Source organism: Jaculus jaculus, chromosome 14 (genome assembly GCF_020740685.1).
Source record: "Jaculus jaculus isolate mJacJac1 chromosome 14, mJacJac1.mat.Y.cur, whole genome shotgun sequence".
NCBI lineage: Eukaryota > Metazoa > Chordata > Mammalia > Rodentia > Dipodidae > Jaculus > Jaculus jaculus.
The window spans coordinates 10,074,695-10,212,827 of NC_059115.1; the positions used below are offsets into that span (position 1 = coordinate 10,074,695).

The following is a 138,133-nucleotide window of genomic DNA, read 5'->3' on the forward strand; positions in this document are numbered from 1 at the left end:
AACAGACCTCAAACTATGAAAGTGCTAGAGGAAAAGTAGGAGAAACCCTTCAATATACTGGTATAGGCAAAGACTTTCTGAATATAACCCCAGTTGCTCAGGAAATAAAACCATTGATCAACCACCAGGACCCCATGAAATTACGAAGCTTTTGTACAGCAAAGGACACTGTGGACAGAGCAAAGAGGCAACCTACAGAATGGGAGAAAATCTTTGCCAGCTATACACCTGACAGAGGATTATTGCCCAGGATATACAAAAACTCAAAACACTAAATAATAAGAAATCAAACAACCCAATTAAAAAGGGGCTATGGAACTAAGCAGAGAGCACCTAAAAGAAGAAATACAGATGGCATATAAACATCTAAAAAATGTTCTATATCGTTTTCCATATGGGAAATGCAAATTAAAACTACTTTGAGATTCCATCTCACTCCTTTCAGAATTGCTTCCTTCATGAAAACAAATGACAATAAATGCTGGTGAGAATGTGGGAAAAAAAGGAACCCTTGTGCACTGTTGGTGGGAATTCAATCTGGTCTAGCCACTGTGGAAATCAGTGTGGTGGTCCCTGAGACAGCTGAATATAGATATACCATATGACCCAGCTATACCACTCCTAGGCATGTATCCTAAGGACTCATCTCACTACCTTAGAGATAATTGCTCAACCATGTTACTGCTGCTCTTTTCACAATAGCTGGAAAATGGCACCAGCCCAATGTCCTTCAACTGCTGAGTAGATAAGGGAGATGTGGCACATTTATACATTATACCATTCTCATTCCTCCCTGCCCCCTGACTTTCCCTTTGCAACTCCACTCTCCATCATATCCCCTCACCCTCTCAATCAGTCTCTCCTTTATTTTGATGTCATGATCTTTGCCTCCTATTTTGATGGTCCTGTGTAGATAGTGTCAGGTACTGTGAGGTCATGGATATCCATGCCATTTTGTGCCTGGAGGAACACACTGTAAGGAGTCCTACCCTTCCTTTGTCTCTTATATTCTTTCTGCCACCTCTTTCTCAATGGACCCAGAGTCTTAGAAGGTGTGATAGAGATGATTCAGTGTTGAGCACTCCTCTGTCACTTCATCTCAGCACTATGGTGCCTTCTGAGTCATCCCAAGGTCACTCCCATCTGAAAAAAGAAGCTTCTCTAACCAAAAGTGAGAGTAGCATTAATACATGGGTATGAACATTAAGAGAATTGCTGATCAGGCAGTTTGGTGAGCATAGTATATACCATTAGCCAGATACCAATAGCCATTACAAACCTAGAGCTCTTGACTTCCCCTGTCATAGGTTTTCTGTTCCAGGCATGTATTTCCTTTCATGGAATGGGCCTCCAGACCAATTACAGAGTGGTTGGTTTCCCCCACAACAGACATACCACTGCTGCACTTGTTGGCTCATTTGGCCTGGCTGGCCAAATTTAAGGCTTACAGTATCCACTGTTGTTTATCTCCACTGGTAAATTCTCTCTCCCCCATGGAGCTTCATGTAATCTAGCTTTTTCCAGCTTTATGCCAGCTAGTCTGCAAGGAGGAGGATTTCAGCTCTGCTCCAGCAGGATTCCTCAGTGGCCTTGCAGCACAAGGATATGGACTCTTCAGGAATAGGATCTTACCATCTACTCCTGGTGGGAAACCAAGAGCCTTGGCAATGGCCTGTAAAGTTTTGGGGGTATCAGAGACCTTCTTGGCCAACAACTCCCTGGAAAGTATCCCATCCCTGGCACTGAAAATTTTCTCATAACAACCTATAGCTTTTGGCTGTGCCACTGTCCAAAACAATCAGTTTCCATATAACTTATTCATGCCCTCTTAAGAGTTTGATTAGCCCTCCCCTACCTTTCCTTTACTCAATCACTTCTCCTGACCTCACTTAGGCCTTTCCACCCCAGTAATTGGTTCTTCTACTACATATATACAATATTATCCTCTTAAATCCTCCTTCCTTCCCTTTCTATTTCATTTATATCCCCTTTCTATTTTACTTTCTTTGGCTTTTACATTCTTTCTGCCACCTCTTCTGAAATGGACTCTGAGCCTTGGAATGTGTGGTAGGGATGTTTCAGTGCTGCACATTTCTCCACCATGTCTTCTCAGCACTATAGTGCCTTTTGGGTCATCCTACTGGTCACTGCTATCTGAAAGAGAAGTTTCCCTAACCAAAAGTGAGAATAGCATTAATATATGGGTATAAACATCAAGTTTGGTGAGCATAATATGTGCATTTAGCCAGACAACAGCAGGAGTTACTCCTCTAGGGCTCACAACCTCCCTCTCAACAGTCTTTTGACCAGGTTTTCAGTACCAGGCATGCATTCCCTCCCATATTGTGGGTTTCCAGTCTAACTAGAGAGCTGTTGGTTTCCCCCATAACAGACAAGCCACAATTGCACCTATGGGCTCATTTGGCCCAGTTGGCCAAACTTGAGGCTTGCAGTGTCCACTGTTTTCACCATTGATGGCTTCTGTCTCCCATAAGGCTGCATGCAGTCCAGCTTTTTCTAGCTTTCTGTCAGCTGGTCTCCTGGGAGGTTTTTAGCTCAGCCCTGGTTTGATTTCGTGGTGACTTTGCAGCCCAGGCATGTGGAGTCTTCATCAATAGGGTCTTGTCATCTGTTCCTGGTGGAAAACCAACAGCATTGGCAATAGCCTGTAATGTTTTGGGGCATCAGGGACCTCCCTGGCCAACAACTCACTGGAAGGTATCCCATCCCTGGCACTGATTGTTTTCTGGTAACAGTCTATGGCTTCTAGATGTGCCATTATCCAAAAAAGTAGGTTACCATGTGGCTTATTCACAATATCCTGAATTTTGATTACCCCTCCTAAACACTCCTTTTACTCAGTCTCTTCCCCTGACCTTGCTTAGGCCATTCCACCCGCAGCCATAGGTCCATCTACTTGCATATAAATAGTGGCACCCCATGTCCTCCCTCTCCTCTCTCTCATAGCCCTTTTTTACCTTACTAGCCTCTGGTGCCAATTTTTACTCCAATTCACATACAAGTCTGAGCATTTGTGACTAGGATCTACATATGACAGAAAACATGCGAAATTTGGCTTTCTGGGCCTGGGTTACCTCACTTAGTATCATCCTTTTCAGATCCATCCATTCCCTTGCAAATTTCCTAATTTTATTTTTCTTTACCACTGAATAGAACTCCATTGTGTAAATGTACCACATCTTTACTATTATGTAAATAAATAAATAAGGTATTTTTTTTTTCTATTCTTGAGGTAGGGTCTTGCTCTAGCCCAGGCTAACCTGGAATTCTCTGTGTAGGCTCAATGTGTCCTTGGACTCATTGTGATCCTCCTACCTCTGCCTCCCAAGGGCTGGGATTAAAGGCATGTATGCTTACACTTCTGGGCCAAAGTTATTTGGTAAATCAGAAAGAGCACTGATTCTACTTGTTGAGAGGAATATTTAATTTTAATTTAATTTTATTTATTATTGTGAGGAATAATGTGTAAATGCATATAAAGAATTTAGAAGAGTGCTGAAGAAATGGCTTGGCAAATTCACTCCCTCCCTCTCTCTCTCTCTCTTTCTGCCTTGTTCTCTCTCTTTCTGTTGCTCTCAAATAAATAAATAAAAATAAACAAAAAGAATTAAAAAAAAAAGAATTTAGAAGAGAGTGCAATGTGTATTTATGTATTTAAGGCAACTTAATGGTGAATTGCGAGGTTCTCTCTGACCGAGGACCCTGACCTTCAGCGTGCACAGGTGAGTCCAGAGGTGATCCTGACCCTGTCCACAGAAGCAGCATGAGCAGCTGCCTGCCCGCAACGCTTCCCATGATGACCAAGGCCAGAAGCTTTCTTACTGGGAGGTGCTGGCTGGAGTTGTTTCCTCAGTCTCTTGTTGCTAACTACTTTGTCTGCAAGTAGGGTTGTCAGATCTAGCAAAAAATAACCACTCCCAAACAATGAGTACATGGTAAGATTAGACTTTCAGAACAGAACCAATCAATATTTATTTAAAGTTATTCCCATGAACCAGGTATGGGGGTGCACACATGTCATCCCAGCAGTTGGGAGTGGAGGCAATAGAGTCAGAAGTTCAAGGTCATCCTCAGCTACACAGCTAGTTCGAGACCAGCCTAGGATACATGAGACCCTGCCTCACAACCCAAATGCATGTCCTTGATGGCTGAGGATGCTGAACACCTTCCTTACACAGATGGTGCTTCCATGTGGAACAGAAGTGGGCACTAACTTTCCTGCTTTGTTCTGGGGACGTGCTCCCATCTCAGCCTCCCTCCCCTGCCTGGACACAGGCTCCCTGGCCACAGAGACACACCAGCTAAGCCTAGACTGTCTGCTGGGACTGAAGATAGGCCCTTTGCACAATGGTCAGGGTAGGAGGGCAAGGCCTGGGCCACACATAGCTCTGGGCACAGTCCCATTACCAGATGATGACAGCTCAAGGCCTCTGTGCCTCTTGGACCCTCCCGGGGCTTATCTGTGCATCAGTGTCCCAGGTACCTGGCACAGCTGGTCTTGGGCTTTCTGGTCTCTCAGGAGGCAGTCAGGACCCATCGTGTCCCTCCCTCTGGTTGGCAGATGGTGCCCAGAGCTGGTAACTCTGCATGGAGGGAGGTGAAGAATTCTCCAGGGAAGGAAGTGAAACTTTTAATGGTCCTGGGATTTGGTGGTCACCTAGCCCCAGCCCATGACCCTTGTTCTCCCCAAAGCCTGCAGGCCTGGAGTCCCAGTCCCAGGCCCTTCATCAAGGGCGAGCTCCAGATGAAAGCTGCTGTCACTGCTAGGCGCTGCCCCGCATAGGGCTGTCATGTCAGGGGTTGTCCTCGGCACCCTGCTTGCTTCTCTCATGGGCCGTGTCTCTGGGGCCCTTTCTGGACCACTGGGCTGGCGGTTGCCAGGGAAGACTCCTCGCTTTGAGCGAGCCGGGGATGTGGTGATCGGGGGCAGCTTCTCCATCTTACTCTTCTACAACGTTACCCTGCTTGATTTCACAACCCCTCCGGCTGAGCCGCCACCTTCAGGGTAAGTTCTGAGCTTGGGCAAAGAAACCCCCGAGGGCCACAGCCACCTTCAGGAGGTTCCTGGAAGCCCTGGGCAGAGACTGTTTCTCAGAATGGCCATGAGGTGGCCAGCTTCAGCCCTGTGCCCTGTGCCTGTGGCTCCGTGGTGGTCTCGTTCATAGCCTTGCTCTGTGTGTTTTCTTTTCTGACCGTAGTTGAAGGGAATGTAGGTTTCTCATTTGCTTCTGTGCTATGTGGACTACCCAGTCTGTCCTGGGTTTTAAGTCTCTTGTCTGTCCTCTGTGTTTAGAACAGGATCTTGTGGGTGTGTTTGTTGAATGAATAAATGTTTATTTTAAAAATCCTTTTATTTATTATCAGCCCCTGGTGTATTATCTTTGCTCATTTTTGTCCTGGGTTCCCCACTTGTTTTTGAACACAGAAGTTCCCAACACTGGCCATTTGATTATGCATTAAAAAAAATGTCTACTTTTAGCTTTATTAAAAAAGTAAAAGGGGGCTGGAGAGATGGCTTAGAGGTTAAGTGCTTGCCTGTGAAGTCTAAGGACCAAGGTTCGAGGCTCTATTCCCCAGGACCCATGTTAGCCAGATGCACAAGGGGGCGCATACATCTGGACTTCGTTTGCAGGGGCTGGAGGCCCTGGCATGCCCATTCTCTCTCTATCTACCTCTTTCTCTGTCTGTCACTTTCAAATAAATAAATAAACAAAAAAATTTTAAAAAGGAAAAGGTTGCTGTGTATGTGCTGCATGAAGGCAGTTCCCACACTTGAGAAGCTGAGGCAGGAGGATGAGGGGTTCTAGGTCAGACTGGGCTGCACACTGAACACCTGTCTTCTTTTCAAGTGACATTGCAAATATTTCCCCAAACTTCTCTCTCCCCCTGTCTCTCCCTCTCCGTGGTGGAATGAGGGGCTTGCACAAGTCATGGTACCTGTGTGGAGACAGAGACATTCCTCAGTGTCTTAGTCCTCTCCTTCCTCCTGCTTTAGACAGGCTCTCTCTTGTTTCATTTGCTCTTGGGAAGGCCAGTCTTGCTGGCTCTTGAGCTTTGGGATTCTCAGGGATCGGCTTCCATTGCTGTAGGCGTTCTGGGATTACACAGCATGGGCTCCTTTGCTTCTGGCTTTATGTGTGTGATGTGGATGAAATGTGGGTTGGCAGGCTTTCTGAGAAAATACCTTTAACTTCTGAACCTTCTGCCCAGCCCAAGGGTCTATCTTAAAAATAATATAACAACAAAAAGAAAACAGAACAAGGCGCTGGCAAGGTGGCTCAGTGTGCTGACAGTGAAAGCAGTGCAGATCCCAGCACCTGTGTGAAGGCTCAGTACTGGTACTCTCCTGTAACCCCAGAGTTTGTAAAAGAAAAATAAAAGAAAAGGATGCTCTGTAAGGCAGGCTGGCTAGCTAGTCCTGCTGATCAGTGAGCTGCAGCTTCAGCAATAGACCCCGTGTGGAAAACGTCGGGTAAGAGTGACTGAGGAGCTCACCCAGCGTTGGCCTCTGAGCAGACTCACACTTACTCTTGCAAAAATTGTCAACGTGCTTCCAAAAATAACTGCAAGCATTTAGTATGCTCACTCTCATCATTACTGAATATTCAAGTTTGTGTGTGTGTGTATAAGTGTGCACACACACAATACAGGGATTGAACCTGGGGTCTCATCTGTGCTACACAAATACTTTACAACTGAGGTACAGACTTATTCCTCTATTTACTGATCATTTTAGAACACAGTGAAGAAAGTTGCCCATGGAAGTCTTGAACTCACTGTGTGGCTCAGGATGACCTTGAGCTTGTGATTCTCTGACCTCATTTCCCTAAGTAGCAGGCATTTCAGAACTGTGTCACCAGACCCAGATTTTTGTCTTGTGCATGTGTATGTGATCTGCAGCATGTGTACACATGTTTGTATCCATGGAGCAATATGTGTGTGGGGGGGTGCAGGTGCACATGTGTGCGTGGGTGTTGAAGTCAGAGGTCGACCTAGAAAGTTATTCCTCAAATTTTCTGAAAATACTCTCTCCTCATTGCCCCTGGCATTGGGTATTCTGAAAGACTCGGCTAAGCACATCTGTGTGGTGCGCTTATGAGACACCTGTAGTCACCCCTCTTCAGTCACTGACTGTGTTCATTCCTGCTCCATCCACCCCGAAGCAGGTGACACACGTGAGCTTCTCTTCCCTGCAGCGTTTCTCCGTGGGGCTACCGGGTGGCCCAGAGTTTCGTCTTTGCCGTGGAGGAGATCAATAGGAGCCCCCAGCTGCTGCCCAACCTGACGCTGGGCTTCTCCATCCGCAACTCTGGGGACTCGGTGCGCGGCGCCCTGCGTGAGACGATGGGCTTTCTCACGGGGCAGGAGGAGCCCCTCCCCAACTACACATGTCATCCTGGTCCTCCTCGGGCTGCCATGGTCGGGGACACGCGGTCAGCCCTGTCTGTGTCCATGGCCAGGCTTCTGGGGCTGTACAAGTTTCCCCAGGTGAGTTGTTGAGAGCCCTGTCCCTCCGTGGACAGCAGTGATGGCGATGGGATCGACGGCGGAGGTCAGGATTCGGAGCAGCTCCTCTCTGGTGCCGTGCTCCCCGTGAGCACTCTCCAGCCCAACACGGTTCTCGTCCCCACGACCAGGTTGTCAGCCCTATAGGCCTTTAGCATCTACGGGGAAACTGAGCTTTGAAGTGTCCAAATTCCAGCTTGTAGGACTTCAGAGTAAAATGCAGGCTCTACAGTGAAATTTGACTTTCAGACAAGCAATGAAGTATTCATAGTGTAAGTCTGTCCTACTATTTAAACCAAAATGTTTTTTGGTGGTAATAATATTGTGTGTTCTATGAGATCAACTTGTTCTAAAATATCATTGTTTATCTGAAATGAAAATTTACCTAGGTATCCTGTACTTTTTTTTAAAATTTTTTTTTGTTTATTTTTTATTTATTTATTTGAGAGCGACAGACAAGAGAGAAAAACAGATAGAGGGAGAGAGAGAATGGGCGCGCCAGGGCTTCCAGCCTCTGCAAACGAACTCCAGACGTGTGCGTCCCCTTGTGCATCTGGCTAACGTGGGACCTGGGGAACCGAGCCTCGAACCGGGGTCCTTAGGCTTCACAGGCAAGCGCTTAACCGCTAAGCCATCTCTCCAGCCCGGTATCCTGTACTTTTATTGCAAAACCATGAAACGTACTTGTCTGAGATTGAGTCAGCCTTTTCCCTCAGCATGAACCACCCAGATGCCACATCTGGATGGAATATTACAGAATCCCAGCCTATTTGACGACTGCCCTCTGGTGGCAGGAGAAGGGATTGCACTGAGATAAGGAGTCAGGGCCTCATCCATTCCAGACCCCCAGACCGAGCAGCTCCGGTCTGCATAACAGCCCCGGGGACCAAAGGCGAACGCAGACGCAGGGCCCTGATGGCCACATCCGGAGGTGCGCTTCTCTGCTTTGGGCACGTGGTGCAGTCTCTTCCTTGACAAAGGAAGTGAGAATTCTCGTTGTCACACCGCAAAGACCACAGAGTGACCAGGTGACAGGAGGTGGCCTGTCTTCCTTGTCACCACCCTCGAGGAACAGCCCAGCAGCTCTGCGCAGACCGGAGAGTCAGACCAGCCAGGCTGAGGCGCAGAGACAGAAAACTGTGAGGGGCAGAGGAGGGGTGGCGAGGAAGAGGTGAGGTTCACGTGCCACGGGGCTTCATTCCAGACGACACATGGGCGGTGCCGGGATGAACCAGCCAGCGAGGTCATGGTAATATGATGGAACCTCCAGGATTTGTGGGTATAGGTGTGTGTCACCCCCTCTGGCCAAGCATAGATTTATTTTGGCTTTTTGAATCCCTTTCATATCATTTAAAAATAATATGAATTTAATTACACTTTGTAAGAATCCTCACCTTCCCATTACTGTGGGCACAGGCACTTTGGGCGGATATGTGAGCGGGAAGAGCCTAATGATCCAGGTTCCATTCCTCAGTACCCACATAAAGTCAGATATACAAGGTGGCGCATACATCTGGAATTTGCCGTGGCTGGAAGCCCTGACATGCCCATCCCCTTTCTCCCTGTATCTTTTTCTGTTCCTCTTCCTCCCTTCTTGCAAATAATTAAAAAAAAAAAAACTTTTATGATGTTAAAAATGTGATTTGGGGCTGGAGAGATGGCTTAGCGGTTAAGCGCTTGCCTGTGAAGCCTAAGGACCCCAGTTCGAGGCTCACTTCCCCATGTCCCACGTTAGCCAGATGCACAAAGGGGCGCACGCGTCTGGAGTTCGTTTGCAGAGGCTGGAAGCCCTGGAGCGCCCATTCTCTCTCTCTCCCTCTATCTGTCTTTCTCTCTATGTCTGTCGCTCTCAAATTAAAAAAAAAAATGTGATTTGGATGATACTGTGGTGGGTGAGGAACCTAGTACTCAAAAATTCTGACTGGGAGATGGTGAGAGGCGCAGATTCTGGACCCGCTTCCTTTTCTTTCCATCATTTCCATTAGTGACAGGATCTAATGTAGCCCTGCTTGGCCTGGACCTTGCTGTGTACAAAGTAGTAACTAGGACTCATGAACCTCCTGTTCTACCTCCTCTGTGCTGGGATTACAGGCTTGGCTCATCAAGAACAGTCCTGAGGCTACTTTATAACCAGCCTCACGTCCTCCTGGGGCCTAGTTCGCCTCCGAGATGCTTTGGGTTTTGGGTGTTTTGGCAGCAACTCTTCACATTTCTCAAGAAATGGTCATGCCTGGCTGTGTTCCAAAGTAGGGTGGCCTCTGGCCCTGTTTGCCTAGCCGATGTATATGGGATGTGTGATTTGTAACTATGCAGGGTACCAAGGTGACTTTGTCATCCTAGCTTCAGCTGCAATTGTATATTTTATATTAGTTTGTCCATCTTGGGTGATAGGATATCATATACCTAAGGTTAAGCTCACACTCACTACATAGCTGAGAATGACCCTGAATTTCCAAGTTTTGGGATTACACAATGCACCAGGAGGCATGGTTTGCATGTTGCTGGGGGTTGAACTCAAGGCTCTCTGCATGCTAGGCAAGCTCTCTATGAACTGAGCTGCATTCTCAGCCTCATTACTTCATTTTCATAGTACTCTTCTGCCAACATCTGAAAGTTAACCATCTGTTTGATCCTGAGTCCTGATTCTCTCCTATTGTCTGTCTTTTTCCTTGCAGGTCAGTTACTCCTCCACGCTGCCCAGCCTCAGTGACAAAATCCAGTTCCCATCCTTCCTTCGGACCCTGGCTAGTGACCTCACGTCCTCCCATGTGATGACCCAGCTGGTGCTGCACTTTCAATGGTCCTGGGTGGGCATCCTGGCCCAGGATGATGACTATGGGCAGCAGGCCAGCTCTGTGGTCACTCAGGAGCTGGACCAGGCTGGTGTCTGCATTGAGTTTGACCTCCAAGTTCCTTCCCAGGATTCCTTAGAGAAGACTGAAGCGATTGTTCTAAAGATGCAGAGGTGCACTGCCAAGGTTGTTCTGGTCTTCCTGAGCAGCTCACATTTCCAGCTCATCCTGTACCGCTTACTGGACCTCCGTATCGCAGGTCAGGTGTGGGTCAGCCCGGAGGCACTGCACATGGCTCTTGCCCTGAGCATTCCACATGTCTCCCAGGTCTTGCAAGGCTCATTCAGCCTTCTGTTTCATAGCAGCCAGGCACGTGGGTTCCCTGAGTACCTCGCTCAACTGCGCCCCAGCCGAAACCCAGAGGACATGTTCATAGAGAGCTTCTGGGAGTCCACCTTTGGATGCACGTGGCCCCACAGAAACAGCACAGCGACAGGGGATGTCAAGTTCTGCTCAGGGAATGAGAGTCTGAGAGACCGGGAGTTTCCTTTCCAGGAAGTGAGTAACATCGACATGGCTTACACAGCTGTCTACAGCATCGCCCATGCCCTGCAGGACCTGATTGCCTGTGAGCGCGGGGACGGGGCATGCGCAGACCCTCAGCGCTTCCAGCCCTGGCAGGTGAGACAGAAATGTGGGGCGTGGGTGGGGGATTCAGCTAAAGAGTGGGAATAGGCCATTGGCTGTGTCTAAGCTACAGAGATGGAGCAGAGACTGTAATGGACTCTTCAGTGGGCCAGGAGGCATCTGAGACTGAGCACTGGTCATGGAGTCCATGTCCTAAGATGAGTCACATTGTGGGGTCGGATCATTTAGCAAATGCAGAATGCATACTGAAATTCAAGCATCAGATAACATGTAAGTAGATTTATTTACTGGGTCTTAAATTTTAGTCCTTTCTGGTATGGTGGTGGTGGTGATGGTGCGTGTGTGTGTGCGCGTGTGTGTATGGGTTCATGTGTGAGCGCAACCACACACCTTATAGCAAAGGTGTTTAGAACAGAGAAGATTTTTCATGTATCAATCCTTACTTTATATCCCATTTGAGACACATTCTCACCATACTCACTGCACTGACCACCAGGCTAACTGTCCCAGCAAGTTCCAGTGCAGTCCCCTTCTCTTCCTCCCTTCTTACTGTAGGCACACCGGAACCTGCAATGGCATATGGTTCCTGTGGGCTCTGGGGTCTGAAGTTAGTACTCATTCTTGTAAGGCAAGCACCTTATTTGCTGGTCCTTTACCTAGTACTCCAAGTAGAATGTTTATTATTTTTTAAAATTTTATTTGCAAGATACAGAAAAAGAGAGTGAGAGAGAGAACATGAGTGTGCCAGGGCCTCTTGCCACTGCAAATGAACTCCAGATTGTACATTTGTCTTACATGGGTTCTGGGAAATTGACAGCAGGGTGTCAGAGTTTGTATGCAACTGCTTTTAATCACTGGACTGTTTCTCCAGCCCCCAGTTTGAATACTAGTAAGCAATGAACAAGTTTTAATATAAGTGTGCTAAAAGCCTGAAGTCTAGATAGACAGCAAATGAAATGTTTATTTTATTGTTTTTTGGTTTTATGAGGTAGGGTGTTGCTCCAGCCCGAGCTGACCTGTGTAGTCTCAGGGTGGCTTTGAACTCATGGCGATCTTCCTGCCTCTGCCTTCTGAGTGCTGGGATTAAAGGTGTGTGCCACCATACCTGGCAGTTTTGGTAAAGCTGGCCTGATGTGTTTGCACTCGCTATTCATTTGCAATAGCAAGAGATCGAGGCTAAAAGAAGATGGAGCACAGATAGCTCAAAATTGTCCTCTTACCTCCACACTTGCACTGTGTCATAACACATGTACACACTCACTCACCCACAAATAATAAAAATTAAAATTAAAAAATCAAGAACACTGATATCTCCATGAGACATATTTATGTTAAAATTTATCCCATAGATAACCATACCCTGTGGATTTCTCACAGTTTATTTGCATGATGGACTCATGCACTGAGGCTTCTCAGATGGAAAGGACTTCTGCTTCTCTTGATCGCATCCAGCTGTGCGTCCAGTTCTCCTCTGGCAGCTGCAGGATGTGAGCGCTTGTGAGTCCTCTTGTCCATCTGTGCCTCAGTGTCAGGGACGAGTCCTTGGGACTTCCTCCATTAGCAAACTTCGGAGTCCTCTCCTACCTCAGCTAACAACACAGAAATGCCTCCATGCACCTTAACCAAATGCCCGAAGAGACTTAAGACTTAATTTATGGGTTCTCTAATGTATCATACCCAGTGGTCACACCTCTTTCAAACTTAATAGCCTCACTCTGAGAAAGGATGACAGGCATGTCTATTCTCTGATCACATATACAAAGCTCAGAGTTTGGTGGTAGCACATTTGTCTTGGTGAAGCCAGATGACTGGGCCATATGAGCAGTATTAGTGTCTGTAAATTTCTGGATTTTTCACTTCCATCATCAAGTATATAATTTCATACTGTGACCAACACACCGCCTTCTGATGGATGGTGAGACATCAAGGGCATCTTCCTTAGTCCACCCAGGGTGCAGGTGAATATCCAAGGCCCAGAACTGAGAGGGGGACTCTCAGGTTGTACTTGTGGATGGCGAGCCTTGGAGGGCTAAGGGCAAGAAAGGTGGATGCTTTTGTTAACTGCGCTCAGATGACTTGGGCCTCTACTATGAGCTAGGAGAAAGTGCACGTGGTTGTGTCCAGATGAACAATAAGGACTGCTGGCTTCTTAGCAAGGGAGGCAGATTAGAAATTACACAGGGCAGGGCATGATGCCATATGCCTGGCATCGCAGCACTTGGGAGGCTGAGTCAGAGAGTTCCTGAGTTAAAGACTGGCCTGGACGGCATAGCGCTGCCCCATTCACATACAACATCCATGAGGTCTGGGATATGGCTCAGTAGGTACAATGTTTCCCCACAAGCATAACTGAACCCACACAAAGCCGGATCCTATAGTGTCCACTGCCTGCAATACCAGCGTGACTATAGCAAGAAGGGAGGCAGAAGCCTGCAGGCCATCTTCTCTGTGGAGGAGTGGAGAGCAATGAACGACGAAAGGTCCTGCCTTCGAGGAGGTGCGAGGCAAGGACCTACACTCAGAAGTTGTTCTTTTGCCTCCACATGAACAGCAGCTCTTACACACATGAACATGTGACCCCCGACATCCTACACCCGCCACACGTGACAACATGCATGACGTGGGCTCTGTACAAATGCTGGGGAGCACACGTAGAGTGGGTGAAGAGGGGGGGAGTGAGCCAGGAACACAGGGCAGTGAGGGCAGTTCCGACTGTGAGGAGATGTCTGACGTCTGAGTTCCAGCTGGGAGGATGAGAAGAAGCCAGCACAGGAGAGTGATGGCCTATCAGCTGGTAAGGTCAGCGTGGGAGTGCCAAGGTCCCGCCTGGGGACAAGTAAGGACAGCCATGTGGCTGGCGTGGAACAACTGTGGGAGACTCGGCTAGGGGACTCAGAGGTGTAGCTGAGTGGGCACAGTTTCTGCGAGCTGCCAGGGCTTGGCCTCTGTTCAGCACTGTGACGGGCAAGGCTGGGGACGGCAGTGCACAAGCAAACCAGCCCCTGGAGCCAGAGCCGCCTTGTGATACTAGTGGGTTCCTTCCTCCACTGAAAAGTGAGAAGTTTATTATGAGGCTGCCTTGTTATTAAGATAAGCATCCTGTGTACTCATTACTGTGCATTCATTGTTAACTTATCAAATATAAGACACTTTTGTGAATTCCTAAAAATACTACAGCGCTCTCTGCACCCCTGTGTCTTATGCTTGTTAGGGTCTGGTTGGAGCTGCCCTGGCTCACTGCAGAGGTCAGTGGTCAATGGCAATGTGGATGAGTCCCAGGACTGGCCCTGACTAGTCTGCAATGTCTCCCTTCCTCCCCCAGATTCTTCATGCCCTCAAGAAGGTGCACTTCAAGACTCCTGATGGGAACGAGGTTCTGTTTGATGCCAATGGAGATTTGGTGACAAAGTTTGATGTTCTCCAAGGGCAGAAGACTCCGGAGGGCCGATTCCACTTGGTGCCCATAGGCATGATTGACCCTGGAGTTTCGTTGGGAAACAGAATGATGGTCCATTTGAAGGAGGGTCTCCAAGTGAGTTGTCCCGATGCATGCATGACTCCTGAGCTGTTGTATGAGTGTCAGAGGGAAGCTTACAGGCCAGAGGTCCCTTTCCCCATTGGATGTATGAAGTGCTGTGACTCTCCATTGGGCCATGGCAAGTCAGCTGTGCTGCTTTCCCACTATGAAGCCTGTATTTCAGGTGGTGAGAAGCATTTGTTCACTGCCAAAAGTTCAAATATCATGTTTACAGAGATGGCTTCACAGCTGAGATTTTGTCTGCAAAGCCAAAGGACCCAGGTTTGATTCCCAAGGACCCATGAGAAGCCAGATGCAAAACATGCTGCATGCATCTGAAGTATGTTTGCAGTGGCTTGAGGTCCTGGCACACCCATTCTCTCTCTCTCTCTTTCAAATAAATAAAAAACTATTAACAAAAATTTTTTTAAATCAAATATCATCCTGATATGGTTGTTTCTGTCTTTAATCCCAGCACTCGGGAGGCTGAGGTAGGAGGAGTGTTGTTAGTTCAAGGTTAGTCCTGGATACAGGTTACTAGGTCTACCTGTACTACAGTGAGACCCTACCTAACAAATTTGTAAAGTAAAAGATAATGAAAACTACTGAAAAAAGAAAATATCAGGGCCCCAGAAGCTGAATGAGCGTGAGCATCAGGTGTTTGTCTGAGAGCATTTTCCAGGGTCTGTATTCAGGATTTGCTCTGAGAAGACAGAACTAGTTTACCTGGGAAGCGAGCGGTGCACTCGGCCACAGGGAGCTTCAGGCAGGTGGGATGAGAAGATTCCCATTGTGTTTATTGTTTTAACTTATGTGTCACTGTGAAAATTGTCTGGCAGAAACCATGTAAAGGAAGCATTGACTTAATTTGGCTCCTGATTTCAGAGTTCAAGGTCAGCTAGGTCCTCTTCTGAGGACCTGTGGTGAGGCAGAGTGTCATGGTGGTTGCTTGTTGGATGGAGAAGATGTCTACTTTGTCCAACTAGGCTTCACTCCACTTTCCACCATCTAATAATGCCATCAACTTACAGACCCATCGAATGGCTCACCCATTGATCAGGCTAGTCCTCTCACGATCCAGTTACTTCCCCAGCACCCATCAGCTGATAATCCTTCTCTAAGCATATGAGACTTTGGGGGATCTCTCACATTCATACCCTGACACTTACTAACCAAATTACACTGTTTGGGGACAGTTGAGTCTAGGTGTCTACTCTGGTCCACAGAAACATCTTAGCTCTCTGTCCACCATCACGGACATGTGGACCCCATCCTATGCAACCGTGTTTTTGTTCTTGGTGATAACTCCCATCAACGTTGGCCTTGAGATTTTTAACTGAAAGTCAGGTGAATCAGGTTTCCATCCTCCAAATTCCTCAAACTTCGGGGACACAGGCAGTATTCCGATAATTCTTTTCTTTTTTAATTTTTATATTTTATTTAATTATTTGAGAGAGAGAGGGAGAGAGAGAGAGAATAGGCAAGCCAGGATCTCTAGCCATTGCAAATGATCTCCAGATGTACGTACCACCTTGTGTATCTGGTTTATATGGGCACTGGGGAATTGAATTAGGCTTCACAGGCAAGTCCCTTAACCGCTAAGCCATCTCTCCAGCCCCAGATAATTCTTCTGAAGCAACTTTCAGTGGCTAGACCATGGAGGGCTTTCAATTCCCTTTTGATGTGCAGGACATCCCAGCACCCCACACTTCTCTGAGTCATTCTTGCCCGCTACTTTCCTCCTCATAACTCTTGCTTGTAGTTGGGAGCTGTTCCAGGAGAGGAAATGTCATTCCTTCACAGGTCCAACGTGTATGAACAGACCTCTGGCTGTAACATGAGGGTGTGTGTAGGATGTGTGTGTGTTGGGAGGTCAGTACGTACAATTCCTGATGTAGGCGTCCCAGAGAGACTGAAAACACTCACCAGTCCACGCTATTTTACTATGATTTTACTACACGTATGCAGGTGAGCTAGGGGAACCTGTCCCAAGCATCCACTCTTCCACTAGAGCACCGTCCAGTCTGGCTTCTCACGTGACACAGATGTTTCCTGAAAGCCACTTCATCTTGTGTGTTGAAAAGGCTCTGATCAGTTCCCCCAGGTGACTGAAGTGGATGGTCACTGATGATACCATGTTGTCACCAGGTGCCCAGCTCTGTCTGCAGTAGGAGCTGCCCTCCAGGGTTCAGCCAGATGCCCCGTCAAGGTGAACCCCAATGCTGTTTTGATTGCAGCCCCTGTCCCGAGGGACAGTTTGCAGATCAGAAAGGTAAGGACACATGCAGCAGGAGTGTGGGGGCCACAGGCACCATGTACCTTGTGCATTTTCTGTCCTCTGAGCTGTGCACAGTGTTCAGTTCCCTGGACTTTATGTAAGAACCCTGGAGAGGACACTACTCTTGGATAAATGTTTTGCTGAATTATCTCAAATGGACAAATGTGCTGACCATAACTGCACAGCCCAAAACTTCTCACCCAGCAAACACTCCAGGTTTCTCATCCCTTGTCAATAAGCAGAGCAAAGGCTGCTCCCACAGTCCTCCTGGAGTCATTGTCCTGCCTCTCAAAGCCCCCTGACTCTACTGGCATTGATGAGTTCTGCCGGTTTGTAAACCCCCTTTAAGTAGGGCAGCATGGTGAATGCTCTTGTACTTCACATTTTCTTAATTTCAGTGACAATCATCCCAGTGGTGATTGGTAACAAAATGCCACATTCCTGATGGTTTAAATAACAGAAAACATTTTCCATTGTTCTAGAAACTGGAAAACGGAAATCAAGATGTTGGCAGTGTTGGTTTCAAGAAGCCTCTCTCCTCATCGTGTTTTCTCATGCTGACTGTGTGCACGTGTGCGTGTGTGCATGTGGGTTATAAGGATGCTGGTCATACTGCATTAGGGTCTGCTGTTATGACCTTATTTAACTTTGATTACTTGATCCCCCACTTACCTATCTCCAAAGAGTCACATTCTGATGTACTTGTGGTCAGGACTTCAAATCTATTTAGAGAGATACAATTTAGTCTAGAATAATTGCTAATAAGAACAGTTACTGATAATATTAGGAAAACAAACCATTAGCAAACTCACATAAGCCAGTCATGCTGCTGCCTGGGTTTAATCCCAGCACTCGGGAGGTGGAGACGGGAACATCAGTAGTATAGGGTCATTCTTGGCTACTGACAAGTTTCAGACCAGCCTGAGCTACATGAAAACCTGCCTCAAAACAATGGGACTCCTAAAAACCTTACAAAAAACACTGACATACAGTGATGAAATATTTCTCTTTCTGTCTCTACCTCAAATGGCCTTCATTTCAGCACTGGCAGTTAAGAATAATTTGCAATTACATTAATTACTGGGAAAGGCTTGTAAGAATATTAGTGCCTGGTTCTTCTTCACAGAGCTGGCTTGACTACCATATGGTGTGTTTGTGCCCCCACAGACATGAAGAGATGTCTTCTGTGCCCTGAGGAGCAATACTCGAGCCACAGCAGAGACCGCTGCCTGCCCAGGACAGAGATCTTCCTGGCCTTTGACGAACCACTGGGACTCGCTCTGGCCTCGGTGGCGCTCTTCCTGGCTGGTCTGGCTCTGCTGGTCCTTGGAGTGTTCCTGAAGCACCGAGACACACCTGTGGTCAGGGCCAACAACCGAGCCCTCAGCTACTTGCTCCTGGCCTCCCTGGCCCTGTGCGCCCTCTGTCCCTTGCTCTTCCTTGGCCGTCCCACTGCGGTCACCTGCCTCCTGCGCCAGACCACCTTTGCTGTGGTGTTCACCGTGGCGGTCTCCTCCATTCTGGCCAAGACCCTCACAGTGGCCCTGGCTTTCAGGGTCACAAGACCAGGGGACAGGGTCCACGTATTCCTGGGACCACAGGCCTCGACCTCAGTGGTCCTTGTCGCTTCCTTCACACAGGTCATTCTCTGTGGTGTGTGGCTGGGCACCTCCCCTCCATTCCCAGACAGGGACATGGTCACTGAGCCCATCCACATTGTCGTCCAGTGCCAGGAAGGCTCTGGCACTGCTTTCTCATGGGTGCTGGGGTACCTGGGCTTCCTGGCAGGGGGCACCTTCTCTGTGGCTTTCCTGGCCAGGGGCCTGCCAGATGCCTTCAACGAGACCAGGTTCATCACCTTCAGCATGCTGCTGTTCTGCAGTGTGTGGACAGCCTTCCTGCCCCTGTACCACAGCGCCCGCAGCAAGTCCACTGTGGCTGTGGAGGTCTTCTCCATCCTGGCCTCCACCGCAGGGTTGCTGGGTGGCATCTTCATCCCCAAGTGCTACGTCATCCTGCTGAAGCCCGAGCAGAACACCTCTGCCTGGGTGAGGCAGGGACAGAGGGCTTGGCAGGAAAGACCGAGTGAGGCTCTCCAGAGAAGCCTTCCTGTGTCCACGGCACAAGGCCCCAGGATGTAGTCCTCGTGGAAGACACCAGGATCACTTGGCTGGGTTCACTGTTACTGTGGGGATAAGAAGAAGGATGAATGCCGGGTGTGGTGGGTCACACATTTAATCCCAGCACTCAGGAGACAGAAGTTGGAGGATTGCCATGAGTTTCAGGGCAGCCTAAGAGTCCATAGTGATTTGTAGGTCAACCTGGGCTTGAGGGAGACTCTACCTCAATAAAAGTGTGTGTGTGTGTGGGGGGGTGCTGGAGAATTGCCTTAGCTTGGCTATTACATACTCAATGATCTCAGTACAGATGAGCATGTTGATGATCCAGGAGAAAAAAAAGAAGGGAAGGGTCCATGTAGACAGTTTAGGTTTCAGCCACGCCCATTTAGAATTACTGGGACTGATGGTGATGGCTTGAAATGTACTCAGTATAGAGGTAGTACAGATGGAAAGATCCCCGGTAACTCTGTAGATATACAAGAAGTTCTTGCAACCAGATTCATTGAGAAAATGTCTTAAGATTTAATATGCTATCAGGTATCAACACAAATATTTTAAATATTAAATTGTGTACTTTTTTTTTGGTCAGGCTGACCTGGAATTCACTCCATAGTCTCAGGGTGGCCTTGAACTTATGGTGATCCTCCTACCTCTGCCTCCCAAGTGCTGGGATTAAAGGCATGAGCCACCATGCCTAGCTAAATTGTATACTTTTAAAGCTCAGTGAAATAGCACTTGCCTGGCACATGTAAGGCCTGGGATTGATTCTCCGAAACCATAAAAATGATACCCCCAAGATCTATATTGGGTGTGGACAAAAACAATGGGAAAATGGTCCCATCAGTAAGTACTCATGTATGTGTGGGTGCATCCTCTTTGTTCGGTGCTTTTGTAACATTTCTATTCAAGTTTCTTGCCCCTGTTTTGTTCTGTTGTACTTATATTACTGCATCTAAAAAGATGTGTGCCTATACAAGATACGAGGCCCTTACCGATACCTGTGTTGCAAACATTTTTGAAACTCAATCTTAACAAACTGAATCCAATAATATAATAAGAAATATATTATGACCAAGGGAAATTGTTTCAAGAACATTGGATTGCTTTCAACAAAAATATATTAATTAATGCAACACATTATATTAGTATTGAAGTTAGCTTTGCACTGCTGGCAGAAAATATTAAGTATTAAAAAAGTATTGTTTTGGTTTATAGACTCAAGGGGAAGCTCCACAATGACAGGGAAAAACACAGCATGAGCATATTCTGGATGTCACCTCCTGGCCAACATTGGGTAGAGGGCAGTAGTAAGGGATTGTACCAAACACTGGCAAGGAGAAGCCGTCCACAACATCCACAAGCCCACTCCAAACAGTACACTACCTCCAGGAGGCTCCAATTCCCAAATTGCCACCAGCTGGGGACTTAGCATTCAGTAAACACAAGTCCATGGGGACACCAGAATCAAACCATCACAATTAGTAAGCAAAAACTAGAAACCACATGATTATCTTAATGTATTCTAAAAAAAATTATGATGATACAATATCTGTTCCTGATAGAAAAAAAAATTCTCAATAATCTCAGAACACAAGGATATGAATGTCCTCAACATGATAGTCATTCATATATAAAGAACCTACAGGTAACATGCCTAAAGGTAGAAAACTGAGTGTTATCTGCCCTTAAGATCAGAACAAGGAAAAGATATCTGATCTCACCATTTGTATTTGACATTGTGATGAAGTTTCTTGTCAATTTGGAAAATGGGATAAAAGTGTTCCTGACTGGAAAGCAAGAAGCAGAAATCATTGCTATTCTTACTTTTTTTTTGGATACAGGGCTATATAGCCTAGGTTGGTTGCAACGTTGTGATCCTCCTGCCTCATCTTCCCAAGTTCAGGGAAATTCCTCATGCATTTCTGGTGGGAATGATGTGAAGTAACACAACCACTTTAGAAAATAAATTGGCGAGGTTGAACTTATACCTAGCATGATTCAGCCACTATACTTGTAGGCGTTCATCCTATAGTGAAGCGAATGTCTGTCCATTTAAAGACTTACAAACTAATGTTCATAGCAGCTGTACTTGTAACAGTTCCAAGCAATCCAAATGACCATCAGAAGATGAATAGATTAGACGATCCACACATTGGGATACTATTCAGAAAGAAAAAGAATGACCTGTTGATAAGTACCTTAATATGAAAAATATCAATAATGCTGAGCAAAAGAATCTATAACTACCCACCCCCACCAAACTATACAGAGTAGCTAATTTATATACAAGTGTAAAAGTTAAAATTAACCTATAGTGGCAGCTGATCTCCATTTAATTTAATCTAGAAACTCCCTTATAGTCAAATCCACAGATTTGTTTCCTAGGTTATTCTAGAGCCAATCTTATTGATATCAGAGATAAGTGATCATAAGTCTCCCCCTCCCCTCCACCATGGGCTACTTGACATTCAAGCACATCACCTTGAAGCCATAACCTTCCATTCCTTATTCCCATAGGCTTACAGCTATCTCACAATGTGAAATGAACTTAGTAGTTCAACTTAAAGAGTTCCAAAGATATGGCTCAGTGGTTAAAGGTGCTTGTTTGCAAAGCCTGGGTTCCATTTCTCAGCACTTACATAAAACTGGCTACAAAGTGGCGCATGCATCTGTGATCCCAGTGTGCCCACCATGATGGAAGGTGGAGCCAAGAGAAAATGAAGTTCCTGGGCTAGCTAGCCCAACACTCCTTTGTAATCTGACAGCTCATTTGTAGCAGCAGGAGACCCTGTCTCAAAGAAGGTAAGGGATAGACACCTTGAAGTTGTCCTTAGACCTCCGCGAGCATGTTATGGCACATGCACCACCCCCCACCTCCACCCCCAATACACACATGCACACACAATAGAGAAAGGAAGATTTAAACATTAGATAGGTTAGAGTGAGACCCTACCTTGAAACCCATTCCTCCACAATTAGAAAGTTCCTATCATCTTTAGCAATCTCAAAAATGTTCAAAAGTATAAGTAAGTACAGTGTCTCTTCTGAGACAAGCAATCTCTTAATTGTGAGTCCCCCGTTACATCAAAAGAATAAGATACAGGATAGGGTAACGACTCAGTTGGTAAACCGCTTGCTATATGAACATGAGGACTTGAGTTTGGGTCATCAGCATCTACATAAAAGCTGGGTGCAATGGAGAATGCCTAGAATCCGTGCCCTGGGAAGGTGGAGACGGGAGAATCCCAGGGGCTCTTTGGCTAGCTAGTATGGCTGAATCAGGTGAGCTTGAGGTTCAATGAGAAATGCTATCTCAGAAAAAAATATGGCAGAAAATTGATGCAGATACCTGATATTTAGCTCTGGCTTCCACATACATGTGTACCTGTGAACCTATGCCCACACAGAGATGAAAACACCTGCACGCCATCCTCACATACATGTATTAAAACGTTACATACTTTTGGATGGACTGGAGAGATTGCTTAGTGGTTAAGGCACATGCCTATGAAGCTTAAGGACCAAGGTTTGATTCCCCAGTATCCACACAATCCAGATGCACAAGGTGGTGCATGCATCTGGAGTTCGTTTGTAGTGGCTAGAGGCCCTGGTGTGTCCATTCTCTGTCTCTCTCAAATAGTAAATAAATAAAATATTTAAAAAAATAATTAAAAAGAAAGAAAGAAAAGTTACATATTTTCAACATTTAATGGCACAGGATCAACATTACTATTTCTAAGGCAGGAATGAGGGAATGGCAAGTAAAGAGCAGAAAAAAAGCCAAATTGAACAGGGAAAACACCAAACTCTGCACCTCCACAGTGGGCATGATAGAATCATCTGGGCTCCAGAGGGCTTGGAGATCTCTACTTTCCAGTACTATAACCTTACTTTTGGGCAACTCTACTCTTGAGACTGCAGCTTTCCTCAGTAAATGTCCATGATCCTGGAATCTCCAAAACACTAATGTCCCCATTACAGCTTATGGTTCATTGTCACAACTTCACACAATAACCTCTCATGACTTCCTCACAGGGACTCCAGTCCTGCCACACATTGCCTAGACTCTGTAGCTGTCTGAAACCATGCAGCAAGACTACATGAGTCCCTCAGATCTTTCACCTTTCACACCTACAAAATCAGCATCATGTATAGCATGCTGTCAATATCTGCTGACAACTCAAGATATGGCCACGCCACCTTGGACTACAGTTGCATTGGGCTCTGTATCCTGACCCTAGAAACACTTCTGTGGGCAGTTTTCTTTTTCTTTTCCTTTCTTTTCTTTTTTTTCCTCTCCTTTTTTGAGCGGGAAACCCCTTCGGTGGTATTTTCAGTTCAGGGTCTCTTCTTTAACTGAATTTTCATTTATAGCTTTTAGTAGGGTGGAGGGGAATCTTGCTTTCTGGACATTTTTCTCATTGTCCAATTGAGGAGAAAGGAAGCCAGGTTTCTCTTTAATACTGCTAATCTCTTTAGCAATGACAGACACTTTATCATCTGTACACTCTCACTTGGTCTGAAACTTTAAATTACTCACACACCTTTCCTTGTCAAACTTAACATTCATATGTCTTTGCTCTCTCTCTCACTGTAGATCTGAACAATAGCAGTGGACAGCAACTATTCTACAGCATGAATACTATCCTGCCTTGAAATTTCCTCTACAAAACACAATAGTGTATTATTTTTTATTTCACCCTAACTCAAATTCTTATGTCACTGGCAGAATGAAGGCACATTATTTGCCAGAATATCACAGAAATAGCCTTGAGCCCAGTTCCTGATAGAGTCCTTGATAATCTTTGAAACCTTTCTTTTAGGAAGGGAATCAGAAGTAATTAAAAAGAATCCACAGCAGTTTCTTGGTTTATTCTGAAAAGTCCTGGCTCCTTTACTGATTTAAGATCCAAGTCTCTGTGCATTTATCCCACCTCACCTCAGGGGTTGTCTTTGTGTTGCAATAACAGAAGACATGAAAATGAGTATTTTGAGAACAAAGCATGGTGGCACATACCTATAATCCTCACACTCAGGAGGGTAAGGCAGGAAGATTGTTGTGAGTTTGAGGGCATTCTGGGATACAATGCAAGTCAGTCTCAAAAAACAAAACAAAAAAACCCCCAAAAAACAGAGAGGGGTCACTGGGAGATATTTGTCAGTAAAGTGTTCCAGGCTGTTCCATGCCTGCTGCTTATTCACATCCAGACTCCTGAATATCTATTTATGGACCGAAATATACCTTATAGGTGGAATGTTAGTCTCAATAACAATTCTGTCTTTGGTCTTGGCCCTTCTTTACATTTAAGTATGCAATGAATTCACTGAAAAATACATATAAACTTTACCACTTGCCTGCCTAAAACTTTTTAGTGATTTCCTGCAACTTATAAAATCTGCATCTTCCCCTTTCCATTTCTCCTTCCATTCCTGTCATTCTCAGACACTCTCTACTCTAGCAGCTTTAAGGGTCAGATACCCAGTCTAAGTATCTTCCACTGATAACATACTTTCTGGGGCTACCTTCACTTTTAATAACAGAGCTAATTCTTTGTTTCATTGTGACCCACAACTGTATGTGCCTGTGCATTGATATATACCAAGGTCACCTTTAGTGATTCCTTTTCTGTCATTCTGTCCTCCATATACTGTGGATCCTCACAGGACACTAGCAGATCTGACTTGTCTTGGATACTTGTATGAACAGTGACTTTCTCATTAAGGTGATCACCAGCAGTGCAGATCACATACTAAGTCAATGGGCTGCCTGATTTGGTAAATCCTCCATGGCAGCTATTGAAGGAACCCCAAGATGGGGACCCCACGCTCTGCCTGGATATGACGACACCCCAAATCACTCACGAGAAGCGGTCTTGATGCAAACTGCAAGAGGATTTTATTCCAAGCCCGCTGGGGCCCACAGTCATACACTGCACAGGGGTAGAGGACTGCAGAGCCCCGAATGCAGGAACGGGACAGTTTTTATAGGGTTTCTAACAAAGCCTGTACATTAGACCAATCACTTTTTTAACATCAGGAGCCCACGGGGTACGAGCCAGTCAGTTTGTGCCACTCCATAGTTTCTAAGCCAATTAGTTTGATTTGTTCAAGCCCCTCGTGGACCAATCAGTCTCTTATGACCTTGGTGGTCAGCATTTGCGCAGGTCCTTGGGTGGGGGTAGCAGAGTGTGGTATCAGTCTCCTATGACCTTGGAGGTCAGCATTTGTGCAGGTCCTTGGGTGGGGGTAGCAGAGTGTGGTATCAGTCTCCTATGACCTTGGTGGTCTGAGGCAGGCTGCTATGGCTTATGGTGCGGGCTATTAAGGCTTATGGTGCAGGCTATTTACAGAAACCAAATAAGTGGTTCACTTCATTACTCATTTCCCATCCTTGAGGGCTATCTCATGCCCTTTTTACCTAGTTTTATATTAGGAGCGGGCTCTGATATAATGAGAAGAGGGATTCTTTACTTGCTTCCAACAGAGAGTAAAGCCTGGAGTTTGAGGTATGCAGGGGTCCACTTAAGCTCCCTTTGGAGCGTGATAGTATTTCTGGGCTTCTGAATTCTTGGGCCTTTCACTATGACCAGAGGCTGGAGGTTGATGCTTAGGGGTTCTGAATAAAAAACCTTTTAAATCCCCATTCTTGCTCTTTAGTAGTAGTTTTTGATGGCAGTCGGTAAAGCATAGGTTTCATTAGCTCTATTTTCTGTTCTGTCTCCTAGAGGTTCTCAATAAATGCATACTCAAGGAAATATCACAAAAATAAGTCAAGGCTCCCATAGAGCTTTGCCATCTGGAAAGAGGTTTGGGCAGAATCCACGATGTTCTCAGCAGTGGGACATCATAAACGAAAGAAATCTCAGAAATAGATTCTTCATCTAACAACAAGAAGCAATGGGTGTAATAGCAACCACTGTCCTACAATTTTGCCAGTGTAGAATAAAGTGATTCCTAGAGAGTGGTCAGCCTCATCAGGCGTCAATGAAAATATCTACCTTGGGCTGTCATTTTGCAGTTGGGTAGGTTGAGGCTCCCGGCCCTCCCAAGGTGGGCAGTCATGGCAGAAGAGGGCAACCCTTAGCCTGGTAGCAACGCCCACCTCTGCTGAGGGCCTCGGACACCGGAGCGGAACGTAAGCGTCCAGGTGCAGCAGAGGCCGGACTTGCGGTGCAGTTGCTCTAGCAAGGGGGGGCGGGGGCGCCCTTGCCAGCGCTTCCGGCACAAACCCGAAGCGCGACCTCTGGAAACTACAACTCCCAGCAGCCCCCACGCCGCGCCCCGGTCGACGCCAGGGGGAGCGGTCGCCATTGTCCGCGGCCGCGGTGAGGCCTTATCCCCGGGGGACCGGGAGGCCTCTCGGGTGTCATCGTCGCCGAGAGGCCGGCGGGCTTGCGGGAAGCGGCACAGGGAGGCGGCGCCTGCGGAGCTCGGCGCCCCGTTGCCCTCGGGTTCCCCGGGGTGGGGGGGCGGCTCGGCCTGGGTGAGCCCCGCGGGTCAGGCCCGGCGCCGCGTCCCGGGCGCAGGGTCGAGCGGACCTGGGCGCCGACGAGAGCGGACGCCGCGCACCTCCCACCCGCCCACACCCCCGAGCCGGCCGAGCCGCTGCGCGGGGCTGGGCCGGTGGCTTTGAGCCAGGTAAGGCCGGCCGCTCGCTGGGGACCCGCGGCGACGCGGGGGGCGCGGCGTCGGGAGAACGTCGTCCGGCGGCCCCGCTCTTCTTTGTCCTCCCCCGGGGGCGCCGCCGCCTGGGACGCTGCGGAGGGCGGCCCGCGCCCGGGTTCTTGGAACCTGGAGTGACGCGGGGGATGCTGTCAAGAGTCCAAGCACGTGTGCAGAATACAGTGTGCCCCGCTTTGCGCTTTGTTGGCTTGCGTCCTGGGGTCTTCCGTGCGGCCCACCGGGGCTTGCAGGTGCTTCCTACGCGCTCCTCGCAGCCCTGAAAAGTCTCCCACAAACCACCTGAATCCTGAGCAGTTGGAGGGTCGGACTCTGGACCCTCGGGTCACACGAGGAAGGAAGCCCATAAGCTTGTGCCTGGTCGGCCTTGCAAATGATTCTTTATTTTTTAATTTGAGAGTGATAATATTTACATAACATAATGATCACACTTTAACCATCTTTAGTTGTATAACTGTCGCCACTGAAATTCTAGAACATTGTCATCACCCTCAAGAAGAACTTCCTAACACCCATGTAGGCGTCATTCCCCACTTTCTCCTTCCTTTAGCGCACTAATATGTTGGTAAACATGACGAGTGGGATTTTACAATTTTGTAACTGAAAAGTTTTATCCAGGTCCATCCCCTTCCTTAGGAATAAATAAAAATTTCAGCCTCATCCAAGATTGGACTTTTTTTTTTTTTTAAAGTATCCTACATTTTGCTTCAGGAATCCTGTCACATTTGTATATGTAAATTGTGTCTTTTTATGTGTATGTCTCTGTGTGTGTGTGTGTGTGTAGGCGCACCAGGGTATTCTGCTTTATGGAGTGGCTCATGTATTGAACCTTGGGCACGCAAGCTTTGCAGGCAGGCACCTTTAACTCAGCCATGTCCCCGGCCGCTAAGTTCCTTTTTTTTCTTTTTTCTACTTTTGAGGACGGGGGGGTTAGAGGTAGGGTCTCTCTGTACCCCAGACTGACCTGTAATTCACTATGTAGTCTCAGGATGGACTTGAACTCACAGCCATCCTCCTATCTTTGCCTCCTGAGTGCTGGGGTTAAAGGCATGTGCCTCCATGCCTGGCATGTTTTCTTATTCATATGTCTTATTCATATGTCTCTTGCTGTTGCTGTGGATGAGGTTTTTGTCCTCAGTAGATCTGTGAGAAGCAACTAGCTTTGTCTCCCCCTCCTCCGCCCCCCACTTTTGTCTCTAGGCTGGTAATTGCAGTGCTTCTGGCCAGGACTTCTGTTGACCACTCTTCAGGGATGGCAGCCATCAACCCATGGACCTCCTGGGGTGAGTCTTAACCCGATTTTCCTGAGCCTGGCCTGTGGTAGCTGTGGGTCAGGGTTGAGGGCTTTGAGGGATGAGAGAGGGTCCTGCTGTCTTGGTATAGAATTTTAACCGATTGGGAATGAGAACTGGTTTGTGGTAAAGAGGAAAATGATTCATAATCATTTAGGTATGTTTTATAGTCAGTTCCTCAAACATACCTTTGTGAGATATTCCAGTAATTTCCTTAGAAGACAGTCATACTATACATAAAATCACCCATGTTTTTCACATTCAGTGGTGGTTTGAAGTGAGGTTTCATTCACAATAACCATCTATGGAATGCCCTGGGACTTACATTTTTAAAAAGTTAGGTAATACTGCATTTAACAAATGGTTCTTCAGCAAGTCCAAGGCTTCTATTGTGTGTGTATGTGTGTGTTTTTTTTTTTTGGGGGGGGGCATGCCAGGGTCTCCTGCCATGGCAAATGAATGCCTGTTTAGCTTTAGGTGGGTGGCTGGTGAATTGAACCCAGGCCAGCAAGCTTTACAAGAAAGCGCCTTTAGGAGCTGAGCCATCTCCCTGGGCCCAAGGCTTCTGTTTTTAATTGCCCTGTTACATTAGATCAGTAAATTTCCTAACATTGACCCATTTGTGCATTTCCTGTATAAATTCACATTATGGGGGTTGGGAGAGATGACTTAGTGGATAAAACTCTTGCCTTGCAAGTGTGAATACTTGAGTTTGGATCCCCCAGACCCCATGTGGAAGCTAGAAGCTGTGGCAGGCTTTTGTAATCCCATTGTGCCTACATTGAAAAGGGAGGTGGACACAGGAGAATTTCCTGGAATCTCACAGATGGAACAGTGAACAAGATCCTGCCTCAAAGGGTGTAGAAGGCAAGGCCAAAGCCAAAGTTGCCCCCTGACTTAATATGTGCCGTGGTGCACACATGCATCTAAACCCACAGCCATACCCCAAATCCGTCATTCAGTCTGCCCAGGTTATGCTGAATGTTCCACATGACTTGGGACTCTGTCTTGCTCAGTAGTGAGGCAGTCTCCTCTTATGCCCCTGTTAGTCACTGGATTCATGTCATAGTCCTAATCCGAACCTTCTTTGCAGGTGCCCCCGTGAACCAGTCCTGGGGGGTGGCAGCTGCTGATCCATGGGCCTCCTGGGGTGAGTCAAGAACCTGTGTCCTCAGCTATGTTGGCTGCCATGTCATGTCTTCCTGCAGTGGCGTCCTAGAGCCGGGGACCAGGTGCTCTCTAGAGCAGGGCTCTGTAGTCCAGATCTGTCTCTTGTGTCAAGTTGGAACAAAGGGATCAGAAAATTCTTCTGGGAGATAAAGTGATGGTGACATCTGTGTGTTAACTGCACATAAAGTGTGGAAATTACCCTGCAAGCTCTTTTAGGCCCAGGCAGTGCTTCTGAAAGACGATTCCTCCTAGCATAGGGGTCAGTGAGGATTTATGTGTTCAGGTATGTTCCTTGTCTTCTCTGAGTTCTGTTTCCTTCATCTGTAGCATGAGGAAGTGAGTCTCATCCCTCAGCCATGATGAAAGGAGCAGAAGCAGGGGCTGATCTTCCTCAGCTCTCTCGGGTGGGTGACCTTCCAGCAGGAAGTGGTGCCTCCATGACTACTTTTTCCTTCCCTAGCTCTGTGTCCTCAGGCTCCAGCATGGCACATGGTGGGAAGCCCTGAAGAAGGGAGAAGAGCAGCTGGGCTCCCCTCAGCCCAGGTTCAGGTGAGGTGGGACTTCTGCTTTTTTCTGAAAGGTTTGTTCAGGTTCTCCCTGGCCATCCCATTCTGTGTGGATCATTGATTTATAACGGCAAGATTTTAGACAGAGGAGGCAGCCAGAAGTGACTGCTTTCTGAATATGGGTAGGGGAATTGAGCCACTTTTCCATAGAGCCTGCTGTCAACCACCCTGTTCCCTGTGCTGAGCCAACTGTGGCTAGCATTGTTTAGTGCCAGGGAGAGCGAGAGTGGGTGGTCAACATAGCCATCTGGCTAACAGCCGCTGCTTTTCCTCCTCCCACCTTTACTCAGACATCTAGTACCAGATTCGGGCTGATGTTGTACAGTTAGCACCATGCTTGTATGAGATAAACGGGTGAGCCTGTATCCTGAGCTCAAAACAAGCCTTTTCCAAGGCTGTTCACCCAGCTAGTGACACCTCACAGCTGGCCTGGAGAGCTGTACATGTTCTGCAGGACGAGAAGTCTGAGACACAGAGGGAAGCCCTCAATTCCTGCTGCAGCTCAGCCCATCTGATGTCTTGGAAGATGAGGCAGAGTCTGCGTAGAGGTCAGTGAGGGTACAGGGTTGTTGCAGAGGTGAAGACTGCCTGGAATATTTAAGCAAAAGGTGAGAAGAAGGCATTAGCCAGATGGGCACAGTGTGGCGAGCGGGAGTCTTGCCTCAGGTTACTCCATAGGTATTTTTGAGGTGGGGGTGCATTGTAGGACTAGTATCTGGTCAGTCATGACTGACTCCACTTAGATTTTAGGAGGGAATGTCCAGGAAGACCCTGTGTGGTCCTGTATGTTTGCTGCAAAGCTGGGGTTCCATCCTAATGCTAATAACGAACCTAAGAACTATTGGCAGCAGAATATGGCTGGAAAGGTGTGTGGAATGGAGGGTCTGTGGGAAGCAGGTTCTTGTTTAAGGCTTCAGTGTGATCAGGGACTGTCAGCTGGAGAGGAGAGTAAGGTCAGAGACGTGCAAGGGAGTTCACCCAGGGGCTTGGGAGTCCCGACGGAGGACACCGAGAGTAGCTCTGAGGGAGATAGGACCATGGTATCATCATCTCCCCTCCTCCCACCCAGCCTCTTCACCAGAGGCCGCTCAGTTCATCTCTTCCTCTCTCATTTGTTTTAACTAGCAGCTTTATTGAGAGAATATTCACATATGAGAAAGTTGACCCTTTAAGGTTTATATTTCATTTGTTTAAACATATTCACAGGGTGATGCTTCTAGCCTCTAATTCTAGAACATTTTTATCACCCAAGAAGAAACCTTGTACCTAGTAGTTCTGCCCCATTACTCCCAGGCCCTGGCAGCCACCAGTCTACTTCCAGTCTCCCTGTGGACTGGCCTGTTCTGGACAGATCATGTAAATGGAATCTTTGTATATGACTTTATATCTGGCTTCCTTTAGTTACCATGTGTTTTGGGGCCACTCACATCCCAGAGTGCATTAGTATTTCCTCTCATGACTGAGGAATGGCTGTTCCTTCAAGTTTCAGTTTCTTAAATTTCCATATTTCTAAATGGGAGATCTTATATCTTGTTTTTTCAATTCATTAAATTTGCATGTGTCCTGCTGACTCTGTGCTGTGAAGGTAGAAAAAAAAATAGGTTGATTATTTTTAGGTTAAAATAATTGTGGTGGATTGATTCAAGTGTCTCCCATAAACTTAGGTTTTCTGAATGCTAGGTTCCCCAGCTGATGGAGATTTGGGAATTAACACCTCCAGGAGGCAGTGTATTGTTGGGGCGGGCTTATGGGTGTTATAGCCAGTCTCCCTTTGCCAGTGTTTGGCACACTCTCCTGTTGCTATTGTCCACCTTAAGTTGGCCAGGGGGTGATGTCCACCCTCTGCTCATGCTGTCATTTTCTTCTGCCATCATGGAGCTTCCCCTCAAGCCTAAAAGCCAAAATAAATCCTCTTTTTCCCGCAACCTGCTTTTGGTAGGGTGATTTCTACCAGCGCGAACCTGCCTGCAACAATAATGAAGCAAATAGTTGTGAGATTCTGAAATAAAAATTCTTTTTGAGGTAAGCCCAACAGACTGGCTTTTTTTATTTTTAATGCGAGAGAATTGGTGCACCAGAACCTTCAGCCCCTATAATCTAATTCCAGATGTGTGCGCCATCTTGTACACATGTGCAGCCTTGTGTGCTTGCATCACCTGTGCGTCTGGCTTACATGGGACCTGGAGAGTCAAACATGGGTCCTTAGGCTTTGCAGTCAAGCACCTTAACTGCTAAGCCATCTCTCCAGCCCTAAAATGTTTTTAATTAACGTCTCTATTTAACTTTATGATTTCTGCCAAGATTTAAAAAAATTAATAAAATCTACAGTTTCAAAGTTGGCAGGTAAAGTGCTTCAAAAATGTGCTGTCCCCACATGGCAGTACTGGTGCCCTTGAGAAGCAGATAGCCCTGCAGGGGATGGTGCCGGGAGGTGTTTGTCTGGCATCAGCGTGGGTGGCTGAGGGTCACTGCTGTTATAATTTGTACTTCCGTCATTATAACGAAATCAGCAGTGAAGCTAGGCTAGGCTGAGTAGATGGGCCGTGAATCAGTCACTGGGAAAGAGAAGTTTTACTGTATCAAAACAAAACAAAGCAGATGCTATGAAACTGGGCATGGTAGAGTATGCTGTTAATCCCAGCATCCGGAGGCTGAGGTATAAGGATCACTGTGAGTTCAAGGCCAGCCTGGGGCTGCAGAGTGAGTTCCAGGTCATTTTGGGCTAAAGTGAGACCCTACCTCAAAAAAACTAAAACAACCAACTCTCCCTCCCCCCCCCCCCGCAAAAAAATGCCACAAAGAAGTCCAGTTAATCATTGTGCTGCACTTGACTGTTACTTTATGTGAAGGTTTCTGAGAATTATTGGATGTGTTACAAATAAAATAGTTAAAACCACAATACCCTGTCATGTCTGAAGAGTGTGATTTCTGAGAATGGACACCAGGCCTCCCTCTCAGTTTACTTCTTTGGGTTCTTCTCTGTGGGAAACTCGGACTTAAATTGTGAATTTCATTAAGTAAGGTTTTTGGGAACATGAATGAGTCTATGTCCCTTTATGGTCCCTCCAAGTTAATATTTATAGAAATAAACTGTTGAAAACATCAAGTGCTGCTATCCCTCATTATCTGAATAGTTCATTCTTAGAAGCATGTTGGATAGTAAAATGTCAGCCAGCAGGAACGAGATGATACTGTTTCAAGGATTAAGGGATCAGAGTAGTGGTGATAATATCCCAGTCTGTAAAAAAAGCCCAGCGAGCCTTCCCAAATATGGAAATGCTCTCTGTAATGCATGACCACACTAGTAATCCCTCATTGTACTTGACGTATGCATAACCTGTTTTCTTTGCAAAAAGCTTGTATCAAAATACAGGTGTGATAACTCACACCTCTAATCCTTCTACTTTAGGAGGCTGAGATGGTAGGAGGGGGCTATTGAGTGTGGGGCCAGCAAGGACTTCATTTTGTTTCTTAAACAAATGCCCTTCAAACAAAAACCATTAAAATATTAGTAACAAAATACTATCAGGGAAGTCTTATGAATTGCTCCAGATTCTGTAAAAAACAAATTATCAAGGGACTCCTAACGAGCAGGCTTGCGAGGTAGATAGCTAAGACTTAGCACTCTCGGATCCTCATAGACTTGAAATGTGTAGCTGGTGGGTAAGCAGATCCTAGAAGATGCTTTAAAATGTCTAGATAACAGTGCCACATGTGCACAAAATGACAGGTACAAGAATGTTTACTTGAGTTTGGATGCGACAGCTTTGCAGGGCATCCCTGCATGATTGGAAAACGTAAGTTCAGCCTGTGACATGACCCTGGGAGTGGTGTCCTGCGTTCCGCAGCTTCTTCCAGTGTCCATTAGCAGTGAAGCCTGCATTTTCACTCCTGCCTCCGGGGAGGGGACCCTTTCTCCCCACAAAAACTGATGTACTGCTGCTCTCCTCTGTACCTGGTAGCATTTGCAGTTTTAGGCTGAAGATGTTTAATGCCAAAATGTGGCCACCATGGTTTTGTGGCCCCAACATGAATATTCATCTGGACACTCTGCATTTTACTCTGCAGACCTAGTTTAATAATTTTTTTCCTTTGGATTTGGGGAAAATGTTGACTAAGTATTAAAGGTTCCGTCCCTCTGAATAAACATTATTGTTTTGTCGTATTTGTTTTGTATGGATTCACTGTATACACACATAAATTCATTTTTTTCATACAGACTATGCAAACCTAGATAATCTTAAAAAATTGTGTATACTATGTGTGGTATATATGTGTGTGTGTGTGTATGTGTGTGTAGATGCACATGTTCTGCATATGCATGTGGAGGTCAGAGGAGAATGGCAGAGGTCTCCCTCACTAATCTGAGTATTTCCCTTAGATGTGGTCTCATAGACTCCAAAGGTTACCATTTTTGTGAGCCTCAGTGATTCTCAAGTCTCTGGTGTGTGGCGGTACCCAGCTGTTTACACGGGTACTGGGGAATCGGAACCACATGGTGTCGGTCCTTAGGCCCTCATGCTTGCTTGGGAAGCGCTCACCCACTGCCCCATCTCCAACCCCTGCAATTATTTATTTCTGTGGAGCAGCTTTTTTTTCTGCTTGTAGCTTTTTTTTTTGTGTGTGTGGGGGCTTTTATGTGCCACAATGTGCATTTGGAGGTCAGAGGACTGACTTGGTTGGTCCTTGCCTTCCACCTTGTTTGAGGTAGGGTCTCTTGATGCTCAGCACTGCATTGGCCATGCTAGCTGACCGTGAGCGTCCAGGGGTTCTGAGTCTGCTTTCCTTGCTGTGGGCACATTGGGGTTATGAGCTTGTGCTGCGCTGTCTGGCGCTGCGTGCTTTGGGGATGTGAGCTCAGGGGCTTACACTGTGGGCTCTATCCACTGAGCCATCTCTGTAGCCACTTGCAACCTTGAAAGCCTTTGTTTGACTTGAGGTCCACCCATGACAATAGACTAAATGTTAAGATTACTCCTGCACTGCCAGACAGTACTGTTAGGGAAGAGAAGTCTCCTCTTTTATGGGTGGCCTCCTAAGCCCCTCTGCTTCCTTCATCTTTGCTCTTCCAGCTAAATCTGGAATGCTCCTGTTTGACTTCGCAAGAGTATAAGTGCTTCTCTAGGCATGACTCTAGAAGCAGAATTTTGCTGGGTTTGGAGTGCATTGTTCCATTGCTACTGCTGCCCTACCGGTCTCCAGAGAGGCTAAGCCACCATTCAGTCTCCCCATTCTCAGAGAATATACCCTTTTCCCTTTCCCTGCATCCTTACTGCCATGTTGACTTTATCGGTTCTTTTTATTACAATGCGAAAAATGTGTATTGTATTACTTTACTTTAAATAAATTGTAATAAATTTGTTGGCCATTTATTTCCATCTCTCTTTGTCTTACTCCCCTATTTCTATGTTTCTGTACGGTATGACAGATACGTAGGTATTTCATACGCATTGTTAATTCTGAGCATATATGAATTACATATAATAATATGGGCTATCTGCTAGTCTGCTTGTCACACCTGTGTCAGTCAAACATTGTTAGATACGTTTTTTCTCAAATATGTATCTTTGTTTATGGCTAGTGTATTTTAAGATGCCTATATTTTTTTGTTTTTATTTATTTATTTGAAAGTGACAGAGAAAGAGGCAGAGAGAGAGAGAGAGAGAGAGAGGGGGGGGAGGGAGGGAGGGAGGGAGAGAAAGGGCGTGCCAGGGCCTCCAGCCACTGCAAACGAACTCCAGACGTGTGCCCTTCCCCCTTGTGCATTTGGCTAACATGGGTCCTGGGGAATCAATCCTCAAGCTGGGGTCTTTAGGCTTCACAGGCAAGCACTTAACTGATAAGCCATCTCTCTAGCCCGCCTATATTGTTTTTTAAAATAATTTTATTCTGTTTCTTTATATGTTATCTTTCTTTGGTCTACTGCTAGGTACTATCTTTGATCTTCTGTAACACTCCTTGCCCAAGGATGGAACATCTGGCATCATATTTCCACCACAGCTACACTTTAGAACTCTTTTCTGGGGCACCCTGAGCTAATTGCTGTGTATTTTCTCTTCACATTCTATGAATCCTTTCTTTTTTTTTCTTAAGAACTACTGCCTTGTAGCATTCTGTCCTATTTTGCAGTTTTCGCAGGCTGAGAGTGTGAGAATATGAACTATAGTTCATTGCAAGTTGGATGCCTTTGCTGCCTGGATTCATATCCTCTTAGCTCCCAGGTTCTGTCTCTGCCTCTGTCGTACCAGCTGATGCTCTGTTCTGTTCATGCTCACCATGAAAGCATTCAGGAACTGCCTGGGTCCCACTGGGCTGCAGAGCAGCAGTTCTTCCTGACTGGTGCCACCTGCCCTCCTGACAAGTCACACTGGCCTTGTGGGCCAGGTCAACTGGTCAGGTCTGCTTCATTTCCTAGACTGATAGACTTCCCCACCTCTCCTGACAGACTGAAGATTTCTCAGCTCATCTGGTCATCCTGAGAACTTTTCACACTTTGAGCCTAGAAGACCCCTGAACATTTTGCCCATGTTTGCATACAATACTGGTGATAGTGCTGCCCATGAGGTGGGAAGGCTGGCAAAGTTGTCCTGAGCACAGACCAGCTCTTTACTGCCTTCACTAAGTTGGAGTCCTAGAGTACCCAGCTGGGAGGCACATCTTCGGAATTATAGAAATTAACTCTTTGGTTTTTTTTTTTTTTTTTTAATCCAAGAGTGGGCAAACTGCTTCCAGGAGCAGAGCCTGAGGGCTACAAAACTAACCCATGGAGTTACCCAGTCAGCAAACCTATAGGGTAGGAGACTAATGTTTGTGCGGACTCCGGAGTTGTTCATCCCACTGCTGCTGCGCTGAGGTTTCTACAGCTCAGCCTTTTGCATACAGGCACTTATTGGTATTTTTATTGAATAGCCAAGAAAAAAGAAAAACCCTAGTAATATGTGAGCAAGTCGAATATTGTATGAGCAAAGGGCAAAAAACTTCTGACGGATAGTCTTTAAGTATTTGTTAATGGAAGGGATTTAGAGGTGTGTTTTGTTGGACTCTGCTGATCCAGAGCGCTCATGCGCGTGCACACACACACACACACACACACACACACACAACACACACACACACATATACACACACACACAGTGTTCACCAAACCCACCTGCTGTCTTTAGTAGATCTGGGACGGATCTGTAGGCGCTTGCTATATGCTGGACTGTCCACTTCTCATGTGCAGGCTTGTTCTGGATCAGCAGGCTAACCAAGCTACTAAAGGAATTGGGCAAAGAGCATAGCTTAAGATCAGTCATCATCTTTAAACATTCCTTGTTAATATTTGTCACCTGTGTCATTCAGACCAAGGGTATACCAAACCAGAGGAAACCTAGTCACATGCTTTAAGTGGGTAGATTATATCATTGTAAAATTAGCTTTTGGGGCAAGTTGCACTTTAGCAGAAAATTCATGAATTTAACAGAAAAGCATCTTATAGTAGTATTCTCAGAAGGTTTTTGTAATGTCCAGGAGAAATATTCACAATATTATTTTCCATAGCTATTTCCATATTTCATTCTTACAGTTCATTCCCAGTTTGTTTGATAGTTCATTCCCACACTGGAGCCCATAGGTAGCTCCTGTCCCCCGACAGCCCTTCCAGTGTGCGGAGCAAGAGAGGCCTCTGAACCGCTGTGGATTAGGCCAACATTCTGACAGAAATGTGAAGAATTCTTAGTGCTGCTGAATTCTCTTCAATGGCTACAATATTTCCTTTAGTTTCTTTTATTATTATTAATCCTTATTAGTAGTATTTTGAGATTTCTAAACCCAAAAGTAGAACATAAACCTGACATTAGTTTTCTGTTGGCTTCTGTAGCAGACTTAACACAAACTACATGCTTAGATGAGCCTGATTTTGTTTTCTTGTTCTGGAGCTCGGAGGTCTAAAATGGACTTCATAGCCTGAGGTGGTGCACAGTTTTCATCCCAGTACTCTGGAGGTGGAGGCAGAAGGGTCAACAGTTCAAGTCCAGCCTAAGCTGAATTTATTTGAGAGCGACAGACACAGAGAGAAAGACAGATAGAGGGAGAGAGAGAGAATGGGCGTGCCAGGGCTTCCAACCTCTGCAAACGAACTCCAGACGCGTGCACCCCCTTGTGCATCTGGCTAACGTGGGACCTGGGGAATCGAGCCTCGAACCGGGGTCCTTAGGCTTCACAGGCAAGCGCTTAACCGCTAAGCCATCTCTCCAGCCCGCCTCAACATCTTTAACTTGGTCACATGTGGAAGTCTTTTTATCTTGAAGGTAACATAGACTTGGGTGGCCAGGGTATGGATATCCTCTCTCCTTGCTTCTTCTAAACACCCGTATATTCCCTTTAGCAACTGCCTGCCTTTAACTTGTTCCATGACAGACTTTTTGTTAAACTCAGACATTTTAAAGAAAATGTCAGATTTTTTACCTATAAGTATTTCTTTTTTTTATTACTTTTCTATTCTGCAAGTGCAGGCAGTTTGGTACCATTATTAGGCTCATCCAGGACCTACCCCCTCCTCATTGGCCCCTCCTTGTTGAGGTATATGGGTCGTGCATTGTGGGGTTAGCCCGCAGTTATAGGTACGATAAATGTGCCTATATTAATCATGATGCAACACATGGCTCTGACATTCTTTCTGCTCCCTCTTCCACAAAATTTCCCTGAGCCATGTTGGGTTCATTTTGGTCTGCTTCAGTGATGAGGTGTTGGGGGCCTCTGAGGCTCTGGCTCTCTGATTTGGTAGGTGTTGATTTTTCTCTGTATTGGTCTCCTTCCCCCTTGTGCTGGTATCCGGTTCATCAGGAAAACAGCACCCTTGCTTGTTTTGCCAATATTCCTTAGTTTCAGCCAGGGCCCTTTTGAGGTATGATGGGGTGGCTCTCTCATTAGGATCTGCATCTATCTGAAAAAGAGAAGCAGATTCTCCAACAGAGAGTAAGTTAGCACCAGAACAAATGCGATAGCCCTTACTTTTTTATAGACAGTTTAATAGGTGTAGGCCCTCTTGCAGCCCATGATTGATGGTAGCTTGATATTGGAGAGTGGTCTTATGTTTGGATATGGTTCTGACTTGTTTCCCAGCTCCAGCTAAGGGTCTTGTACCACTGAGGGGATCAGTTAGCCGAATCAAGAGCAGTTGGTTCCCCACCATGACTATGTGCCACTATTGCACTTGTGTGGGCATCACAACCAGTTACCCTCATGTTACAGCCAGTTATTTGCTGCTAAATAGGTTGGACCATGAGTTGCTTGGACAGATATTGGGCGTTTCCCCCAGTCGCCCATGTAGCACTTTCTGGCAGTAGACACGCTGACTGTCTGGGAACTGACTCTCTCCTGGCTTCCAACTATGATGTTCCATTTTACATGTCAAATGCATATGGTGTCTTCAGCAATAAGGTCTTACCAGTAACCTTTGGTGAGTCATCAAGTACTCTGACAGAAATCTGTCATTCTTTTAGAAAACCTTGTAGGTTTCTCTGATCAAAAGCTCATTGTGGGCCTGGAGAGATGGCTTAGCGGTTAAGCGCTTGCCTGCGAAGCCTAAGGACCCCGGTTCGATGCTCGGTTCCCCAGGTCCCACGTTAGCCAGATGCACATGGGGGCGCACGCGTCTGGAGTTCGTTTGCAGAGGCTGGAAGCCCTGGCGCGCCCATTCTCTCTCTCTCCCCCTATCTGTCTTTCTGTCTGTGTCTGTCACTCTCAAATAAATAAAATTAAATTAAAAAATTAAAAAAAAATTAAAAAAAAAAAAAAGAAGCTCATTGTGGGTGATAGCCCTATGCTGGTACTGGGAGTTACAGGTCAGTGTCTCCTAAGAAAATGAGGAAAAAAGGTAACTAATATGTAGGAGTTAGAGGGGAGAGAAAGAGAGAGGGAAAGGGAGGGAGGGAAGATGTAGAGGCTTTGGGTTAGACTTGATCCTACCCTCTCCAGTGTCTTGTGGTTCAGGTGTTTCCTGTAAGGGCCTGGTGAAGGTTCAGCCATTTGGTCTGCCTTTTAGGAAGTAGAATTTTATGGTACCATTGCCTTTTGGGTCTAGATTAGTGTTTCCCACCCCTTTGATGCCCTCCCCTCCCTCCCCATCCCTCCTAGTGTCTAGTCCATGAGATGCTTGCTGGGTGTGTAAGGTATCTTGGGTAGATTCAGGTTAGGTGCTGTAGATGAGTGAGACTATGTGGCAGTATTTTTTCTGTGATTGGGTAAGTTCACTGAGAATGATCTGTTCCAGGTTCACCCATTTTTCCTCAAATTTCTTTGTGTCATTTTTTTCTTAATGCTGTATAGAATTCCATTGTGTAGATATACCACATCTTAGTTATCCATTTTTCTAGTGATGGACATCTGGGTTGATTCCAGCTCTTAGCTATTACGAATTGAGCCACTACAAACATGGTTGAGCAAATCTCTCTGGCCTGTGGTTTGAAGGTTTTAGGGTAGATGCCCAGTAAGGGTATAACTGGGTCTGTTGGTATCTCTATAGTCAGCTTTTTCAGGAGTCTCCATATTGTTTTCCAAAGTGGTTGTACCATCCTACATTCCCACCAACAGTGGATGAGTGTTCCTGCTTCTTCACATCCTCGCCAGCATTTATTTTCATTTGATTTTTTTGATGTTTGCTATCCTTATTGGGGTAAGGTGGAATCTCATAGTTGTTTTAATTTGCATTTCTCTGATGATTAGGGATGATGAACATTTTCTTAAGTGTGTGTTTGCCCTTTGTATTTCTTCCTCTGTGAACTGCCTGTTCATCTCTTTACCCCATTTTGTGAGTGGGGTGTTTGACTTTTTTACTGTTTAGATTTTTGAGTTCCTTGTAGATTCTAGAGATTAGGCCTCTGTCAGTTACACTGAAAGTCACTGTTGGGATTTGTATACTTTTCTGTCCAAATGTTACATTTAAACACAAAAAGTAAATAAACCTTAAATGAAACAATGTAGCCATCAAGGTAACTAAGATCTGGGGAGGTCTCCAAGAGGAAAATCAGGAAATTAGCCTTAAGGACACCACAGTTGGGGAGGGCTTCACAGAACAGGGTGTATTAGTACTCTTCCATGTTAATGTTAGTAAAGGCAGAAATTCACATTTGGGCCTAGCAACCTCAGAGCAGCAGGGATCTTGGTAAGAATTTGCTGTCAATAAGAGTTATCAACGAATGCATGTTCATTGCCCCAAAAGGCTTCAGCATAGATTAGCAGAAATGATATAAAAATGATGCCCTCTAATAAAACTGAGCGTGTCAGCAGGAGTTGAGGGGTTTTGTTTGTTTGTTTTTCAAGGCAGGGCCTCACTGTAGCCCTGGCTGACCTGGAAACATCCTACTTCTACTTCTTCCTCCCCAGTGGTGGGATCAAAGGTGTGCGACACCATGCCTAGCATAGGAGTTAACTTTTGGGGAGTAAGGGAATATTTGATACAAAAGCAATTCTTTTTTCTTTTTTTTTTTTTTTTTTGGTTTTTCGAGGTACGGTCTTGCTCTCACTCTAGCGCAGGCTGACCTGGAATTCACTATGTAGTCTCAGGGTGGCCTCAAACTTTCGGCAGTCATCCTCCCAAGTACTGGGACTAAAGGCATGCACTACCACGCCCAGCTTCAAATCAATTCTTTGTTTTAAGCCAGTCAGTATGTGAAGATGAAGGGGATGCAATTCATTTGGACAGCGTAACAGTTGACACATTGAAGACCTGCTAGCCAGGGCTGGCTTGGATCAGAGATGACAAGCAGGTACAGAGGAAGGCCATGGATAGGCTATTTTCAAGTAGGAGGGAGGGCAACTGTTTTTAAGGGTTGGCATACGACCAGAAAACCCTCTGTGTAGAAACGTGGCACTGCATGTGTGTCCATTCGCTAGGTTTGTGTCAGGATTGAGTCTGCTTTGATGATAGAGGTAGAGCAGAAAGCCAGTCAGTGGTTTGTGGAGGAGAAGTAAGCAGGGGCTCCTTTGTGTCTAGCAGATAGTATTGCAAAGCATTCCTGCTGTGGTAGTTTGAATCAGATGTCCCCCATAAACCAATATGCTTTGAATGCTTGGTTCCCAGCTAGAGGCAGGTTGGGAGTTGGAGCCTTGCTGAAGGAGGTGTGTCTTTGGGGGTACACTTGGGAGTGTTACAGCCAGCTCCCCTTGCCAGAACTCTGCTCACACTCCTGCTGCTGTTACCCACTAATGTTGGCCAGGAGGTGATGTCCAGCCTTTGCTCATGCCGTGTTTCTCCTGCCACCACGGAGCTTCCACTTGAGACTCTGGCCAAAATGCAAACCTTTCCTCCCATCAGGTGTCTTTAGTTGGGTGCTTTGTCCAACCAATGCAAGGTAATTATACCACCTCCCTTCTTCTGGATTTTACCTTTTTTTCACCTCCTCTTCCATCATGGTCCCCGAGCCTTGGTGAGTGTGATAGGAGACGTCTGACCACGCAGAGTGCTCCACTTTCAGTGCTTTCAGTAAGTAAGTACGTTTTGAGTCACCCTACTGGCTACCCCCATGAAAAGAGAAGCTTCTCTAACCAAAAGTGAGAATACCATTTTTATATGGTCATAAACATAAGCGTTTAGAGGGCAGTTTGGTGGTCATAATATATTCATTTAGCCAAGCAACAGTAGTTCCCTACTAGGGCATATGACCTCCCTAGCCATAGGCTTTTGATTAGGTTTTCAATGCTAGGCATGAATTTCCTCCCATGGAGCAGCCCTCAAGTTCAGTCAGAGAGCATTTAGTTTCTCCCATAATGGGCATGCTGCCATTGCACCAGTTGATACCCTTGGACTGGCTGGCCAGCTGTAAAGCTTGCAGAGTCTACTGCTGGTTAAGACCATTGATGACTTTAATACCCCAGCATAGCTCTTTCCTACATCCTGACAGCTAGTCAACAGGGAGGAGGTTTCTAGCTCAGCTCCAGCTTAATTCCTCAGTGTCCTGCAGCCCAAGCATGTGGAGTCTTCAGCAGTAAGATCGTACTCTAGTTCTGGTGGCCAACCACGAGCCTCTGCAATAGCTTGTAATATTTTGGGGGCACCAGGGATCTCCATGACCAACAACTCCCTGGAAGGTTTCCCACCCGTAGCACTGAAATTTTCCATGGCTTCTGGGCACAGTGTTGCCCATATTCGCAGGATACTACACTTTCCTTTTTAACACCCGGCTTAGACCATTTCTCTACTTACATGTCTACTATGTCCTCCCTTTAAGTCCTCTCCTTTCCTCCCTCCTGCCGTCCCTCCCTCATGGGCCTATTTTAGCTTCCTGCCTTCTACTACTGACTTTTAGTCCAACTCATACAAATCTAAATATTTGAAGCCAGGATCCACATATGAGAGAGCATGAGGTGTTAGGCTTTCTGAGCCTCCATTTCCCTACAAGTTTTACTTTTTCTTTCCAGCTGAATAAAACTCCATTGTGTAAATTACCACATCTTCATTATCTATTCACCACTTCATGGGCATCATGGGCATCTTGGCTGGTTCCATTTATTACTTATTGTGAATTGAGCAGTAATAAACATAGTTGAGTGGGTATCTCTGTAGGAATGTGCAGAATCCTTAGGGCATATGGCAAGGAGTGATGTAGCTGGATCATATGGTAGATGCATTTTATGCTGTGTCAGGAACCTCTACACTAATGTCCACAATGGCTGTACCAATCCTCAATCACAGCAACAATGGAAACGTGTTCCTCTTTCCTCAGCATTCGATTTCTTGACAACCTTTCTGACAGGAGTGTCATGTTGACGTCTTAAAAAGACTAATGGGCATATTCATTGCAAAAATTAGGTTGACATTACATTTATCTCTGGTTTTCTAGAGTTTTCTTGATTCTGTTGTTCCTTAAAAAACATTTTGGATTTATGTACTTGTTTATTTAGAGATGGGGTTTTGATCTGTAGCCCGATTCTCCTTTCTTAGCCTCCTGTTGGGAGCCACCATTTATTTTAATAAATTAATATATTTATTTTGAGAGAGTCTTGCTATATGTTGCTTAGGCTAATGTTGAATCTGTGAACTTCAACCTTCTTCTTGCCTCAGCCCCCCAAGTTGCTTAGATTATAGGTGGGTGCCACTGTGCCCACAGATTTGGATTTTTAAAACTGAGATGATTTTGACTACTGCTTTAACTGGTTTCTTTAACCCAGACTACTCTGGGCCATCCTACTCACTCTTAGTTCCAGCCCTTGCACTGATGTGATTTGTGAATGGAAGTTCCCTACTGTGGCTCAGGAGACAGATGTGAATGTGCATGTCACCTTCCAGATCGTAGATCCCACATGTTGGAGAAAAGATTCCAACCATAAGATGTCTACCCTTCCAGCAGTGTTCTAGCCTTTGCCACTCTGATCCATGGTGATTTGTCCCCATCCTCAGAGCACTGGGCATTGTCATGATGGGGTTCCTCTTTACAGTGGCCAGTAGAATTGGACCAAAGTATTCAACAAGCTGATTTGCTGTGGGCTCTGTGGGCTGTGTACTTACTTAGACTTATATCAGTTAGAATCCTGACTGTGTCCAGGGAGTCCTTTACATTCCATCTCCTCTTCTCAGGGCTGCCAGCTTTATGCCATCCCCAGGAGCATTGGAAGGAATGGCCTCAGACTGAGAAAGAACGTGTGTGCTCTTTCAGGAACCAGTGACGTTCAAGGATGTGGCTGTGGCCTTCACCCAGGAAGAATGGGGGCAGCTGGACCTTGTTCAGAGGACCCTATATCGTGATGTGATGCTAGAGACCTATGGGCACCTGCTCTCTGTGGGTAAGGCAGTACTGATAAATAAATGAAGCTGCTCACATTGCAGTGTCTAGACTCCCTGGGGCAGTGGGTTTGGCATCTGAAGGGCTGAGGTGATCTTGAACTTTGAGATACAGGGATAAAATTCTTAATGCTGGTCTGGAGAGATGGCTTAGTGGTTAAGGAGGTTGTCTGCAAAACCTATCGACCCATATTCAATTCCCCAGAACCCACATGAGCCAGATGCACATGGTGGCGCATGCTTCTGGAATTTGTTTGCAGTGGCTAGAAACCCTGGTATGACCATTCTCTCCCTCCCTGTCTCTGTCTCATAAATAATATTTTTTAAAAAGAAATTCTTTTAAAATATTTTTATTTGTATTATGTGAGAGAGAGAACAAGGCAGAGAGAAGGAGAGAAGAGTGAGAATCAAACCTGGTTCCTTTGGCTTTACAGGCAAATGCCTTAACTGCTATGCCATCTCTCTAGTCCCCTCCCCCAAAGAAATTCATAATTCTCATGAAGTCCAAAAGGAGGGTTGTGCTTATTCTGCCTGAAGAGCTATGGTGGTGGTGGGGGACTGGCAAAGGAAGCTTTTCTGTGGCTACTAGAAAGCTTTGTTACACAGGTCCATTTTCTTCCCTTGTGTGTAGGCAATCAGATTGCCAAGCCCAAGGTCATCTCCCTGTTGGAGCAAGGAGAAGAGCCCTGGTCACTGGAGCAAGCCTGTCCTCAGAGTACTTGTCCAGGTAAGGTGAGGCCTGAGTGTGTGGACGAAGAACTTTCAGAGAAGAGCTGTAAAACCATGAGGGGCTTCTTCAGATCCTGCTGAGGTGCTTTCCCCTTTCTGATGTTGACTTTGCTGCTGACATAGAGCAAAGATGCTCATCCTGATAACAAGGTTGTAGGTGTTCATGCTGCTTCCCTCCCCTACTGTCTACCCTATGTGTGGCTTTCATATTCTTTGTTGTGCTTTCTTAAAGATGTCTTTTCATTCACCTACTTTAATTTCTTTTAATTGCCAAATACTAGTATATGGCCACAAATACATACTTGAAAAAGCAAAAATTTAGTGTTTTAGTGTAGGTAATACATTCATATGGTTAAAAAACCCTCCAAGATAGGGCTGGAGAGATGGCTCAGTGGTTAAGGTGCTTGCCTGCAAACCCTCACAATCTGGGTTCAATTTCCCAGTACCCAAGTAAAGCCAGATGTTCAAAGGGGTGCATGTATCTGGAGTACGTTTGCAGCTGCTGGAGGCCCTGGTGTGTCAATTCTATCTTCTATCTTTCTTCCCTCTCTATCTCTCTGTGCTCGCAAATAAGTTAAAAAAAAAAAAATTTCTGGCCATGATGGCACACACCTTTAATCGCAGCACTTGGGAGAAAGAGGTAGGAGGATCGTTGTGAGTTTGAGCCTACCCTGAGACTACATAGTAAATTCCAGGTCAGTCTGGGCTAGCAAGAAACCATACCTTGAAAAATGAACTAAAATAAATAAATAAAAAATTTTAAAAGTTCAAATTTCATTTACAATCTGTGCTTTTGCCCACATTATTATTTATTTACCCATACCCAAATGCTCAATTTTCTTTTATTATAATTTTCTGAATTATTTTCATTGTGCTTTTTGGGGGATTACAATTAATCTCTCAATTTTGAATCTCATTTGGATTAACATCAACTTAATTTTGATAGTATTCTGAAAATTTGCTTCTACATAGCTTGTCCTTTTTTAAAAAAATATTTTTTGTTCATTTTTATTTATTTATTTGAGAGCAACAGACAGAGAGAGAAAGAGGTACATGACAGAGAGAATGGGTGCGCCAGGGCCTCCAGCCACTGCAAATGAACTCCAGACATGTGCACCCCCTTATGCATCTGGCTAACGTGGGTCCTGGGGAACTGAGCTTTGAACCGGGGTCCTTAGGCTTCAAAGGCAAGCACTTAACTGCTAAACCATCTCTCCAGCCCAGCTTGTCCTTTTTTATTGTGCTGTGTCCATAAGTTGCATATTTGTACATTATTATGTGCTTATTGGTACAGATTTATAATTATTGCTTTATCTTAATTTTTAAATCAGATGAAAAGGTTAAGAAGATATCTTTACTGTCTTGTTACATAATTTTCTTTATTAGTGTTGAGTTTGTGTGTGTGCACGTGCATTTACATGCCATGACATGTGTGGATGTTAAAAGCTAATCTTGGAGTATCCATCCTTGCCTTCCTGCTAGTTGGGGTCAGGGTCTCTTGTTTTCTTGATTTTTTTTTTTTTTTTTTTAACTAGTGTGAATGCCAGAATAGCTGACCTATGAGCTTCAGACTTAACCCAATTCCACCTTCCATTGCTGTAGTTGCATTGGCAGTACAGATTAGTGTTTTAATGTAGGTATTACATTCATATGGCTTGAAAAACTCTAATCTAGGGCTGGAGAGATGGCTCAGTGGTTAAGGCCTTTGCTTGCACAGCATGCATAGGACTATGTTATTTTCCTGTGTGATACTTGTATCCAACTTTATGTGGGTTCTGAGTATCTGAACTCAAGCTCTTAGATTTTTGCAGAAAGCAATTTAAAACCACAGGTCACCTCCCAAGCCTTGTTTAGTATTTTTAAAAATATTTTATTTGGTGATAATCAGTAGCATTTCTTGTGGTTCAGATTTGTTAGCAACAAATTCCAAGGTTTGTCTGAGGCTCTTTTGGTAATTATAGTGGGTATGGAGGTCTTGTTTATTTGTTTTTATTTTGGCCTCCATGGTTTCTGATTAAGAGTTTCTTGTCTCTTGCCTCCTGGATCCTCCTTTTAGCTTTTGACAGTTTAATTAATATATGTGTACACATGGCCTTATAGGTTGGAGCTCTTAAAACCCCTATGAACATTTTGTTACTCATGCTTTCTGTTTTACTTCTTTGGTTAGTATGCTATTGGTTCCTACTGTTTGTCATGGCCTCAGCTTTCTGTCACAAAACTGTTAGCACTATGTTTCCTTGTTAGACAAACCGGACAGACCTTTCCAGTGGTTCTGTAGAGAACCACTAGACAAATCTAGTAATTCTTTTTCTGGATTACTTCTAAAAGTATAAGATAATAAATCTGTGTCATTGTAAGCCAGCAGTTTAATATAATAGCAATGGAAACCAATACAGATTCCATAGAGGACCATTACCTCAAGCAGTAATAAAACATTGCTGATGAGACACATACATACACACACGTGTGCGAGCAATATGGTAGGCATTTTGCTGTATTCAGAGTCTCATTCAGCCATCAGAAAAGTCTACATAGGATAGAAGTATAGCCAATATTTAGGTAGAGATTACCCAACTAACTTTCATGGCTATTTCATCATACTGTGTGGTTTTCTAAAAATAATATAGTAGTGTCATAAGAATTGTTTCTTTAAGAATGTCTTTAAGTAATATTTTCTTTTTAGACTAGAAAGTCTTGCCTGAATCTTGACTGGATGGTATAAATAGCAAATGTGGAATAGCATTTTATCCACAATAAAATCCTAGATGGAAATGTTACTTTTGGTGATACTTTCTCTTAACCCTCTCCTTTTTGTGACAAGAGTCAATATGAAAGGTAGGAAGGCTAATTATAATATAGAAGTAAATTATGATGCTACTTAATGATTTAAGCATTGCTTGCCAAGGGCATTCATGCCCATATTTTGTTAAGCCAGCTATTGCTTATTTTTCCCTCTTAATAGCATTCAGTGTATCTTTTTGTGCAGGTTCTACAGTATTGTTCCTAGGGTTAGTGGTTCATTAGGATATCATACTGCACTCAGAACTCACAGTACTTGTGACTATGGCTTATTACAGTGAGAAGATGTAAAACACCAGCAAAGGGAAGAGGTATATGGAACTGGTGCAGAAAAAGCCAAGTATAAGCTTTAGTTCATATTATCCAGTGGAGTTGCACAGTCATACACTTAATTCTTTTACAAGTTAGGAAATTTGACTGAGCCTAGACCAAAGTCCAGAATACTTATTGGTGGTTGGCTGTGTACACATACAGTGCCTTTGTGACTTGAGGTGCCTGAAGTGCCAGATTCCTAGAAGGAAAGCACATGCTTACTATATATGACATTGTTTACACAAATTAGAGAAATTGGTAGTTTGCTTCAATGTCCAAAGCTGTCTTACGATTTACATTTCAAGATTTCAATTCCCAGGAGTTGGTTGAGAGTCAGCTATAAAAAAAGGCTGTCTTGGTAACATGCATGGCTTGAGTATCTCCGTTCAACAGACCCTCCTTTTCATGGGCAAGTATCCCTCATTGGTTTTATTATTAGTATATATTTTTTATTCTGGTAAATTATTGTTTACTTTTTACCATTATCTATTCTGATATTTCTCTTGCTTTTATGTCTGTACTTATAAACAAATACCTTCCTGTCTTCAGTAATAGAAACAGTGAATGCCACTGAATCCTAACATCTTTTTTGTTGTACTTAAAGCTTTTTTCCCCCCCTTGTCTGTTTCAGAGTGGGTGAGAAATCTTGAAAGCAAAGCATTAACTCCAGCACAGAATATTATCAAGGAAGAACAGTCACTTGGCATGAAGTTAGAAAGATACATATGTGGTGATCCTTGGTTCTCCAGGTTAGGTGTTTTTGGATGTAAAGACCAATTAGAAATGTACCGCATGAACCAAAGTACAGCAAGGAAGCAAATGGTTTTCATGCAAAAACAAGTACTGTCTCAAAGAGGTCCTGAATTCTGTGAATTTGGGACAGAGTATACCCAGAATTTAAATTTGGTTCCATCTCAGAGGGTTTCTCAGTTAGAACATTTTTACAAACCAGATGCCTGTATTGAAAGTTGGAGCTGTAACTCTGCCATAATGTATGCAGATAAAGTTACTTGTGAAAATAATACTTATGATAAAGCCTTTTGCCAGGCTATTCAACCTGTTCACCCTGCAAGAATGGAAACTGGAGATAATCTTTTAAAATGTACTGATGCTGTTAAGTCTTTCAATCATATAATACATTTTGGTGATCATAAAGAAGTACATGCAGGAGAAAAACTGTATGAATATAAGGAATGCCACAAAATATTTAACCAGAGCCCATCACTTAATGAACATCCAAGACTTCAAATTGGAGAAGACCAGTATGATTACAAAGAATATGAGAATATCTTTTACTTTTCATCCTTTATGGAACATCAAAAAATTGGAACTGTAGAAAATACATATAAATACAATGAGTGGGAGAAAGTCTTTGGGTATGACTCATTCCTTACTCAACATACAAGTACATACAATGTAGAGAAACCTTATGAGTATAATGAATGTGGAACATCTTTCATCTGGAGCTCTTACCTTATTCAACATAAAAAATCTCATACTGGAGATAAACCCTATGAATGTGATAAATGTGGAAAAGTTTTTAGGAATCGTTCAGCCCTTACTAAACATGAACGAACTCACACTGGAATAAAACCCTATGAATGTAACAAATGTGGGAAAACCTTCAGCTGGAACTCTCATCTTATTGTACACACAAGAATTCATACAGGAGAAAAACCTTACGTATGTAATGAATGTGGGAAATCTTTCAACTGGAATTCCCATCTTATTGGACATCAGAGAACTCATACTGGAGAGAAACCTTTTGAGTGTACTGAATGTGGGAAGTCTTTCAGCTGGAGCTCACATCTTATTGCACACATGAGAATGCATACTGGAGAGAAACCCTTTAAATGTGATGAATGTGAAAAAGCTTTTAGGGATTATTCGGCCCTTAGTAAACATGAAAGAACTCACTCTGGAGCAAAACCGTATAAATGTACCGAGTGTGGAAAGTCCTTCAGTTGGAGCTCCCATCTTATTGCTCACCAGAGAACTCACACTGGTGAGAAACCCTATAACTGTCAGGAATGTGGGAAAGCTTTCAGGGAACGGTCAGCCCTCACTAAGCATGAAATTATTCATTCTGGCATTAAGCCCTATGAATGTAATAAATGTGGAAAATCCTGTAGTCAAATGGCTCACCTTGTTAGACATCAAAGGACACATACTGGAGAAAAACCCTATGAATGTAATAAATGTGGGAAATCCTTCAGTCAGAGCTGTCACCTTGTTGCTCACCGGAGAATCCATACTGGTGAGAAACCCTATAAATGTAATCAGTGTGAAAGATCTTTTAACTGTAGCTCTCACCTTATTGCACACCGGAGAACTCATACTGGAGAGAAACCATATAGATGTAATGAGTGTGGGAAAGCATTTAATGAGAGTTCTTCTCTGATTGTACACCTGAGAAACCATACTGGAGAAAAACCTTACAAATGTAATCATTGTGAGAAAGCATTCTGTAAGAATTCTTCCCTGATTATTCATCAGAGAATGCATAGTGGAGAGAAGCACTTTATATGTAATCAGTGTGGAAGAGCATTTAGTGGCCATTCAGCCCTACTTCAACACCAGAGAAATCACAGTGAAGAGAAACTTTAACTGAACTGATCAGAGGCATTATTTCTTTTATGTTTGATAACACATTGCAAAAAAAACCACAACAAACTTGTAACCAAGAGGGATGTTTTTTCATTATTAACTTAATGTCTTCTGTTTTTATTACTCATCAGGAAATATATCTTTTTAGAAACTTTATGAATTAAAAGGTTAGGGAAATCTTTCAGCAGTAATGTAGCTCTTATTCAACATCAGGTAATTATATAGAAGAAAGCTCTAAATATTTCCTATGGTTCCACATGGGGTCTTTACTTGAACTTGACTAGGGGATGAGGCATCTTCTAGAAAGACCTCTTGTTTTTAGGTCAGTATACATCATGAAAGGTCAAGCCCTATGCTAAGGATACTTTTTTGAGAGGGAATACAGTTTTTCATCTAGCTGAAATATTGGATGGAAAGCTTTACATTTTTGCATAATTATAGAAAGATAGATTTTGCCCAATGTAGGGTCTAGTTGCTCTTCTTAAGGGATATTGTGTGGAATGAATTTAAGAAGAAAGTAGTCTAGTACTAAGTGGGATATTTACTGTTGATCAAAATTAACCTCATTAGATAAGAATAGAATATGTGATTACTAATGATGGTGGCAGTGTTGTTGCCTAGAAGCAGGAGACTTATTTGGAACAAAAAGTGGTACTGAATCCAATGTGTTGGTGTCCATTGTTACTTAACATTGGGTAGGTAGTTTTTAATTGTTCTAGGTAATCAACGTAAGTTATAACTGTGGACCCTGCATAACATGAAGGAATAAACAGAACACTGAGTTGTATCAACACCTCTACCATAACAGATCTAAAAACCAATGTATATGGATAAGGACCTGTTAGCTAGATCTATGGAGAAATTAACCCAAATAATTTAAGGGTTTTTTTTTTCTTGGTTTGTTTTACAAAGACACATAGCACTTACTCCATGCTAGTCTTTATTTTAATTGTTTTTTAAAAATATTAATTCGTTCAATCCACTTACTTAATTCTACAAGATAAGCACTGTTATGGAGAAAGAACTATCCAGTGACCACAACTAGTAAGTTGTGGAGTTAATTGTTTGACCCAGAGATTGTGTTTTAACCACTTTGCTGTTGTTGCTCTCTCTCTCTAATGTTTTTCTTTAATGTTTTTCCTCTTACTTTTGCTCAGTGTTTCTGTAGTAGAGTTTTGATAATATTCAAGAAACACCTAAGTATTAAAAAATAAAGTAACCTTATTCCTATGTGTGATAGTTCGAATGTATGTCTCCCATAGGCCCAGATGTTTTAATCAACTTGGAACTTGGGTCTCTAGCAACTTGGCCATAAGAGGTGTCACTGGGGACAGATCCTGGAGTCTAGCCCTAAGGTGTCATGGGGAGGTGGATCTGATTCCGGGCCAAAGGTGAGAGAGAGCAAGTCTTTGCTCTGGCAGGTTTGTGTGTGTGCTGATGCTGGTGTTTGCTCACTGCTGTTTTTCTGGCTGTTTGGATGTATGGGAAGTAAGCAACTTCTTCAGCCACTGATGGGACTTCTCCTAGGTCCCTGAGCTTGAACTAAATCCCTTCTTCCCATAAACTGTGTCTGGTTTGGATGTTCATCCCAGCATTGTGGAACTGACAGTGACAGAATTTGGTGCCACAATTGAGGTTTTGCTGAGATGAATCTAAGCATGTGGATTTTGGTCCTTTGGAACTTGTGTGCTGGAGGAATGTTTATGAATTTGGTACTTGAGACTGCGGAAGCTTCCCAGTGTGATAAATCAAATTTTATGAGCTATTCTGGTGAGAGTTTGAAAATGCCAAGTGTAGAGAGAATGGTGTTGGCTTATGAACTTTCAGAGGGGAAGAAAAGACAGCACAGAACTTTGTTGGAACTGGACTACTGGCATAAGGGCTGGCAGTGTTCTTATGCCCAAGCCCAGAGAGTTTGATCATGGTTGAATTTAAAATTCAAACAGATTTAATGTTAGTGGCACAGAGACAGGTTTTAGGTTACTGAAGCTGCTACTGCCAAGCACATTGCTACCAGTAAGGTGGGCAACTGCTTATATTGAAACAATGGAAAGATGCCTGAGATTATTCCCACATAGGAAAGACTGAATGAGTAGGAAAGCAAACTTTTGAAAGGTGACTGAAAAGAAGATACCTGCTCTTTAAGGTTATGATTTATTTCCTCCATGTATTAACAAAATGTCTGTGTCACTGCACACCTGGCATTGGTTTTGAAAGCATGAAAAATACATGGAACCAAGACATGAAGTGCACATGTTCCAGGAGCCACTGCTGAGTGCAGCAGCATATTAAACAGGGTGATGTACCTGTATTGGAGACCAGTGAGGTCATTGTAAGATGCACTGGTTTGTAGCACAGACCCAAAGATGTTTTGGATGTACCAGAACTGTTCAAGGATTACCATGGAGCAGTGTTGGTTTGGGATGAAAGTTTTCCCTGGCTTGTTAGCCCATCTGGAAGGCTGGAAATTGGAATGTAATCAATCTCATTAAAGAACCTTTAATGAATATTAAAAGTATTTAATAGTTTTATTTGCTATGACCATTGAAAAATTAAATATAATTATTATAACACCTGTTTGGGGAGGAAATCATGTATTTAATTTATGTATTTAATACTGATTTTTATAGTCTGATAAAACTTTTATCTGAAGACTTTAATGAATATTATATCACACAAAAAAGTAATATTCAAGATTTTATGAAACAGTAAATCAAAAGATAGCATTTTGCCAGGCCTGGTGGCGCACACCTTTAATGCCAGCACTCGGGAGGCAGAGGTAGGAGGATTGCCATGAGTTCAAGGCCACCCTGAGATGACAGAGTTAATTTCAGGTCAGCCTGGACCAGAATGAGACCCCACCTCGAAAAACCAAAAAAAAAAAAAAAGCATTTTAACAGTTTTTAAAAATTAGGACTATTTAAGCTTATAAATATATAAGGCTTTTAAATATATCATTAAAACATTTACATTTACATACATTTATATTTTAGGTTGGTATACCAAAAATATAATGAAAAATTAAAGTGGCCACAAATTATATATTATAAATTTTATATACATTATATATACATATATATTACACATATATATAATTTTATTATTTGTTAACATAAAAGACAAATGAGCTCATAATTAAAAAAACCCTTTTTGTTGCTGTTTAACTTGAATATTGGTTTGTTTTTAATAAGTTATTTTTAAGTTTGAGTATATAGTTTTTTATCTTTTGATTGAGCCTGTTTTATATTTTATATCTGATTTTAATTTGCATTCTTAATTATTTACTGTTTGTAGTATATTTTTGGGGAGTGTCCTTGAGACTGAATTTTTCAAATTTTTTTTTAAGTCTTTGGGTCCATGGCTGAGGAATATTATTTTTTATTTTTAATCTGTTGACACTTGTGATATTTTACTATGGCGCGTGCGGAAGTGGCTTGAGGTTTATCATTTCCCTTGCTGTCTCTGACTCTTAAGGATGAAAGACATGGTGGGATGAAGGTCATCTTTTTAAAAAAGTATTTTATCTTTTGTAGTGTCCATGAGACCCTTAAGGTCTCTGGCTATCTATGGAGTAACAGTTTGTAATGACTGGATAGCTAAAGTAATAAAATTGTACAAAGACCAAGTATTTATAAGGAATAATTTTACTTTGATGAGTTTGTTTAAAAGATTTTCAAAAAAAAATTATTATTGTATCTGTAGAGTGTCTTGAGGAGGTAGCCAGTAGTTATATTTATTTATATATTTAGAGCTTATAAAATTTTTCTCTCCTTTTTTTCTGTCCCTGATGTTTTCAGTATTTTATACAATAATCACATGCAGTCCTCTCTTTTAGTATGGGCTTTACTCATGTGATTTTAGTATTTTTCCTTTATTATGGGCTTAACCCAGGGCTACCTTGGTGTCTTTGAGTGGGTCTCTTGTGTGCTTTACCAGACCACATACCTCTTTAGCGTTAATTGGGAGTCTACTTTTTCTAGATCAGGTGTCCCAAGTTAGACATCCCTGTTGGCGTTGTCAGCTGTTGGTGTCAACTGAACTTCCTTTTAGGTCCTGAATGACCAGTGTTGAGGAACTGAGCTGTGACTGGGGTGAATCAACAGAACTAGGGGACTTTGGACAACTTTTTTGTACAGGAGCCAAGAGGATGCAGCCTGCAGAACACTTACTAGAGTAACTCTGTGTAGACGGTTTATGTAGTTATTAGATAATGGCTTAAACTAAACAAAGTACACGCAACTCTCTGTCTCAGAATCAGGAAACATTTTTGCTAGCGTGAAGCTATAGATGAATATTAGACCTCTCTAACAACAGGACAACAGACATCACAAGCTCTGTTCCTAGCATTCTGGAATAAGCACAAATGTCCTTATTTCCAAAATAATTGTGTCAGCAGAATCACAAAGTGTTCTGTGAACAGAAAGCTTTTATTAAGACTGGCTAAAAACTCCCTATAGGAAATATAGAGATTGTCATCACTGGTTATGAACTTTAACTGCAGATATTTGATGTTTACCTGATGGTGATTGATTTTGCATTGATTTAGTCTCTCATTATGTCTTATAACAGTGGAAATGTTTACTCTGTGCCATTTTATGTTGGAAGTATGTGACTTGTTTTGATTTTACAGGACTCACAGCCGAGGGACAATCAAATTTGGTAAAACCTGTGAGTACCTTTAAACTTGGACCGAATGTGATGTGCAGTGTGAGATGGTTATGAGTCTAAGGAGGGCAGGGCCAGAATGTGGTAGTTTTTTCTATATTTGAGGAAGAGAGAGGGGAGGGAAAGAGGGAGAAAGAGAATGGGTACAGCAGGGCCTCTAGCCATTGCAAATAAACTCTGAATGCATGTGCCACCTTGTGCATCTGGCTTACATGGGTACTGGGGAATTGAACCTGGGTCCTTATGCTTTGTGGGCAAGCACCTTAACCACTAACCCATCTCTCCATACCAGAATGTGGTAGTTTGAATGTATCTTCCCCCTAGACTTGACTATTTTAATAAGCTTGTAATTTGGATCTCTAGCTGCCTGGCTAGAGGAAGTACCACTGGGGGGAGATCCCAGAGCCCAGCTGTCAGGGGGGCAGATTGATACCAGCCCAAAGGTGTGAGAGAGCAAGTCTGTATGCTCTGGTTGGTTTGTGTGTGCTGGTACTTGTGTATGGCTTGCTGCAATTTTTATTGTGTTTGGATGTATGGAAGTAAGCAGCTTCTTCTGCCCTTAATGGGACTTCCCTTGGATCTGGAAGATTGAAATAAATATCTTCCTCGCATTAACTATGTTGGTTTGGATGATCATCTCAGTCACAGGAAACAGAATACAACACTGTGTGTGAAGACTCCCTGCTACCTTGAAAGCTATGATCCCTTTGGAATACGAACTCTCAGTTGGACAGGTCAGAACTGCTGCTCTCTGGGTCCTGGGTTCCCAGCTCTGAGGGTTACAAGGAAGCAGGCCAGTGAGAACTTGGATAAGCCTGAGGGAGGGTTCTCTATGCGTTTAGAAAGACCTTGATGAACCAGAGGGCAAAGGTATCAGATCTGTGACATGGTTGGACATGTGTCTCTTTGAACACTATTGCCCAAGGTGCTCCTTGAATTCAGTGCTCCTTTTCTCTAATTGAAAAGATAGGGTTGATTGGAGAGAGGTTCCAGAAGGAAAGGGGTTCATCACCTGTTTTTGGAAGTCTCTGAGTTTTCAGAAGAAAATGGACAAAAGGAATTCAAGGATTTGGACCAACATTTGTTCCTGGATAGATTTCAAGGGTAGAAATCTGGGACACATATGATTCATGTAGTCCTCAAGAGGTCAAGTCTCCACAGTGGTGAGAACTGGCATATTAGGGTTGGGATGCTGTGTCACTTCTCCCTCTCAGAGCCTCAGCCAGGTTGGAATGCAACATTTAGTATCTTCCTTTCCAAGGCCTGATGGTCACTCAGTAACTGTTTCAGGAGTAAATTGGTGGATATCTTTTATGATTTTCACAAAGATCCTTGGAGAAAATTGATTAAGTAATACTATTTTTGTAAGAGAATGCATAATGAATCTGGATACATACTTCTATTATATGAAATTTTGTGTTTGTGTGTGTGTTTGTGTATGTTTTAAAGGTAATTTTAAATTATTTATTTATTTATTTGAGAGAGAGAGAGAGAGAAAGAATGGGTGCACCAGGGATTTCAGCTGCTGTAACAAACTCCAGATGCATGCACCACCTTGTGCATCTGGCCTGCACAGGTCCTGGGGAATGAAACCTGGGTCCTTTGGCTTTGTAGGCAAATGCCTTAACTGCTAAGCCATCTCTCCAGCCCTGGATATTATATTTTGATATCCAGAAACAAGTCATTCTTGGATTTAGAGATTTCCAAGGAATTTTCATAAAAGTCATGTAATATGACTACTTTGCTAGCTTATTTTATAATTTTACTGGTAAACTTTTATTATCTTTCAAAAATGTCTCTAAAAGGCCTTGCCATGGTTCATCCTGCATCAGGAGTCAAAAGAAATTTCCAGGGCTAAGGGGGAAGCTCAGCATGTCCCAGACTCCTGCTCCCCAATCCCCCCGCAAGAATTCTCTGCCACCTCTCCCATGTAGCCCTATAGGGAGCTATAGTATCAAGACTTGCTAGTGTCATTTTAACCAAGCACTCCCTCTTCACATCTGTTGCCATGATTTTCACACATATATGGCTTAGATCATTGCCCTTTTGGCCCCATCATCCCCCTCTCAATTCAGTCCTGCTGGGTCCACAGCCATTCAGCCATCAGAGAAGCCCCATTTCAATTTCTCCCTCTAGGTTTTATTCACCTCTGCTCATTGTTTCTTGTCTGAGAATGGTTGCTCTCTTTTCCTCCTCACCTGATGCCTCTAGCTTATTCTTGGTTCCTTCTTTCTAAAACTCAGCTCTGAGTCAGGATACCGGGAAGTCTCCCAGTGCTTACCAGTGCTTCCCTCTACTAATGGAGCCTCCTCTGCAGATCTCATCACTTCCTGACTCTAATGTCTGTCTTGACAATCTGATGTTCTGATCTGATAGTCCTTTGTTGTCTGATGACAGTTATGTCTTTGGCCCTCCCACAGCTAGTCATTTTCATCCTTAGGATCCTCCTCTATCTGAAACATCCCCTTTTTTGAGGTTTTTCAAGGTCTCCTTTTAGCCCATACTGACCTGAGACTATGTAGTTTCAGGGTGGTCTCGAACTCACAGTGATCTTCCTATCTTTGCCTCCTAAGTGCTGGGATTAAAGGCATGTGCCACCATGCCCAACTTGAAGCATTCCTTTCTGAGCTAATTGCCTATTGTGTTATGTTTCCGTTGCTATGACAAAATACATGAGAAAAACAAAGAAGGAAAAGTCTTGATTCAAAGTTTCAGAGGCTTCTGTGCATGGTCACTCAGTTCCATTGTTGCTGGGCCTGTGGAGCAGGGTATGTAGTAGACCACAGCTATTCACCCCATGCAGCTGGGTAGCAGAGAAGAAGCGGAGAAGATAGACCTGCCCGTTTAAAGGACTATCTCCAGTGACCTATTTTCTCTAACTGGGCCCTACCTCCTAACGACCCAGTCAACTGTGAACTCATCCCTGGACTAACCCATTGATGAAGGTAGCACTCACATGATCAAATCACTTTCACAACACCTCCACCCAGAGCTAAACCTCCAACACACGACAGTAGTTCCAGTATTCAGATGCTAGCTATAACTATTTCTTTGATCATGTCTCTTAGTTTTTGTCTTGTTTTCTAATTTCTTTTCTTTTTTGGAAATTCACTTAGTATGCCTTTCCAGCTTGCTAAACCATTTCTGACTGTACCTGTTTTGCTGTTTATATTTCCTGTTGTGTTTGTTTTAACAATTACATTGTAAGCCTAATATTCTTATTCTGTTCTTTTGTTTGATATTGCCATTTCCTTTTGCTTAATACCATGTCTTATCTCAGTACATGTATCAGTAGGCTTTTAAGTTTCGATTTTAAATCTAAGACCATCTCTTTTAAAAATATCTCCTGGGCTGGAGAGATGGCTTAGCGGTAAGGTGTTTGCCTGCAAAGCCAAAGGATCCCTGTTCGATTCTCCAGGACCCACTTAAGCCACATGCACAAGGGGGCGCGTGAGTCTGGAGTTCGTCTGCAGTGGCTGAATGCCCTGGCACGCCCATTCTCTCCCTCTCTCCCTCTTTATTTAAAAAACGTCTCCTGTGCTGGGGCTGTAGCTCAGTTGGCAGAGTGCTCACCTAGCATGCATGAAGTTCTGAGTTCAAGTCTCAGCACTGTATGTATCAGGGAGGGTGACCTACACTAATTTCATCACTGGGGAGGTGGAGATAGGAGGATGAGAAGTTCAAGTTGAGGCTAGTCTGAGCTATATGAGACCCTGTCTCAAAAACAAGAGGCTAGGGAGGTGGCTGAAAGGTTAAAGGTGCTTGCTTGTATAGCCTGCTGATCTGAGTTCAATTCCCAATCCCCAAATAAGCCAGAAACAAAAAGTGTCACAAGCATCTAGTGGTCATTTGCTCTGGCAGGAGGCCCTGGTGTTGCCCATGTGCACATGCACACACACACAAATAAAAAATTAAAACAAAAAAACTTTCTTTTCTGGTGGAGTCTGTGATATGAAGTGTCACTTTCCTACTTAGGCTCAGAACATTGTCTACTACTGTGGCGAGTGAGTGCGTTCTTGCGGTGGTATCCATGCATGTGGTTTATGCCCCATGAGTTCACAGGTGGGCATGGATCCTGGGGTGGTGAGGTCTAGACACCCTGGGGGTATGTAGGGAAGTGCACGTTAGACTCCTTGAGAACTAGCTCTGAAGACAGTTATGACTAGGGTAGTGCTTGCAAATCACAGCTGCATTGTGAGAGTAGGTGCACATGAGCACTAGGGACACAGGAATGTTGTGGGCAGTGAGGGCAGATTTGGTTTACAGGAGGGAGCGGAGTGTAAGGGGACACTGAGCTCGGCTGAGAGCTCTGCCAGGTTCTGCTGATGTCCTCGAACTCCTCACAGGCTCACCAATGAGATGACGTATGTGTCAGCGAGGACAGGTCAAGGTTGGGGATCACGGCTTGATCACAGAGGCGTGAACAAGTGTGGGAACACTGGAAGGTCCCACAGTCACACCACAGGATCAGAAAGGGCCTTTCAGGCCAGAAACTAGCAGTAAAATCACTACTGATTTCCAGTGCTTTCTAGGATTCATTTTAGAGAAGAAAAGAAAAACATAGATTTGCCTTAGAGTTCAGAACATGAGACTCAAGGAATCATTCCATTAAAAAGTAGAGAATTTGACTCTGCCTTTCGGATGTTATGTTGTAGAGGTAGCAAAGCTGAGGTAGGTCTAAGGAGAAGAGTTTGGTAAAAAGTTGAGGACAGAATGAAGAGCAAGACATAGGACTAAATGAAAATGAGAAGGAACCATATGGAGTGGCGTGGAGGAAGTTCTGTCTCTGGTTTAGAGACTCAGCCAGTTTTGGAACTAGCCTACCATGGAGATGACTTCTTCATTAAGGTGATGGTCAGGCACAGCCTGGAGCCTCGCTACTTCACCTTACTCTCCCACCCCATCTTACTTTATTTATTTTACTGTTTTCAGCTTACATCCGCTCTACCTAGACTGAGATGTGCCTTAGCAGGAATGTGTCAAAGGAGGACACCTTTCCTTCTCTTTGTGAGGGACAGTCAAGGTCTGTTCATCTCTCATCCACTTAGTAGAGCAACAGAACTCCTAGTAAGTGCAGGCAGAATGTTAGCCGAAGGACCCAGTTGTCACAAACTGTCACCCTTGTCACTTAAAACTTTGTGATTACACAAAAAATAGGAAGTGATAAGTAGTCTGGAGAAAAATAAAATGCAGTGCATTAAGGAAACATGCAGTAGTAGGGGCAGGTGAGGAAGGCCCACGTGGAACAAGAGAAGATTCTGTAGGCAGGGAAGAGCTGGCAGAGCTGGTGAAGCAGACGCCGGAGCCCAGAACGGAGGTCACAAAGGGTTGGCCTCTTCGTGGATGAAGAATTGTGTGTTTGCGACCAAGGGCTGTGTGCAAATGAGATGACAGTGACATTGGAAGAAGTGGAAGGCTCTGAGTTTGGCCTACAAACGGGTTTGCCTTGTCCTCCAAATAAGCGAGCTCTGAAGAGAACAGTCCCGGCTGTATATCCAAGGACCTGGCGTTCGTATGCAATATTTAATGAGGTGATGGCTACAGTTATCTCCAAAGTGGCAAAAAGACAGCAAATCAACTTTAGCAAGCAAAGTTAGTTCATAGGCTACTAACGATGACTGAGATAAAATCATTTTGCGAACAGAAAAAATACAGGCACATTAACTTGGAAGTGACAGTGATGAGACTGATACCTGACTCCACAGGGGAAAGGATGGTAGGGAAGTAATGGCAGTGGATGTAAAAATGCTGAAAATAGTTGGGCCTGGTCATCTAGACCTGTTCCCTTTGAAAGCCAAGGCAAGAAGGCCTGCTTTGGACAAGTCAGTGAGGTGATTATCCAAAAAATACAGCAAAGGGCTGGAGAGATGGTTCAGCAGTTAAAAGACCTTGCATGCATCCCCTTGTGCTTCTGGCTTTGTATGGGTACTGACAAATCAAACCCAGGCCTGCAGGCTTTGCAAACGAGTGACTTTAACCACTGAGCAACCTCTGCCACTCTAAGTGCTCATAGTCTCTACTGATTCTGTTCAATAGGGAAGTAAAATCTATGTATGGTCTAAAGCCAATAGAAAAGGTAAGTTAAAAGGCCTGTAGTGAATCTGAAGTGACGAAGGGTGGGCCAGGAAAGCACTGTGCCTGACACCCAGAGATGGACCTGGGTCATTTCCCTGGCATCAATGAGGGAAGAGCCTAACAGAGAGAAGGCTGGCTGAGCAAAGGGCAAGGAGGACACTGCCTGGAGGTCTGAGCCAGTCTACGTGCCCCCATAGGACATGCAGAAACTCCCAAGCCCACCACATGTAGCCATCCTGGTTCAAACAGCCCCATTCTGTTAGCACACCCAAACCTTTGTGATGCTGTGAAGAGCTGGCCTCGGGACACAGCCTACACAGTGACACTGCCCTGATGATGGTGCAGCAGGGACCTGTCATAGGTTGCCCTGAAGACCTTGGCCTGGCTAGGTGTCAAGATGACTGCCAGTGCATACACGGCATACACACTTGTTCTTTGGGTTCAACGTCCCACCCGTGGATGACGTTCTCATAGGTGGTACAGACACCTGAGTAGACTAGGCACTGCTGCCAGGTGAAGGGCATGGGTACAGTCAAGGGTCTGGATATCCCAGCTGTTGATTGCCTGGTAGAAGCCACTAAACAGATAGCCCTGAGCCAGCACCAAGTGGTTGAGGCCCATGAGCTCTTCAACCTCAGCTCAGTATCCATGATGTCCCAGACCTTGGTGAGCCACCGATGAGCATGTTTTATGAGGACACCATCATGCAAGCAGGGTTGTCATGGACCCGGATGGTGTTCACCTGTGCACTCTGGGCATCCCACGCAATGGTGGAGCAGTCACCAGACTCAGTGTATTCTTTGCACTCCTGGATGCAGAGTGCCAGCCTGATGCCAGTGTGGCCCTCCAGCGTCATCTGGTGCTTACAAGTGGTACACAGGCCCCTCACTTTGATGGTCTTCTCAGAGGAGCCACTGAAGAGCAGGTCATCTATGGATTAGGCAGACATCAGGCAGGGCCCTGGAGGCCCACAAAGATCTCCTGAGAGTCAGGATCCTAGGATGCCCATGTTCTGGCATGGATTGATGTGGGGCAACATATTCAACATGGTACCTCATGAGCTCACTGAGCTTAGTGCGGTTCTCATCCAGGACACCAAACGTGAGCTCCAGGCTCTTGTCCAGGTGGTCAGTCTTCTCCATGAGTTTTCCCAGCATGGATCTCAGAGAGGCGATCTTCTGATCCAAGTAAGCACCATGTGCATCTCATGGAAACAGTTGTCTGTCTGCTGCAGGAACTCCTTCAGGCCATCAAAGTGGCACATTTCCGTGTGTGTCACGTGTGTCCTGCTTCCCTATGAACCCGTGGTTGGGTTGGGGACACTTGATGAGCTTGCACTCTGTTAGGTGGGCCTCTAGGTTCCTCTTGATCAGGTAAGGGCAGCTGGGGATGTGAGCACGCAGGTCTGTACTCACAAACGCCCTTTTGCACATTCTGGCTTGATGGTGAAGGGGAAGCCTGGCAGGTCCACTCCAGAGACTCTGGTTTTCCTCGTGCACAGTGCACAACAGCCACGTCCACACCGAAAAAGCTCCCCGGTCTGCTCGGCTGTGGCAGTGTTGTCCACAGGACACTTCTCTGACTTCAAGGTCCATCCTGTACAGAATGTGCTCCCACAAGTGGTGATCATGGGGTCCTGGAACATGTTGCAACAGAGTTGGCAACACAGCTTCACCAGGGGCTGCTTGGCAAACACCAGTGGCTCTGGCACCTCCTCTTGCTCCTCGGCAGCTTGTTGTAGTGACCTTCTGGTAACTACTGGTACAAAGCACTCAACAAAAGCAGCCGACGGGGTGGGGGGGGGGGAGATTTATTTTGGCTTACAGTTTTGAGGAAGCTCCAGAATGGCAGGGGAAAGGATGGTATGAGCTGGGCATCACTTCTGCAATGGTAGGTGGGCAACAGCAGCAAGAGAGTGAGCCAAGTTATAACAAGGGAGAGCTGGCTAAAATAGCCAAAAACCCACCACTAACAACATAATTCCTCTACCTCCCAAATTGCCATCAGCTCGGAACCAAGCATTCAAAACACATGATATGGGGGGACACCTAATACAAACCACCACACAGGTAGAACTCAGAGTGCGGGAGTGGACAGGGATGTAACAAGTTGCATTGGTAAGGGGTGCTGATGGGGTCATGCTGTCCTCATCCCAAGAGGATGCTGGACGCAGAAGGTTCCTTCTAGAGCTGTGTTCTAGAGCTGTGTATGTGTTGCTCCCATCTGCTTTGGGGATGGTAGTGGATGACCAAAAAGGTAGACCCAAAGGTCATTTCCATCCTGACCCCTTCTGCTGATGTCTTCAGCGGCCTGAGAGTGACAGTGCCAACCTGTTACCAACTCAGTGTCCTATGTGCATTGAAATTATCCTTCAAAGGTCTGGGAGTACTGTCACACACCTGTGCTTCCATCCCTCAGGAGGCAGAAGCAAGAGAATCTCAAGTGATGAGGCCCTGTCACAAAAAAGAATATTCTTTAGAAATCAAGATGAAATATAGAGGTGAAAAGGACTCATCTCATTTCCTTAGAAGTACGTGCTCTACCATGTTTATTGCTGTTCAATTTATAATAGCTGGGAAATGGAACCAGCCTAGATGTCCCTCAACTGATGAGTGGATAATGAAGATGTGGCACATTTATACAATGGAGTTCTACTCAGCGGCAAAGAAAAATGAAGTTATGAAATTTGCAGAAAAATGGATGGACCTGGAAAGGATTATACTAAGTGAGGTAACCCAGGCCCAGAAAGCCAAGCACCACATGTTCTCTCTCATATGTGGATCCTAGCTACAGATGATTGGGCTTCTGAATGAGAAGGAAAATACTTGGTAGCAGAGGCTAGTAAGTTAAAAAGGAGACATAAAGGGGAGAGAAAGGAAGGGAGGAGGATACTTAATAGGTTGATATTGTATATATGTAAGTACAATGATTGTAATGGGGAGGTAATATGATGGAGAATGTAATTTCAAAGGGGAAAGTGTGGGGGTGGGGAGGGAGGGAATTACCATGGGATTTTTTTTATAATCATGGAAAATGTTAATAAAAATTAAAAATTAAAAAAAAAAGAAATATACAGGTGACCCCAAGTGGACCTGCAATAAAATAAACATTAGGAATAATTCCTTAGGAACAAGGAGAGTTATTCTAGACTGGAATATGAAAATAAAGGAGACAGTGAATCACACTGGTGATTTCAGTGGGTCCTCCTAGGAGGAGTCTGACAAAGACTTGTGCTCCAAAGACGGAGGGTTTCTGGGTAAGGAATTGGGGGATGCTCACCATGGTGCTGAGAAGAAGTGACAGAGGAGTGCTCAGCACTGAAATACCTCTATCACACCTTCCAAGGCTCAGGGTCCATTGCGGAATAGGTGGCAGAAAGAATGTAAGAGCCAAAGGAAGGGTAGGACTCCTTACTATGCACTCTTCCAGACACAAAATGGCCTGGATATTCATGACCTCACAGTGCGTGACACCTCCTACATAAGACCTTCATAAAAGGAAGAAAAGATCATGACATCAAAATAAAAGAGAGATTGATTGAGAGGAGGAGGGGATATGATGGAAAGTGGAGTTTCAAAGGGGAAAGTGGCGGGAGGGAGGGAATTACCATGGGATATTGTTTACAATTATGGAAGTTGTCAATAAAAAAAAAAAAAAAGAAGAAAAATCACTGAGCATGTCTGTGCTTTCCCAGTTTTTGAGCCTGAAGATTACTTGGTGACTTGTTAAAAATGCAGACCCCCGACCCTCTCCTAGACCTACTAAATCTAGAAATCTGTATTTACAGTCTCCACTCTAGATCCTTGTTACTCTGTGAGCAGATGTATGTCTGTCATGGCTTTTTCATATAAGCTCTAATGTAGATCACCTGCACAAAGGAGGAAGCCAGATGGGCTTGGGGTTCTGATAGGTCCACCTGGGGCAGGGCCCAGACATGACTGATGACTGAAACCCAGCCCCTCACAGCGATGATGCTGGAGATGACAGTACTACTTCAGGCTGCATGTGGCCTGGGGAGCAACCTAAGAGCCTCCATCAGGAGTTTATACGAAAGAGGATGTGACACCTGGACATGAAAGGGACTGCTGAGCTGAACTAAGTGTGTGTATTGAGGGGGGAGTCCAGGTGTCAATTCAGAAGACAACAATGACAGCTAAGAGAGTCCACACAGCCTTTTGTGCTTTTAGAAATAGCTTAGTCCTCCATCATGTAGACTCATAGTAAGACTTCCTTTTATTCCTTTAAGCTTGTTTATTTTTATTAGCACACAAAGAATTAGGTTGCATTCTGTTGTTGTTCAAACAGTTTAGAAATTTTTTTAATTTATTTTATGAGACACGGAGAGAAGCACAGAGACAATGGGTGCACCAGGGCCTCTAGCCACTGCAAACAAACTTCAGATGCATGCACCATCTTGTGCATGGCTCTGTCTGGGCACTGGGATATCAAACCGGGGTCTGTAGGCTTTCTAGCAAATACTTTAACTGCTGAGCCATCTGTCTAGCCCCTTAAACAATTTTTTTGTTTTCTTTCCCCCTCTTCTATCTCATTCCCTTCCTACTTCTGCCTTCTCCACACCATTGTTTCCTTTCTACTTCAATTCAGCCTGTTTCCTTTTGTTTTCCCCATTTCTTTTCACTTCTAGTTCCCCACTTTTGGTCTCCTATCTGGATTATAATCTGTACATATGTTTTGTTTGTTATTTTGAGGTAGGGTCTTACACTAGCCTACTCTAACCTGGAATTCACTATGTACTCTCAGGCTGGCCTCAAACTCACAGCTGTCCTCCCACTTCCTTCTCCCAGGATTAAAGGCATGCACCACGATGCCTGGCTATGCACACTCTTACCTACAAGTATGTACTCATAAACAAACATTAAAAACTAGGTAAGTTCACCTTTCTGAAAATGACAAGGACTACCAAAATATATGACAACCCACACTATATGTATAAAAGGATACATTATTTTTCATTTGTGTGTTGGGATTTCTTCCTTCTCTCAGCTAATATTTGTTTTTATTGGTTTTCTAGAAATGATTTTTATGCCTTATGTGAAAGATGCATAATTTCAAATTTCCTTTTATCAGATTATGACACAAAGATAAAGTATAATTGACATATAAATTTTTTTTAAAGTTGAGATCAGGCTGGAGAGATGGCTTAGTGATTAAGCGCTTGCCTGTGAAGCCTAAGGACCCTGGTTCAAGATTCAATTCCACAGTACCCACATAAGCCAGATGCACAAAGTGGCACATGTATCTGGAGTTTGTTTGCGGTGGCTAGAGGCCCTGGTGTGCCCATTAATTCTCTCTTTCTTGCTCTGTTGTTCTCAAATAAATAAATAAATAAAAATTTAAACATTAAAAAGTTGGGATCTACATGAAAGAGTATGTGATTTTTGTTTTACTGAGCCTGCCTGTAACCATATATATATATCCCAATACAGAAAGTTCATTGTCAGAATATATGAAAGCAATGGATTTCTGTATGTGTTATTTTTGTATCCTGAAGCTTTATTTAAAATTTTTATTAAATCCAAGAGTTTTCTGGTAGTGTGCAAGGTTTACTTAAATATAGAATCATGTTGTCTGCTAATAGTGTTTGTTTCTGTTCTTCCTTTCCTATTTTTATGCCGTTTCTGCTCTTCTCCTATTGCTATAGTGAAGACTTCAAGAACTATAATAAATAATAGTAAAGATACTGGGCACCCTTGTCTCATTGCATATTTTAGAGGAAATGTTTTTAGTTTTTCCCCCTTTCAGAATAATGATGGCTATAGGTTTTCACTCATATCCTTTATTATTTTATTTTGAGGTATGTTCCATCTGTTCTTAATTTCTTTAGAATGTGCATCATCAAGAAGTGGTTAACTTTGTCAAATACCTTTTCTGCATCTATTGAGATAATCATATGATTTTACCCTTGACTTCATTTATATGGTAAATTATGTTTATTGAGTTGCATATGTTAATCCAACCTTGCAACCCTGGGCTGAAATGAGATTAGTCATAATGTGGTGTAGTCAATTCCATGTTGTTGGGATGAACATCCAAACAAGACACAGTTTATGGGAGGAAGGGGTTTATTTCAAGCTTAAAGATCCAGGATGAAGTCTATCACTGGCCAAAGAACCTGCTTCCACACATCTAAGCAGAGAGAAACAACTAAACAGCCAGCAAAAACCAAAAGGAGCAAACACAACCCTGCAGAAAGCAGGGGCCTGGAGTTCAGACTGCTCTGCATCCTTTTGGCCTGGAATCAAATCTGCCCCCAAACATACCTTTGGGCTGGACCCCAGGATTATTCCCCCGTGACACCCCATGTAGTCAAGTGGCTGGGGACCCAAGTTACAAGCTTTAATAAAACACCTGAGCCTAAGGGGTACATACATTGAAGCTACCACATGGTGTATAATCATAATGTAATGTGATCTTGAATTCTGTTTGCAAGTATGTGGAGTATGGGCAATCAAACCTGGGTCCTTCGGCTTTGCAAACAAGCAAGTTAACCACTAAGCAATCTCTCCAGCCCCCAGACTTTTCTTTGTGAGGAGACTTTTATTTACGTATGTATGTGTTTATTTATTAGCTTTATTTATTTATTTAAAAGGTTTTATTTTTATTTATTTATTGGAGAGAGAGAGTGAGAATGGGCGCACCAGGGCTTCTAGCCACTGCAAATGAACTCCAGATGCATGTGTCACTGTGTGCATCTGGCTTACTTGGGACCTGGAGAATTGAACCTGGCTCCTTAAGCTTCATAGGCATGTGCCTTAACTGCTAAGCCATCTCTCCAGCCCTATTTACTAATTTCATATGAACAACTTCTTTACATATAGTCAATGTAGATGAGGATTTCTGTGGGTTTGAGGCCAGCTTGGAGCTACAGAGTCAATTCCATGTCAGCCTGGGCTAAAATGAGACCATACCTCCAAAAAAAAAAAAAAAAAATGAGGCTACAATAAAGACTGAAAATTTTCCATTTTTTAAAAAATATTTTATTTATTTGTAAGCAGACAGACAGACAGAGAGAGGGAGACAGACAGACAGACAGATAATGTATGTACCAGGGCCTCCAGCCACTGAAAACAAACTCCAAACATAGGCACCAATTTTGCTGTAAAAAATTAGCTAACCCATGGGAACTTTAGCACTGAGGTTTTCATGATCAACAGTTAGGCACATGTGGTGGAGCCGTTGAGACTAGCCAGGTAGACCTACTAAAAGGAGAAATGGTGGACAGTCACCTCTTAAGTCAACCTTGAATAACAGGCCAGCAACGAATGGTACCTTGTTTTAGGCAAGACTGCAGCATGCTTACTGCTTGTTCAGGCTGAGGCAGCCCCACACACTTTGTGGTTTTGACTAAAGGGCCACAGATGTTAGCTTCCCTGTGCATTGCACCCAGTGTGTGGTGGCATTTCTGTAACAGGAAAACTCAAACAAAGGTAGCTGTTAAATAAAGATTGTTTCAATAATGACATCTTAGTGGAGACTGCCACAAACAGTGTTGGCAGTACCCTGTGGTTAAAATAAGGAGTGGCATCTAACCCCATTCTTGGCCACACTCATGGACCCTCCCCTCCCAGGCAGCCACCCTGGCATGGTGTCCAGCCCTGGCATGTCACTTTGGCACTCTGCAAGGCTCACAATGGCGCTGTGACCCTGCCTTGAAGCTGACCTTCAGCTGGTCTGTCCTTCCCCTGGCAGCTGAAGAACCTTTTAACTTCAACAACACCAGTGGAGCATCATCTGCTCCATTCCTCAGCCAACTCCCTTTTCCCAGGCTCAAGTAGAGAAGCCAGGAGTGTGAGTGTGGCCACTGGCGAAAACTGGGCATGATTTCTACCAATGCCCCGACACACTGCATATGCAGGACAGTCTGAGCAATGAGGACATCCTGTGCCGTGTGGATAGTACCCTAGGAAAGGTGTCATAGGCCTGGCATATACCTTGTGGCTCAGAGAGAGTCAGTCTATTGTGGTCCACAGGATTTTAAGCTGTGATGGGTTCTCCGTACACCTGACCTGCAGCCCAAACTGCAGTTTATTTCTGCGCTGTCTTGTGACCTTGGTTCCAATATTCATCTTTTTTTATTTTCATTTTTTATTTTTTGGTTTTTCGAGGTAGGGTCTCACTCTAGTCCAGGCTGACCTGAAATTCACTCTAGTCTCAGGGTGGCCTTGAACTCACAGTAATCCTCCTACCTCTGCCTCCGGAGTGCTGGGATTAAGGGCGTGCGCCACCACGCCCGGCTTGGTTCCAATATTTAAAGAGACAATGGTCAGCATGGATGGAAATTAGCCCCAGGCGGTGAGCACGAATTTCATCTTGGATGATGGATGTGCAATTGGTCACCAGAACCGTCTCCACAGACAGTGTTGACACGCCAGCTAACAGGATTTCTGCGAAAATCATTGGGAAATCCCCACCACATCGAGCTCCCCAGTTTACATGCATATGTGCTAGTTCTGCGTGGAACGTCTTCTCGAAGTAGTCCTGGTCCAGACATCTGGTAAGCAATCAGTAGAATGGCTGTTTTGAACCCTGAACTCCCCTAAAACCATATGACTCTGCATCACCCCCACTGCCTGGACCACCTTTGAGTCTCTACAAGACTTCTGCATGTGCTAGGACACCCAGTTAGCTCCCAACTGGACACCTCTCATCCAGTTAGCTTCCCATTGGACACCTCTCACCTAGTTAGCTCCCAATTGGACACTCTCTAATCATTCAATTCCCATTAGACTTGTTCCATCCAGTTAGCTTCCCATTGGACACCCTCACATCATGTTAGCTCCCCATTGGACAACCTCTCAAGTATGTTAGCTCCCCATTGGCTGACCTGATACCAAGCAGGAATTCTACTGTAGCAACCAGCGGCAGACTTTCACACTAGTAGAACCAAACATTCTGAGGCAGCTGGACCTTATTTTCTGAGATGCTGGATAACAGAGAAGTATTTATTTCATCAATGTGATAAAAGACCAATAATTTCAGGGTGATGATGGACCAGGCTCCAAGTTCTTTCATGTTTTTATTTTTGTTTTTCCTGGAATCTCCACCTCATGTATGCTTGCCTTATATGCCATCTCGTGTGGGGAAAATGGATTTTCCAGGTAGCTTCAACTGTCGGTTTTCCTTTTCAAGGGGAATTTAAAGATTGTTTCTGGGGAAATGAAAAAACAGGAGAGTAACATTTCACTGCTAAAATTTCTTTTCAAGGCAAAGGAAGGGCACATGAAATCAGCGACTTTACCAAAAAGCCAGGAATTTACCTGAGTACATTAGGATCATCAACTTCTCTCTCAACGGCTTCCTCCAGACACACAGGTAACATCTGATACTGTAAATAAAAACAATTATGCCAGACATGGTGGCACATGCCTTCAATCCCAGCACTCAGGAGGCAGAGGTAGGAGGATTACCAAGAATTCAAGGCCACCCTGAGACTACAGAGTGAATTCCAGGTCATCTTGAGCTAGAGTGAGACCCTACCTTGAAAAAAACAAAGTAAATTAATTAATTAAAATGGTTATCTGTTGCCTACACTGGCTTGGGAGGCCCAAGTGGGTCATCCAAGCTTTCCTGTACTGTGTCATGCTAGATGGTGAGGGAGAACCTTAGCAAGCTCTCACGGCTCCCTAGAAGCCACAATGGTTCTGGATTTAAGAACAGCCTTACATTGGGTGACCAAAGTTGCCACCTCTGTGGTCTCTTGCAGAATTTAGTGTCTGTCATCAATCAGCCCCTGGGTCCTCACCTTAGTTTGGAGGCTGCCCGAGGCATGGTTATGCAGTGTCTCAGGGAAGCAGCTGAATGCCCCACAGCTAGAAGAAATGTCTGGATATAGTTGTCATCTAAAAAGCACTTCACTTTTGTCCATTTCTGGTTTGGGAGCATGAATAATGTTGCAGTAAACTTAGAAGTGTCACCATTTCTCTGACAGCCAGATTCCAGTTCATTTGAATAATAGTCAGAATGAGGATGTTTTGGATTGTATGGTAATTCTGTTTAGTTTTTGAAGACAAAACAAAATGACTGTAATTTATAATCTCATTAGCATAATTTATATCCTCAGCATACTGGAAACCTTTTACCATATCCATGTCCTTTCAAGCACTTGTTTTATGCTATCATTTCAATAATAGCCTCTCTTCTTTTAAGGAAGATTTAATTTATTTATTTGAGATAGAGACAGAGAAAAAGAGGCATACACAGAGAGAGTATGGGCACAGCAAGACCTCCTGCCACTGCTAACAAACTCCAGATGCATGCACCACTTTGTGCATCTGGCTTTATGTGAGTACTGGGGAAACCAACCCTGGTTGTTGGGCTTTCAGGCTTGGCAAGCAAGCAAGCACGTGCCTGTAATTGCTGGGCCATCTCTCCAACTGGATAATACCCTTTCTGAAAGTTGTTCTCAAGCTGCAAGAGGCCTGTAGTTTGGCATATTCATATTGGAGGTCTGAATTGGTTAGAATCCAAGGATCAAGCAAGGATCTGTCACTAGAAACCTTTCTCTGCATTCATGCTGATGGTTGTAGACCCATTTAAAATCATTTGTTTTTCTGTGAACCATGGACATTTGCACAGGCCTAGTCTTGCTTGTAGAGCTTGGAGGTTTAGGGTGGAATAGGTTAAAGTGGAGGCAGTGTATGAACAAACTCATCGTAAGGGAAACTCGTGAAATCCCGAAGTTGTTGGTGGGTGAACTGTTGGAGAGAGCTCCAGAGGTGCTGAGCAGAGGTCCACTGTTTTATTATTACTTTTCTTCTAACTAGTAATATTTTTCATATGTCTGGGTTTATGCATTACTTTTCATTGCTCTTAACAATACAGACCGTATTTTGTTTTCTTTATGTGTGCCTGTGGTTAAAGTGCTTGTCTGTGAAGGCTTCAGGACTCAGGTTCAGTTCCTCAATACCCATGTAAGCCAGATGCACAAGGTGATGCATGCATCTGGGGTTCGTTTGCAGTGCCTTCATGTGATCATTGATCAGTTTGACATATAGGATTTTGAATTCTTTTTTGACATATCCCCTATTTGGGTAGTTTTGGCTTCGGTTATGGGGGGAGTTAGGAAGCTAGAAATGTATCAAGGTGAGTTGATCCCTCCAATTCTTTGTGTTTCTTTGTTGTTTTTTTCACATCTGATATAAATTAAATGTCCTATTACTTTTAAAAATATTTCTATTTATTTGCAAGCAGAGAGAGAGAGAGAGAGACAGACAGACAGAGGGAGCATGTGAGCACAGTACCTGATCACTACAAATGAACTCCAGATGCATGCACCACTTTGTGGGTCTACCTTTTACGTGGATACTGGGGAATCTAACCCGGCTGGCAGGCTTTTCAACAAGCGCCTTTAACCACTGAGCCATCGCCCCAGCCATCCTAACTACCTACTCTTTTTAGTACTGGTTGGTGGTTTGTTTTGTCTCTGTAGGACTTCCTATAGGCTGCTTCACGAGTGATTGTAGTTTTTACCTCTTATTTATCAATCTGGTTATGATCAGCTGTAGTTGACCATTTTGCATGACTCTTATGATTCTAGGTTGGTATTACTGATTTGGGGTAATGTGGTGATGGCTGAAGTTCTCTGGAGTTCACTCTGTAGTCTTAGGCTGGCCTTGAATTCATAGTGATCCTCCTACTTCTGCCTCCAGAGTGCTGGGATTAAAGGTGGGCACCACCACACCTGACAAGAAAGGCTATCTGTACAGTCTGTGACTATAAACAAAGGTGCTCATGAAATGCCGTAGGCACAGACTGAAGCACTGGATGCAAATAGAACCGGATGCTTTTTGCAAATTTAAACCACATAATTCAGTAGGCAATGGACCGATATATTGATATTTTTCAGCTTAGACATTTGGAAACTGTGTGTTGGCTTTGTTCTCTGATTCCAAATTATCTCCTTACTTTCCTAAGTCTATCCTAAACTTGTCTCTTCTTTCTGATCCTCTCCTCTCCAATGGTCTTCAAGATCAAACAACTATGAAGCCCAAAGAATTCCTGAGGAATAAATATGAGTGAAAGGATCTGGAAGTGTGAGTGGGATCCACAGACATGCACTGTGGCATGGGGCTCTGCAGGATACCAGCTAGAAATGCACCATTACTCTAGGCAGCACCTTGGTATAAATTAGATCAAGTTGTGCCCCTTGGATGGTCAAATTTGTGACAGTGCCAGTTGGGGGTGATCAGGAAGTGGCACAGGTCCAGGCTGCAAAGCACAGGCTGAGTGTGAGATCAAGCTCCCTTTGGGTGACACGGTCGCCACACACACATCTGGAAGAGTCCCTCTTCAAGCAAAACTCGCCCAAGAGCACTTGCTTTTGGGTCTTTTTAAACAAGAAGGCCTCTTAGTGTCTTAGATTCCTCCAACTTCAGAGACACCTTACTTTTCACATTTGTTAAGTGCCTGCCATGAGTTGATTCCTTGGCCAGCCGTGTGTGTGTGTGTGTGTGTGTGTTTTAATTAATTACAGATATACTTAGTATGGATGCATCATATGTTGGTACCATCCTTTCCCTCATCCCTGTCCCCACTCTCCTGGTTTTTTTAATCATGTGCCTAGGATTTGATATAACTGGGTATGATAAGATGTGCAAACATGGAAATGAGTCATGAGGGAAGAAGCTTTTGTACTCACAGACGCCAAGCGGCAAGGTCACTCAGGAAGTACAAGAGTTGGCCAGCAGGCAGAGGGAGCAGGGGCAGCATGTGGGGAAAGCTTTTGCTCTGGCTTTCATGAGGAAGACAAGATAAGGCAGGGCAAAAAGACTTGTAAAGTACTTTGAATAATTTTGGTGGATTCCAGGGCCTAGAAGTTGTCCCTGACTGTCTAGTGGTGGGCCGTGGAGTGATGAAGGCAGGCAAGCACTGACCTACACCTAAGAGCCCTATGAATGCGATCATTGGGTAAAGGGAGGTGGTCGTCATCTATGGGCTTTGGATTGGTTGGTTTGCATGTGAAGGGTGTGCTGTACTATCTTTAGGAGTGAGCTGGTCCTAGAAGAGGTATTCTTGCCAGGGTTAATAAGGCATTCAAATGCCAAAGTATGAGCAAATACAGAAAACAATGCAGTTAACAGAGCCACCCACCCAAATGTAGCATTAATTAGCATTAATCTTCCCAAAGCATACTATGAATATTTCTCTTGATTTCTCATACCACACCATAATGCACACAGCTTACTTCTCCTTTTTTTGGCAAGAGCTTGTTTCTTGGGTTTGTGTTAGATGCTCAAAGAGTCGTCTGTGGTCAGTGAGCTTCAGTCTCCTATTGTAGGTTCTGATGCAGAAGCGAGGGAAGGAATGGCTTGTCTCATGAGACTGCTGGAAGATACCCATGTTCTCTGGAAACTTTTGGTTCTTCCTCATATGGAAATACTTATACCTCATTCCTGTGTATTGAAGAGAGAAACTTATGTTGAAACTGCACTGTAATTGCATTTTTTCATGCTTCACAATGATGCTGGCAGGTGTGTGTGTGTGTGTGTGTGTGTGTGTGTGTGTGTGTGTGTGTCTGTGATACTGGAGCTTGAACCAAGAGTATATACATGTTAGAGGAAGTGATTCACCACTGAGCTATATCCTCAGCTGTCTTTTTTACTTACTATTTTGAAGATAGTCTCTTGCTAAGAACACCATGCTGGTCTGGTACTCACTCCATAGCTCATGCTGGTCCTGAACCTGCAATCCTTCTGCCTTAGCCTCTCAATAGGCTAGTGATGATCATAATCTCTACAAAGGGCAATTCTTTGTTAAAAACTTTACAAAATAGATTTTACTTATTCATTTATTGGAGAGACAGAAAAAGAGGCAGATAGAGACAGACAGAGAGAGGGAGAGAGAGGAGAGGAAGTAGAGAATGGGTATGCCAGAGCCTCTAGCCACTGCAGATGAACTGTAGACACATGTGCGACCTTGTGCATCTGGCTTACATGGGTATTGGGGAATCAAACCTGGATCCTTTGGCTTTGTAGGCAAGCGCCTTAACCACTAAACCATCTCTCCAGCCTTGGGATTTATTTTCATGAGTCACTGTTAGAGACCCAGACATGGCAGTTATTGTCATGAAGGAAGAGGTTTATACTGAGTGTTAGCTAGAAAGATGTGTGTGTCATGTGGCGCCTGGGTATAAGTGAGAGATTCAGTCACTAAGGCCTTTGGGAGATAATAAGATCTTAGGGGGATGCCCTAATGCATGGGATTGGTACCTTAGAAAAGAGGCTGAGAAGATGGCTCAGTGGCTAAAGACACTTGCTCTATTAGCCTGCTGACCTGAGTTTGATTCGCAGCTCCCATATGAGGCCAGATGCAAGGTATCACATGCATCTGAAACCCCAGTAATTCCAGAACAAAGGCAGACCTGGGAGAGTCCTGAACTGGAGAGCTATCTAGATCACCGAACACAAAAAGAAAAGAGCCCCAGAGTGCTGTGTTTGGAATGAGATGAGAGGCTCATTTTGAGCCCAGGAGTTTGAGGTCACAAGGGCAACATACAGAGGCCTTACCTAGAAACAAACAGGAGCATAAAGGAATCTGCACAAAGCTGCGTTTCTCCTTGTGAAGAAAGAGCTCGATGGCACCATCTGTGATCAGGATACCAGCCCTCACCAGATGTTGAATCTGTGGCATCTTGACCTGGGACTTCTCAGCACCTAAACTGCAGGGAATAAATTTCTGTTGTTTTGAAGCCAACGAATTTATGGCATTTTGTTGTAGCAGAGTGAATGGACTAACTGAAGTATTGTAATTTCCTGTTTCCTTCTCCTCACTAATTTTCTCTACTTAATCTAAATCGCATGTCTGGATTCCTCAGAAAGCTCTAGGGATATCATAGACTCTTAGAAGCTTCTTTTGATAAAGAGCAGTGACTTTTCACTTGGTAACATGTAACTGCAAGGTGTCTAAAGCCAGGATGAAAACCTGACACCTTTCTGTTTGGCTGTCACCCAATAGTTGAGCTGTCTACTTAAGACCAACCTGTGCACCATCGTTTACTCTTACAAGCTATTCTTTCTCCCTTTTCTGCCTACTGCTAAATAATTGTTGCCTCTCCTCACTCATATGTTGAAACCCTTCTTTTCCAAGTGATGGGTTAGGTGATTAAGCCTTTGGGAAGCAATGAGGTCATAAGGGAACACTTTTTTAAAAAAAAATTGTTTATTTTTATTTATTTATTTATTTGAGAGAGACAGACAGAGGAGAGAGAGAGAGAGAGACAGAGAGAGAGAGAGAAAGAGAGAGAGAGGGAGGGAGAGAGAGAGAGAGAGAGAGAGAGAGAGAGAGAGAGAAATAGGCAGGTAGAGAGAGAATGGGTGCACCGAGGCCTCCAGCCACTGCAAACGACCTCCAGATGATGCACCACCTTGTGCATTTATTTGGCTTGCGTGGGTCCTGGGGAATCAAACCTCAAACTGGGGACCTTAGGCTTCACAGGCAAGTGCTTAACTGATAAGCCATCTCTCCAGCCCATAAGGGAGCACCCTTAATGTGTATGGTTTGTGCTGTTAGAACAGTAGCCGTGGTTGGCTGAGAAGATGGCTCAGTGGCTAAGGACCAGGGTTCCTGCTTGACTCTCCACAGACCTAATTGTCACTAAGCAGTGCTTATCTGCCTAATCATCTCACCCCCCCCCCCAAGGCTGTCCTCTTGGACTCCAGGAATAGCAGCAGTCCTCACAGGCCAGGCCACCCCTTTACGAATTACATTACTTGTTTCTGTGACCTAATACCTGACAAGAAGCAGTCTGAGGAAACAAAGGGTTTATTTTGTCTTACAGTTCTAGGGGGACAGGTCCCTGGTACCTGGGAAGGCATGGTAGCAGGAGTGGCAAGACAGCTTGTCCCATTGTATCTACAATCAGGAAACAGAGGGAAAGTGGGGACTGGGGATGGGCTATAAAACCCCAAGGCCCACCGCCAGTGATTCACTTCCTCCAGCCCTGAACCTTCCCCAAAAGCACCACAAGCTGTGGGATCCAGCGTTCAGACACGTGAGCCTATGGGGGACATGTTTCATTCAAATTACAGCACGATATGGGGGCAGTTATCTGTGATGGGGAGGAGATGCCCTGGAGCGGATCATCTTGTAGGAGCCAGATTGGTCTCCTTCAGTTGATGACAAGGGATTCACAAGTTAACAATTTTTGACCACCTTGCAGGGTTTGGTATGGGGAGAGCCCACACCTTGACTGTGCACACCTTCTGCCCCAACTCTTCCTCCATTTAAATATACTTTACTATCAGTGTCCCGGAGATGGACTTGGGAGTCACGGGATCCCATTATATGTTCCTCTTCCCAGTATGTTGATTCTTTCTCCACTTTTCAGTATTACTTGTCTCTTTAACTGACATATTTAATTTGCATAACAGGTGGTCAAGTCTAACTTAGGGGGCCGCCAGAGCCGGGGCTTCTGCCCTGAAGCTCCAGGTACAGAGTTGCTCTCATTTCTCATCTCCTCTTTGTAGCAAAGCTTCACAAAAGAGTTTTCCAAATTTGCTATCTCAAGCTGCTTTCTTTTTCCTGCCTTTCCTTCTCTCTTTCTTTACTTCTTTCCTTCCTTCCTTCCTTCCTTCCTTCCTTCCTTCCTTCCTTCCTTCCTTCCTTTCCTTCTTTCTTTCTTTCCTTCCTTCCTTCCTTCCTTCCTTCCTTCCTTCCTTCCTTCCTTCCTTCCTTCCTTCCTTCCTTCCTTCCTTTCTTTCTTTCTTTCTTTCTTTCTTTCTTTCTTCTTTCTACTTTTCTTTTTTTGATTTTTCAAGGTAGCCTCTTGGTCTAGCCCAGGCTGACCTGGAATTCACTATGTAGTTTCAGAGTGGCCTTGAATTCATAGTGATCCTCCTACCTCTGCCTCCCAAGTGCTGGGATTAGAGGCATGTGCCACCACACCCAGAAGCTATCCTTTTTTTAAAAAAATATTTTTACCGGGCGTGGTGGCGCACGCCTTTAATCCCAGCACTCGGGAGGCAGAGGTGGGAGGATCGCTGTGAGTTCGAGGCCACCCTGAGACTACTTAGTGAATTCCAGGTCAGCCTGGGCTAGAGTGAGACCCTACCTTGAAAAAGTAAAAATAAATTTAAAAAAATATTTTTATTTATTTGAGATAGCAAGAGACACAGAGAAAGAGGTAGATAGAGAATATGGGCACACCAGGGCCTCTCTTCTAGACAACAAGCTCTAGAAGCTTGTGCCACTTTGTGCATTTGGCTTTTGTAGGTGCTGGGGGAGTGAAGCCCAGAAGCCATCTGGCTTTGTAAGCCAACACCTTTAGCTGTATCAGCATCTCTCCAGCCCTCAGACTGCTTTTTTCTTGTTCCTTCTTCAATTTGCTTGAGTTTAGGTGGCCCCAGACTTTTTTTTTTTAATTTAATTTATTAGTTTTCTTTTCAGTAAATACAGTTTGGTACCATTACTTAGGATTAGACCCTCCTTGTTAATGAAAATGGGTCGTGCAGACTTTTAATTTTTTAAAATATTTTTCAGCAGCTTTATTTTATTTATTTATTTGCATGGAGAGAGAGAGCACAAATGGGCATGCCAGGGCCTCTAGCCATTACAAATGAACTCCAGGCACATTTGCCACTTTGTACATCTGGGTTTGCATGGGTAGTGGGGAATCAAACCCAGGTTGTTAGGCTCTGCAGGCAAGCACCTTAACCACCGAGCCATCTATCTCTTTAGCACCCACACTAGAATTATAATGCTTCTTTTGCCCAGGTTTCTTGTGACCTCTCTCATGCCCAGCCCAGGGGCCAATTTTCAATTCTCATTGTACCTAAACTTAATCAGTAATTCATGTTCTTTTCTCCTTCACAATATTTCATTGTGAAAATTTGAAGACTTACAGGAAAGTTGACAGAATGTTAAGTTCACACCGATACAATCCATACCTCAAATGAGAAGTTAACCTATTTATAGTCCCAGTTTTCTTTTATTTTTATTTGTGTGTGGGGATGTGAACAGGTGTGCCAGGGCCACTTGCTGCTACAAAGGAACACCAGACATTAGTGCCACTTTTTTTTGCATCCAATTTACATTGGTGGCTTGGAAATTGAACCTGGGCTGGAAGACTTAGCAAGTAGTGACTTTAACCACAGAGCCATCTTCACAGCTGCTCCTAGTTTGTTTGTTTGTTTCCCCAAAGGCTTACTTGATTTTTTTCCCCCATTTAGGTGTTAACATCATGCTTTTTTCCAGACCACTCAGAAAAACTCTTGATTCTGTAATAGTGGAACAACAGAAGAGAAGACCAAATATGGGGGAAGGAGTAAGCATTGTAATTGGCTAGATTTTACAATCATTGGACTGCTCTTTTTATACAAAAGCATAATTCTGTTTTGTTTTTGAATTTCAGATCATCCAGTGAAGAGTGATCCACCTGAGCCCACAGTGAAAAACCATGGCTTTAGGGCATATTCCATGGATCTGAAATCCAGTGCTTGGAAGACAGGTTTCTAGAATTCTGTTCCATATTGCCCTGTAATTCCATTTAATTAATTCAAGGCCATCAGGGAAACACCTGGGCCCTAAAACTAAGCTGACAGGTGACAGGTGTTGCTATATGGAGTCAGCATGTCTATAGGTGAGAAGAGTTGCTATAAAGGATTAGTGTATTTAGTGCAGGCTTACCTGGTACTCACTTTGTAGCCCAGGCTGGTCTCAAACTCATAAAGATCCTCTTACCTCAGCCTCTCAAGTGCTAAGATTACCTGACAGGAGTTTCTCTAAGGGATCAGTATATCTGGACATGACAGGTGTGGAGTGAGCACATCTACAGGTGATAAGAATTGCTAGAGGTCAGTATATCTACAGGCAACAGAGTTGACACAGGGATCAGTATATCTACAGATGACAGGTATTTGTATAGGGTTCAGTGTGTCCATAGGTGACAGGTGCTGCTATAGGGATCAGTGCACTACAGGTGACAGTGTTTCTATAGGGATCAGTGTACTACAGGTGACATGTGCTGCTATAGGGATCAGTGTAGTATAGGTGACAGGTGTTTCTATAGGGATCAGTTTACTACAGGTGACAGGTGCTGCTATAGAGATCAGTGTACAGGTGACAGGTGTTTCTATAGGGATCAGTGTACTACAGGTGACAGGTGTTTCTATAGGGATCAGTGTACTACAGGTGACAGGTGTTTCTATAGGGATCAGTGTACTACAGGTGACAGGTGTTTCTGTATGGATCAGTGTACTACAGGTGACAGGTATTTCTGTAGGGATCAGTGTACTACAGGTGACAGGTGTTTCTGTATGGATCAGTGTACTACAGGTGACAGGTATTTCTGTAGGGATCAGTGTACTACAGGTGACAGGTGTTTCTGTATGGATCAGTGTACTACAGGTGACAGGTATTTCTGTAGGGATCAGTGTACTACAGGTGACAGGTGTTGCTATAGGGATCAGTGTACTACAGGTGACAGGTGCTGCTATAGGGATCAGTGTATTACAGGTGACAGGTGCTTCTATAGGGATCAGTGAACTACAGGTGACAGGTGCTTCTGTAGGGATCAGTGTACTACAGGTGACAGGTGCTGCTATAGGGATCAGTGTAGTACAGGTGACAGGTGCTGCTATAGGGATCAGTGTAGTACAGGTGACAGGTGCTTCTATAGGGATCAGTGAACTACAGGTGACAGGTGTTTCTGTAGGGATCAGTGAACTACAGGTGACAGGTGCTTCTGTAGGGATCAGTGTACTACAGGTGACAGGTGCTGCTATAGGGATCAGTGTAGTACAGGTGACAGGTGCTGCTATAGGGATCAGTGTAGTACAGGTGACAGGTGCTTCTATAGGGATCAGTGAACTACAGGTGACAGGTGCTTCTGTAGGGATCAGTGTACTACAGGTGACAGGTGCTGCTATAGGGATCAGTGAACTACAGGTGACAGGTGCTTCTGTAGGGATCAGTGTACTACAGGTGACAGGTGCTGCTATAGGGATCAGTGTAGTATAGGTGACAGGTGCTTCTATAGGGATCAGTGTACAGGTGACAGGTGTTTCTATAGGGATCAGTTTACTACAGGTGACAGGTGCTGCTATAGAGATCAGTGTACAGGTGACAGGTGTTTCTATAGGGATCAGTGTACTACAGGTGACAGGTGTTTCTATAGGGATCAGTGTACTACAGGTGACAGGTATTTCTGTAGGGATCAGTGTACTACAGGTGACAGGTGTTTCTGTAGGGATCAGTGTACTACAGGTGACAGGTGTTTCTGTAGGGATCAGTGTACTACAGGTGACAGGTGTTTCTGTAGGGATCAGTGTACTACAGGTGACAGGTGCTTCTGTAGGGATCAGTGTACTACAGGTGACAGGTGCTGCTATAGGGATCAGTGAACTACAGGTGACAGGTGCTTCTGTAGGGATCAGTGTACTACAGGTGACAGGTGCTGCTATAGGGATCAGTGTAGTATAGGTGACAGGTGCTTCTATAGGGATCAGTGTACAGGTGACAGGTGTTTCTATAGGGATCAGTTTACTACAGGTGACAGGTGCTGCTATAGAGATCAGTGTACAGGTGACAGGTGTTTCTATAGGGATCAGTGTACTACAGGTGACAGGTGTTTCTATAGGGATCAGTGTACTACAGGTGACAGGTGTTTCTGTAGGGATCAGTGTACTACAGGTGACAGGTGTTTCTGTAGGGATCAGTGTACTACAGGTGACAGGTGTTTCTGTAGGGATCAGTGTACTACAGGTGACAGGTGTTTCTGTAGGGATCAGTGTACTACAGGTGACAGGTGCTTCTGTAGGGATCAGTGTACTACAGGTGACAGGTGCTGCTATAGGGATCAGTGTACTACAGGTGACAGGCATTTCTATAGGGATCAGTGAACTACAGGTGACAGGTGTTTCTATAGGGATCAGTGTACTACAGGTGACAGGTGTTTCTGTAGGGATCAGTGTACTACAGGTGACAGATGTTTCTATAGGGATCAGTGTACTACAGGTGACAGGTGCTGCCATAGGGTTCAGTGTACCTATAGAACAATGTAGAAGAAATTGTCAAATGTTAGGAAGTGGCAAAAGACGGGAGGCAGGGGTGTTTAAAAAATATTTTATTTGTTTATTTGCAAGGAAAGTGAGCAAGAGAGAGAGAGAGAGAGAGAGAGAGAGAGAATGGGCATACCAGGGCCTCTTATCACTATGAACGAACTCCAGATGCATGCATCAATTCATCACTTTGTGCATCTGTGGGAACTGGGGAATTGAATCTGGGCCATCAGGCATTGAAAGCAAGTGCCTCTGACTGCTGAGTCATATCTTTGGACCCTGAAGCAGGAAATGTTGAGAGCTGAAATAGTTTTTGTTTATACAGGCTGCACCGTTTAGCTTCAGTGTTTTTAAGAATTAGGAGTGTCATCTGTACAAGTATTTCTGCGTTAGTCTACTATTTCTTCGTTGTAGTAACAATGCGATTAACAAACTTGTTAACCACAAGACACAGCTAAGGTGATTTTTTTTGAAAACTTCTTTTCTTTTCATTTTTAGGATTAATTTCACATAGACCTGGTCTTGTTAAAGTACTTCAGGTTACAGGCATAGCCTTCAGTGTTGCCCTGTTATGTGGGCTCGTGGTCTCCTACATGATATAGTAAGTGTATGTGAAATAACCTCTTCCATCCTGAAATGATACAACATATTAACTGGTGACTTGTTAAATATTAAAGGATGATGACAATGAGAATGATGAGGTTGGAGAGATGGCTCATCAGTTAAGGTGCTTGCCTGCAGAGCCTAATGACCTGGGTTCGATTCCCCAGTACCTACTTAAAGCCATATGCACAAATTGGCACATGTATCTGGAGTTGGCTTGCAGTGGCTAGAGACCCTGGTATGCCCATTCTCTCTTTCTCTCTATTTTCAGATAAATAAATAAATAAAAATCTTAAAGAATAATGATGATTATTCTTGCAATTGCAAAGTTATAGCCATTGTACCTTTTCAGACTAGCGTTTTTCAAGGTGTGGACAGTTGTATCATGATATTAAGCACTACTCAGCTCAGATGAGAGGAAAAATTTCAAGAGCTGTATTGTATAACATAGTGGCTGTAGTTGATAACAATATATTGTATAGCTGAAAATTCTTGAAAGAATAGATATTAAGTGTTTTACCATAAAATGGTAAATATATAAGTAAATACATATTTTTCATATGTGTATATGTGTATGTGTGCATTTGCAAATTTGTGTCCAGAGGTCAATGTTGGTTGTCCTCTTCAGTTGCCCTTCACATTACTTTTTATATTTGTATTTGTATTTTTTGGGGAGGAAGAAGGAGGGAAGGAGTGAGGGAGAGAGAGAGAGAGAGAGAGAGAGAGAGTGAGTATGGGTGCTCCAGAGCCTATCGCTGCTGCAAATGAACTCCAGACACATGTGCCACTTTGTGTGCCTGGCTTTTTGTGGATACTGGGGAATTGAACCCAGGTTGTCAGGCTTTGCAAGCAAGTGCCTTTAACCTCCGAGCCATCTCCTGCCCCACCACCTTATTTCATGACACACACTCTCACACTGAACCTAGAGTTTACTGATTCATGTAAACTAGCTGGCCAGCAAACCCCAAGAATCCTCTTTTCTCCTTCTCACCAGTGCTGTGGTCAGGTGTGTGCCATCATACTTAGCTTTTGTGGAAGTTCTGAGGACCCTGATTTCCTCTTGCTTGCATGGCAAGCACTTAGCCATTTCCCCAGCCCCCAGTGCATATATATACTTTGTTTTGTCTTATTTTTTTTCAAGATAGGGTCTCACTCTAGCTTAGGATGACCTGGAACTCACTCTGTAGTGCTAGGCTAGCCTTGAATTCACAGCAGTACTCCCACCTCTGCCTCCAGAATGCCAGGATTAAAGGTGGATGCATATTTTAATTAGTCTGATATATTCATTTTATAAGGTATGCATGTTTCAAAGCATTGTGTTTAAGAAATATATACAGTGTTGGTCAATGTAAAAGAAATATGATTTGTCTTGATTGTGGAATTTTTTTTTTTTTTTCTGTCTGGCCAATCCTTAAAGTTTTTATCCAACTTAAGTGTCCCATTCACTTCTTTGTCCCGGTATTGATCCAGACTTTGGAAATAGACTACTCCTTGGGTGGTCAGCATAGACTTTGAAATCTGCCCTTCATTATTCTGATGTTAACGTCTTTTCTGTGCACCTGGGGAGAGGGCTCAACACTTAAAAGCACTTTCTTGCAAAGCCAGTGGGACTGGGTTTAATTCCACAGTACCCACATAAAGCCAGGTGCAAAAGCGTGCTGCAAGCATCTGGCATTTGTTTGCAGCAGCAAGAGACCTGACATGAACATGCATAAATACTTACAAAGCAGCTCAATTTAAAAAGTCTGTTTCTGCCACCCACCCCTAGCTATCACCACGAGTAAGAAATTTCTCTTTAGTTAAAAGTCCCATGATCAAGATATGAAAAGTGAAAAAGTGATGACGTCAAGACAGAAGAGAGATTAAAAAGAATAAAGGGGCTGGAGAGATGGCGTAGTGCTTAAGGTGCTTTCCTGCGAAGCCTAAGGACCCAGGTTTGACTCTCCAGATCTCACATTAGCCAGAGGCACAAAGGTGAGGCAAGTGCAAGGTCGCACATGCCCACTAGGGTGGCGGAGGTGTCTGAGGTTCAATTTCTGGCTGAGGCCCTGGCATGCCAATTCTCTCTCTATCCTCTCTCTCTCTCTCTCTCTCTCTCTCAAAAATAAATAAATAAGTAAATACATAGAATAAGAATAAGGGATTCAGTAGAAGGGAAATGGGGGGAAGGAAGGGGAAGATGGTGAGAGGGGATTATGAAAATAATATTGTCTCTATATTTGGAGGTTGTCAATGAAATGTCAAGAAAGATATGACAACACCATAAAACATGCTTTAAAATTTGTCTCTATCCTTCTCTAGTCGACTGGCCAAGGCAGAGGAAAGCCAGCAGCTTGAGAAGCTTTATGAAATTGTTGAGATTCCACTCTTAGGAGATGACAAGGAGTTCTTGGAAGATGATGGCCAGGACGCGTCTTCCCACCTGCCTCCAGAGAAAGAGAAGGAGCTGGGGAAGTTCATTAGCTCAGGTTGTTTGACTTGCCAGATCCAGGGCTATAAGACAACTCAGCTGGTGAGGATAGTTTGGTTTTCAAAAGCAAAGACAAGTAGGAGCTAATAAAGTTCAAGATAAGAAAGGAGATACTTGGGCTGGCGCGATGACTTAGTGGTTAAGATGCTTGCCTATGAAGCCTAAGGATACAGGTTCGATTCCCTAGTACTATGTAAGCCACATGCACAAGGTGGTGCATGTGTCTGGAGTTTGTTTTCAGTGCCCGGAGGCTCTGGCACACCCATTCTCTCCCTCTATTTACCTCTTCCTTTCTCTCTCTCTCTCTCAAATAAATAAATAAAATATTTAAAAAATAAATAAGAAATTAGATACTCATGTCTACAGCTGTATAAATGAACCATTCTCATCGCATCACATACAAGAGTGAATGGGATACTTGGTTCTCATTTAAAAGCAATTCCAAGGATTTAAGACAGAGTTCAAAAAACAACCTTTTCTGGAATATTTCCCCTAAGACATACATATTACTGACATTATTCCTGCATTTATAAATAGGCAGTGTTGTAGCTTAAATGTGAAATGCCCCCATAAGCTCTTGGGTTTGAACACTTAGGCCCCAGATGGCTGGCCCTGTTTGGGAAGGTTGTGGAACCTTTAGGGGTGGAGCCTTGCTGGATCATGGGGGTAGATCTTGAGGTTTTATAGTAGCCTTCCCTTATTTCTGGTTTGCCATCTGTTTCCTGCCTGTGGCTACAATGTGATCAGCTGGCTCCTATTCCTTGAGACTTCAAGCAAGAATATACCAGTTCCTTCCTTAAGTTGCTTCTGATCAGATATTGGGTCACAATAATTGGTAACTAACGAAGCAGACATATCATTTGCTTCACTCTGACTTGGAGGTGGAATTCAAGCTGATACAAAAAGAAATCATTTCTCCCAGGGTGTGTCTGAGACACCTACCACAGACATGGGAGAGACGAGAGGAGACTAGAAATGCTCATTGTTAGCTTGATGTTGTAAAAGCTTTCAGGTGTTTGGTCATCTGTCTTAAAAATGTATGGAGCAAAACCATGTGGAGTTCAAATGTCTGATCCAAATGTAACAGTGTTCTGGGTGTGAATCACTCCAAACATTCCTGTCAACAGACAGCCTGGCAGAGGCAGAGGCCAAGGATAGCAGTGATGCCTGCCAAGGCTGTCAGCCCTTATAACCCATAGAAAATGCTTTTCAGAGCTGGAGAGATCGCTCAGTGGTTAAGGCACTGGCCTGCAATGCTTAACTAATGACCAGGGTTCAGTTCCTCAATACCCATGTAAAGCCTTATGCACAAAATGGTACATGCATCTGGAGTTCATTTGCAGAGGCTGGAGGCCCTTATGTCTCTCTCTCTCTCTCTCTCTCTCTGCTTGCAAATAAGATAATGAAATAAAAAGAAAATACTCTTTTTTGTTTGTTTTTTTGAGGTAGGGTCTCACTCTAGCCCAGGTTGACCTGGAATTCACTATGGAGTCTCAGGGTGTCCTCAAACTCACGGTGATCCTCCTACCTCTGCCTCCTGAGTGCTGGGATTAGAGGCATGCGCCACCATGCCCGGCACAAGAAAATACGTTTTTAAATTTTATTTTTATTTGTGAAAGAAAGAGGAGAGAGACACAGAGAGGGTGAGAGAGAAGAGTGAGAGCATGCATGTGCCAGGGCCTCTAGTCACTGCCAATGAGCTCCAGACATATGTGCCACCTTGTGCATCTGACTTACATGGGTACTGGGGAATTGAACCTGGGTCCTTAGGCTTTGCAGATAAGTGCCCTAACTTCTAAGCCATCTCTCCAGCCCAGAAAATACTTTAAAAATATTGTATTTATTTATTTAAGAGAGTGAGAGGCAGATAGAGAGAGAATGGGTTGCCAGACCTCTAGCCATTGCAGATGGATTCCAGACACATGTGCCACCTTGTGCATTTGGCTTACGTGGATACTGGGGAATTGAACATGGATCTTGAGGCTTCTCAGACAAGTATCTTAAACTGCTAAGCCATCACTCCAGCCCCCAAATACTTTTAAAATGTCTTTATGTCATACTGAATTATAGTTTTTCTAACCTCCCTTCCTTAGCATTGAGCATAGTAAGGTTGGAACAAAAATGTTAGGAAAATAATTTTAAAAATTAAGTTTTAGCTGGGTGTGGTGGCATAGACTTTTAATCCAAGGGTTGAGAAAGTATCGGCAGCAAGATTGTGAGCTTAAAGGTAGCCTGGGAGCCATAGCAAGATCTTGTCTCAATAAATAAATAAATAAATAAATAATAAATAAAAATTTCACCATTCTTGTTAGGCAAGTAACATTCATTATCACTTGAAAATTTCACCTCCCATGCCTTCATTCTTCTATGCTCCCCTATCCATACGGTCTTTAAATATATTCTACCTCTATTTGTATATAGATTTATTTTATTTAGCTATGAGCGAGAGAGAGAGAGGGAGAGAAAATGAATGGCAGATCCTCCAGCTGCTGTAAATGAACTCCAGATGCATGTACCACCTTGTGTGCATCTGGCTTACATAGGTACTGGGAAATTAAACCTGGGTCCATAGGCTTTGCAGGCAAATGCCTTAACCACTAAGCCATCTCTCCAGCCTCTTACCTTTATTTGAATCTCAAAAGCATCATTTCTCATTTCAGTTATTAAGACAAAAAGAAAGGAAAGCATCCTAAAGAAGAAACTGAAGGGAAAGCAAACGTTTTCCAACAACAAGATAATTCAAATGGAGGACTTATGAAATTAAATGAAGGAGACACAGGATGTGCTAGCCTATGTGGAGAACATATTGCTGGGGTAACACGTTCCTAAGAACATGAACAGGACATGTTCCCAGGGAGCCTTGTTGAGTTCTCTTAAGGAACAAACTTGAGAAGTATGTAACAGAAAATAAATTCATACGACAGTATGTAACAGAAAATAAATTCATGCGACAATGCCATTATTTTATTTCTTAGTGCTCATAGTTCATGAATAAGTTCAGTAGAAAACAGAAAAATAAATCGAAGTTCATTTGGGATAAAGAGAAATGGTCAGGATTTTCTTCTCTTGCTCCCCATCAGAAATAAAATTGATCCCTTTGGGCAGTCCCCCGGCCTGTGATAGCAGACATACTTTCATTAAACAAAACTTTCTGCTGGGTGTCGTGGTGCACACCTTTCATCCCAGCAGAGGTGGGAGGATCTCATTGAGTTTGAGACCAGCCTGAGCTGATGAATTCCAGGTCAGCCTGGTCTAGAACGAGACCCTACCTTGAAAAACAAAACAAAACTGCAAAACTTTCTAAGATAGTTTCTATCAATCCTAGTCATTTTCCTCTGCTCAGTGAGGAAACTGCAGATGTCAGCGTAGGCACAGTACCAGGTGAAGACATGCTCTGCGTGTGCCCTGCTAGGCCCAGCTCTTCAGGGAGGCGCTAGGCAGTGGAGGTACCATGTGCAAGAAGCTGGGAGTAGTCAAGGGTTGTGGGAAGACTGAAGAGTCAAGACCTAGTCTGTGTGCTCTGGTGACTTTGCAAAACACCCTGGCAGTTGCTAGAAGGATACACTAGAATTGCTGCATGACCCAGCGATTCCACTGCCAGGCACACGTGTCCGCACAAACCCCTGTACACACAGGTCTATGCCAGCACACACCTATCATCCTAGAGTGCAGCCTGAGCTATGGAGGGAGATGTTTTCTCAAACAAAACCACACACACACACACACACACACGCACGTGTGCACATGTGCATACCTCCTCCTTCAACCCTAGGATTGCCATCAGAGCCTACAGGTTAAAGCAATTTACATGCCCACCAGCTGATGAATGGATGAACAAAATGTCATGTGTCCACACAGAGGAATATTTTCAGCAATGAAGGTAGTGGTGTGAGTGTACACACAATGAAAATACTATGCCAAGTGTAAGAAGGAAGACACCTATGGTCTGATTCCATTCTTATGCTCAGAACTCTTGCCAAGAATGGATCAGTGTTTTCAAGGGTGGGGGATAGGGAATGAAGTGAATAGAGCTGCGTTTTGGAGAAATAAAAAGCGTTTTAAAATTTGGCGTCAGTTATGGCTATACAACATTGGGAGTATACTACAGGTCACTGAGTTGCATTTTTTAACATGTTTTTCTTTTTTGTTAATCTTTGTTTTTATTTTTATTTGAGAGAGAGGGAGAGAGAGAGACAGAGAGGGAGAATGGTCATGCCAGGCCTCCAGCCACTGCAAAGGAACTCCAGATGCATGCACCACCTTATGCATCTGGCTTATGTGGGTACTATGGAATTAAACCTGGGTCCTTAGGCTTAGCAGGCAAGCACTTTAACCACTGAGCAACCTCTTCAGCTCTGAGTTGTTTTTTTTTTTTTTCTTTTTGAGATAGGGTCTTGATCTAGCCCAGGCTGACCTGGATTTCACTATGGAGTTTCAGGGTGGCCTCAAACACATGGTGATCCTTCTACCTCTGCCTCCTGAGTGCTGGGATTAAAGGCCTGTGCCATCATGCCCGGCCTGAGTTGTATTTCTATAGTACATTATTTAGGTCTCATTTCAGTCATTAAAGAAAAAAGTTAGTTTAACTCTGATTAGGTGAAGCTAGACTTGGGTTTCCCAACTCTTCCTTTCAGTTTCCAATTTTACTAAATTAATTTAAAACAATTAGCCTGGTGTGGTGGCTCATGCCTTTAACCCCAGCACTTGGAGGCAGAGGTAGGGGGTTAACTATGAGTGTGAGGCCAGCCTGAGACTACATGGTGATTCCAGGTCAGCCTGGGCTAGATCAAGACCCTATCTCAAAAACAGCAGCAGCAGCAACAACGACGACCAACAAACACACATAAAGAACAGGTTATTTAACATGGATGGGGCGGTGCTGCGTTCTAGGAGCCGGGTCAGTCCAAAGTCTTTCAGCCAACCGTTTGAACCTGCCTAGACGGGGCACTGTGTAGGAGGGGTAGCGCATCGGGCAGCAGCTTGTGCAGGTGTGCCACTCACTCTCAGGGCCTCCCTGGCCTCCAGGTGCCCCTCACTGCAGCCTCATCACCATGGAAGAAAGCCAAATGCAGCTTCTCTGGGACAAACTCAACTCACAAAGACACTACAGACCACGTCTGCTGGCAGCCTGCTTGGGCCTCTACAACTAATGCCGTAGTTTGGGTGGCTTACAGAAAGAAAGAAAAAGAAATATATTTGTCATGGTTCTGGCAGATGGGAGTGTTAAGGTCAGGGTGCCAGCATGGATTCTGGCAAAGGCCAGAGTATATCGTGACATAGATACATCGATGGTGGGGGCTGGAGAGATGGCTTAGCGGTTAAGCACTTACCTGTGAAGCCTAAGAACGCCGGTTCGAGGCTCGACTCTCCAGGACCCATGTTAGCCAGATGCACAAGGTGGCTCATGCGTCTGGAGTTCCTTTGTAGTGGCTGGAGGCTCTGGCACATACCCATTCTCTCTCTCTCTCTCTCTCTCTCTCTCTCTCTCTTTCTCTCTCTCTGTGTCTGTTGCTCTCAAACAAATAAAAAATAAACATACATGATGGGAAGATAGATGATAGAAATAGAGTGATAAAGATGGAGAGTGAGGGGAACAGAGGAAGGGAAGGGAGATGAGGGAAAGGAAGAGAGAAGAGAGAAGAGGGCAGAGATCAGGAGGGGGAGACCCAGTCTTGTAAAACCGCATGGACATTCATCCCATTCTTTAGAGGACCCACCCTCAAGACTTAATGACCTCCCAAAGTCTCCATCTCCAAATATGACCACACAGAGGGGTATTCCCACCCCCCACTTCAAAGAACTGGAGTTCTCACTCATGGTATTGGAGATCTCACTAACTCCAAGTCTCACATATGCTAAGCAAACACCCTACAACTGAACCATATCCCTAGATTTTTTTTTTAAATTATTATTTACTTCCAAACAGAGAGAGGGAGACAGAGAGAGAGACAGAGAGAGAGAGAGAGAGAGAGAGAGAGAGAGAGAGAGAGTATATGAACACACCAGGGCCTCTTGCAATTGCAAATGAACTCCAGATGAATGTAACACTTTGTTCATCAGGCTTTATGTGGGTGCTGCAGACTTTAACCTGGGCCATTAGGCTTTGCAAGCAAGTGCTTTTAATTGCTGAGCCATCTGTCCACCCCTTACATTGGTTTTTCTGAGACAGGATTTTGCTTTGTAGTGCAGGCTAACCCTAAAGTTACAATTTTCCTGCATCTGCCTCCTGAATGCTGAGGATTGCAGACATGTAGCTCTCTACCTACTGAAGAGTACATTTCTGATGTAAGAATTTCAAGTAGACACACATTCAATGTGTTTTTACAAATATTTAGGGGCTGGAGAGGTGGCCCAGTGGTTAAAAGTACTTTCTTGCAAAGTCTGATGTCCCAGGTTTGGGTCCCCAGTAAACAGCTAAAGTCAGTTGCACAAAGTGGTGCATGCATTTGGAATTTGTTTGCAGTGGCAGAAGGCCCTGGCATGCTCCTGCGCCCTCTTTATCACTCTTAAACACATAAAATATTTTTTTAAAAAACCATTCGGTTCTTCAACAAATCTTTGAAAAGAACTATGTTCCATCAGCTTGTTCATTTGATGGTATGGCAAAGTGAGTTCAAATATTTATCAATATAATAACATAGTGCTCAGCTGTATGGCCTCCAAGATAAAATGTTTTTAATTCAACTGAAAGCAAACAACTGAAGTCAACTGAAAGCAAGTCACCAGCAGCAAGTGGAGCGTTAGGGACCTTTAAAATGTTCTTTACGGGGCTGGAGAGATGGCTTAGCGGTTAAGCGCTTGCCTGTGAAGCCTAAGGACCCCGGTTCGAGGCTCGGTCCCCCAAGACCCTCGTTAGCCAGATGCACAAGGGGGCGCACGCGTCTGGAGTTCGTTTGCAGTGGCTGGAAGCCCTGGCGCGCCCATTCTCTCTCTCTCCCTCTATCTGTCTTTCTCTCTGTGTCTGTCACTCTCAAATAAATAAATAAATATTTAAAATGTTCTTTACTTTTCTTTCAGCCAAAATTTTAGAAAACAAGCATGACAAGGCACTCCTGTCTACCATCTTTTGACACAAACAAAGAGGCTCAACTGTGTTCCTGTCCACCATTCTAATCTTTCCAACATGTAGTTCATGAGCAATGAATGCCCCCATCGTTCCTTCTTGAACTGTCACCTTAAACTGAGTGTGCTCTGGAATGTTCTCTCTCTTTTTTTTTAATGTTTTTATTAGCATTTTCCATGATTATTAAAAAAATTCCATGGTAATACCCTCCCTCCCCACCCCCCACGCTTTCCGCTTTGAAATTCCATTCTCCATCATATTACCTCCCCATCACAATCATTGTATTTACATATATACAATATCAACCTATTAAGTACCCTCCTCCCTTCCTTTCTCTTCCCTTTATGTCTCCTTTTTAACTTACTGGCCTCTGCTACTAAGTATTTTCATTCTCACGCAGAAGCCCAGTCATCTGCAGCTAGGATCCACATATGAGAGAGAACATGTGGCGCTTGGCTTTCTGGGCCTGGGTTACCTCACTTAGTATAGTCCTTTCCAGGTCCATCCATTTTTCTGCAAATTTCATAACTTCATTTTTCTTTACTGCTGAGTAGAACTCCATTGTATAAATGTGCCACATCTTCATTATCCACTCATCAGTTGAGGGACATCTAGGCTGGTTCCATTTCCCAGCTATTATAAATTGAGCAGCAATAAACATGGTAGAGCACGTACTTCTAAGGAAATGAGATGAGTCCTTTGGATATATGCCTAGGAGTGCTATAGCTGGGTCATATGGTAGATCAATCTCTAGCTGTTTTAGGAACCTCCACACTGTTTTCCACAATGGCTGGACCAGATTGCATTCCCACCAGCAGTGTAGAAGGGTTCCTTTTTTTCCACATCCCCGCCAACATTTATGATCATTTGTTTTCATGATGGTGGCCAATCTGACAGGAGTGAGATGGAATCTCAATGTAGTTTTAATCTGCATTTCCCTGATGACTAGTGATGTAGAACATTTTGTTAGATGCTTATATGCCATTCGTATTTCTTCCTTTGAGAACTCTCTATTTAGCTCCATAGCCCATTTTTTGATTGGCTTGTTTGATTCCTTATTATTTAACTTTTTGAGTTCTTTGTATATCCTAGATATTAATCCTCTATCAGATATATAGCTGGCGAAGATTTTTTCCCATTCTGTAGGTTGCCTCTTTGCTTTTTTCACTGTGTCCTTTGCGGTGCAAAATCTTTGTAATTTCATTAGGTCCCAGTGGTTAATCTGTGGTTTTATTGCCTGAGCAGTTGGGGTTGTATTCAGAAAGTTTTTGCCAAGACCAATATGTTGAAGGGTTTCCCCTACTTTTTCCTCTAGCAGTTTCAGAGTTTCCGGTCTGATGTTAAGGTCTTTAATCCATTTGGACTTAATTCTTGTGCATAGCGAGAGAGAAGAATCTATTTTCATCCTTCTGCAGATATATATCAAGTTTTCCCAACACCATTTGCTGAAGAGGCTGTCTCTTCTCCAATGAGTATTTTTGGCTTTTTTATTGAATATCAGGTGGCTATAGCTACTTGGGCTTACATCTGGGTCCTCTATTCTGTTCCACTGATCTACATGTCTGTTTTTGTGCCAGTACCACGCTGTTTTTGTTACTATGGCTCTGTAGTATAGGTTAAAATCAGGTATGGTGATACCACCAGCCTCTTTTTTGTTGCTCAGTATTATTTTAGATATTCGAGGATTTTTGTGATTCCAAATGAATTTTTGGATTGTTTTTTCTATTTCCATGAAGAAAGCCTTTGGAATTTTGATAGGGATTGCATTAAATGTGTAGATTGCTTTAGGTAAGATTGCCATTTTCACAATATTGATTCTTCCAATCCAGGAACAAGGGATGTTTCTCCACTTTCTAGTGTCTTCTGCAATTTCTCGCTTGAGAGTTTTAAAGTTCTCATTTTAGAGATTCTTTACTTCCTTGGTTAGGTTTATTCCAAGGTACTTTATTTTTTTTGATGCAATTGTGAATGGGAGTGATTCTCTGATTTCATCCTCTGTGTGTTTGTTGTTAGCATATATGAAGGCTACAGATTTCTGGATATTTATTTTGTATCCTGCTACATTGCTGTAGGTTTTGATCAGCTCTAACAGCTTGCTAGTAGAGTCTTTAGGGTCCTTTATGTATAGAATCATGTCATCTGCAAATAATGATAACTTGAGCTCTTCCTTTCCAGTTTGTATCCCTTTTATGTGTGTCTCTTGCCTTATTGCTATGGCTAAGACTCCCAAAACTATATTAAATAAAAGTGGGGACAGTGGACACCCTTGTCTTGTTCCTGATTTTAGTGGAAAAGCTTCCAGTTTTTCCCGATTTAGTAATATGTTGGCTGTAGGCTTGTCATAAATAGCCTTTATTATATTGAGATATGTTCCTTCTATTCCCAGCTTCTGTAGGGCTTTTATCATGAAGGGATGTTGGATTTTGTCAAATGCTTTCTCTGCATCTAACGAGATGATCATGTGATTTTTGTCCTTCAACCCGTTTATGTAATGTATTACACTTATAGATTTGCATATGTTGAACCATCCCTGCATCTCTGGTATAAAGCCTACTTGGTCAGGGTGAATGATCTTTTTGATATACTCTTGTATTCTGTTTGCCAATATTTTGTTGAGAATTTTTGCATCTATGTTCATGAGGGAGATTGGTCTGTAATTTTCTTTTTTTGTTCTATCTTTGCCTGGTTTTGGTATCAGGATGATGCTGGCCTCATAGAAGGAGTTTGGTAGGATTCCTTCTTTTTCTATTTCCTGGAAAAGCTTAAGAAGCAATGGTGTTAGCTCTTCCTTAAAAGTCTGGTAAAATTCAGCAGTGAATCCATCCGGGCCTGGGCTTTTTTTAGTTGGGAGATTATTGATAACTGTTTGGATCTCCATGTTTGTTATAGGTCTATTTAAGTGATTGATCTTATTTTGATTTAATTTAGGTAGGTCATATAGATCAAGGAAATCATCCATTTCTTTCAGATTTTCATACTTTGTGGAGTATATGCTTTTATAGTATGTCCCTATGATTTTTTGAATTTCTCTGGAGTCTGTTGTGATGTTACCTTGTTCATCTCTGATTTTATTAATTTGTGTCTCTTCTCTCTTTCTTTTGGTCAGATTTGCTAAGGGTTTATCAATCTTGTTTATCCTTTCAAAGAACCAACTCTTTGTTTCATTAATTCTTTGGATTGTTCTTTTTGTTTCTATTTCATTAATTTCTGCCCTAATCTTTATTATTTCTTCCCATCTACTGACTTTTGGTTTGCCTTGTTCTTCTTTTTCCAAGGCTTTAAGGCGAAGCATTAGGTCGTTTACTTGCGACCTTTTTAATTTCTTAATATAGGCACTTAAGGCTATAAATTTACCTCTTAGAACTGCCTTCATTGTGTCCCAGAGATTTTGGTATGTTGTATTCTCATTGTCATTTGACTCTATAAATTTTTTGATTTCCTTTTTGATTTCTTCATTGACCCATTCATCATTTAGTATTGTATTGTTTAGTTTCCATGATTTTGTGTATGCTCTATAGCCTTTCTTGCTACTGATATGTAGTTTAATTCCATTGTGGTCAGATAGAATGCAAGGAATTATTTCAATTTTCCTGAATTTGTTAAGATTTGCTTTGTGTCCTAATATATGGTCTATTTTAGAGAATGTTCCATGTGCTGCTGAACAGAATGTATATTCTGCAGCCTTTGGATGAAATGTCCTGTATATATCTGTTAAGTCCATTCCTTCTATGACCTCATTTAGTCCAGATGCCTCTCTGTTTATTTTTTCCCGGGATGATCTGTCAATTGGTGAGAGTGGGGTGTTAAAGTCACCCACTACCACTGTGTTTGGTGTTATCTGTGACCTTAGTTCTAATAGTTTTTGTTTGATAAATTTGGGAGCCCCCATGTTAGGTGCATATATGTTTAGGATTGTAATGTCCTCCTGTTGGAGTGTGCCCTTAATCAATATAAAGTGACCTTCCTTATCTTTCTTGACTAACATTGGACTGAAGTCTACCTTGTCAGATATTAGGATAGCAACCCCTGCTTTTTTTCTAGGCCCATTTGCTTGAAACACCATCTTCCAACCTTTCACCCAAAGGTCTATCCTTTGTAGAAAGGTGAGTTTCTTGGATACAACAAATTGTAGGATCCTGCTTTTTAACCCAGTCTGCCAACCTATGTCTTTTTGTTGGGGCATTGAGGCCATTGATATTAAGAGATATTATTGAAAGGTGTGTATTTATATTTGCCATTTTTTTTTTTTTTGTGGTTCCGGTTCTACCTGTGCTCTTTTAACAAGTATTTGAGTATTGCTTGTTTTTTCTAGGTTCCTTATATGTGTGCTTTTCCTTTTCTTCAGCATGGAGGATTCTATCAAGTATTTTCTGTAGAGCTGGTTTTGTCTTCAAATAGTCCTTTAACCTGCTTTTGTCATGGAATGTCCTTATTTCTCCGTCTATTTGAATGGATAACTTTACAGGATAAAGTAACCTTGGTTGACAGTTGTTATCTTTCAGAACTTGGAGTATATCACTCCAAGCCCTTCTGGCTTTAAAAGTTTGTGTTGAATAATCTGCTGTAATTCTGATGGGCTTACTTTTGTAGGTAACTTGATTTTTCTCTCTAATTGCTTTCAATATTTTTTCTTTGGTGTGTGTATTTGCAAGTTTGATTATAATATGGCGAGGAGAGGTTCTTTCCAGGTTTTGTCTGGCTGGGGTTCTAAAGGCTTCCTGTATCTGTATTGGCACCTCTTTCCCAATTTGGGGGAAATTTTCTTCTATGATTTTGTTGAAGACACCTACTATGCCTTTTGAGTGAAATTCTTCTCCTTCTACTATGCCCTGAATTCTAATATTTGATCTTTTTATAGTGTCCCGAATATCTTGAAATTCCCACTCATACTTTTCTATAAGTTTGTCTTTCTCTTTGTTGGCCTGTATTAGATCTGCCACCTGGTCTTCTAGCTTAGATATTCTATCCTCTCCTTCATCCATTCTACTAGTGAGATTTTCTACAAAGTTTTTTATTTCATTAACTGTGTTCTTCATTGCTAGTAATTCTGACTGGTTTTTCTTTATTATTTCTATTTCCTTATTTATGTCTTGTATTGCCTTCTTTATTTCATGAAATTGGTGTCCTGCATCTTCTTTGATTCCTTTGATTTTCTCTTTAAGTTCCTCTTTGACTCCTTTGATTTGTTCTCTGACTTCTTTGAGCATATTTACAATCATTCTTTTGAAATCTTTCTCAGGCATTTCCTCTAACTCGTTCTCACTGGAGGTCATTTCTGATGCATTAATACTTTTAGGTGGATTTATATCGCCTTGCTTTTTAGTGTTTCTTGTGTTATAATGTATATATTTTTGCATCTTGGATTAAGTTAATGCTTGGATTTTCTAGCTAGCTGGGTATTCTTAGCTGTATCAATTGGTTTGATGTTATATATTTTCAGGGTAGGAGCTTGAGGTGTTAGATGTGGCTCTTAAGACTCTGAGAGTATCTACAAAGGTGCTCCTAGGGGTTGAGTTTCCCTGCTATGGGAGTATTCAAGTAGGCTGAGTGGAATAAAATACAGGTAGATTCTAAAAGTTAACTAAACACTGTACCCATTCAGTCAAAAACAGCCCCAAGTATGTATGCCAGAGTAGTTATTATAACAACCAGATCCTCTATCAACATAGAGGTTAAGATTTCTGGTCTGTTGAGGGATCCAAGTCAGCTTGTGACCAAATGAGACCCTTCCCTGGTGCAAACCCAGTTACCTTGGATGAGTTTGGTCTCAGTCAAGTTGTTGCCTGGGTCGTTGGGCTGCTGTTGTAATTTCTGGAGCTGGGCACTGGTTTTTCCTGCGGGGCAAGCCAAGCCTGGCAACTGTGGCCCTGCAGATCAGCTCCCCCACTGGGTCTGTCAGCAGCTGAAGCTTCTGCCGCTTCCTCGGTCTGCTGCTGCTTAGGCCGCTGTTACTGGTGCTGGAGCCACTGATGTTGCTGCTGAACTCTGCTCCTGCTTGGGTCAGGTTGGCGTGGCTGGGTCCCGGGACCGCTGCTCTGTTCGCCGGAGCTGTGCTCAGGCAGTGGGGGAGGGGAGGGAGCCGCAGCTGCTCTGGTTCTCTTGCTGCTCCAAGCGTTCTTCTACCTCGCGTTCTGCTCCTCCGCTGCTCACTGCCGCTCTTCCTTCACGTTTTCCGAGTTGCGGAGAGCGCGGTGTGAGGGGAAGCGCCCGTACCTGGCTTTTCTTGCGGCTCGAGCTGAGCTTGGCGGCTTTCTAGTGCGCCGCCGCCGCCGTCGAGATTGGCGGAGCTGCCGCAGCCGCTTTTCCCGCCTGTGTGGGCTCTGGGTGCTCTGGATCTCTCCTACTTCTCCGCTGCTGCTTCAATTTCCTATACACCTCACTTTTTAGTAGAAGTGTATATTTTGCTGAGTTTTTTTGATCTTTTCCCCCCCCCAGGCTGCTTTGGCATGGTACCTATGCCGCCATCTTAACCGGAAGTCTGTAATGTTCTCTTTAACTGAGCATGCTCAGGAATGTGCGTGTCACTAAAGTGCTTTCCTATGGGATCCCCAATAAAGCCCCCATGCTTCCTTTATTTAGAAATAACCACTGTGCTGTATCTACCTGCTACAGGTAACAGAGCTGTCTTTACCCTTATTTCTCTGTCATGCTTAACCTTGGCTTTCTGCTCCCCCAGGTGTAAATACATTCATTTGGTTACAAAACCAGAGGACTCACTTAGCATTTCTCATTTACACTTTTGCCTCTCTCATCCCTGCGGACTGGCAGCCTTTTCATGGTCTCCACATTATCACTGCCAGTTGTTTTTGCTTTCTCCAGAATGCCACTCAGTAGGAACCATATAGTCCCGTATATAGAGTTCTCAGAATGGCTTCTTTTGCTTAGTAAAATGAATGCAGTTTCCTTCAGGTCTTTGTCAAGAGTTTTTCACAGCCTGTGGGAGCCTGCTGGCTACAACAGCGCGAGCCTGATGGGGAGTGAGGATCAAAGAAAGACAGGAGACAAGAGTGCAAGCAAGGACTGCAGACAAAGGCTGAAGCCCCGTTTATTTCTCAGCAGTCCCTTTTATAAGCTCTTGCAAATAATAAGGCAATGTACAAAAATATTAAATGACCTTTACACAAGTTTCTGTCAAAACAACTTCTTCCTGTTACAGCGTCATGTACCTCAATCACTTATCAGTGCAAAAGTTATTCAAAGATTGGGAGACAGACAGACCCTCTGTTCCCGGCAATAACTTCCTCATACAAGCACAAGAGTTAAAGGATCAGTCAGCTCTTGCCAGAAATGCTGAATTTACACAATCTTGCTTGCTTGCTGGTGCAAACAGTCGTATTGCCACACAGCCCAATGCTACAGGTTCAAGGACAGCCCAATGGCTCCCAACAGTAGCCTATCTTGTGATGTAGCATATAATGCAGTACTCTTCCCAAACAATAGGAAGCAACATTATATTTTATATTAGGAAAACAAAAAACTATAATCTGTGTTCTAGTTTTGCTGTTTTTAATTTCAGCTATAAAAAAGTCCTGCAGATTTAGAGAGGTAATTATTCCTTCTTTTTTTATTTACTTTTTTGCAAGCACACACACACACACACACACACACACACACACACACAGAGAGAGAGAGAGAGAGAGAGAGAGAGAGAGAAAGAGAGAGAGAGAGGGAGAGAGAGAAAGAGAGAGAATGGGTGCACCAGGGCCTCTAGTCACTGTATATGAACTCCAGGTGCATGTGCCACTTTGTGCATCTGGCTTTACGTGGGTACTGGGAAATTGAACCTAGGCCCTTAGGCTTTGTAGATGCCTTATCCACTAAGTGCCTTAACCACCAAGCCAACTCTCCAGCCCAATTGTTCCTTCTTCTAATAAGTATAGGTACCTGGTCCATAATAACCACAGTGGTGGGGTGTAATGTTCTCAAATATACACCAAAGTCATATAGTTCACTTGAATGGGGAAAGAATTGGAAATAAAAATGTGCTTTGGAACAAGTCCTGAAACTAAATGCTCTGGTGATGTTCCAAGAGCCAGACTCAGAAACCAGACAGGCTGCCTGAGGTTCCCAGCCACCCTGGGGCCACTGTGCATCACTTTCCCAGGAGCATCCAGGCAACTGCGGAGCAGGGTCTTCAGGAGCCATGAGTGCGATGGGAAGAAACACCTGGGAGACAAGCTTCAGAGAACAGCTCCTTTATTTGCCAGGGGAGTGAGTTTATAAGCATTTGTGAAAGAGCGGGAAGAGGTATGGGTAGATCCCGGTTATAGGGGATTGGTTAGTTCAAGGTCCTGCTGATGCCTTATTAACATGTAGTAACTAAGTAGTGCCAGGGAAAGGTATAGGGTATGGGCTGTAGGGGGACTGGCTGTGCAGAGGCTTTGAATGATACCTCATTAACATACAAGGATGTGCCAGGCAAGTGGCAAGAGTTCACAAGGCTCCAGGGAACGCGAAACCTAACTCTTATCAGGGTATCCAGGTGTCCCGGGCTGGGGGAGGGAGGGAGCAGCCTCACTCCTGCTGACAGATTGTGCTAGTCCAGGCTCACTGCCACTTCTGTAGCCCCGTAGGTCCTTAGGTAGGTCCTGGCTTCATCTTTTTAAACAAACTCCAGACACATGCACCATCTTGTGCATCTGGCTTATGTGGGTTCTGAAGAATTGAACCTAAGTTCTTTGCTTTTTCAGGCAAGTGCCTTAACCAATGTCATCTTTGCAGTATGAATGTTTATTCTGTTCCTTTTTTTTTTTTTTTTTTTTGGTTATTCTTCTTCTTCTTATCTGTATTATGGTTCAGTTAAAAGACCTTGGATTATGGGGATGTTTGAACATCATTTGTATTGATTAAAAACTATGGGGACTTTTAAAGCTGGACTGAATGCATTGCATCTTACATCATGGATGGTTATCAGTTTATGGGGGCCACGGGCGGAATGTGGTGGTTTGATTCAAGTATCCCCCATAAATATAGGTGTTCTGAATGCTAGGTTCCCAGCTGATGGAGATCTGGGAATTGACGCCTCCTGGAGGCAGTGTATTGTTGGGGCTGGGCTTATGGGTATTATAGCCAGTTTCCCCTGCCAGTGTTTGGAAAACTCTCCTGCTGCTATTGTCCACCTGATGTTGGCCAGGGGGTGATGTCCACCCTCTGCTCATACCATCGTTTTCCCCTGTCATTATTGAACTTCCCCTGGAATCTGTAAGCCAGAATAACCCCCCTCCCCTTTTTTTTTTCTCCAAGAGTTGCTTTTGTCAGTTGATTTCTGCAAGCAACGTGAACCTGAGTGCAACGGCCACTATCTCCATGCCCTGGTCCCACATACCTTCCAGCAACCCTTCCCCCACCCCCACACACAACTCCACTCACGACACTGGAAGAAATTGAGCCTGACAGGCATGATGGTTTTTTTATTTTTTGCTCGACAACTTGATAGGACCTGGAATCCCCTGGGAAGGATTTTCGTTTGCCATGCCTGCGAGGGATTATCTTGAGCAGGTTCTTTGAGGTGAGAGGACCCACGGCTACTGTGGGGAGGCCCTGCGGGCACTGTAGAACTACATTACCCAGGATGCAGTGCGGGAGACAGCGCGGCGCGAGCCAATGAAAACTCAGCACAGGAGGCATTTCCTTTACGTGTGGGTGTGTTCAGCTTGGCGTCGCCCAGGTGGCGGTCATCCCGGCTTTTCCCTGGTTTGCTCAGGAGCGGGGCCGAAGATCGGGTTGGCCGAGGTGGGCAGGCCGAGCGGCTTCCCCGCAGGACCGGCGGAGGCGGGCCGGGGCTCCTGGCATTGACCGCCATGCCCCGGTCTCCGCGCAGTGCCGAGGCGGTGGCTGCGCAGGGGCTTCGGGCCCAGGTGAGGCGGCCCGAGCCGGGAGGGGGCTCCGGGCTCTGCGGGTGGGTGCGGCCCTGCGGGGCTCGGGCGGCGGGCCGGGCCGGGCTGCCCGGGGCGTGCGGGCTGCGGGCGGGTGACGGGCGCAGGTCCCGAGGGGCGGCGCGTCCCGGTGCCCCGGGCCTGAGGCTGCTGAGGCCGGCGGCACCGCAGGAATGGGACCCTCCTGCTCGCGACACCGGGAGCCGCTGAGGTCTGGGAGCGTGGGCCCGGGGGCGTCCTGAGATCGACTTCCACGCGCGTTTCCAGAGGGGCTCCGGGGACGAACGGAGAGGAAGAGGGATGGATGGTGGGCACCGGTGGGTTGAGTCCCTGTCCATAGCTGGTGAATGTCAATACCGTGGACTGAGGGACGCCCACGATGGTACAATGCTGCGGTCATCTCAGGACGCCTAAAGGGCCCAAGGGATGGACCGGGTCACCGAGTGACCTGAGCCTGTAAAATTTGTCAATGTTTCAATGTTGCCTGATTCTCACGGTCTCCTCCCTCGCCCCCCCCCCCTTTTTTAAAAATTCCAGATTCCCATGACCTCAGAATCAGTCACCGAGCCTGTTCTGGTACGTGTTATCCTCAATCCATCCAGTACCGTCTCTAGGCTAGTAATGCCCTTGATCTGCTCTCTTGCAACCTTAGTAGGCTTAGGCCTCGACCTCTTGAACAAATGCAAAGCGCGGGGCTCCGTGTGTATGTTGAGGTGTATGTGAAACTGTGAGCAGCTGTTGGCGAGGTGTTGCAGGTACAGTTATCGGCACATGCAGAAACCTGGAGAGGACGCCAGTTTAGTTCAGAAATAGGAAAGTCTCCTTTCTGAATGAAACAGGGAGCATTGGGAGGGGGGTGCAGTAGTCAGGCCTGAAATATCTCCCAGAAAAGTTGAATGCATGCTGCCTATGTGGAGATTACGTTGTGAGATTTGATCTGATGGATTCTCCCATTGGCTCTCTGTAACTGTAGAATGGGAAACAGACTGAGGTGGGGGAGGGGTGGTATGGGAGAGGGAGCGCAGCTCTGCTTTCTGTGAGCCGCACCTGACTGGACCCTTGCTTAGAGGGTGGCAAAGCATTACCATTCTGGGCTGCAAGACACCCACGAGGCCAGTAGAGGGATGTTTAATAGGTTGTATTAAACAGGATTCAGAGATACAGTACAGGCAGAAGCATCAGACAACTAAGAAACTATACATTTTAAAATTATTTATTTATTTATTTATTTGAGAGAGAGAATGGGTGAGCCATGGCCTCTAGTCACTGCAAAAGAACTCCAGAAGCATGTGCCACCTTGTGCATCTGGCTTACATGGGTCCTGGGGAACTGAACTGGGGTCCTTAGGCTTTGCAGGCAAGCACCTTAACCGCTAAGCCATCTCTCCAGCTCAAGAAAGTATATGTTAACATAGGTGGGAGCTCCTGAAAATGGGAAAGTGAGGGCTGGATTCAGGGGTTTAAGTATGTTGAGGCTGTTTCTATGTATAATTAAAGGTATCCCAGGCTGATTGTCTATTGAAAGTTTAGTAGTAGCCAGGAGATCGTTTGATTCAGGCTCTTGAATTGGGGAAGGACAAGGTAAGCTGGCAAGCTGACCACAGGGAAGCACCAAAAGCAGGCAGTTGCTGGGTGTGGTGGCACATGTGCCTTTAACCCTGGCCCTCGGGTACTCAGGAGGCAGAGGTAGGAGGATCACTGTGACTTCGAAGCCACCCTGAGGCTACATAGTGATTTCGAGGTCAGTCTGGACTAGTGTGAAACCCTACCTTGTGGTGGGGGGGGGGTAGCAAGCAGGCAGCTGCTACTGAGCCTTGTCAGCAACAATGCAGGATAAACTCGTAGAGCCGAGCCCCAGGCCATCCCCAGTCAGCTGTTTAGTTTCTTTGTCTCCAAGCCAACTGTACAGCTTCTGAATTAATTTACCATATACTTCCCAGAAGTGGGGGATTTCTCCCTCAGTGGGAGTAGTAGAACAGAGAGGAAGGAGGCTTCTGGAATTGTCAGGGACTCAGAGACCACCGCCTTATATGACACTTTGCTGAGAGCAGCTTGACTGTGCAAAGCACCTCAAGTCGAGAATGTCCACTATGGCACAACCACTAAACGTACATGGATGCAGCGCCTGCCTCTTTCTCCCAGGCTGATGAGGAGCTTGCCTTGGAGATGCAGAAGCCCCACTGGCCAACCGACTGCTTTGGCTGTAAACATCCTCTTTGTCAAAAATAACAAGTAGTCTCTTGAGAAAGGCCTCTTATGATATTTTTTATGCTAAGTAACAGTAAATAATCAATGAGCTTTCATAAGCTCAAGAATAAAAGCATAGTGGGCTAAGACTCCAAGCTTCTGTCCTCTGAGACAGCACCCCCTTGGTTCCCTCATTTTTAAATTAGCCAAGGTGTCTAGTATGTTTACTTAACCTGTGCTGTCCCCCCCCCCCCAGAAGATTGCCTGGGCTCTGCTGTGCAGGTAGCAGCGTGGAATAGTCTAGATGAATGAGGTGGTAGTTGTGGTATCTATGGAGTTGGGAGAAGTGGTTTGATTTTGGATCGGGTTTTAAAGTAGGCCTATCTGAATTGATTTTTTTTCAGGTGAAGATGTATGAGTACTGGATGACTGAATATCCCCCCATTCTACCTACCCCAGACGAGGTCTTGCTGTATAGTCCTGGCTGACCTGGTACTCTTTATAGCCTAGCTTGGACTCAGATTCATAACAGTTTGCCTCCTGCCTCAGGATCATGAGGGCTGGATTTCAGGCGTGTGTTATCATGCCCAGTTCAAAAGGTTTTATTTCTTTTAGCTACTAGAGGGCTGGAAGTTCCACCAGCCTAGCTGGTGAGGTCCACAGCAGGAGAGGTTTCCATGGTAGAACATGTTACCACAAGTCTTATTTCTTGGCCTGTTAGAATATGGGAACTCTCAGAGAACAGCTAGAGGAAGCTGGGATCCTCTGGGATGTGAAGAAGAGTTTCAGGTGGAGGTTTTTCGGAAGGGTAGTGGACTCTGTGTGTTTATAGAATGGAGCTTGGCCTGTGTTTAGTACATGGGAAGCATGATGATGATCGCAGTGGTGCAGGGAGGTCCGAGCTGAGGACTGGCTCTTCCATTTGAGTCCCTTTGTGTAGGAGAAGTGGTCATGCTGTGGGTCAGAAAGGGAGTGATCTGGTGTATGGCCAGGACATCTCAGGGATCAGAGGACATGGCGTAGGTGTGGGGGCTGGGAGTAATTAAGACGCAGTGGGGCCAGGCCTGCAGCTTTTCATTTCTTTGTAGACTCACCAGGATTCTGTTGTAATCCTGATGCAACCTGGGATGTTTTAATTGGACTGACAGATTATTTTAGGAGATCATTGCCTTGCTGGTCCTGGGTCGGAGGGCTTCTGGGCTGGACTTCAGGTGAAAATTAGTTGGCAAGGAGGCGGCTTTGGCTGGGATGCACCCAAAGGCCAGAAGCAGAAGAGGCCCATGAAGTTCAGATCCCTGGGTGTTTTCTTTTGTTCCCTCTGTGGTTATTATCCTTTTTCAAGAATAGAGTCTTTCTCTTTTTTATTTTTATTTTATTTATTTGAAAAAGAGAGAAAGCGATAGAATGGGTATGCCAGGGCCTCCGGCTGCTGCAAACAAACTCCAGACACAAGCGCCACCTTGTGCATCTGGCTTACATGGGTCCTGGGGAATCACACCTGGGTCCCTTGGCTTTGCAGGCAAGTGCCTTAATTGCTAAGCCATCCCTCCAGCCCTAGAGTCTTACTTTTAGTCAAGGCTAGCCTGGACTTCTTGGAAGTCCTCCTGCCTCAGTGTTTTATGTGTGGGATTACAGGTGTAAGGCACCATCCCTGGCTTTCATGAGCGGTTCTTGGTGGGTAAGGCTGAACGAACATCATGAGGTAGGAGGCTGACATAGTAGGACTGGAGACTTTTGTAGTGGGGTATACGGATGCTGTTTGAATTTTCCAAGCACTTTCTAGAGCTTACATGCTGAAGTAACCACTTGGTAGGTCAAGGAGCTTGCTCACAATGTGTGTGATCATATGCAAGTGAAGCTGGAAAGATGTGTGGAACAGAGTGCCACAATCACATGGTGAGAGTGTGAACTGATGGCCTGGGGGCCTTGCTTTGAGGAAGTAGGAGTGAAGTTTGGATCCAGAAAATTGGTTGTATGTGGGAGGAAAATCTGGAGACGTGTGGGATAATTTTCTGGAAATAGAATTGCCACCCCCTAACATGTCAGGTCCAGAGATTGGATGGTACTTACCTGCCTTCCTACCTGTCGGTGCTGCACATGGACACAGTGATGAAGAGACGGGGAGTGAGTGAAAGCCAGGCCAGGGCATCCTCAAACATGTGGGTAATTGGGCGAGGTAGGGCTGAGTGGGAGATGTGCATGATCTTGGAGCCCTTGGAAGCAGATCATAAAGTGAACTCTTCCCATCATGCAGGGCTGTGTGACCTTTCAGGTGGTGACTGTGGGAATATAGTCATGTGGGAAAGGTGGGATTCAGAGTGCTGTGTATAGACGGGGTGTGTGCTAATTGCTCCAGGAAAGATATGAATCATATTGCTTGGGTGTGGAGGATCTGGGGTCTCTCAGGGATATTGTCTGACAAGACCTGATTCAAGTCAACCTCCCTCTCTCTGGTCACTTCCTCTCTACCACATTGACTATAGGGGCTGTGGCCTTCATGCCAGGCCTAGAAGTTTTTGTCTTTGTTGCTGTGGAAGGACACAGTATTAGTGGCATTGGGCTGGGTAGTTCCTCTGGGAGATGAGTTGGCAAATACAGTAAGCAGGGGATGGGTATTGGGTCAGTAGGGTGAACTTGGGGACCTAATAAAGAAGCTGATCATAGACTGAACTGTTTCCATTGTGACAGGATGTGACCTTTGTGGATGTGGCCATTTTCTTCTCCCAGGAAGAGTGGGAGCTCCTGGATGAGGCTCAGAAGCTCATGTACTACAACGTAATGCTGGAGAACTTTGCACTTGTGGCATCCCTGGGTAAGGTCCTCACCCCCCCCCCCCCAATGTCACAGAGTGAATGCAGTATCAGTAGTCTTGCTGACAGGCCATTGGGTCTCCTCTAGATTGCCTTCTTCTTGTAGTGACTGTTGAGATATGTTATGTTCTGTACCCCATTAACTGACTCCTTCCTGCAGTTGTCATTTGTTGACATCTTTTCGTACAAGGAATTGCAGCATTTTTATGGTCACTTTTGGGTGAACCATGGCTGCTGGGCTATTCTGGCAAGACCTGCTTCTTTTTGTTTTTTACTTTTTTTGTTACATTTTCTGTATACCTTTGCTAAGTTCTTGTGAGCTAATATACCACACTGTTTTAGTCACCTTCTCATTGGCTGGGACGATATAGCAAGGCCTGCTATGTCAGCCTCCTTCCTCAGGATATTTGTTCAGCCGTACCCACCCAGAACCACTCGTGGAAGCCTGGGATGGTGCCTTACACCTGTAATCCCAGAACATAAAACATGAATTCCAGGTTAGCTGTGTCTAATGCACTTAGGCACTTGCCTGCAAAGGTTCAATTCTTCAGGACCCATGTAAGTATCAGACCAAAAGCAGCTGATGGGAAGGAAGTGTTTTATTGGCTTACAGTCTTGAGGGGAGTGTCATGACGGCAGGGGAAGCGTGGCATGAGCAGAGGATGGACGTTCCACAGCAGGTAGAAAATAGCAGCAGGAGAGTGAGCTGAGCTCAGGCAAGCGGGGAGCTGGCCATTATAGCCCTAAGCCAGCCCCCAGTAACACACCTCCCCCAGCAAAGCTCCACTCTCCAAGTCGTCACCAGCTGAGGACTGAGCACAGACTCACAGCACATGAGTTTATGGTAGACATCTGACTGAAACCACCACCGTCACCCTCTTACCCTCTTCTTAAAAGATGTGTGTCTTTCATGTCCCATGTTGTATATAAAGGGCTGCAGGGGTCCCTGGTTGCCTCTCTGGGTGGACGTGCCAAGGTTGTCTCATAGGAGACCTGGCCTGTGGAAAGGCACAAGGCAAGGAGATAGCATCAGGGTTGTGTTCACACCATATGAGGAGCCAGCAGGGTGTATGACAGTATTTTTGTGCAAATACCACACTTCATTTCTACCTTTACTTAAAGCCCATGCTTGTTATCTTGTGAGCTTGTGATTTAATCTGTGACTTCTGGCTTGTGGCCACCCTGACCTCTGTGGCCTCTGGACAGCTTGCTGGACTACATTCTTTTTTTTTTTTTAAATAGTTTATTTATTTATTTTTATTGACAACTTCCATAATTGTAGACAATAACCCATGGTAATACTCCCCTCCCCCCACTTTTCCCTGTGAAACTCCACTCTATCATATCCCCTCCCCCTCTCAATCAGTCTCTCTTATTTTGATGTCATGATCTTTTCCTCCTATTATGATGGCCTTGTGTAGGTAGTGTCAGGCACTGTGAGGTCATGGATATCCAGGCCTGTTTGTGTCTGGGAGACCACGTTGTAAGGAGTCCTAACTTTCCTTTGGCTCTTACATTCTTTCTGCCACTTCTTCCACAATGGGCCCTGAGCCTTGGAAGGTGTGATTGAGATATTTCAGTGCTGAGCACTCCTCTGTCACTTCTTCTCAGCACCATGGTGCCTTCTGAGTCATTCCAAGGTCACTGCCATCTGAAAAGAGAAGGTTCTCTAAGCAAAAGTGAGAGTAGCATTAATATATGGATATGAACATTAAGATAAGTGCTCACTGGGCAGTTTGGTGAGCATAATATAGACATTTAGCTAGATACCAGCACACATTACACCTCTAGGGCTCATAACTACCCCTGTTGTAGGTTTTCAATATCAGGGCTATATTCCCTCCCATGGAGTGGGCCCGCAGTCCAACTAGAGACTGGTTCATTTCACCCATAACAGACCTGCCACTATTGAACCCGTTGGCTCATTTGGCCTGGCTGGCCAAATTTAAGGCTTGCAGTGTCCACTGTGGTTTATACAGTTTTCTGTCAGCTGGTCTACATGGAGGAGTTTTTCAGCTCAGCTCCAGCAGGATTTCTCAATGACCTTGTAGCCCAAGTATGTGGAGTCTTCAGCAATAGGGTTTTACCGTCTGTTCCTGGTGGGACACCAGGAGTGTTGGCAATGGCCTGCAATGTTTTGGGGATATCAGTGACCTCCCTAGCCAACAACTTACTGTAAGGTATCCTATCCCTGGCACTGAAAATTTTCTAGTAAGACTCTATGACTTCTGAGTGTTCCATTGCCCAAGAAAGTAGGTTTCTGTATGACTTATTTATATCCTCTTAGATTTTGATTAGCCCTCCCTCCACCTTTCCTTTACTCAGTCTCTTCCCCTGACCTCACTTAGGCCTTTTCATCCCCATTAATATGTTCTTCTTCTTACATATATACAATACCATCCTATTAAGTTCCCCCTCCCTTTCTTCCTTTCTAGCTTACTGGCCTCTGCTACTGAGTTTTATTCCTATTCATAGAAATATAGTCATTTGTAGCAAGGATCCATATATGAGAGAGAACATGTGACATTTGGCTTTCTGAGCCTGGATTCCCTCACTAAGTATAATCCTTTCCAGATTCATCCATTTTCCTGCAAATTTCATTTTTCTTTACTGCTGAATAAAACTCCATTGTGTAAATGTGCCACATCTTCATTATCCACTCATCAATTGAGAGACATGTAGGCTGGTTCCATTTCCCAGCTATTGTGAATTGAGCAGCAGTAAACATGGTTGAGCAAGTATCTCTAAGCTAGTGAGATGAGTCCTTAGGATATATGCCTAGGACTGGTATAGCTGGGTCATACGGTAAATCTGTTTTAGCTCTCATGAACCTTCACACTGATTTCCACAATGGCTGGACCAGATTGCATTCCCACCAACACTGTAGAAGGGTTCCTCTTTTTCTGCATCTTCGCCAGCATTTATGGTCATTTATTTTCATGATGGTAGCCAATATAACAGGAGTGAGATAGAAATCTCAAAATAGTTTTAATCTGCATTTCCCTGATGGCTATGGATGTAGAACATTTTTTTAGATGCTTATATGCCATCTGTATTTCTTCTTCTGAGAACTCTTATTTAGTTCCATTGCCCATTTTTTTAATTGGGTTGTTTAATTTCTTATTGTTTAGTTTTTTGACTTCTTTGTATATCCTAGATATTAAACCTATGTCATATGTATAGCTGGCAAAGATTTTTTTCCCATTCTGTAGGTTGCCTCTTTGCTCTACTCACAGTGTCCTTTGCTGGACAAAAGCTTTGTAATTTCATGAAGTCCCAGCAGTCAATCTGTGGTTTTATTTCGAGAAACTAGGGTATATTCAGAAAGTCTTTGTCAAGACTAATATATTGAAGGGTTTTCCCTACTTTTTCCTCTATCAGTTTCAGAGTTTCAGATCTGATATTAAGGCATTTGATCCATTTGGACTTAATTCTTGTGCATGGAGAGAGAGATAAGGATGCATTTTCATCCTTATACAAATACATATCCAGGTTTCCCAGCACTATTGGCTGAAGAGGCTGTCTTTTATCCAATCAGTATTTTGGGGATTATCAGGTGGCTATAGTTACCCAGACTTACATCTGGGTCCTCTATTCTGTTCCATTGGTCTACATGTCTGTTTTTGTGCTAGTATTATGTTGTTTTTGTTACTACAGCTCTGTAATATAGTTTAAAATTGTTTTGGGTATTCAAGGCTTTTTGTGCTTACAAATGAATTTTTGGATTTTTTTTTTCTTCCTATTTTCATTAAGAATGCCATTGGAATTTTGATGGGGATTGCATTAAATGTGTAGATTGCTTTTGGTAAGTTGCCATTTTCACAACATTGATTCTTCCACCAAGAACAAGGGATGTCTTTCCATTTCCTACTGTCTTCTTCAATTTCTCCCTTGAATGTTTTAAACTTTTCATTGTGGAGATCCTTTATTTCCTTGGTTAGGTTTAAAGGTACTCTTTTTTTTTTCTCCATGCAATTTGGCAAATGCCTTAACCGCAAAGCCATCTCTCCAGCCCCTCTTTCTTTCTTTTGGTCAGATTTGCTAAGAGTTTATCAACCTTGTTTATTCTTTCAAAGACCCAACTCTTTGTTTCATTCGTTCTTTGGATTTTTTGTTTTGTTTTGTTTTGTTTCGATTTCATTAATTTCTGTCGTAATCTTTATTATTTCTTCCTGTCTACTGATTTTTGGTTTGCCTTGTTCTTCTTTTTCCAAGGCCTTAAGGTGAAGCATAAGTTGTTTTTTTGTGACCTTTCTAATTTCTTAATATAGGCATTTAAAGCTATAAGTTTCCTTGTTAGGACTGCTTTCATTGTGTCCCAAAGGTTTTGGTATGTTGTGTTCTCATTATCATTTGATTCTTTGAATTTTTTGGTTTCCTTCTTGATTTCTTCATTGACCCATTCATCATTTAGTAGTGTATTGTTTAGTTTCCATGATTTTGTGTATGCTCTACAACTTTTTTGAGCCCATTGTGATCAGACAGAGTACAAGGAATTATTTCAGTTTTCCTGTCTTTGTTAAGATTTGCTTTGTGTCCTAATATATGGTCTATTTTAGAAAATGTTCCAAGTGCTGCTGAAAAGAATGTGCATTCTGCAGCATTTAGATGAAATGTCCTGTATATATCTGTGAAACCCATTTCGTCTATGGCCTTATTTAACCCAGATGCTTCTCTGTTTATTTTTTCTCAGGATAACCTGTCAATGGATGAGAGTGGGGTGTTGAAGTCACCCACTACCACTGTGTTTGGTGTTATCTGTGACCTTAGTTCTAATAGTGTTTGTGTGATGACGTTGGGAGCCCCCATGTTATGTGCATATATGTTTGGGATTGTAATGTTCTCCTGTTGAAGTGTGCTCTTAATCAATATAAAGTGACCTTCCTTATCTTTCCTAGCTAATGTTTGACTGAAGTCTACCTTGTCAGATATTAGGATAGTGACTTCTGCTTGTTTACTGGGTCCATTTGCTTGAAACACCGTTTTCCAACCTTTCCCCCTGAGTTAGTGTCCATCCTTTGTAGGAAGGTGAATTTGTTGGAGACTACAAATTGACGAGTCCTGCTTTTTAACCCAGTCTGCAAACCTGTGTCTTTTTGTTGGGTCAGTGAGGCCATTGATACTAAGAGTTATTATTGAAAGGTGTGTATTTTATTTTTTGGTGCCTTTTTTCTTGATTTGTAGTTCTTTGGTTTTACCTTTGCTCTCTTGTATTAACTAGTATTTGAGTAGAGTTTTTTTTTTTGTTTTTTCCATGTTCCTTATATGTGTGTTTTTCTTTCTCTTCAGCATGGAGGATTCTTTCAAATATTTTCAGTAAAGCTGGTTTTGTCTTCAAATATTCCTTTAGCTTGCTTTTGTTGTGGAATGCCTTTATTTCTCCATTTATTTGAATGGATAGCTTTGCAGGATAAAGTAACCTTGGTTGGCAGTTGTTATCTTTCAGAACTTGGAATACATCATTCCAAGCCCTTCTGGCTTTTAAGGTTTGTGTGGAGCAATCTGCTGTGATACTGATGGGTTTGCCTTTGTAGGTAACTTGATTTTTCTCTCTAACTGCTTTCAATATATTTTCTTTGGTTTGTATGGTTGCTAGTTTAATTATAATATGGTGAGGAGAGGTTCTTTCAAGGCTTTGTCTGTTTGGTGTCCTAAAGGCTTTTTGCATCTGCACTGGCAACTCTTTCCCAGTTTGGGGGAAGTTTTTTTCTATGGTTTTGTTGAAAATGCCTACTATGCTTTTGGATTGAAATTCTTCTCCTTCTACTCTACCCTGAATTCTTCTGTTAGGTCTTTTCATAGTGTCCCGAATATCTTGAAATTCCCATTCATACTTTCCTATTAGTTTGTCTTTCTTTTTGTTGGACTGTATTAGGTCTGCCACCTGGTCTTCTAGTTTAGATATTCTGTCCTCTCCTTCATCCATTCTACTGGTGAGATTTTCTATAGAGTGTTTTTTTTTTTTTTTTTATTTGACTGACTGTGTTCTTCATTACTAGTATTTCTGACTGTTTTTTCTTTATGATTTCTATTTCCTTATTCATGTTTTGTATTGATCTCCTTATTTCATTAAATTGGTTTCCTGTGTCATCTTTGATTCCTTTGATTTCCTCTATCTTTCTCTATCTGCCTCTTTGTCCTTTTCTCTCTCTCAAATAAATAAATAAATAAAATATTAAGAAATATTTTATTATTTGCATAGGAAGTGAAGAGAATGAGAGAGAGGGAGAGAGAAAGAATGAATATGAATGGGCACACAAGAGCCTCTTGCCACTGCAAATGAACTCCAGATTCATGTGTCACTTTGTGCATCTGGCTTTACCTGAGTACTGAGGTGTCTAACCAGGCCGTCATGCTTTACAAGCAAACACCTTTAATCACTGAGCCATTTCTGCAGCCCCCTTTCATTGCTTCTCATTTCTTGCATTTGTGTCCTCTTGTGTCCAACCATACTTCTGTGATAGGCTCTTTGCTTATTCATTTCATGAATAATTATCCTTTCTCTGATTTCAGGTTCCTTCCCTGGAAATGGGAATGAGGAGTTAACTTCTGAACACAGCGTACCTATCGAACAGATGACTTCAAAGACAAGGTCATGTACCCAGTCAACTTCTCTTTCTAAAATGTCTCTCCTAGCCTTGGAAGATATTTTGCACCAGGCTGAACTCCAAAGCACATCCTGTATGCAGAAACTGTACTTGGATGGTATGGGTACAAGAGGCTTCCATTTCAGCGTGGACCCTTGCCAACTCCAGAAGCCTTACAGTGGAGTGAAGCCCTTGGACAAAGATGCTGACAGGGCCTCATCTTTGTCAAGTTGCCAACTCCCTGTGTTGACAAAGCCCATCATCTTTGAGGAGAATGGGAAGGACTTCCTAGGCACAGGGGACTTTCTTCATCAGAAGGCCATTGATAATGATGAGCAGCCTCATGGTAGCAGCAGCCAGTGTGGGGAAGTGCTTTATAGTGGAGAAAAACTTTACAAGCACAGTGAATGCAGGAAAGTTTCAAGCCCCGGGTGCACAATTGTTCAGCATCACAGTGCCTGTGCTGGAAAAGGACTTCATGAGGGCAGCAAGTATGAGAAGGCCTTCCCCCATAAGTACACAGTTGATCAGGACCAGGACATTCACACTAGACTAAGGACATATGAGGGCAGTGAACATGAGAAATCCTTTAGCAATAAGTGCCACCTCATCGCACACGCGAGACTATGCACAGGAGAAAGACCCTGTGAATGTAGTGAATGTGGGAAAGACTCTTCCCACAAATCTGAACTTACTCCTCACCAGAGACAACAGAGTGGAGGAATGTATTATGAATGTGGGGAATGTAAAAAATTCTTTACCTACAAATCCAACCTCATTGAACACCAGAGAATCCACACTGGAGAAAGGCCTTACCAATGTGATACCTGTGGGAAATCATTTAGACAAAGCTCTAGCCTCTTTAGACACCACAGAGTTCACACTGGAGAAAGGCCTTATGAGTGCTGTGAATGTGGGAAAGCCTTTAGACAAATCTTCAACCTTGTTCGACACAGGAGTGTTCACACTGGAGAAATGCCTTATCAGTGCACGAACTGTGGAAAATCCTTTAGCTTCAAATCTGAACTCATTGAGCACCAGCAAATTCACAGTGGAGAAAGGTCTTATGAGTGTAGTGAGTGTGGGAAATGCTTCAGACAGTTCTCCAACTTCATTCGACACAGGACTGTTCACACTGGTGATAAGCCTTATGAATGCAGTGAATGTGAGAAATCCTTCAGTCGTAGATTTATCCTCATTCAACACCAAAGAGTTCACACTGGAGAAAGGCCTCATAGGTGTGGGGAATGTGGCAAGTCTTTTATCCGGAAGTCTGACCTCATTCAACACCGGAGAATTCATACTGGCACAAGGCCTTATGAATGTGAAGAATGTGGGAAATCATTTCGACAACGCTCTGGCCTCATTCAACACCAGAGAGTTCATACTGGAGAACGGCCTTATGAGTGCAGTGTGTGTAGCAAAGCCTTTAGCCAAAGTGCTAGCCTTATTCAGCACCAGCGAATTCACACTGGAGAAAGACCTTATGAGTGTAGTGAATGTGGGAAGTCCTTTCGCCAAAGCTCTAGCCTAACTCAGCACCAGAGAGGTCACAGTGGAGAAAGGCCTTATGAGTGTAGTGAATGTGGGAAGTCCTTTAGCCAAAGCTCTAGCCTGATTGACCACCAGAGAGGTCACACTGGAGAAAGGCCTTATGAATGTAATGAATGTGGGAAACTCTTTTCCCACAAATATGACCTCAGTCAGCATCAACGGGTCCACACTGGAGAAAGACCTTATGAATGCAGTGAATGTGAGAAATCCTTTAGCCGCAAATCCAATCTCCTTCGGCACCAGAGAGTTCACACTGGAGAAAGACCTTATGAGTGTAGTGAATGTGGGAAGTCCTTTTGCCAGAGCTCTAGCCTAACTCAACACCAGAGAGGTCACACAGGAGAAAGCCCTTACAAGTGTAATGAATGTGGGAAGGTATTTGCCTATCGATGTGACCTCAGCCAGCATCAAAGGGTTCATACCGGAGAAACTCTTTATGAATGCAGTAAATGTGAGAAAGCCTTTAGCCGCAAATCTAATCTCATTCGACACCAGAGTGTTCACACTTAGAAGGTGTTCAGTGTTGGAAATAAGCTATTTCATAACTTGTTAACATGGGTGGAAGTTGGTAGCCCTCTCTAAACTTAAAGATGATTGGTGTGAACTTCCAAAGTGGAGGTTCCTCATTAGTTTCAGGCTTATGGAAAATTGTAATGAGATCCAATGTCGATTCTCCTGTTGCCTGGAGCCATAGTCTGATGTGACACTGACAATTTCTGTAGTCACAGTGTAGGTTCACATTGCCTGGACGAGGTTCCATGCCAGTGTGCTCAGAGAAGTTCACCTCTCTACTCTTTGCCTCTGATTCATTTCCTTGTATCTTCCTTTAAGAGCATGAGTCTTACTCAGGTTTTGGTCCAGAAGACCCAGTGTGAGTTATACTTTCTGACTTGCTACAAAGTACCTTGTTCAGGAGCAATTTTGTTCTTAAATCACACTTGTGATGACTATATCTAGGTTTGATTTTATCATCATGCTGTCTATTACTGATTTTTTGTAATGGTAGTTTTGTTTATGCACTTTTTAAAATACTTGAGAGGGAGAAAGAGAATGAACATGCTAGGACCTCTAGCCACTGCAAATGAACACCAGATGTATGCACCACCTTGTGCATCTGGCTTATGTAGGTACTGGGGTATCGAACCTGGGTCCTTAGGCTTCACAGACAAGCGTGTTAAGTGCTAAGCCATCTCTAGCCCCGTTTATGCACTTTTAATGTGGCAGGTCCTCTTTATGCTGTGGGGTAACATAGACTAATGATGTCACCATGAAGGGGAAAACCAATTTTGCTTGGAGATCCTTAACTTCAGAAGGGATGGTATGATGGCAGGAACAGCTCTCTGTGCAGTGTTGGTCTAGGCTTTCACTGCCTCTTGCAGCCTCAGAGGTAAGATTGCAGGGCTTTCTTTGTGTTACAACTTGTGGTCAGGTGCCAAGATTTCTTTTTAAGGTCAGAGGTTCTGGTGAAGAGGGGAACCGTGGCAACCCCAGGTGTTCCTGTGAACCATGTTATTCACAGTCAGTTTACCACAAAGTATCACTTAATTCCCGGCCTCATCAAAGGTAATTTCTTCTGCAGGTCTTGGTAGTGGAGCTACTTGCTGTGACACACAGAACTGTGGATTGTCATTTGTATTTGAGACAGGAAGTGGACTAAAAATGGTAGTAAGTTAGATGGACTGCACCTCTTTTAAAAGTTCATTCCAGTAATTCCAATGACTTCATGAGGTAAGCGAATTCCAAGGATATTCATAATGGTTGCCTGCCAGTTTTTTTTTTTTTTTTCCCCCCAGAAAAGATAATGGAAAGGTTTTGTGGGTTCCTGGGCTGTTCCAGCACAGGACGAAGCTGTGCAGGCAGGACAAGAACGGAAAGCCGAGTCTAAAGCCCGTGCTGCAGTTGTGAGTCAGGGCGCTGGTTCTTGTTGACTGCGGGTATTCACTACCACTGAAGCAAGGCTGTCCTCTTAGGGCATGAGGACAGAAATGGTAGAGGACGTCTCAGGTTATAAACCTGGTTTTACTGAGGAAAGTAGGACATTTAGGTGTATTATTTTGAGCTACTTTTCAAAGCTTAATTTTAAGTATAGTATAACTGACATTCAGCAAAATATACAGTGTGATTCTATGGCGTGTACCCGTTCTACCTACTCCACAAGCTGAGGCTGGAGAATCGCTTGAGCCCAGGAGTTGGAGGCACACCTGAGCAACCCCAGCTCACAAAACAAACACAAAACCACTGCAATTTAGTGTCTTTCAGTCGTCATTACAGTCATGAAAATGAACTTACCAGTCATGTGTATATTGACCTGGTGTCCTTCTATAATTTCACTTATTTTCAGCCCTCTTGGTAATTTTTGATTTCTGTACAAGTTAGTTTGTATTTTCTGGATTGTAAATCATTGTTGTCAGAGTGTGTGTATGCGTGCGCGTGCGCATGCAATTTGTACTTACTTTGAGATTCAACAATGATGCTTATTAAAAAAGTTCTATTGTTGCCGAGTAGAATTCTGTTCTATGGCTGAACTAGTTATGTGTTAACTTATTGAAGGATTTTGTTTTGTGTTATTTATAGGTGTTGCTTATTACAAATAAAGCTATCGTAACTATTTCAGTTTTTATAAGGTTACGCATTTTATTTACATCGTGTTAGCAGCTGAGGTGGTGTTACCTGACTTGCGGGTGAATGTTTTAAGAGCAGTCTAGGAAATGTGAAGCTCACGTAAATGCTTATTTCCTATAGTAGTCTGACCAGCAGAGTGTGAAGTCTCTTTACCCTCCTATAGTGGCTAATCTTTAAAAATAGCTTACTAAGTAAGTGTATGGTGGCATTTCACTGTGGTTCTCATTGTATTTCCCTACAAATTAGTGATATTGAGCATTTTTTATTTTTATTTTTGCTACCTGTACAATTTTGGTAAGATGATGACCTCAAGACCAGGTATGATGGTGCTTGCCTTTAATCTTAGCACTCAGGAGGCCAAGGTAGGAGGATTGCTGTGAGTTTGAGGCTAGCCTGAGACTACATAGTGAATTCCAGATAAACCTGGACTAGATAAGACCCTACCTTGAAAAATTACAAACAAACAAACAAAAAAAATGTCTTGGGCTGGAGAGACGGATCAGCAGTTAAGGCACTTACCTGCAAAGCCTAATGATTGGAGTTTAGTTCCCCAGTATGCATGTAAAGCCAGAAGTACAAAGTGGTGTATCATCTGGAGTCTGTTTGCAGCAGCTGGAGACCCTAGTTTTCCCCTTCTTTCTGTCTATCTCTGCTTGCAAGTAATTAAAAAAAAATATTTTTAAGAATATATTTATTTGCTGGGCAAAGTGGTACACCTTTAATCACAGCACTTTGGAGGTAGAGGTAGGAGGATTGCTGTGAGTTTAAGGCCACCCTGAGACTACATAGTGAATTCCAGGTAAGCCTGGGCTAGAGTGAGACCCTACCTCCAAAAGCCAAAAAAAAAAAAAAAAAAAATTTACATATATATATATATATACACACACACAAACATAACAAACACATGCACACACACGCACATATGCACATGCATACACACACACACACACACACACACACACACACATTTATTTATTTACTTACTGAAAAAGAATGGATGAATATGGGCATGCCAGGGCCTCTAACTGCAGCAAATGAACTTCAGATGCATGTACTACCTTGTGCGTCTGGCCTTACCTGGGTCCTAGGGAATTGAACTCTGGTCCTTTGGCTTTGCAGGCAAGTCCCTTAACGACTAGGCCATCTCTCTAGTCCTTAAAAATATTTTTAAAAATTTAAAATGACTTCATATCTTCTGCCCCCTTTCCTTTGAAGAATTTATTAACAAATGAGATATAGTACAATGAATAAATGTGCTGGAATTTCATTATTGATGTGAGTACTATTTTTGCCATACAAAACAAATATTTGTGAATACTGCAAGTTTTATGTTGGGTATAATGGAATCACCATATAGACCATACCCTTCTAAGTTTATTATTACTATTTTTGTTTTTTGCTTGTACATACATGTGTGCTGTAGCAGACAGCTTCAGGTTCACTGAGATGAACTTCTAGACCAGGCACAGTTATGGAGGAAGGGATATTTATTGAAACTTACAGATCCAGGGGAAGTTCTACAACGGCAGAAGAAGAACCAAGCAAGCACAGAGAGAGAGAAGCCAAAAGATACACACACACTTTAGGAACTCCAGGAGGAACTTGAGCACTTTGCATGTCTTTAGATCAGAATCTCAAACCCACCACTACACCTTAGGGATGGAACCAAAGATCCACCTCCTCCAGCCAAGTGGCTGTGGATCCAAACTACAAACTCAGAAAACACTGAATGTATTGGGGGCCATCTATTCAAACTACCACATTCCAGCCCTGGCCCCCAATAGATTCAAAACCACCACACATTGTAAATTGTATTCAGGGCAATTTCAAAGGTCCACACAGTCTTGACCAGTTTAAGATAGTTCCAAAGTCCAAGTCTTCTCTGAGACTTAAGATTGTCTCTTAGTTGTGAGTTCTGTAAAGTCAAACAAGTTAAATACTTCCAACATATAAAGGCAAAGAGTAAACATTTTCAGCTAGTATAAGGCATAGCAAGGAGAGACTAGAACAATGCAAAGTCAACAACTATTAAACATCAGACTTCTGCAGTTCAAGTCCAGTGACTGGCAGTCTCCAGATTTTCCAATTCTGCTCCTTCAGCTGGGCAGAGTAGCCAGGGAACACTACCATTCTAGGCCAACAGTGTGCTCTATGGTAGCCCTTGCATAGTCTTGGTATATCCAAAACATTTTCAGGTCTTCATGCAAACCACAGTCCATCTTCCAAAGGCTCTTTCAGCCTATCAGGGTGTTGCAGTCATGTTTGCATTGCTGGTAGAAATCATCCAACCAAGAGCTGTTTCTGGGAAAAGAGGTTTATTTTGGCTTACAGGCTGGAGGGGAAGCTCCACGATGGCAGGGGAAAATGATGGTATGAGCAGAGGGTGGCCATCACCCCCTGACATTCCAATCTGCCCCTCCAGCTAGGCTACTCATGTACTAGAAAACTTCATTGGGGCCAGCAGCCATCTCGTGATCCCAGCATCTCCAGTGGGGTCTCCATGCAGCCATCTAGCAAACCTGCTTCACACTGCCCATGGCCAATTCCAAAACACAAGACCGTGTTGTAAACTCAATGACCCTTTCTCTCCTACATTTCCTATATTCCATAATATCAAGTAGGTTGCCAATTTGTTAATCCTGGGAACATAAAGCAGACTTTGGAAAATAGGACACTCTTTAAGCACTCAGGCCCCTTCAAAAGAGTCTACATTCTTCTTGTTCCAGTTCAGGTCAGCTAGCCAATCTCAAAAGTCATAGTCTCTCAATTACACCTGAATGGGCAGCAGTTCACACAATGATTTTTCTTTCTGTGCCATATTCCTCCTCTGCTCACACCAGTTCATTTCTATGCAAAGCAACCCTGCACAACTTCTCAGAACATGGGCATAACAACAAGTTTTTTTTCACACAAACTGCTAGCCCAGTACAAGCAAAGTTCTTTTTCACCCTCAAAGCCAAACCTCACAGTCCATAGTTCTTACTGCTTTCAGGTCTTTCAACTGACAAGAATAGTCCATCAAGCTATACTTACAGCACTGCAAGGTATCTCTTAGGCCAAGGTTTCAAATCCTTCCACATTCCTCTTGAAAAATTGGCTCCAAAAGGCCAAAGCCACACAGTCAGGGGTCTAGCAGCAATCCCACTCTGCAGTACCAATTTACTCTTGGAGTTAGGTTCGCATTGCTGATAGAACTCACCCAACCAAGAGCAGCTTGTGGGAAAAAGAGGTTTATTTAGGCTTACAGGCTCGATTTTTTCCCCATGATGGCAGGGGAAAATGATGGCATGACCAGAGTGTGGACAGCACCCTCTGGCCAACATAAGATGGACCATAGCAACAGGAGAGTGTGCCAAACACTGGCATGGGGACACTGGCTATAACACCCATAAGACCGCCCCCAACAATATACTCCCTCCAGGAAGCATTAATTCCCAAATCTCCATCAGCTGGGAACCTAGCATTCAGAACACCTAAGTATATGAGGGACACCTGATTCAAACCAGCATAGGCCATAACAATGTAGACTGGAAAAAATACAGCATCTTCAACAGATGGTGCTGGACAAATTGGATAAACATATGCAGAAAGTGAAAATCCACACATTTTCATACACAAAAATCAAGTCGAAGTGGATCAAATACCTCAACATAAGACTGGAAACTGCTACTACTGGAAGTAAAACCAAGAGGGACTTTCCATGATGTAAGAGTGGGAAAAGACTTCTTGAACAAAATCCCATTAGCTCAGGAAATTAAACAATCACTCAACCATTGGGATCCCAGGAAGCTGAAAAGCTTTTTTTTTTTTTTTTTTTTTTTTTTTTTTACAGACAAACACAATAAGTAGAGCCAATATATGACCTACAGAATGGGAGAAAAAATTTTGCCAGATATACCTTGGACAGAGGCCTACTTTCTAGAATCTACAAAAAACTCAAAAACCTAAACAATAAAAAGTGAAACAACCCCCTCACAAAATGGGGCAGAGAACTTCACAGGGAGTCCTCAGAGGAAGAAATACAAATGGCAAACACACAGTTAAGAAAATGTTCAGCATCCCTATTCATCAGGGAAATGCAAATTAAAGCAACTATGTGATTTCCACCTTACCCTAGTAAGGATAGCAAACATTTAAAAAATCTAATGACAACAAATGCTGGCAAGGTGGTGGAAAAATAGGAACCCTCATTCATTGTTGGTGGGAATATAAGCTGGTACAATAACCATGAAAAGCAATATAGAGATTCCTCAAGAGGATGACTATAGAGGTAACAACAGACCCAGTTATTTCCTTACTGGGCATTTACCCTAAAAGGTCCAAGTCTCAGCTCAGAGGTATTTGCTCAACCATCTTTATAGCTGCTCACTTCATAATAGCTAAGAGCTAGAATCAACCCAGATATCCATCATTAGACAAATGTATAACTAAGATGTGGTACATCTACATGATGGAATTCTACGCAGCAGTAAGGAAATATGACACAATGAAATTTGAAGAAAAATGGTCAAACTTGGAACAGATCATTCTCATTGAACTCACTCAATCACAGGAAGATAATCGTCACCTGGTCTCACTCATCTGTGGCTCCTAACCTGAATCTGCCCAAGATGCTGACATACCTAATAAGCATCTTGAGGACTGGACAATAGGGGCAGTGTGGTGGAGGGTGTGGGGAGGGGACCAAAAAACTGGACCCAAATGGAAATGGTACCATAAAATCCTACATCCTAAAAGACATACTAAAAAGTTGAACCTTCATCAGGTACTTAGAACACCTGATTCACAGGGGCCTAGAGAGGGTATGATAAAGACTATCCTCATTCTTCTCTTATCTACCTCTCTTTTATATTACCAATATTTTTCTTCCTTCTCCCTTTGCACTGACCTATAAATCTCAGTACCAGCATGTGGGTAACACTCACCATGAGCTGTTGATCAGAAAGAATGTTGATCAGAAACATGGTTTCCCAAAAGAAGACAGAATTGTGTCAGAGTACTTGATGACCCACCAACAGTTAATGGTAAGACCCTTCTGCTGAAGACACCATATGCTGTCAGGACGGAACATGGAGTGACTTGGCTAGAAACTGGAAGAAAGTCAATCCCCAGACAGCTTGTCTAGTGCCAGAAGGTGTTACATGAGTGACTGGGGAAAATGACCAATATCTGTCTAAGCAACTCATGGTATAAGCTACTTAGCAGCAAACAAGTGCAATAGTGGCACAAACAAGTGCAATAGTGGCACACAGCCATCCAAGGTGGGTTACCAGCTGCTCTTGATTTGGCTAATGGATCCACTCAGTGGAACAGAACCCATACCTGGAATGGGGAAACAAGTCAGAACTATATCCAAAAATGAGCTTGCTCTCCAATATCAAGCTCCCACCAATAGTGGGGTACAAGAGGGCCTACACTTATTAAATTCTCTCTAAATTAATAATGGATATCCATGTATCTTTCACTGACCTCACTCTCTGTTGTAGAATTTGCTTCTATTTTTCGAATGGATGCAGAACCTGAGGAGAGAATTAGCCCATCACACCCTACCAGGGCACCAGCTGAAACCATAGAGTTAGTGGTGTCATGAGCAAGAGCTGCTTTCTTGGTGAACCTGCTATCAGCACAAGGGTGAAGGAGATAGACACAGAGAACACTCAACTCCTACCAAATCAGAGATCCAGAGACACAGAGACTTCCAAGACCTCTCATCACTGAAATAGACCTAAAATGAAACCAACATGGCTCAGGGAAATTCACAGAAGAAGGGGTGGAAAGATTGGTAGAGCCATAAGTTGGGTCATTATGCACAAAGACATTGCCTCTCCCCCATAACTGATGGCCACCCCCACCCTCCTCATGGCAGGATGACAGGGAGAAGGCTAACAATGATACCATCCTGGCTGAATGCTCACTATTTACGTAACTAATAAAAAATATTAAAACCTAAAGAAAAAGAATGGGAGAAGTCAAACTAACCTTACTTACAGAAAATATGATCTTATACTTAAATGACCCAGGGACGTCTCCAGAAAACTCATAGATCTAACACTTTCAGTACTATGGCAGAATACAGAATCAGTATCTTTTTACAAATTAATAATGGACATGCTTAGGAATAAACCAGGGGACTAATCCCATTCATAGATGTCTCAAAAATACTTAGGAATAAAGATAACCAGGGTGGTGAAAGATCTTTGGAATGACAACTTGAGGAAATTGAAGAAGATAATGAAAGACATAACAATTTCATGGGCTGGCAGAATTAAAGTTTTGTACATGGCTACATTACCAAAAGCAATCTAGAGATTTATGGCAATGTCCATCAAAATTCTATTACATCATTCATAGAACTGAAAAAAAATTCCTAAAATGTATATGGAGACACGAAAGTCCCCAAGTAACCAAAGCAATCCCTGAGGGTAATTGTGAAGATATCACAGTATGTGATTTCACACTGAATAGTCATAATGATATAATGGCATGTGATTAGCAAAAAAAGACATGGAAATTAATTAATAGAAGACCTAGAAATAAACTCAAACATCTACACCCAAATAAATTTCAATTGTGACATCAGAGAAAATACTTTTCTTCTCCTTTGTCCTCCTCCCCTTCTTCCTTTTCCTTCTACTTCTTTTGTGGTTTTTCCAAGGTAAGGTTTCACTGTAGCCCAGTCTGTCCTGGAACTCACTGTGTAGTCCCAGGCTGGCCTCAAACTCACAGCAACCATCCTACCTGTGCCTCCCAAGTGTTGGGGTTAAAGGCATGCTCCACCACACCCAGCTACAATACATCTTTTTTTTAATTTTTAAGTTTTATTTATTTGAGAGCAAGAGAGAGAGAGAGAGAGAGAGAGAGAGAGAGGGAGGGGGAGAGGGAGGAAGGAGAGAATGGGCACTCCAGGGCCTCCAGCCACTGCAAATGAACTCCAGACGCATTCGCCCCCCTGTGCATCTGGCTAACGTGGGTCCTGGAGAATCGATCCTCAAACCAGGGTCCTTAGGCTTCTCAGGCAAGCACTTAACCAGTAAGCCATCTCGCCTGCCCACAATACATCTTTTTAAGAAAAAATATTTCTACTTTCATTTGCAAGGAAAGGGAGAGAGAAAGAGAGAGAGAGAGAGAGGTGGGGGGAGAGGGAGGGAGAGGGAGGTGAGAATGGGCACATCAGGGCCAAGTGCTGCTGTAAATGAACTACAGACATTTGTGTAACTTTATGCAACTGGCTTTACATAGATACTCAGGAATCAAATGCAGGTTGTCTGGCTTGCATGCAAGTGCCTTTAACTGCTGTCCAGCCCACATCTCTCTCTCTCTCTCTCTCTTTTTAAACAAATACTGCTTGGAAAACTGGATATCCATATGGTAAATTTCTATCTCTCATAGTGCAGAAAAATCTATTCAAAGTGAATCTAAGACCTTAAGCTTCAGCAACATGAAGATATGAAGCTACTAGATGCTAACATGGAGCAAATATGGCAAGATACAGCTATAGAGAATGATTTCCTGAATAAGATTCTGGTGGCTCAGGAAATAATAGCAAGAATTGATAAATGAAATTGTAGCAAATAAAAAAAGCTACATTGCAAAGGAAACAATTATCAGAGTAAAGAGAAAGCCCACAGAATGTAAACTAAAAAGGGAATGGTATTGAGACTATAAGGAATAAAAAAATTAAACATCATGGGCTGGAGAGATGGCTTAGCGGTTAAATGCTTGCCTGTGAAGCCTAAGGACCCCAGTTCGAGGCTTGATTTCCCCAGGACCCATGTTAGCCAGATGCACAAGGGGGTGCATGCGTCTGGAATTTGTTTGCAGTGGCTGGACGCCCTGGCATGCTCATTCTCTCTCTCTTTCTCTACCTGCCTCTTTCTCTGTCACTCTCAAATAAATACATAAAAACAAACCAAAAAATTAAACATCAGTAGAATAAATAACTCATCAATAAGTGGGCAAGTCAATTGAACAGTTTTCAGAAGAAGCAATACAATAGATCAATAAATACAGGAAAATATTAAACATTTTTAGCAATTATAGAAATGCAAGTAAAAATACATTGATATTAGACCTAACCTATCAAAAAGGCTATCATCAAGGGCTGGAGAGATGGCTTAGCGGTTAAGCGCTTGCCTGTGAAGCCTAAGGACCCCGGTTCGAGGCTCGGTTCCCCAGGTCCCACGTTAGCCAGATGCACAAGGGGGCGCACGCGTCTGGAGTTTGTTTGCAGAGGCTGGAAGCCCTGGCGTGCCCATTCTCTCTCTCTCCCTCTATCTGTCTTTCTCTCTGTGTCTGTCGCTCTCAAATAAATAAATAAAATTAAAAAAAAAAAGGCTATCATCAAGAAAACATGGGCTGGAGAGATGGTTTAGTGGTTAGGCATTTGCCTGTGAAGCCTAAGGACCCGGGTTTGAGGCTTGATTCCCCAGTACCCATGCTAGCCAGATGCACAGGGGTGCACATGTCTGGAGTTCTTTGCATTGGCTGGAAGCCCTGGTGCGCCCATTCTCTCTCTCTCTCTCTGCTTCCTCCTGTCTGTTGCTCTCATATAAATAAATAAAAATAAACAAAAAAATAAGAAAAAACAAAAGAAAATAACAAGAGGGCTGGAGGGATGGCTTATTGGGTTAAGGTGTTTGCTTGCAAAGCCAAAGGACCCAGGTTCAATTTTCCAGGACCCACGTTAGCCAGATGCACAAGGGGGCGCATGCATCTAGAGTTCATTTGCAGTGCCTGGAGGCCCTGGCGTGCCCATCCTCTCCCTCCCTCCCTCATTCTCTGTCAAATAAATAAGTTAATTACAAAAAAAATAATAAGAAATGTTGATGCCCGTGTGATGGAAGAAAGAAACATATACCACACTGTAGGTGGGTTTTGTGGTTTGCGTTAGATAACCTCCGTAAAATCATGTGTTCCGAACACCTGGTTCCCCAGCTGGTGGCAATTCGGGAGGTTGAGCCTTGTTGCAGGAGGTATGTCCCTGAGGGCGGATCATGAGGTTTATTAGCTCCTAGCTTACCAGTGTTGTCAGCTTCCTTTTCTGCTGTTATTGTCCACCTGCTGAGATGCAGGTGATGTCCAGCCTCTCTGCTCTGTTACCTTTCCCCTGCTATCATGGACCTTGAGACTGTAAGCCAAATATGTGAGCAGGAGATGAAGGCTGGTGCTCAGTCCACTCTCTCCCTGTCACCACTTTGCTTGGCCCAAGATCTCAGCCCATGGGAAGGTGCTCCCCGCATCCAGGCTGCTGCTTCCCTCCGCAATTAAACCTCACTGGAAACACCCTCACATCAGTCCCCATGGATGCGCTTCCTAGGTGTGTTGCAGTCAGTTTTGCATTGCTGGCAGAAAACACCTGACCAAGATCAGCTTGTGGGAAGAAAAAAGGGTTTATTTTGGCTTGTAGATTTGAGCAGAAGCTCCATGATTGCAGGGGAAAACAGTGGCATGAGCAGTGGGTGGACATCACCTCCTGGCCAACATCACATGGACAACAGCAGCAGGAGAGTGTGTGAAACACTGGCGATAGAAAACTGGTTATAACACCCATAAGCTTGCCCCCAACAGCACACTGCCTCCAGGAGGCTCTAATTCCCAAAATGCCTTCAGCCAAGAACCTAGCATTCAGAACATCTGAGTTTATGGGGGAATACCTGAATCAAACCACCAGACTATATGATTCAAAATCCAGCCAAGCTGGGCATGGTGGCACATGCCTTAATCCCAGCACTCAGGAGGCAGAGGTAGGAGGATCACCGTGAATTTGAGGCCATCCTGAGACTACATAGTTAATTCCAGGTTAGCCTGGGCCAGAGTGAAACCCTACCTTGAAAAAAAAAGAAAATCCAGCCAAGTCAAGATTTTGTTTCACTCACCAGTGAGGACGTTATAAAAAAGCCAGCCAGGAGTTTTCTAGCATTATACAGATATTGGTGAGGTATTTATATGACTGCTGCACCCTAAATGGCTGCTTTACAATGTTTGCCTTTTTATTTTCCTATACCATATGCATATTTTCGCATATTTCTGAGCCAAGCAAACCTGTTGTTGAAAAAGAGAAAATGTAAACTCTTTCAAAGAGTTATAATGGCTGGGTATGGTGGCTCTTGCCTTTAATCCCAGCACTTGAGAGACAGAGGTAAGAGGATCACAGTGAGGTTCAAGGCCACTCTGAGACTACATAGTGAATTCCAGGTCAGCCTGAGCTAGAGTGAGGCCCTACCTTGAAAAACTTAAAAAACAAAAAAGGAAAACAAAGAATTATAATGTAACAATTTAAAGTACCTAAATATTGCCTAGATACCAAACAGAATATATCTGAATTTTAACTTAACTTGGATTTAAATGCTGCTGGAGTGGTGACATTTTATTTTTGAAATAACAAAATACTTTCTTTTTTTACTCAAAAAATGGGTTTAGTTTACATATAGTATCAAATACTGCACGTACATTCATTAAGTACTAATGACACAGTATGCTTAATAAACAGCAAGTTATATCTTTTTAATTATATTGTTAAAAAGATGAACATTTTGTTATATAACAATAGTAAATGGATTTTGATTCACAAAGTAAAAGAAAATAAAAGCCAGCCAGCATTCTCCAAAGTGCTCCAGTCATATTGTTCATTTATAGTGTAGAAGGAAATAAAATTAGGTTAGAATGGGTTGGAGAGAGGGCTTAAGGCATTTGCTTGCAAAGCCAAAGGACCCAGGTTTGATTTCCCAGGACTCACGTAAGCCAGATGCACAAGGTGACACATGCATCTGGAGTTCATTTTCAGTGGCTGGAGGCCCTGATGCAATCATTCTCTCTCTCTCCCTCCCCCTCTCTTTCTTCTTTCTCTCTCTTTCCCAAATAAGAGAAATTAAAATTATGTTAAACGTTTTCGTATGACAGACGTATAGACAATATACCTCGACCGTGATACTTTGCCACCACCCTCCCTTTCCAGAATCACCCTTCCACTGAATACCTCCTCTTCCCAACTAGTCTCTCTTCTATTTTGATGTCATCTTTTTTTTTCCTTCCTGTCATGTAGGTATTGTGTAGGTAGTGTCAGCTACTGTAAGGTCATGAATACTATAGCCACTTTGTGTCTGGAAGATAGTATTACCAAGAATTCCTCCCTTTCCTCTGGCTCATACATTCTTTTAGGCACCTGTTCCTCAATGATGGTCCCTGTGCCTTGACAGAAACACTTCTCCCTTCCTTCCTTCCTTCTTTCCTTCCTTCCTTTCTTTCTTCCTCCTTTCCTTTGCTTTTCCTTTTCCTTCCCTTTCCTTCCCCTCCCCTCCCCTCCCTCCCTCCCTCCCTCCGTCCGTCCCTCCCTCCCTGCCCTCCCTCCTCCCTCCCTCCCTCCCTCCCTCCCTCCTCCTCCTTCCTTCCTTCCTTTGAGGCAGAGTCTCACTGTAGCACGAGCTGATCTGGAACTCACTATGCCAGCCAAAACTCATCACTTTCTAAAGAATTATACTGGACTTCCAGTTATGATGGTAGTGTAGTAACCACGCCAAAGAAGCCTAGGGGAGAAAAAGCCCCCCCCCCCCGCAATAAAAACCCACCAAAATACCCTCTTCTACTAAAAAGTGAGGTGTATAAGAAATTACCAATGGCAGCAGAGAAGTAGGAGAGATCCAGAGCATACAGAGCTCACACAGGCAGGCAGAAGCAGCTCCAGCAGTGGAGGCACCAGGTCCGTGGAGCCACAGCTGCCAGGCTCAGCCTGAGCCGCAAAAAAGCCAGGTGAGGGGATTTTCCACTCACACTGGAGCTCCCCATAAACTCAAGAAATGTGAAGGGAGGACCTCAGTGAACAGTGGAGGAGCAGATCATGAAGTAGAAGATCATGTGGACCAGTGAGAGAACTAGAGCCACCATCAACAGCCTACCCTTTCCCACCACCAGCATAAGCACCAGCAAGCACCAGAGACCTGGGGAAGGGAGATTCATAGCACCCAGCACCGGCAACCAGAGCAGCAATCCAGTGACCCAGCCAGCCTACTTGAACCCACAGTGCACCAAAAAGGGACCCAAGCAGGAGTGCAGCATAACTGAGACCAAAATCATGCCAAAAGGTAACTGGGATTATACCAGGTCAGTATGTGCAAATAAACCTGGTATATAGGCCTGAACCAAAAGTGCTGATTGCACCTTCCATATCAGCATAAATTATATGTTAAATCTGATGTGTGGTCGAATTTGCCATTCTTAAATAAGCTATATTTTTGGCTTGTTATTTATTGGCTCTTGATTTATAGTAGTTTTGTATCCTCTTCTGTTGTTCATTAGGGAAGGGTCTCACTTGGTCACAAGCTGACTTGGAACCCTCAGCAGACCAGAAATCTTAACCTCCTAGTTGACAGGATTAAGGGTGTGGGGCAACACACCTCATAAGGGACAGTGAATTTCTTAGAGGATCTGGTTATCATTACACCTACTCTTGCATAAACACTCTGTGCTGTTATTCACTGGATATATACATAGTTTAGTTAAATTTAGAATCTGCCTACATTTTCTTTCACTCAGCCTTCTTGAATACTCTCAGAGCAGGCAAACCAACATCAAGGGTCACTTTTGTAGATACTCTGAGAGTCTAAAGAGCCACACCTAACACCTTAGGCTCCTACCCTCAAGATATATAACATCAGATTGATTGATACACCTAATAATACTACAGCTAACTAGAAAACCCAAGCATTAAATTAATCCAAGATGCAAAAATATATACATTATAACACAAGAAACAACAAAAATTAAGACAATATAACTCCACCAAAAAGTATTAATGTGTCAGAAATGACCTCCAGTGAGAATGAGTTAGAGGAAATGCCTGTGAAAGACTTGAAAAGAATGATTATAAATATGTTCAAAGAAGTCAACTAGGAAATCAAAGGAATGAAAGAGGAAAATCAAAGGAATCAAAGAAGACACAGGAAACCAATTTAAATGAAATAAAGAGGTCAAACCAAGACATAAATGAAGAAATAGAAATAATAAAGAAAAACCAGTGAGAATTAGTAGCAATGAAGAACACAGTCAATGAAAAAAAAAAAAAAAAAAATCTCTGTAGAAAATCTCACCAGTAAAATGGATGAAGGAGAGAACAGAATATCTAAACTAGAAGACCAGCTAGCAGATCTAATACAGTCCAACAAAGAGAAAGGCAAGCTAATAGGAACGTATGAATGGGAATTTCAAGATATTTGGGACACCATGAAGAGATCAAACATAAGAATTAAGGGTAGGGCTGGAGAGATGGCTTAGCAGTTAAGTGCTTGCCTGTGAAGTCTAAGGACCCCGGTTTAAGGCTCGATTCCCCAGGACCCACGTTAGCCAGATGCACAAGGGGGCACACACTTCTGGAGTTCATTAGCAGTGGCTGGAAGCCCTGGCACGCCCATTCTCTCTCTCTCTCTCTGTCACACTCAAATAAATAAATAAAAATGAACAAAAAATTTAAAAAATAAAATAACTTATATTAATAAAAGAATTAAGGGTATAGTAGAAGGAGAAGATTTTCACTCAAAAGACATAGTAGGTGTTTTAAACAAAATCATGGGAGAAAACTTCCCCCAAATTGTGAAAGAGGTGCCAATACAGATACAGGAATCCTTTAGACCACCACCAGGACTAAACCTGGAAAGAACCTCTCCTCACTCTCATCAATTGACAGGTCATTCTGAGAAAAAATAAACAGAGAGGCATCTGGGCTAAATAAGCATAGACAAAATGGGTTTAACAGATATATACAGGACATATCATCTAAATGCTGCCAAATGCACATTCTTTTCAGCAACACATGGAACATTTTCTAAAATAGACCATATATTAGGACACAAAGCAAATCTTAACAAATACAAGAAAATTGAAATAATTCCTTGCATTTTATGTGACCACAAGTGAATCAAGCTACAAATCAATAGCAAGAAAACCTATAGAGCATACACAACAAAATCATCAAAACTAAACAATGCACAACTAAATGATGAATGGGTCACTGAAGAAATCAAGAAGGAAATAAAAAAATTCATAGAGTAAGCCAGGCATGGTGGTGCATGCCTTTCATCCCAGCATTTGGCAGGCAGAGGTAGGAGGATCGCTGTGAGTTCAAGGCCACCCTGAGACTACATAGTGAGTTCCAGGTCAGCCTGAGCTAGAGTGAGACCCTACCTTGAAAAATCCAAAAAAAAAAAAAAAAAAAAAATCCTACAGACAAATGATAATGAGAACACAACATACCAAAACCTTTGGGACACAATGAAGACAGTCCTAAGAGGGAAATTCATAGCTTTAAGTGTCTATATTAAAAAATTAGAAAGGTCTCAAGTAAATGACCTAATGCTTCACCTTAAAGCCTTGGAAAAAGAAGAACAAGGCAAACCAAAAATCAGTAGATGTATGGGAATCACACCAGGTTATTTGTTGCTAATTAGGTTAGACAATGAGTTGCTTGGACAGATATTGGTCATTTCCCCCAGTCGCCCATGTAGCACCTTCTGGCACTAGACACGCTGACTGTCTGGGGACTGACTGACTCCTGGCTTCCAGCCATGCCGTTCGATTTTACGTGTCAGCTGTGTATGGAGTCTTCAGCAATAGGGTCTTACCACTAGCCTTTTATTTTAAAACAAAGAAAAAAAAAGTTATGTTATCACCATATGCAACAAGGACACAGATCCATGAGAACCTGCTGATGTTGCTACTGAAAGTGCTGCTGTGATCAGTTTCAAAATCTCTAGGGATAGACGTCCCAAAGCACAGCAATGCTTAATGCCTCCCACGCCTTCAAAGTGCATACACAGATGCACCAATGTTCAATTACAGGACAGCTCATAATAAGTGCCTTCATAAGCGCTTCTATTATGAGGAGGCCACCAATCATCTCTATAAAATTTTATGTTTTACTATATAGGTATTACTGCTATATTTGATATATAGTATTTTATATATTATTTTTAAATAAATGTATTTTATACTGTATTGTGGTAATATAATATTTTCTTATATATCATTACATGTAATTATATGTTTTTATTATTGAAATATGTAATATATGTGATTGTTTTATTGAGTCCTTCACAGCATGAAAGTGAACAAACAAGCTATACACCAAAGATGGACAAATCTTTTGGAGCGTGTTGGTAGGAAAGATGAAAAACAGGAAAGATCCATAGCATGTCCTTCCCACCTACCCCTTAGTATGGGATTTGTTTTTCAGATATTTAACTTCCTAGGTTTTAGACGGTAGGGAAAGGCTGTCTCAAGATGGAGTCATGTAACTATCTCGTCTTTTTGTCGCACTGAATTTCTCTTTCTTCTGCACTCCTCTCTGTGACACTTTGAGCATCCTCAAGACTCATAGAAAAGTTCTCATCCCGACCCCTAATTGCGTCTTCCCATTTGTTCATGTTATTTTATACTTGCTTTGATGACAGGAAATTGGAACACCAGTGATTAAAAGTTTGCTCTCAAGCCCTTGTGAAAATGTTGTCATGGGTCTGGGATTGAGTTGAAAATCACTAGTCTGCTGGGAAACGGAGCCAGGGAATCATTACCCTGCAAGACAGGGAAAGTGCCTGTCTCAGTTCTGCACCAGCCTCAGCCTCTCATCGTGCCCCTCCATCGCTGTGTCGCAGAAGTGAGTGTCTTCTCCCTTCAGAGCCCTGCACAGGTAACAAGAACTCAAGACTCATAGACAGGTAAGAGGGAAGTTGTTGCTGGTGTTAGAAGAGGGAACCTGAATGGGATTTTGTTACAGGAGTGTGTGTGTGTGTGTGTGTGTGTGTGTGTGGTCAAGTGCATGGCGCAGTGCATGTGGAGGTCATGGGACAACTTTGGGTGGTGGTCCTCACTTCCCACCTTGTTTGAGGTAGGGTGCTCATTGTTCACTACCACATTGGCTAGGCTGTCTCACCTGTGAGCAGGCTGGGATTAGACTTCCACCACAACATCCAGCTTTTATGGATTCTGAGGATGTGAACTCAAGTACTCATGCTTGCATGACAGGGGCTTCATCTACTGAGCCATCTCCCCAGCCATTAATTGGCTTTCACATGGTATCAGCTGTTTTCATCTCGGGGCAGCATGGACTGTGTCTGACCTTCACACACACTGCAAACCTGATTTCTCTCAAACACTGCGAGAGATTCTCCATTATAATTAAATTTCCTTCTTTTCTTTCTCCCTTCCTTAACTTAGTCTCTTAATTCTTATCTTTAAAAAAAAATGTGTTTACTTGAGAGAGGGCTGGCAGGGGAAAAGAGAGAGAGAGAGAGACAGAGAGAGAAAATGGACATATCAGGGCCTCTAGCCACTGCAAACAAATTCCAGACACATATACCACCTTGTGCATCTGGCTTAGGTGGGTCCTGGGAAATCCAACCTGGGAGCCTTTTGCTTTGCAGGCAAGCACCTTAACTGCTACAGCCATCCCTCCAACCCTGAACTCTTATGTTGATTAAACATTACTGGCTGTAAAATTAATAGGAGAAATATGTATGTTTGTAACTTGCAAATTTTTAAACACTTTCTTATTTATTTATTTATTTGCAAGCAGATACAGAAAGAAGAGGGAGAGAGAGGAGGTGGGCATGCCCGGGACTCTAGCCACTGCAAACACACTGCAGTCACATGTACTCCTTGTGCTTCTGGTCTGGGGAATCAAACCTGGATCCTTTGGCTTTGCAGGCAAGTGCCTTAAACACTAAGCCATCTCAACAGTCCATACTGAGTCATTTTTACCACTCTATTGTGATGATTCTCTTTTAACAACAATCTCTTTGTCACTGTGCCACAAAAATTATGGCTGTTCTATTATTGGCGGACAGTAAAGTCAGGGTTTCTCCTTGAACTCACAGAACTCCTCCAACCTCTGCCTCCTGAGTGCTGGGATTAAAGGCGTGTGCCACCATATCCACCTACTTCTTTTTTTTTTTTTAAATATTTTTTAAATTTTTATTTATTTATTTATTTCAGAGCGACAGACACAGAGAGAAAGACAGATAGAGGGAGAGAGAGAGAGAATGGGCGCGCCAGGGCTTCCAGCCTCTGCAAACGAACTCCAGACGCGTGCACCCCCTTGTGCATCTGGCTAACGTGGGACCTGGAGAACCGAGCCTCGAACCGGGGTCCATAGGCTTCACAGGCAAGCGCTTAACCGCTAAGCCATCTCTCCAGCCCTCCACCTACTTCTTAATCTCTACATGTTGAGGAAAAATTTGAACTGAAATTTGATCTTGATCAGAAAACACAAATCAAGCCTGGATAATATTGAGCTCATCTACATTTGGACTTTGCTGAAGGAGAGAGGACAAAAAAGTTATCATATTAAGAGAGAGGCTACGTAGAAAGAAGAATGGGGTTTAGTAGGAGGGGGCAAGAGAAAGGGAAAAGAAAGTCATAGAAGAGCATTATGACAAAATTACAGTATGCTCCTGTGTGAAAAGTCACAATAAGCAGAAAAAGGGGCAAAGGAGATGGCTCAGTGTTTAAAGATGCTTGCTTGCTTATAAAGCCTGGTGGCCTGGATGTGATTCCCACATAAAGTCAGGTGCACAAAGTGATGTAGGTGTCTGGAGTTTGTTTGCATGAGCCAAAGGTCCTGGTGCGCCCAATGTGTCTCTCTCTTTGCAAACAAATAAAAATATGTTTAAAACAAAGAAAAGGAGAAAACTCGACTCATTAGTGCTTTCCAAGTAAGTAAACTATCATTGTAACAAGGTCTCAAACATAGGAGTTCTAGAAATATGCTAAATTTAAAAGCTTATATCAATGATCTAACACAGTTCATGTTTTCAGTTCTTCTGCTTTTCTTCTGTCTGTGTGTTGGTGGTCTGTGTGCTTCTCTGTGACTTTGCATTACACCTTTGTTCATTTTCTTGAACCTGTGTTAACAGCTAATCACAAAGAGTTATTAAATGAATATGCAACCATGTACTAACCTTCAATTTATTGAGAAGGGAATCTGCAGTCATTTCTTTTTTGCTTTTAATTATTTTAATTTTAACTTGTTATTCATTTATATATTTAAGAGAGAGGCACATGAGGGAATGGGCAAACTAGATCCCCAGACACTGCAAAGGAACTCCAGATGCATGTGCCCCCTTGTGCATCAAGATTCTGTGGGTTCTGGGGTCCTTTGGTTTTGCAGGCAAACTCCTTAGCTACTGAGCCATCTTCTCCAGCCCTGCAGTTATTTCTTGGATTGCATTCTTCTTCATGTGGATTGGCTTGTAGCAAAGTGATGGGGTTTTTCATTGCTTTCAGGAGGGTAGCCTGGATGTTACAAACACACCTTCTCTCTCCATATATAACATAGTTTATGTAGTTGACGTCTCATTGCTTGAGTATTCCAACTTTACCAAACTTATGAAACCTGGCCTTTGTAACTCACTTACAAGCATACATATTTATTTAACCACTGAGAAATCTCCCCAGCCCCCAGTTACAGACTGTGTTTGTGTATTAGTTAATATGTGTATTAACATAATTTGAAAACACTTAGTTATGTCTTCACCTTGCAGAGATCTGGAAATGATAATACATGTGGCCCATATGGGAGAAGTTCTCTGTTCAGACACTACAAATTGCATGGAAGACGGTGAATGTTTAATCTGTGACAGCAAATGTGTTGTGAACTTGGCATCTCTATGGGGAAAAAAATCAAAGACGTAGAATAAGATCTAAAGATACTTTGTCCTCTGTTTTTGAATATAAAAAGGTAAAAACAAATGATTGTAGATATCAACTTATTTGTTTCAGAACTGAAATACGTTTTTGATTTATTTTCTCAATGTATGCAGCTGCCACGTAATCATAAATATCTTTTTAGGCTCAGGATGACACTCAGGGCCTTGCATATCTAGCCAATAACCTTCTTAGTGAGCTACATTTTCCTGCTTATGCTAACATGATTAAAGTTTTTTATTTGGTATATATGTGAGCGATGTGTGCATATGTGTGTGTCCCTGTGTGTTAGTGGGGGCACAGGTCACATTGTGTGTGGGGCACTGCCAGTCCCAGCCTTCCATCCTGTATGAGGTAAGGTCTCTCACTGTCTTTGCTAATCACAGCTTTGTGTGCCAGACAAGCTGGTCCACAGGCTTCTGAGACATACTACTGTCTTTATCTTCCTCCTCAATGTAGGCACTTGGGATCCTAGAAATCTGCTCCAGCTTCTAGCTTTTACATAGGTTCTGGGGCTCAGAGTTACACAGCAAGCACTTTACCCATCGAGGGACCCCCAGGCCCTTATCTTAGATATCTTGAAGTAAAATACCTTTACTCTTTTCATTCCGCTTAGTTGCTAGCCATGTGCTCCTGGAACCCTTTTACACTCTATTTTTGTGTCTCAATAGCTGGGTCACAGCTGGAGAAAAACAGATTAGTGATAATAGTTAAATAAATTATTTCACACATGGTAGAACCATAGGAAGATTATCCATTACATTATTAAATAGAGAATTTCATGTAAGCTTGAGGAATTAGACTGAATAGCTGTACAAGTTATTTAAAAGGTCTTAACATGTCAGGTATATGATTTATCTCATGCTACGTAAGCTCTTCTGAGATATGACTGACATTTTGCTCACTCTACTTTCACTGAAACAAACCACTGGAGGTTGATATAAAGATCCTAATTTACTTGTCATCTTCAAGACCACACAAATATTGCTTGTTATGAATGGGGCCATCAGCTTCTAAAAAACACATGTGAGTATGTTTGGCTTTTGCCATCACTTGTATTTTGGTTATGGTTCATCCTTTTAGAGCCCTCATGTGACGTTATCGTGTCAGACATGGCTGTTGCT

At 43.6% G+C, this 138,133-nt stretch overlaps 4 protein-coding genes and 1 pseudogene across 8 annotated transcripts; 4 read left to right on the forward strand and 1 right to left on the reverse strand.

Annotated features, from left to right (window-relative positions):
- Positions 1-4,811: 4,811 nt before the first annotated feature.
- On the forward strand, positions 4,812-18,903 carry LOC101616609 (vomeronasal type-2 receptor 26-like). Its single transcript, XM_045133289.1, has 6 exons — positions 4,812-5,026; positions 7,218-7,509; positions 10,203-11,000; positions 14,290-14,499; positions 16,633-16,756; positions 17,930-18,903. The coding sequence occupies exons 1-6, from the start codon at positions 4,812-4,814 to the stop codon at positions 18,901-18,903; spliced, it is 2,613 nt and encodes an 870-aa protein (XP_044989224.1).
- Positions 18,904-26,448: 7,545 nt separating this feature from the next.
- On the forward strand, positions 26,449-53,307 carry Znf606 (zinc finger protein 606). Of its 4 annotated transcripts, XM_045133560.1 has the most exons (7): positions 26,449-26,520; positions 27,763-27,845; positions 28,948-29,004; positions 29,485-29,573; positions 44,227-44,353; positions 44,983-45,078; positions 48,823-53,307. In XM_045133560.1, the coding sequence occupies exons 2-7, from the start codon at positions 27,815-27,817 to the stop codon at positions 50,796-50,798; spliced, it is 2,376 nt and encodes a 791-aa protein (XP_044989495.1). In that variant the 5' UTR covers positions 26,449-26,520; positions 27,763-27,814; the 3' UTR covers positions 50,799-53,307. The 4 variants fall into 4 exon arrangements, with proteins under 4 accessions (XP_044989495.1, XP_004672779.3, XP_044989496.1 ...); XM_004672722.3 differs by lacking the exon at positions 26,449-26,520 and having other exon boundaries at positions 27,624-27,845; XM_045133561.1 differs by lacking the exons at positions 26,449-26,520; positions 29,485-29,573 and having other exon boundaries at positions 27,624-27,845.
- Positions 53,308-61,850: 8,543 nt separating this feature from the next.
- Positions 61,851-76,187, reverse strand: LOC123454593 (annotated as a pseudogene).
- A 6,381-nt stretch (positions 76,188-82,568) lies between these two features.
- C14H19orf18 (chromosome 14 C19orf18 homolog) lies at positions 82,569-88,383 on the forward strand. Its single transcript, XM_045133290.1, has 4 exons — positions 82,569-82,581; positions 83,051-83,153; positions 85,457-85,623; positions 88,286-88,383. The coding sequence occupies exons 1-4, from the start codon at positions 82,569-82,571 to the stop codon at positions 88,381-88,383; spliced, it is 381 nt and encodes a 126-aa protein (XP_044989225.1).
- A 14,065-nt stretch (positions 88,384-102,448) lies between these two features.
- LOC123454772 (zinc finger protein 551-like) lies at positions 102,449-118,308 on the forward strand. Of its 2 annotated transcripts, none has more exons than XM_045134154.1 (4): positions 102,449-102,545; positions 103,101-103,139; positions 107,438-107,561; positions 114,073-118,308. In XM_045134154.1, the coding sequence occupies exons 1-4, from the start codon at positions 102,489-102,491 to the stop codon at positions 116,208-116,210; spliced, it is 2,358 nt and encodes a 785-aa protein (XP_044990089.1). In that variant the 5' UTR covers positions 102,449-102,488; the 3' UTR covers positions 116,211-118,308. The 2 variants fall into 2 exon arrangements, with proteins under 2 accessions (XP_044990089.1, XP_044990090.1); XM_045134155.1 differs by having other exon boundaries at positions 102,469-102,545; positions 107,477-107,561.
- Positions 118,309-138,133: the final 19,825 nt, after the last annotated feature.

Coding starts and splice junctions, on each gene's coding strand:
- LOC101616609 (XM_045133289.1), top strand. CDS start 4,812: ATGTCAGGGGTTGTCCTCGGCACCCTGCTTGCTTCTCTCATGGGCCGT. Junction 7,510..10,202: donor GGCTGTACAAGTTTCCCCAG/GTGAGTTGTTGA, acceptor TTTTCCTTGCAG/GTCAGTTACTCCTCCACGCT. Junction 14,500..16,632: donor ATTTGAAGGAGGGTCTCCAA/GTGAGTTGTCCC, acceptor TGTTGTCACCAG/GTGCCCAGCTCTGTCTGCAG.
- Znf606 (XM_045133560.1), top strand. CDS start 27,815: ATGGCAGCCATCAACCCATGGACCTCCTGGG. Junction 29,574..44,226: donor TCCCCTCAGCCCAGGTTCAG/GTGAGGTGGGAC, acceptor GTGCTCTTTCAG/GAACCAGTGACGTTCAAGGA. Junction 44,354..44,982: donor TGGGCACCTGCTCTCTGTGG/GTAAGGCAGTAC, acceptor CCTTGTGTGTAG/GCAATCAGATTGCCAAGCCC.
- C14H19orf18 (XM_045133290.1), top strand. Junction 83,154..85,456: donor GTGGTCTCCTACATGATATA/GTAAGTGTATGT, acceptor ATCCTTCTCTAG/TCGACTGGCCAAGGCAGAGG. Junction 85,624..88,285: donor GGGGAAGTTCATTAGCTCAG/GTTGTTTGACTT, acceptor TTCTCATTTCAG/TTATTAAGACAAAAAGAAAG.
- LOC123454772 (XM_045134154.1), top strand. CDS start 102,489: ATGCCCCGGTCTCCGCGCAGTGCCGAGGCGGTGGCTGCGCAGGGGCTT. Junction 102,546..103,100: donor CGCAGGGGCTTCGGGCCCAG/GTGAGGCGGCCC, acceptor TAAAAATTCCAG/ATTCCCATGACCTCAGAATC. Junction 107,562..114,072: donor TGCACTTGTGGCATCCCTGG/GTAAGGTCCTCA, acceptor CTCTGATTTCAG/GTTCCTTCCCTGGAAATGGG.